The following is a 144,179-nucleotide window of genomic DNA, read 5'->3' as shown; positions in this document are numbered from 1 at the left end:
GAAATTCTCTTTTACTTCATGTTTTTTTTCTACTATTTATATCTGAACATCATGAGTTGCACTCTTTAAGGATACAGGAAGTTTATGTGAACACAGTTTTAAAGTTTTGTCAGAATATGAGTTCCAGTCAAGATGGCAGAGTAATCACTTCTTGGTGTCACTCACTCCCACAGACTGACCAATTTGCAGGTATTGAGGAGCAGTGATGGAGGACCCAGGATCTGTGCTGGAGTGGATGGGAGCCACACACTGTGGAACCCCAGTTCAGGTTGCTCCCCATTGCGTGGAAAGACTTTAGAGCTTCTGGGCCCACATGCCCTGAGCCTGCTGGGCTGGAGAGGGCAGGCAGGGTAGGACTTCTGGCCCAGGCTGTCCCACCACTGGGAGAGACTTAACAGCCTCGGGGCTCCCACACCCCGAGCCCGCCAAGCCAGAGAAAAAAGAAGGTGCAGGTCTTCTGGCCCAGGCTGGTCCCCGCATCCAGGAGTGACTTAAGAGGCTCGGAACCCCCACACCCTGAGCCAGCCGAGCCGGAGAAGGCAGGCAGGGCAGGACTTCTGGCCCAGGCTGGTCCCCACCACCAAGAGAGTCCTAAGACTTTCTCGGGGTGTGGGGTCCCCAAGCCAGCCATGCTGGAGAGGGCAGGCTGGGCAGGACTTCTGGCACAGGCTAGATCCTGCTGCTCAGAAGCTGCAGTCCCTTCAGGATCCAAGCCAGACCTAAGAGTGAAATGAGTGGATTGTGATACCCCCGGCCACAATGACAAAACACCAAAGGAGAGATACCAGAAAAATGAAAAAATCAAGAAAGTACATCACCACCAAAGGAAAATAGCAACTCTCAAGTGCTAGATCCTATAGAAAAGGAAGTTTTTGAAATGACAGACAAGGAATTTAGAGTAACAATTCTAAGGAAACTAAATGAGATATAAGAAAACTCAGTTAGACAACACAATGAAATGAGAAAAAATATACAGGATCTGAAAGAAGAAACGTACAAAGAAATCAATGCCTTGAAAAAGAATGTAGCTGAGCGGGTGGAGCTGAAGGATTCATTCAATGAAATAAAAAAGACAACAGATAGTTTAACCAGCAGACTTGAAGAAGTGGAAGAGAGAATTTCTGACCTTGAAGCCAAACTGTTTGAATGAACACAGGCAGACCAGAAAAAAGAAAAAAGAATTTAAAAAATTGAAGAAAATCTAAGAGAGACAACTGACAACCTTAAGCACTCAAATATCTGAATCATGGGTATTCCAGAAGGCGAGGAAAAAGGAAATGGCATTGAAAACATATTCAAAGGAATAATAGCAGAAAACTTCCCAAGCATAAAGAAAGTCAGAGATCTCCAGATTCAGGAAGCCCAAAGATCAACAAACACATTCAACCCTAAAAGGTCCTCTCCAAGACCTGTGATAATCAAACTGACAAAACTCAAAGACAAAGAAAGAATCTTAAAAGCTGCAAGAGAGAAGCAGCAAGTCACCTATAAGGGAGCCCCAATCAGAATAACATCAGACTTTTCATCAGAAACCCTAAAAGCCAGAAAAGAATGGAATGATATATTCAAAACACTAAAGGACAAAATTGCCAGCCAAGAATACTTTACCCAGCAAGGCTATCCTTCCAAAACAAAGGACAAATAGTATATTTCTCAGATAAACAAAAACTGTGGGAATTCAGTTCCACACGACCAGCCCTACAAGAAATTCTCAAGGAAGTACTGGGTTTGATACCACAAAAAAACCCATCACTGCCATGAATATGCAAGAAAGAATAGTACCTACCAGCAAAACAAAAATGCTAACAGAAGAGAAAAAAATAGTTTATCTATTATCCCAAGAAACCAACAAATACAGAAGACAAACAGAAAATTAGAAAGAAAGGAAGAAAAGATACTTCAAACATCTAAACAAAAATCAGTGAAATGCTAGGAGTAAATCAACATCTTTCAATAATAACTCTAAATGTAAAAGGATTAAATTCCCCATTAAAAAGACACAGACTAAGGCCGACCCTGTGGCTCACTCAGGAGAGTGCAGTGCTGGGAGCACAGCGGCACTGGGATCACCAAGGCCGTGGGTTCGGATCCTATATAGGGATAGCCAGTGCACTCACTGGCTGAGCGTGGTACAGGTGACACCAAGCCAAGGGTTGCGATCCCCTTACTGGTCACAAAAAAAAAAAAAAAAAAAAAGACACAGAATGACTGACTGGCTTAAAAAGAGGGACCCAACAATATGCTGTCTTCAAGAGACTCACTTGACCTGTAAAGACACACATAGACTAAGAGTGAAAGGATGGAAAAGATTTATCATTCAAATAGAAATGAAAAATGAACTGGAGTAGCTATTCTTATATCAGATAAGATAGACTTTAAAGCAAAAACCATAAAAAGAGATGAAGAAGGCCACTATATAATGATAAAAGGATCTATCCATTAAGAAGACATAACAATCATAAATATATGTGCACACAATGTTGGAGCAGCCAGATTTACAAAGCAAACACTATTAAATCTAAAGAAAGAGATAGACGCTAGCACCATAATAGTGGGGGACCTGAACACCCCACTCTCGTCATTGGACAGATCATCTAGGCAAAAAATCAGCAGAGAAACACAAGATCTAAACAATACTTTAGACGCATTGGATTTGGTAGTTATCTGCAGAACATTTCATCCAACAGCTTCAGAATATTCATTCTTCTCATCAGCACATGGAGCATTCTCCAGGATAGACAACATGTTAAGCCACAAAGCAAGTCACAACAAGTTCAAAATAATTGGAATTATTCCATGTATTTTTTCCAATCACAATGGATTAAAATTAGAAATCAATAATCAACAAAATTCTGAAAACTATACATGGAACAAACACATGGAAATTAAACAACATTCTACTTAATGACATGTGGGTCCAAGAAGAAATTAAACAGGAAATCAAAAAATTTCTTGAAATTAATGAAAATAATGACACATCATACCAAAACCTGTGGGATACTGCAAAAGCAGTACTAAGGGGTAAATTTATTGCATTAAATGCTTACTTCAGAAGAATGAAAAGATGGCAAATAAATAACCTAACACTTCACCTTAAAGATCTAGAAAAACAAGAACAATCCAAACCTAAAGTTTAGTAGATAGAAAGAAATAATTAAGATCAGAGAAGAACTAAATGAAATAGAAACCTGAAAAATAATACAAAAGCTCAATGAAACAAAAAGTTGTTTTTTGAAAAAATAAATAAAATTGACAAACCTTTAGCAAGATTAACTAAGAAAAGAAAAGAAAAGAGAAGACCCAAATAACAAAAATTAAAAATTAAAAAGGTGATATTACAACTGACACCTCAGAAATTCAAGGAATCATTAGAGACTACTCTAAACAACTATATGACAACAAATTTGAAAATCTGGAGGAAATGGATAAATTTCTGGATGCATACAAACTACCAAAACTGAGCCAAGAAGATATAGAATATCTGAACAGACCAATAACAATAAAAGAGATTGAAGCTGTTATCAGAAGGCTCCCAACAAAGAAAAGCCCAGGACTGGATGGGTTCACTGAAGAGTTCTACCAAACCTTCAAAGAAGAACTGATACCAATTCTCTACAAACTGTTCCAAAAGATTGAAACAGACGCCATTCTCCCAAACTCATTCTATGAGGCAAAAATTAACCTGATACCAAAACCAGACAAAGATGCACCAAAGATAGAAAACTACAGGCCAATATCCTTGATGAATATAGATGCAAAAATCCTCAGTAAAATACTGGCAAACAGAATACAGCAACACATACAGAAAATTATACACCACGATCAAGTGGGATTCAACCCAGGGATGCAAGTTTCATTCAACATACACAAATCAATAAATGTGATACTGCACGTGAATAAAAGCAAAGACAGAAACCACACGATCATCTCTACTGATGCTGAAAAAGCATTTGACAAAATTGAATATCCTTTCATGATAAAGACTCTACAAATTAGGCATAGGTGGAAAGTATCTAAGCATAATTAAAGCCATATATGATAAGCCCACTGCCAATATCATCCTGAACAGGGAAAAGCTGAAAGCTTTTTCCTTAAGAACAGGAACTAGACAAGAATGCCCACTCTCACAACTCCTATTCAACATAGTGTTGGAAGTACTAGCCAGAGCAGTCAGAGAAGAGAAGGAAATAAAGGGCATCCAGATTGGAAAGGGTGAAGTCAAGCTGTCGCTTTTTGTGGATGATATGATCCTATATATTGAACAGCCTAAAGCCTCTATTAAAAATTCCTAGAGTTGATAAATGATTTCAGCAAAGTTGCAGGACACAAAATCAACACAGAAAAATCAGTAGCATTACTATACTGCAACAGTGAGCAAGCAGAAAAAGAAATCAAGAAAGCTAGCCCATTTACTATAGCCACCATAGAATAAAATATTTAGGAATAAAGCTGGCCAAGGATGTGAAAAATCTCTATGAAGAAAACTACAAAATATTGTTAAAAGAAATGAAAGAGGACACAAGATGATGGAAAGATATCCCTTTCTTGGATTGGAAGAATTAACATTGTGAAAATGTCTATATTACCCAAAGTGATCTACAGATTCAATGTAATCCCCATCAAAATTCCAATGACATTTTCCTCTGAGATGGACAACAAAAGACCATGTATAGCCAAAGCAATCCTGAGCAAAAAAATGAAGCTGGAGGCATAACACAACCTGACTTTAAACTATGTTACAAAGCTATAATAACCAAAACAGCATGGTACTGGCATAAAAACAGATACACTAATCAGTGGAATAGAATAGAGAACCCAGAAATCAATCCATATGCCTACAGCCATCAGATTTTTGACAAACGCAACAAATCTACATACTGGGGAAAGACTGCCTTTTCAACTAGTGGTGCTGGGAAAACTTGATACTCATATGTAGGAGAATGAAACTAGACCTGTACCTTTCACCATATACCAAAATCAACTCAAAATGGATTAAAGAATTAAATATACATCAGGAAACAGTAAAACTCCTTAAAGAAAACATAGGGGAAACACTCCAGGAAGTAGGAGTGGGTACAGAATTCATGAATAGGACCCCAAAAGCACAGGCGACTAAAGGTAAAATAAACAAATGAGATTAAATCAAACTAAAAAGCTTCTGCACAGCAAAAGAAACAATCAAGACAGTAAAAAAACAACCAAGAGAGTGGGAGAAAATATTTGCAAAATATACATCTGACAAAGGATTAATATCCAGAATATACAAGGAACTCAAACAACTTTACAGCAAAAAACCAAACAACCCAGGTAAAAAATGGGCAAAGGAGCTGAATAGGCATTTCTCAAAGGAAGATATATGAATGGCCAACAGACACATGAAAAAACGCTCAACCTCACTCAGCATCAGGGAAATGCAAATCAAAACCACACTGAGATACTATCTCACTCCAGTTAGGATGGCTAATATCCAAAAGACTGAGAATGATAAGTGCTGGAGAGGTTGCGGAGAAAAAGGAACTCTCATACACTGTTGGTGGGGCTGCAAAGTGGTGCAGCCTTTATGGAAAATACTATCGAGGTTCCTCAAACAATTACAGATAGATCTACCATATGACCCAGGAATTCCACTGCTGGGGATATACCCAGAGGAATGGAAATCATCGTGCCGAAGGGGTACCTTTTCTCCCCTGTCTATTGCAGCTCTGTTTACAATAGCCAAGAGCTGGAACCAGCCCAAATGTCCATCATGTGATGAGTGGATAAGGAAACTGTGGTACATCTACACAATGGAATACTTCTCTGCTATAAAAAAGAATGAAATACTACCATTCGCAACAACATGGATGGACTTAGAGAAAATTATATTAAGTGAAACAAGTCAGGCACAGAAAAATACCACATGTTCTCACTTATTTGTGGGAGCTAAAAATAAATAAATATATAAACACACAAACAAATGAAGGGTGGGGGAAGAAGACAGAATAACCACAAAATTTCCTTGAACTTTTTAAGTCAAGTGAACAGATACGATATGGGGGGAGGTGGGTGGAGGGAAAGAGGTGAAGAGGAATGGGTAAAGGGGGATGAAAATCAACTACAATGTATTTTGAGAAGTAAAATAAAATAAATAAATAAATTAAGTTTTGTCAAAATATGCATGAAAATTATTGTTTTCCTGGCATTCACATCAGCAAAAACTCTATCATTTATTCTCTTCAGTTTTCTTTTGTGATTTGCCAAATCAGATAACTTTTCAAGATGCAGATTAAGGTATTTAAAATTTAGATAATAGAAAAAAAGAATTGTTCTTACTAAGAGCCATTATGCTGTGAGTTGTTCTGTTTTAGAATTTTAGCCTACTTCATCTGCTGTATTCAGATGTCTAACACCTGGCTGTCAGGGCTGGTGACATGTCTTTATTTCCACACGCTTATCACAAAATATTGAATAAAGGTAGGTCAGCACTGGCAAGGAGAGTTTTAAAAATTTTACTTAGAGGGCTCTGTGTATTTCAGCAGGAAGGAGCAGTGAATTTGCATTTTGCCAGTTATAAAAGGAGTTGCATGAGGAAATCTGAGTGGAACTGTTGCCGTGGTGATGTTTAGCATTTGTGAGGCAGGTGCCCAGGGCAGCTTTTTGGCTGATCTGGCCCCTAATCCAATTTAAGGAGTGTGGAAAGAAAGGCCGTGTGAATAGACTAGAGGGCTCTAAAATAAATTGGAGATTGAGAAAAGCCAGGTGGTATACCCTTAAACAAACTGGGGAAAAAAATAAAAACAATGTTAGGATGTGTTCTGTCAGAGTTTTTCTCCCTAGGACTTCCTTCACCTATAAAATGAAAATTCTAACTTTTATTATAAAGATGAAATGAGATAATATATGTAAAGCTTAGTCTCTGGCTAGTCTCTAAATAAATGGGGTTGCTATTATTATTGTTGTTATTATGTAGCAATAATAAAACCATATGGATTTAGGAATAGGCAATTGATGGAATGAAAGACACAGAGCATAAACACATTTTTGGATTTACAATAACTTAATATGTGCATAAATTAAGCATTACAAACAGTGGGGGTGGAGCAGGGGCTGTAATATTCAATAAACAGTGTTGAGGTAATTGATGTCTATGTGAAAAAAATCCTCTTGGATACATATAAAATATATCAAAATAAATGCAGTCTGGTTTAACATTCTAGGCACACAAGCAATGGAAGAAAGCCCAAAAGGAAAAAGATTAATAGATTTGACCACATAAGTATTTTTAAAAACTTATTAAAAAGTTACCCAAATTAGAAGGCAAATAACAAACTTAGAGAAATATTTGCAGAAAACATGAAAAGGCTAATATATTTACCCTCCAAAGATCAAACAGAAATACTTATGAAAACAATGAGATCTAGATGTATAAACAAGCCAAATGTAAGACTGGCCCGAAAGCACGAATCTTACTTGTTGGGAAGGCTCATCTCGCAAAGATCAGGAGACAGAGATCACTGCAATCAAGCAAGAGGTTTTTTTATTTCCAGCATGCTGGGGTCACTCTGTCTTTAGGACTGAAATGGCCCCGAGCTCTTAACTCAAGCATCTTTTATACAGTTTGGTAGGCAGACTTTGGTAACAGGATGGGTTGTACGCCGTTTATTGGCCACTTTAAGCAATTTTTAAAACCGTTGGGCTTTTAGCTTTTGGTGGGCAAAGGAAGGACTGAGGTATTGGCCAATGGTCTACTCTTCCCTTCCCCCCTCTTTCCTCCCTTGGTGTCCAAAGATAAGGAGCTGGTCATGCTGTTCCTGGAATCGGTTGAGCATACTCCCTTCCTGGAACTGGGTGTACTTTGGGCAGTTTGGGAAGTCCCACCCACAGAGGCTTGTAAAACCTTCCACAAGCTAATTACAGAAGCAGAAAAGCTAGTCAGTTAATATTCATGGGTGGGGAAAAGGGGTTCAGGTCCACACAAGAACCTAAAGGCAGCTTACTTACAAGAGAGACAGATGCTGTAATATTCATACACAGCTTTCGAATTTTTAAGAATTTATTCACAACTAATTTTTCCTTTTCTTGCCAAAGATTCTTGGGGTTGAAAATTCTGGAAATTTGATAAGGAAATGTATTTTGCTCTAACTTGTCCATTGACAATATTGCCAAAACCATTAAATTTAATATTTTTAAAAAGCTTTTTATTATGAAAAATTTTAAACATACATAAAAGTAGAGAGAGTATAAACACAATGAATGTCCATTTACTCACTACTTGGAATTCAGCAATTGTTAGATATTTGTTTTGTGTAAATATTTTTGGCTAAATCATTTTAAAGTAAATTAGAGATGTAATAATATCTCACCCCAAAACACTTCAGCATCCATCTTGAAAAACTGCATTTTAAGTAATTTAATTTCCCTAGTAATAATACATTATTAGTAAAGCAGAATTTATTTATTTGGGAAAAAAAAAGAGAGACACATGCAAACATAGTTAGCAGGCAAGAGAAAATACTCAGCTTTAGTAGTAAGCAGAGAAAGCAAAGTAAAACTATTATATATTTTTGCCTCTCAAATTAGCAATCATTAAAAATAATTAATACTTGTGATGATATAGTGAAATGGACACAAATCATTCCTTTTTTTCCCCTGTCCTCCCTCTCTCCCCTCCCCCACCACTACAACATATCTGTTCACTTGTCTTAACAAGTTCAAGAAATTGTTGTGATTGTTGTGTCTTATTCCCACCCCCAGCCTTTATTTGTTTGTATATTTATTTATTTATTTATTTATTTATTTTTAGATTCCCCAAATAAGTGAGAACATGTGATATTTCTCTTTCTGTGCCTGGCTTACTTAATATAATTTTCTTTAAGTCCATCCATGTTGTTGTGAATGGCAGTATTTCATTCTTTTTTATAACAGAGTAGTATTCCATTGTGTAGATGTACCACAGTTTCCTTATCCACTCATCTGATGATGGACATTTGGGCTGGTTCCAATTCTTGGCTATTGTAAATAGTGCTGCAATAGACATGGGGGTACAGGTATCCCTTCGACTTGATGATTTCCATTCCTCTGGGTATATTCCCAGCAGGGGAATAGCTGAGTCATATGGTAGATCTATCTGTGATTGTTTGAGGAACCTCCATACCATTTTCCATAAAGGCTGCACCATTTTGCAGCCCCACCAACTGTGTATGTGAGTTCTTTTTCCTCTGCATCCTCGCCAGCATTTATCATTCTCAGTCTTTTGGATATTAGCCATCCTAACTGGACTGAGATGGTATCTCAAAGTGGTTTTGATTTGCATTTCCCAAATGCTGAGTGATGTTGAGCATTTTTTTATGTGTCCATTGGCCATTTGTATATCTTCCTTTGAGAAATGCCTATTCAGCTCCTTTGCCCATTTTTTACCTGGGTTATTTGGTTTTTTGCTGTAAAGTTGTTTGAGTTCCTTGTATATTCTGGATATTAATCAGTAGTCAGATGTATATTTTGCAAACACTTTCTCCCACTCTGTTGGTTGTCTTTTCACTCTGTTATTGTTTCCTTTGCTGTGCAGAAGCTTTTAAATTTGATATAATCCCATGTTTATTTTTCCTTTGATTGCCTGTGCTTTTGGGGTCCTATTCATGAATTCTGTACCCACTCCTACTTCCTGGAGTGTTTCCCCTATGTTTTTTTTTAATTGTTTTCAGGCATATATTTAATTCTTTAATCCATTTTGAGTTGATTTTGGTATAGGGTGAGAAGTATGGGTCTAGTTTCATTCTCCTACATATGAATATCCAGTTTTCCCAGCACCATTTGCTGAAGAGGCAGTCTCTCCCCCAGTGCATAGACTTGGTGCCTTTGTCAAAGATCCGATGGCTGTAGGTGTGTGGGTTGGATTCTGGGTTTTTTATTCTATTCCATTGACCCATGGGACACAAATCATTTTAAAATGGAGGTAAAACCCTTCCTATTGGTAGATGGCTCAGCAATATGTATCAAGAAAACTAAAATATTCTTATCTCATATTAAAATATCCACTTCATAATAGTAAAAAAACCTATTACTTATTTAGAAATAAACTTAATAAAAGGCTGAAACTCTAATTTTTAAAAGCCTACAAAACTCTTCTAGAAATAATACTCGAATAAGTGGAGAGACCATACCATTCTCTATCTGGAAAGATTCAGTATTGCAAAGCTGTCAGTTCTCCCCAAATTATTTTATAAATTTAACAGTTATAATTAAAATCCCAATGGTAGAAAATCCCAGTCATCAAAATGATTCTATGGTTAAACTGGAAGAGGAAACATATGAGATTAATGATGAACATTTGGGAGGAAAGAGAGTGACAAGGAAGCATCTTCAGAGTGAGAGGTGAATATGTGTTAGAAAGCCGCGGTGACTGAAACGTTGCGGTATTAATTCAGAATGGTGCAGCAGAATGTAAATTCAGAAGCAGACACAGGTGTATGACAACCCTTCATATTGGACAAAAGGAGGCGATTCAAGTCATTGGGAACCATCTTGTATTCCTGTATCATATCATGTACTAACATGAATTTTGCATATAAAAATGTAAAACACAAGATGTGAAAAATAAAGTCATAAAGTTTATAAGTAGAACAAAATATAGATGATATTTACATAAACTTGAAATGGGGAAAATAATTTTAAGTGTGACAGCAAAGACAAAAGTCATAAAGTAAACATATATTTAACTACATAAAAATGTCTGTTCATCAAAAATACCATTAGCATTAATGAGAGACAAATTTAATAATAAGACAAATATTTGCAGCCTCTATGACAAAGAGTTAATACTTGTATTAATAGAAGAAAATCTCAGTCTCACTCATAAAGAGATGCACACTAAAACAGCAATTGAAAATAGTGATTCACTTATCGCCTTGCAAAGATTTTTTTTTTTTTTTGAAATAAATTTTTGGAATTTATTTAGCTTGCAAAGATTTTTTAAAATGATAATATCTAGGGTTGGTCAGGGTTAGGAACGTGGCCCTCTTGCATTGAATTGGCAGAAAAGTTAGAAGGCACAATCGGTTTAGTTGATGATTTGTCAGTATTCATAAAAGGGTTGAAAATATACCCAAGCATCTGATCCATTGGAAGAAACAGCTGTGCAAAGTCAAATCAAGGCAATGCTCTTAACAGTGAAGAACTGGACACAACCTTCAACAGGGGGTTGATTAAGGAAATCATGATGCAGTTATAAAATGTTTTTAGCCATTAAAAACAATGAAGTAGATTTTTAGTAATGTGGAATTTAAAAAATAAACAGGCTGTGACAAGAAGAGTGGAAGATCAGTAGGGTTCTGGGGTGTGAGGGAGGTTGGAGGGTGGGAGAATGCAATACCAAAACCTAGACAAAAAGTGCAGAAACGGGAGGCCAGGTTTGCAGGAGGCTCATTCGTGCCCAGGCATTCATTCTCCTTGGGAACACACCTTCCTGCTACTCACAACTTTGCTAATGAGTTTCGCTAATGATGCCACTGAAACCACCCATTGCTAATAAGCCTCTTCCACTCTCTAAGGTCTCAGTTTGTTTCAGACTCAGGATCCAAAAGAAAGAAAACTTTTTCTGGTCATCCCTCCCCTCTGGTCTTATTAGCAAAGGTACAGAAGACAATCAGCAAATCCCCAGTCTTCCCGCAGCCCCTAGGCCACGTTATCCTGAACTCTCATTTGGGAGCTAATTAGAGGTTTCTGTTTGTGGAACTCATAAGGACTTCATTCCCCAACCCTGGCCCTGGCTGTCTCCGTGGGAGCTTCCTTGGAACAGTTGCTGGCTGGTGCCTCCTGAGGCCCTGCTGAGTTGGGGAAGTTGGCAAAGCTTATCAATCAGTTGCCTCTTGTCTAACACACTGAAATATGTTAAAGTGTTTTGGGACCCAAGAGATTAATCATGCTCCCTCCCAGTGTCCAGTGGGGATGGGGGGACACGGCAGCATCTGTAGGTTTGAGTCCTCACCTACCTCATTCAAGGAAAGTGAGGATTAACATGGTACAAAGGGCACAGCACTGACAGGGAGAGCTGGAGTTTTGGAGAGGGGGACAGTAAATCCCTGCTCTGGCCCTTACTAGAGAAAGGACACAAACTCTAGAAACGTGGTAGCTCCTTTAACTCAAAACCCAATGGAATTTTAACACCTTCTGCTATACTTGTGAACTTAATAATTATGTATCAAATTCATTTAATACTCAGAATAAATCACTTGAAGTGCACGTTATAATTCCTCATGTCATAGATGAAACAACTGGGGCCCACGGAGAGGAGCTGACCTGCCAATGTCACACAGCTGGCAAGGAGCAGTGTTAGCCCAAGCCCAGGTCTCCTAACTTCTCAGGCCAATGCTGTCTTCACTTGACCACAGCTGACTTAATGCAACAAGGGGCCTGGGCTCCCCAGCTCACAGCCTGCCACACAGAAGATGCTGGATTTATATTTGCTTTTCCTTGTATTCTGACCTGAACAACTATCTGTAAATACCAAATAAAGGTCTAAACCCTTTTAGGGTCCTGATATCACTATCTCACCAAATCCTACACACTTAAACTGTAAAAATAAGGTTGAATATTTTCTGGTGGGTGTTCCAAGATTCCTTCCAGAGCTTACTCCTTTCTTTTTCAATTATTGCTACCTCTCAGGCCTTCACACGTCTGCCTGGCCCACTGCTACTGCCTCTAATCTGGGCATCTCTCCAGTTGCTAAAGCCCAAGAACCATCAGAGATCTGCTGCGGATGAATTGTTCCTGGATTTCCACACCTGTTCTCAACTTTGTTGCCTGTCTATTCGATTGCTCATAGTTCCTTATTTCCCCCAAACTTTTGGCATCCTGTGTGGGTCTGAGTATCTATCATGTAGTGGGTAAAGGAAAAAATCCCAAGGTACTTGGAAGGGACTTATTTTGCTGATAAAGGAATGAAGACTTAAAAAGATCTCTAGGCTAAGGCAGCAGAGGCTGGATTAGAACCTAGGTCTCCATATGTCCTGTTTCAGGCTCTCTACTCTACTGCCTTTACCATCTCTGAGACTCACTGCACCTAGAGTCAGTAGCACGCTGGTTAGTTTTAAATTCTTTGGGGATTTACTAGAGAGAGTGAGATTAGGAATCAGCACTTGGAGGCAGCTCTACCTTCTAACTCTATGGCCTCTGGCAAGTCCCTTAGCCTGTGTACCTCTGCTTTTTCATCTGTGAAGAGAGGATAATAAAAGCTGGCTTTCTTATTTTCTAGTCCTGGCCCTGGTTGTCACTGTGGGTGATATTCAGCTATGCTGTTGCAAAATTCAAATGAGAACATAGACTTTAGAGTGCTTCGTAAATACTGGTATGTGCTAATAGACTGATAAGAAAAAACGAACTACCGTTAGAATTCTTCTGAGTCTTAATAGTGCCTTTCTCTGTGCTGGACACATGGTAAGGCTCTACATGCATGTGGGGACAGGAGGTACTGTTGAGATGTATGTGAGAACATCTCCATGTAGACATATGTAGGTGCCCATGGTATATAAAATGACATCTTCTGAGCTTGACAGATAGATTGTGAATAGCCTCAAAAGTTCACGGGTGTGTTGAGCACTGATAATGTCTGCCACATGTTTCTTTGGATATGAATTATCTGAATTTGGGATGGCTGGATCAAAATATTGCTAGAAGTTCCTTTTAGAGTCAGGAGTCCATGAACCTATGTCCACATGGGTCATAATCTGTCCCTTCCAAGTTTAGACACTATCTTTGACTGGAATTACTTAAAAAGATTCAAAATTAGGCAACAGGGCAAGGATGCTGGGGGGAGGGGATGTTGGTGGTGGTACAGGATGAAGGCTGGTGTGGAACAGAGGGTGAGATTTCTATTTTTAGGGCTGGGAGATGGGAAGAGGGTAAAAAGATCTACTAAGGGTATTCTCTCAAGGACTGGGACGGTTTGGTTTGACTCTAACTCAGAAGAGGAGGGATGGACAAGATGACCAATGACTACTTCATGTCTCTTCCTGGCCTCTGAATTTTGATCAAGTGAACAGAGAGGCCTTATGGTGGATGTATTGGCCAACTTGCTGGTTTACTCAAAGGTGGGGGTGACAGAGGATGCTTTGAAGGCTGGAGCAAAAACAATACAGTCAACTCACCTTACCCCAACCCCCCATATTTTCACCACTGGAACTTTTAAATTTTTATTTATTTAATTTTTTTACATTACAGAAGCCAGTAAAATAACTTGAGGTGATACCAGAGCACAGGGAGAAAAAACTGAAAGTCCTTTTCCATTACAGAGGGAATGACAGCGTGGGGCCTGTCCTCCAGGACTGTTTCACCCCATATGCGTGTCACACCATCATCACTTTCTAAATTTAGCAATATGTGCCGTACATGTTTTTGTGTCAATACATGTATGCTTCTTTGAAAACAAAAATGTGCTTTTTATTAAAATTACTGTGTTTACACAAAACATGAATTACTTATATTTGCATGGCAGAGTTAAAAACTACTAATTTTAGAATATGAAATAAGAAGGACACTTTGGCATAACTTATGATCATTCAATTATTATTATTGTCCCCCCTCTCTGTAAGGTGCTCCCAGTCTTTGGACGATACAGGATTTTCCCACCCTGGTGCTCTATGCTTAGCTTTAATGAAATGCTCTCTTTTTAATTCTTTGCGAGGAGACACGTCTCTGGTTTTAGCTTCAAGCAACTTTTTTTATTTTTTATAGGAGAAATGATATTGCAGTTCATGTACAAAGCCAGGAAAGTTCTCCCTGTTATGTAAAATTCAATTATTGTCTTTACTTCATCAGAAGAATGTTTCTCTTTCTAAAAACTTTCCTAGTACTGGGCCCTATAGAGTATTTTGAAAACATCTAGCAGTTTCACTGGCCTCCTCTGTAGACGACAAATTTCGTTTCATAGGCCATGCCTTCTGCTATCAATTAATCCACAGATTGCTTGAACATCAATGATCTACTCAGCCCTCTGCTGGGTGTTTGGAGGACACAGTGTAATATAGGATGTGGATCTGTCCTTGAGTTTGTATTTGCCTTGGGGAGAACAAAAGCAGATGCAAGGAATACAGACAAGATTAGGACGGTGTCCTGCTGTGCGGGCCACACTGTTTCCGAGGAGATTAAGAGCAAGCAGTGGGAGGCACGAGTCACCTGAGTGAGAGGCTGTGGCTGAGAGATAAAGATTGGGTGGAGAGGCCAGGAAGGAATGACAGAAAGCCTTGCACACCTAACACAGGTCTAGATTTGAGATAGTGATGGACAGAAAGCCATTGGTGGCCTTTGGAGGATGAAATGACACAGGGTAGACATTGGTCCAGGAGGTCAATGGGGCGCTGTAGATGGCACTCAGCTGGGGAGGAGCACAGGGCTCACAGGCTGTTTCAGGAGTGCTGATGGGATGGCCTGGGGCCTGACTGGGGAGGCAGCTACCTGCAAAAACACAAGAGTGTGGGTGTAAGAGAGTCCAACGGAATGTTCCGTGAGACCCAGGAGACATCTGGATTTGGAGAATGACTGTGGATACCTCTCTTCGACTTGGCAATATTCTCAGACACCTTAAAGGTTACCTGCTGCCCTTTTCAAACAATTAATTAGCGTATTGGGTTAGGTCAGTCTTCTCAGACTTCCAACTTATTGGCTAGGGAAGTGTCTGAAGTGGTTCACAGAATAAATTCTAGAAAAGGCCACTATAGTGCATGAAACAGACTATCATTCTGTTGACAATTCCTTTCTGGACTGCCTTAGTAGTATCACCTTGTTGGTAAAATCTTGGGTTCCAGTACTCACTGCAAACAATGTATCTATCTGGTTTCCCTTCCTTAACAGAATCTCCAACTTCACTAATTATCTGTGCATATAAATTATAATTTTTTTTTAATCTATCTTTATTTTTTATTTATTTATTTATTTTTAAAATTTTATTATGTCGATATACATTGTGGCTGATTATTGTTGCCCATCACCAAAACCTCCCTCCCTCCTCCCTCCCCCCCGACCTTCCAACAATGTCCTTTCTGTTTGCTTGTCGTATCAACTTCAAGTAATTGTGGTTGTTATATCTTCTCCCCCCCCCCCCGGTTTTGTCTTTTGTGTGTGTGTGTGTGAATTATATATTAATTTTTAGCTCCCACCAATAAGTGAGAACATGTGGTATTTCTCTTTCTGTGCCTGACTTGTTTCACTTAATATAATTCTCTCAAGGTCCATCCATGTTGTTGCAAATGGCAGTATTTCATTCATTTTTATAGCTGAGTAGTATTCCATTGTGTAGATGTACCACATTTTCCGTATCCACTCATCTGATGATGGACATTTGGGCTGGTTCCAACTCTTGGCTATTGTAAAGAGTGCTGCGATAAACATTGGGGAACAGGTATACCTTCGACTTGATGATTTCCATTCCTCTGGGTATATTCCCAGCAGTGGGATAGCTGGGTCGTATGGTAGATCTATCTGCAATTGTTTGAGGAACCTCCATACCATTTTCCATAGAGGCTGCACCATTTTGCAGTCCCACCAACAATGTATGAGAGTTTCTTTTTCTCTGCAACCTCACCAGCATTTATCGTTCAGAGTCTTTTGGATTTTAGCCATCCTAACTGGGGTTAGATGGTATCTCAGTGTGGTTTTGATTTGCATTTCCTGGATGCTGAGTGATGTTGAGCATTTTTTCATATGTCTGTTGGCCATTTGTATATCTTCCTTAGAGAAATGCCTACTTAGCTCTTTTGCCCATTTTTTAATTGGGTTGCTTGTTTTTTTCTTGTAAAGTTGTTTGAGTTCCTTATATATTCTGGATATTAATCCTTTGTCAGAGGTATATTTTGCAAATATTTTCTCCCACTCTGTTGGTTGTCTTTTAACTCTGTTAATTATTTCTTTTGCTGTGCAGAAGCTTTTTAGTTTGATATAATCCCATTTGTTTATTTTTTCTTTGGTTGCCCGTGCTTTTGGGGTCATATTCATGAAGTCTGTGTCCAGTCCTATTTCCTGAAGTGTTTCTCCTATGTTTTCTTTAAGAAGTTTTATTCTTTCAGGGTGTATATTTAAATCCTTAATCCATTTTGAGTTGATTTTAGTATACGGTGAGAGGTATGGATCTAGTTTCATTCTCCTGCATATGGATATCCAGTTATCCCAGCACCATTTGCTGAAGAGGCAGTCCCTTCCCCAGTGAATAGGCTTGGTGCCTTTGTCAAAGATCAGATGGCAATAAATGTGTGGGTTGATTTCTGGATTCTCTATTCTATTCCATTGATCAGTATGTCTGTTTTGATGCCAGTACCATACTGTTTTGGTTATTATAGCTTTGTAGTATAGCTTAAAGTCAGGTAGTGTTATGCCTCCAGCTTTATTTTTTTTGCTCAGCATTGCTTTGGCTACACGTGGTCTTTTATTATTCCATATAAATGTCTGGATAGTTTTTTCCATTTCTGAGAAAAATGTCTTTGGAATTTTGATGGGGATTGCATTGAATTTGTATATCACTTTGGGTAGTATGGACATTTTCACTATGTTGATTCTTCCAATCCAAGAGCATGGGATATCTTTCCATCTTCTTGTATCCTCTCTAATTTCTCTCAGCAGTGGTTTGTAGTTCTCATGATAGAGATTTTTCACCTCCTTGGTTAACTCAATTCCCAAGTATTTTATTTTTTTGGTGGCAATTGTAAATGGGCAGGCTTTCTTGATTTCTCCTTCTGCATGTTCACTATTGGAGAAAAGAAATGCTACTGATTTTTGTGTGTTGATTTTGTATCCTGCTACTGTGCTGAAATCATTTATCAATTCCAAGAGTTTTTTTGTAGAGGTTTTAGGCTGTTTGATATATAGGATCATGTCATCTGCAAACAGGGACAGGTTGACTTCAACTTTTCCAATCTGGATGCCCTTTATTTCCTTCTCTTCTCTGATTGCTCTGGCTAGTATTTCCAACACTATGTTGAATAGGAGTGGTGAGAGTGGGCATCCTTGTCTAGTTCATGTTCTTAAAGGAAAAGCTTTCAGCTTTTCCCCATTCAGGATGATATTGGCAGTGGGTTTGGTATATATGGCTTTAATTATGTTGAGATACTTTCCCTCTATACCTAACTTATAGAGGGTCTTTGTCATGAATGAGTGCTGAACTTTATCAAATGCTTTTTCAGCATCTATAGAGATGATCATATGGTCCTTGTGTTTGGCTTTATTAATATAGTGTATCACATTTATTGATTTGCATATGTTGAACCAACCTTGCATCCCTGGGATGAATCCCACTTGATCGTGATGAATAATTTTACGTATGTGTTCCTGTATTCTGTTTGCTAGTACTTTAGTGAGGATTTTTGCATCTATATTCATCAAGGATATCAGCCTGTAGTTTTCTTTTTTGGTTATATCTTTACCTGGTTTTGGTATCAGGATGATGTTTGCTTCATAGAATGAGTTTGGGAGATTTGCGTCCGTTTCAATCTTTTGGAATAGTTTGTAAAGAATCGGTGTCAATTCCTCTTTGAATGTTTGGTAAAATTCTGCTGTGAATCCATCTGGTCCTGGTCTTTTCTTTGTTGGGAGCCTTCTGATAACAGCTTCAATCTCCTTTATTGTTATTGGTCTGTTCAAATTTTCTACGTCTTCATGGTTCAGTTTTGGGAGCTTGTGTGTGTCCAGAAATTTATCCATTTCCTCCAGATTTTCAAATTTATTGGCGTATAGTTGTTTGTAGTAGTCTCAAATGATTCCTTGTATTTCAGATGAATCAGTTGTAATATCACCTTTTTCATTTCTAATTTTTGTTATTTGAGTCTTCTCTCTTCTTTTTTTTGTTAGCCATGCTAATGGCTTGTCAATTTTATTTATCTTTTCAAAAAACCAACTTTTTGATTCGTTGATCTTTTGAATTGTTTTTTGGTTTTCAATTTCATTCAGTTCTGCTCTGATCTTAATGATTTCTTTCTGTCTGCTAACTTTAGGTTTGAATTGTTCTTGTTTTTCTAGTTCTTTAAGGTGAAGTGTTAGGTTGTTCACTTGCCATCTTTCCATTCTTCTGAGGTGAGTATTTAATGCAATAAATTTCCCCCTTAATACTGCTTTTGCAGTATCCCACAGGTTTTGGTATGATGTATCATTATTTTCATTAGTGTCAATAAATTTTTTGATTTCCTGCTTGATTTCTTCTTGGACCCATATGTCATTAAGTAGAATGCTGTTTAATTTCCATGTGTTTGTATAGTTTCCAGAGTTTTGTTTGTTATTAATTTCTAGTTTTAATCCATTGTGGTCTGAGAAAATACATTGGATAATTTCAATTTTTTTGAATTTATTGAGACTTGATTTGTGACCTAATATGTGATCTATCCTGGAGAATGATCCATGTGCTGATGAGAAGAATGAATATTCTGAGGTTGTTGGATGGAATGTTCTGTAGATATCTGCCAATTTCAATTGGTCTAGAGTAATGTTTAGATCTTGTGTTTCTCTGCTGATTCTTTGCCTAGATGATCTGTCCAATTGTGACAGTGGGGTGTTCAGGTCCCCTGCTATTATGGTATTAGTGTCTATTTCCTTCTTTAGGTCTAATAGAGTTTGTTTTATAAATCTGGCTGCTCCAACATTGGGTGCGTACATATTTATGATTGTTATGTCTTCTTGATGGATCAGTCCTTTTATCATTAAGTAGTGTCCCTCATTGTCTCTTTTTATGGTTTTTAGTTTAAAGTCTATTTTGTCAGATATAAGAATAGCTACTCCAGCTCGGTTTTCTTTTCTGTTTGCATGGTAAATCTTTTTCTATTCTTTTACTCTTAGTCTATGTGAATCTTTATGGGTGAGGTGGGTCTCTTGTAGGCAGCATATAGTTGGGTCCTGCTTTTTGATCCAGTCAGCCAGTCTGTGTCTTTTGATTGGGGAATTTAAGCCTTTTACATTAAGAGTTGTTATTGAAAAGTGTTGATTTATTCCTAGCATTTTATTGGTTGTTTGGTTGTCTTAGGTGTCTTGTTCCTTGCTTTCTGATTTACTGTTTGGTTTCTGTGTTTGTTGGTTCCTTAGGTTGTAGATAGTGTCTTTGTTTGATTGTTTTCTCTTCATGAATGACATTTTTATTATACTAGTGGGTTTTGATTTTTCTTGGGTTTTTATGGCAGTGGTAGTTATTTTTCAGGAACCAAACCCAGTACTCCCTTGAGGATTTCTTGTAAGGGTGGTCGTGTGGTAGTGAACTCCCGCAGTTTTTGTTTGTCTGAGAAATATACCATTTGCCCTTCATTTCGGAAAGATAGCCTTGCAGGGTAAAGTATTCTTGGCTGGCAATCTTTGTCTTTTAGTATTTTGGATATATCATGCCATTCCTTTCTAGCTTTTAGGGTTTGTGATGAAAAGTCTGATGTTAGCCTGATTGGGGCTCCCTTATAGGTAATTTGATGCTTCTCTCTTGCAGCTTTTAAGATTCTCACTTTGTCTCTGAGTTTTGCCAATTTGACTATGACATGTCTTGGAGAAGGCCTTTTTGGGCTGAATACGTTTGGAGATAGTTGAGCTTCCTGGATCTGAAGATCTGTGATTTTTCCTATACCTGGGAAGTTTTCTGCCACTATTTTGTTAAACATGTTTTCAATGGAATCTCCATTTTCCTCCCCTTCTGGAATACCCATGACTCGGATATTTGGGCGCTTAAGGTTGTCTGATATCTCTCTCAGATTTTCTTCAATGTCTTTGATTCTTTCTTCTTTCTTTTTGTCTGCTTGTGTTATTTCAAACAGCCCATCTTCAAGTTCAGAGGTTCTCTCTTCAACTTCGACAAGCCTGCTGGTTAAACTCTCCATTGTGTTTTTTATTTCGCTGAATAACTTCTTCAGTTTGGCAAGTTCTGCTACATTTTTTTTCAGGACATCGATTTCCTTGTACATATCCTCTTTCAGGTGCTGTATACTTTTCCTCATTTCATCATGATGTCTAGCTGAGTTTTCTTGTATCTCATTCAGTTTCCTTAGGATTATCACTCGAAATTCCTTGTCAGTCATTTCAAGGGTTTCTTGTTCTATAGGATCTAGAGTTTGAGATTTATTAACTTTTGGTGGTGTACTTTTTTGATTTTTTGTATTTCTGGTATCTTTTTTTTGATGTTTATTCATTGTGGCAGGGGGTTTCACAGTCCACTAGTTTGAGATTATTGACTAACTAAGATGTTGCTGTGGTTGCCAATTTGGTATGCTACCTCTGTGACTGCTCAGTTGGCCTTTAGTGCCTTGTGTGTATGGTTGCCTCAGGTCTTTGGCCTCTCCAGGGAGCCACCTTTCTGGTCAGCTTGGACCCTGCTGGGCTGCTGGATCACGTACCACAGGGTTTGTGATCTCTGTTGAGCTTTCACTTCCCGTGCAGGACTTCTCCCTGTTCCATGTGCTCTCGCCCAGGCTGTTGGATTGTGCAGTGGCGACCCCACAGGGTGTGTGGTTTCTGTCGAGTCTCCGCCTCCCTGACCGCACCTCTCTGTGCTCTGTGCGCACTGGGCTGGGCTGGGGCGTGTCTTCTGCAACCCTCGTCTATCAGCTGGGCCTTCAAGACCCTGCTCGGCACCGCCTCGCCCAGGAAGTCTACCAGGTTTCTGCTAGGCACAGATGACCGGTCGCTCTGGGTGCCTTTGTAGCACTGCGTAGATCTTTCTCGGGACTTATCACCTTCCTCCTGGTATCGCGGTTATTTGTGTACTTGTCTTATCTCCCACACCAGAGCATGAGCTCCTCGGGGGAGGAGCCCGCAGCACGCTGTTTACCTTTGTATCCCCCTGGTCCGGACGAGTCCAGTGCCCGCCTGCAGACAGCTCTCCGGCAGGTTTAAACGGACCTGGGAACTCTCCTACCACACTATTCCCAACCAGAAATTGGTTAGGCGTTTTTCCAAACTGGTGGCCGCAGAGATGGTATCTGCCTCCCAGTAACAGGAAGTTTACCGGGGGCCCGAGTCCAGGGTGTGGTGGAGTGACAGTCGGCTCCACCCGTACTGCCTTGCCCTCCTGACACTGGCTGGGGATGTCCCACGCCACCAGCCCCGCCAGAGAACCGCCTGTGCATATAAATTAAACAAAATGCCCAATATAAATCATTGTACTTTGCCATTAAACATAAAAACGGAGAGATGGGAAGAGGGTGGTCACTGGATACAAAATTGTGGGGGGATAGAAATAACAAGATCTACTGTTCTACAGCAATATAGGGAGACCACAGTCAACAACAAAGTCCTGTGTATCTTTCCTAGTCGAGATGATGTTGAATGTTCCCAATACAAAGAGGTGACAGATATTTGAGGTGGTGGATATACTAAGCACCCTGATATGATCATTGCACACAGTTTGAATGTACCCAAATATCATATTGTACTCCATAAATATGTATAATTATCATGGGTCAATAAAGAAAATTAAAATTTTTTTAAAAACGGAAAGTAATAGAAAGTAAAACAGTGATTACCAGAGGAAAGAGGGTGGGAGGTGGAAGGGAGACTGGAGAAAGTTTGGTAGACTGGTACAAAGTTACAAAGTCACAGTTAGATAGCAAGAATAAGTTCTGGTGCTCTAGGTGATAACAGCTAATAATATTGTATCGTATATTTCAAGATAGCCAGAAAAGAGGATCTTGAATGTTATAACCACAAAGAAGTGATAAATGTTTAGGTGATAGATAGGCTAACTATTCTAAGTAAATCATTATACACCATGTGCATGTCTTGAAACAACAAATCGTACCCCATAAACATGTACAATGAAAGAAAATTTTTTAATTAAAAAAATAAGAACAAAACATACTACTTCTTAATGCTTCTTCTCATAAAACATGTGATGAAACGTTCTCATGTTTCTGTGGGTGGGGTTGTGAGGATCGGCTCGTGCACTGACACGTACACGTGCTGTTCCTACCGAGGAGTGAGTCAGGAAGGGAGCACTGGTTTTGGGAACAGGTGTTTGATGACACCTTTGTTTATGTTGTTCCGAAGAACATGCTGGCAGGGTGCTCTGACTGCTACCAACACCCCGCTTCTAGGGTGTAATGAACCCCAATTTAACTTTACAATCCCAGACTTATTTTTTAAAATAGAATCTTTAAAAAACTAGACCCATACTCCAATACAAATATAGTTTATCTAAAAAGGGGGGCAAACATTTTGTTTTAATTAACATTTTAAATATATTTCAATTGAAGTCAGTAAATTTTTAAAAATGCAAAGTAGTCTGTCTCCCATTTCCAGATCCACATGATAATTTTCTCCCATCTGTCTTTAATCCATTTTCTATAAGCAACTTAGATACTCTTTTACCTAAGCTTTAGCCTTTCTCCCCGATCCAAGGCCAATCATATTCCACGCTGACCACTGCTATCCACCTTCCTCCCAGCCCTTGACCCATCCCTAAAGATCTCCCTGGCCCCACAGCCAGGCCTTCAGCATAAGAAGGTCGGGGGGGTGCTAAAGGACAGAGGGGCATTCTGATGTCCCCATCTTCTCATGCTGGTGTCCTCTTCCCCGTTAGCACCCTCTTCAGGGCACCCTGCACAGCAGGGTTCCGGAGGCTGTAGATGACTGGGTTAAGCATAGGAGTGAGGATAGTATTGAGGATCCCAATCCCCTTGTCCTTGTCCGAGGCTGAGACTGAGCCTAGACGCATGTAACTGAAGAAGGCAGTTCCATAAAAGATACAGACCACAGTGAGGTGGGAGCCACATGTGGAAAAGGCCTTCTTTCTGCCCTCAGCCGAGCGGATTCGTAGGACTGCCGCTGCCACGTGGGCATAGGACACTGAGATAAGGATCATGGGGATCACCCCCATGAAGGTGGCCCCCACAAAAAGCAGCTGCCCATTGAGGTGGATGCTGGAGCAGGAGAGCTGGAAGAGAGCTGGGAGATCACAGTAAAAGTGGTTGACCACATTAGGGCCACAGAAGTCCAGCACAGACACAGCCACCGTGTGGGTCAGAGCATTGATGAAGGAGATGGTGCAGCAAATGCCCACCAGGGCACCCTGGACTTCACGGCTCATGTGGGTGCTGTAGGTGAGGGGCTGGCAGATGGCCAGGTAGCGGTCGTACGCCATGGCTGTCAAGAGGTGACAGTCCACACCACCCAGGAGGTGGAAAACGAAAAGCTGTGAAATGCAAGCGGCATAGGGAATTCTGCACTGGTGGGCCAGGAGACATGCCAGCATTGGGGGAACAGTGACACTGATGCACCCAATGTCCAGCAGAGACAGGTTCCCAAGGAAGTAGTACATGGGGGTGTGCAGTTTAGGCTCCACAAAGACAGCGATCAGGATACTGAAGTTGCCCCCAACTGTGATGATATAGGCAAAGAGAAAGATGGCAAAAAAGATGGGTTGCAGTCCTTTGTTACCTGTCAGGCCAAGAAGGATGAACTCGGTGACAGCTGTCCTGTTCCGCCAGGCACCTGGCTCCATAGGCCACTGCCGAGAGCTGTGGTGGGAAGAGAAGACTTGGACCTGCCAAAAGGGGGATAGTGACACATAGTAGGCATTTAATCTATGTCTACCGGGTGCTGGGGAAACACCTAATAACTGGAACAAATGCCACTCTAGAGCTTGACTAGGCTCTTGGCATCCCTTACTGTGCCAGGCATTGACCCTTTAGTTGCTGGTTCAGGGAGAGATCTGGGGAAGAGGCAGGGGCAGAAGGAACTGCTCTGGGTACTCAGGACAGTCGCCATTTACCAACATGCTGTAAGAGTGCTTCAGTATTTTAACTATTATTAATACCATATTAGCATCTCTGACTAGTTCAATGAATAAATGAATATAAGTGGTTCTAGAAAGCACAGTATAGGAAGAGGAGCAACACAAAGGAGAAGAGTGGAGGCCAAGACCCCACGAAATCAAAGAGAGATGACAGAGAGTAAGGAAAGAGAGAATCAAGGTCCTTGGCCTGAGCTACTGGAAAAATGGAGTCGCTATTAAGTGATGTGGGGAAGTCTGTTGATTTGTGTATGTGTGTGGTTGTGGTGGAAGATCAGGAACTTTTCCCAGGGAAAAGAGGGGAATTAAAGTCTCAGGAAATATTTAGCTAACTTCCACTCTATCACACACATGGTGGAAGTTATGATATTTCCACAGATGCCTGGACAGTTGAGGGTTAAACCCATGAAGGCAAAAGTCCTTCAGGTGTGACTGGAACAGATGGCTCTGGAAAGGTACCTTCTTCTGGACTTTTGCATATTCTGGGCCACCCTCTCTCGATGGCTGTGCCAGTGCTCTTTTCTGTCTAGAACACTCTTTCACTTCCTCACACCAAAACTCCATCCTTAAAGGCTCAGTCTCGGGTCATTGTCCCATCTCCTTAAGAAAGTCCTCCTTATGGAACAGAACTGTGGTAATTAGAGACGGGAAAGGGGGACGGAAAAGGGGGTTAGTGAGAAACTGGTTAAGAATCACAAAGAATGATTACATTTTGTAAAGATGAGAATACTAATTATCTTGATTTGATCATCATGAATTGTACACAGATATTAATATTCAACTCTGTACCCCACAAATATGTATAATCAATTATGCGTCAATAAAAGAAATAAAAAAGAAAAAGAAAGTGCTCCTTAGGCACCCCAGTCTTTAATTCATCTTTTCTTTCTCTGATGTTGTAGAAAATTAACAACCTGAATCATTCTAGTACTTGCATATAAGGAAAGGGACAGGGAACTGAACCATTAAGAGGAGTAGCTTGCCCAAAGTCACACGTAAGGCCACTCAAAATTGATAGTACAAGACAGAGTGTAGGTTATGCTAATAGGCTACCACGGGAGATTCCACAGTACTCCCGACACTTCTGTCTTGTCCTATTCTAGAAAAGCTGTTGGCTATCTGCTGGTCTCACACTCTGTTAGGTCAGTGCTGAACCTCCTGGGGAAAAAGACAAGTGCCTTCCTTTGCAGAATTGACCTCCCAGCTGGGACCACTACTGATCTGCTCCGTGGGAATCCAGCCACTGGCCCCTCAGACATTGTAAGCTCAGGTTATGTTTTCTATTACAACCCCAGGCTTCGGCAAATTTCGGCTATATAAGGAGCTGCACTCAGATCCAGAGCAGAGTAGCAATGCCTGTCTTGACCTAAACATGTGCCTTGGAGACCCCCCTCCAGAATGTGGGAGGTAGGCCAGGCATCATGGTTTCTCCATCTAATACAGCTGTCCTGGCCAGGGTGCTACGGAAGCAACAAAGTAAGGAGAAAAGGCACCCTTGCCTTCAAGGAGATCACAATGTAGTTTGGCAGGAAGATTCCCCAATGTAGAGTTCTCAGAGAGGTTGAATCTGCCTGGGTTCAGAACAACACAGGCATAACAGAGCTGTCAGAGGGAGTTGGGGGATGAGACAGTGAAACTAGGAAGACAGAGCCCTCTGGGCTCAGGAAATAGAGGACAGGAAATGTCCGAGTGTCACAAAGGAGACAGGACATGCAGGTAACATGACTTCAGATTTCATCAATATCAGCAAATTAAAAAGGGAAAATTAACACATTTCCCTAAAAAAGAAAGAAGTCTTGCTTAAAACATGGGAATTCCTACATTCACTAAAATATAAGATAGAGAAAAAATAACAGATTCCTAGCCACTCTGCATTGATAAAGTCTTAGAAAAAGACCTTCTCTGAGCATAGCTGAGGAAGAAAAAAGTCACTGCACACATACTCTGCTAGTTCTTTTCCCTCTGAAGTTAAGTGGATGTTCTTGGACGGGTGGTTGGGAGCGTCTTGTCTAGGGGCCAGGAAGGCTGGCTGTAATGAAGGAACTAGAAATCTGAAGCACACTTATTACTGTGGGTGAAAGAGCCTGAGGATTAATCTTAGCCCTTTCCTTCCTTCTGTAAAAAGCAAACAGGCAATAATCCCTTTCTCATCCATTCTTGCTCCATCATTGGAGAAGATACATTTCTTCTGTTGTGAGCTTTTCCCATAAAATCTCCCCCTGACTGCTGGGGAGACCCAGCAAAATGTAGCATTTGACGTTAGTGTAGGAGCATTTGATGTTCCCCGGAGATGGTGAAATCAGAGGACAGCCAGTGACGTGCAACATTTATCAAGCAATTCTGCTTGATATTTATCAAGTTATTTTGCCCAAGTGGCTTTTATGTATTACCTCATTCAATCCTTACAAAAATCCTATAAGATAGGTTATAATAATAATAACTAATATTTTTATTCAATCATTTTATATTGAATATTGTTATACTTTCTGTGTTTTAAGAACTTTTGTAACAAGCTGAGATGTTATCTTGAAACAACCTGAAATGCTATATATTTCAGGTTGTTATATAATTTCTTAAAACACCTCAGGTTGTTATAATAATAACTAATACTTGGTGAGGCTTTACTATGTTCTAAGCATTTTACATGTATTACCTCATTTAATTCTCAAAAAACTCTATGAAGTAGGTCCGAGTATAATCTCCATCTTACAGATAGGAAACTGAGGCACAAAGAGGTAAGTTCATTTGCCTGAAGTTATGCAGCTAGTGAGCGGTGGAACTGGGATTCAAACCCAGGCAGCCTGGTGTCAAAGTCAATGCTCTCCAATGCTTCACTCTACTCCTCTGAAAGAGAGTGACTGAGTGATTTTGATCTGCATAGCTATTAAGTGGGAGCTAAGACCTAAGCCAGGGAATCTGATCAGTGGTGGCAAGGGGACTCATCAGGAATATCCCAACACCTGCCATTCCTGGGCGGGGGCACTTTGATGATACAGGTTATTTATTCTGGCGAGAGGACAGAGGGTATTTGTGAGAAGCCCTGTCACCTTAGGAAGTGTCTTCCCAGATGGATTTCCCAGTTTAACATGAAGACAATCCCAATCTGTGTTTGAAATCATAGCAGCACAGCATAGTGATAGAGTTCAGCCTTGCTCTGAGCAGCAGCTACATCTTTCTATCCTGGTCAAATTTGTTCACTCCCCACTTCTCTGATCATGTCTCACCCTGCCTGTCCATGCAAGGTTCGGTCTACTCCAGGCCTTCAGGTCCAATTTGCTCTACACAGTAACTTCCATCCACAAAGCCATGCCAAGTCTCTCTCCCTCATTCTTTTAGTATATAAGGACAACTCAGCACAGTGGAAAGAGCTCTGGAGTTGGAGTGCAGATGCTTGTGTTATTTGTGTTATAAGCAAGTTTCTACTACTAACTAGCATTGAGACCTTGGGGAAAGGAAAAAAGAAGGAAGAAAAGACGGAAGGCAAGAAGGAAGAGAAAATAGCAGGCAAGCATTTATTTGAATATAAACTTTTTGTCAGGTATGTTACTCCACTTTACTCCATTATACGTTAGCCCATTAAATTTTACACAAATTTTCAAATATAAGTAATCATTTTGCAAATGAGAAAAGTGAACCTCAAAAATTAACTAGTTTAAGGTCACATATGTCATAGTTCGTTCTGAATGGAGAGCTTGTTCTTTTTCTGCCAACCCCTGCTGTCTCCCAAAACCCTTACCATATATATGACTATGTGTGTATGTGTATTTGTATGTATATGTATATATATATATATTTTTTCATTTCCCTTCTGTAATATGAAAGGCTGTACTACATTATCCCTAGATTAACTTAGGTGTATAAGAGTCAATCTATAAATATTGATTTCGTTGTTCTCTCTGCCAGGATCAACCTCAATAGCCGCCTTGGCTCTCCCCGGACTCTCTCTGTGTCTCTGCTCTTTCTCCCAATCAGTCCCTTCTGACTTTCTTCTACATATGTGCCAGCTCGGTTCTTCATTCTTCCAACCACGTACAGTGAAAAACCTCATCGTTGTATTTCACTACCACTCCCTGAATCCAAGCATCACCCAGTCTTTCATTCTCCTATCAACCAGAAAAAAGCCATGTGAAGATTATGAGTAATTTTCATCCACCTCTGCTCAAGAAGGAAGGGAATAGGAGGCTCGGAGCAGTGGGAAAGCTCATGGGGGGCTCACCTTCCTGTGTGCACTCTGGACCCTCTGGGTGGGGTTTCTTGTGGAGAGGGGAGCGACAGCTAAGCTGGCCCAAGGTGGCCTGTCTCCAAAAGGCTTATAAAGGGAGGGAGGCAGGGGCCAAGAGAATCTGTCCTGGTGCTTTGTCTATATAGGAGCTAATTAGCACCTAGAGGCCCTAAAAATTAACCCCCCAGGGATTGCACAGGAATCCAAAGGCAGACAAACAACCTCAGTCCTTAAGGTTTTCTCTCATTTGTCTAATATTTTGGACTTTATTAAGAAATATTAGGTACCTGACATCATTCCAGTCTCCTAATGTCTCAAAAAAGAAGGAAAGATACAGTTACCATGTTTTAGATGGGAAAAATAAGATCCAGGGTCTTAGGTGACTTGCCACGGCCAGAGAGTGTGCCCATGCTGGAGCTCAGGCTGGGCCCCGGATAAGAACTTGATTCTGGCACCTTTTCCTCTCATTGACTTTTCACATTGCTTTTTTTTAAGGTATAACTTTTTTTAAAGTTGGCTTAATTAATGCATAATTTTTATTGTAAAGTTGTTTGAGAAGCCTCCATACTGTTCTCCATAATGGCTGTGTTAATTTACAGTCCCATCAACAGCGTGGAAGAGTTCCCCTTTCCTCGCATCCTCGCCAGCATTTGTTATTCTTGGTCTTTTCAATCATGGCCAGGCTAACCGGGGTGAGGTGATATCTCAGTGTGGTTTTGATTTGCGTTTCTCTGATGACTAGTGATGCTGAGCCTTTTTTCTTGTACCTGTTGGCCATTTGTATGTCTTCCTTTGAAAAATGTCTATTCATCTCCTTTCCCCTTTTTTTAATTGGATTTTTTTTTTTTACTGTATAGTTTTTTGAGTTCTTCATATTCTGCATATTAATCCCTTGTTGGATGTATAGTTTGCAAATATTTTCTTCCATTACGTAGGTTGTCTTTCCACTCTGTTGATTGTTTCTTTGCTGTGCAGAAGCATTTTAGTTTGATGTAATCTCATTTATTTATTTTGTTGTTGTTGCTTGTGTTCTGGGGTTTTATTCATAAAGTCTTTGCCAATTCCTACCTCCTGGAGTGTTTCCCCTGTTTTCCTTTAGTAATTTTATGGTTTCAGGTCTTATACTTAAGTCTTTGATGTATTTTGAGTTGATTATGGTATATGTGAGAGGTACAGGTCCAGTTTCATTTTTCTGCAAATGGATGTCCAATTTTCCCAGCACCATTTATTGAAGAGGCAGTCTTTTCCCCAATGTATGTTCTTGCTGCATTTGTCTGTTTGTTGTCTGCTAGCTCTCTCAAATTTTCTTCACTTTTTAAAATTCTTTTTTCCTTTTTCTTGTCTTCAAGTTCTGAAATTCTTTCTTCTGCTTTCTCTAGCCTGCTGCTCAAGCTTTCAGTTCTGTTTTTTATTTTTATTTTTTTTATTGAGAGAACCCTTCATTTCTAGGTGTTCTGTTACATTATTTTCTAAGTTATTAATCTCTTTGTAAATTTCCTCCTTCATATCCCAGATATTTTTTCTTGTTTCATTGTGTTCTCTAATTGATTCTTCTCTTATTTCTTGGACTTTTCTTAAGATCGGTGTTTGGAATTCCTTTTCAGACATCTCAAGGGTTTCTTGCTCTATGGGGTTTGCTACCTGAGAATTACCATATTCCTTTGGTGGTGTCATATCTTCTTGTTTATTTGTAGTTCTATTATTTTTATGCTGATGTTTGGTCATCTGGTAGAACACTTGTTTCTTCTATCACTCTGGAGTGGGCTCTAAGGGGGAAGACTTCCTCCTCTATCTCTAGGTTCTGCTGGTGACTTTTCTTGTATCAGTGCAGTTGAGTGTGTGGGGGGGCTGCCTTGGCTGCTGTTTGGTCAGTGGGCGGGACTCTTCAGTGCTTGGTCTGGGCAGGCCTGCAGCTGTGTTGTACCTGGGTATGGTGCTATCCAGCACACTCACCTGGGTGGCTGCTCAGTTGGCAGGCAGGCAGGCCTCTCTGGTGCTGCAGTGTGGGTGGGACTGTCCCTGGGTTGAGCCCGGATGCAGTGCAGGCCTGGTGTACTCACTTGGGCCTCTTGGTCAGCAGACCAATATTCTACTTTTAAAGAAAACTTAAGTGTTCTCATCACCTCATCAAACATAATTCATGATGAGTACTTTAAAATAATTCTACAGTTGTTGAAATTTTAGTTTTTATTTCCACTTTTTAGTTTTATGAAAAGCCAACTAAAGCATATCTCTGAGGCAGTACAGTACAATGGTTAAGAATGTGAGCTTTGGAATCAGATTGTCTTGCTTTGAATTCTGGCTTCTCAACTTGCTAGCTAGCTGTATACTTGGGGCAGATTTCTTAACATCTGAGAGCCTCACTTTACTTACACTTAAAATGGGAATAAGACCTTATAGGGTTATTGTAGAAGTAAAATTAAATAATCTATTCAACGTAGTTGGTACAGTGCCTGGCATATGGTAAGCCTGCTAAGAGATAGGTATTAATATAATTAGTAGTAATAGCAGTTATTACAGTAGTAGGTAAAAGGAGTTTAAAACTGTTGATACGTTTCCATTGATCTGTTTGTTAATTCTTTACCAGTAATATTCTGTGTTAATTTTTGAAAGTTTATGTTATATTTTAAGATACCTTCTGTCATCAATCTTCTCTTTCATGATAATTTTACCTATCTTCTTCATTTTGTTCAAGTAAACTATGTTTTTCAAATTTATAAAGTGGTTCATTTCAGCATAGACTAAAAAAAATCAGATCTATAATTAGGGAAGAATCAATGTTTCACAATATTCAGTCTTTCCACATCCATATCCATTTGTTCAGTTGAAAAAATGAACTGTTTGAGTAAAATCCTTTAGTTTCATTAATCTACCAAGTTCAAGATATACATTGCCCAGGCAGGCCCCTCTCCCATTCCCCTCTGTGCTCACCTTACTCCTCTCCCGAAGCCCCGACTGCTCCCCCAAACCCTCACTATCCATCCTCTTACTACACCACCTTGTTTCTTATTTCACAGAGATCAAGAAAGCTGATGTGAATGGTCTCACCTTCCTGCCCTCCCCCAATACAAGCATATTTTCATCTGCTTTAGAGAGATGTGCTTTAAACAATAATCTTTGTATCTCTTATACTTTCATTCTTTCTTCTTCTTAGTCATTTCATGTCTTTCTTTATTAAAAAAAAAATCTTCCTTTGATCCCTAATATCCTTCCAAGCTCTCCTCCTTTTCATTAAAAATTGAAACTATAGTCTTGATTGGCTGCCTCCCCCAATCACCTCCTAATTGTTTTTTAACCCATTGCAATCTTGCTTCCACCCTCTATTCTCCAATGACACTACTCTTACTGGGGACCAATGAATAGCAAGACCAGAGGGGAAGCAGTCGTACTGGCGATATTCTGGAATCTTTGGATAGGTTTAATTTTCTAAGGGTTTCCTACCTCAGCTCAGTGAATATAATATCCATATTCCTAGGCTAAACACCAAATGAAAAAGCATTTAAATTTCTGTCTCAGAAAGGCACTTAGTGTCAGCCTAGAGATGCCAGACCAGGACCTTGTGAGATGCGGGGCCTAGAAAACATGTGATCGTGCAGTCCCATAGGAAGTCAGCCAGCCTTCTCATATTGTCATTGCATAGGAATTGTTCAGTCTTGGGACAGCCAGAGCTTCCCAGTTTCTTATTTATTTATGAAAAGCATGAGGGTTTCCTCAAGAGAAGTGGAAGGACTGATGAATTTTTGTCCCAAGTTAAGGGGCTTGGAAAGCTTCTGGCTTCCGGATTGGAGGAGTAGCTCCTACTAAGACAACTCTCCCATAGATAACAACTATAAATTATAGATAAAAAACAAAACAAGAACAACAACAAAATTAGCTCTCTTCAAAGGAACATAACAGAATCCAAAGTCTCTGCAATGTATAACTCATCAGGTCAAAGATACAATTCCAAATCACACAACATACAAAGACACAGGAAAATGCAACTCATTCTCAAGAAAAAAAGGTAATCAATGAAGACCAAATCAAAGATGACCATAATAAGTGGATTTGTGGTCAGGCTTGTAAAGGCAGCATATCAAAGTATGTGTCACAGGCCATCAACGATGTACTCTTGTAGTATAAGCAACTCTTCTACCTCCTATTTAGACACAAGTTAGAGGCAATTTACCTGGTTATAATTTTGAAGCAGGATTAAAATATATTAAAGAGGCAGGTAAAATGAGAGCTTCAGGAATTTATTAATAGAAATGATGGATGCACCAATAAGTATAGGGTTTGGCTGCACTAAGTGATTGTATGCTAATAAGTTTCCAGATGGGGAATATCAGGGACCACTGGGTCGCACATTGGCCATCTGATAAAGTTCCCTATATACTAATCTTCAGGGGAAGATTGTGGCTACGTGTATTTCTTACCCATATGGGGTCTTGTGCCAGATCCATTACAGGGCAAGCTAAGTGTAGGCCAGATTTATATCCTCATTTTCTTGGGGGAATTTTCAGTACTGGTTCCATAGCTCTGGGCTATTCCTGTCAGTTTCTGGTCAGCAAATAGAGATTCCCGACCCACGTTGAACCAGTGACTCCCTGCAGTTTTCACATCCTAGAGTAAGGGCTGGAGAACATACCTACAGAACAGCCAACAATTCTGTGAGGTTCTCTTGCAAAAGAGGCCTGGATAGCAGGATGAGACAAGAGGCCAACACTGAGCAACTCAAGGTCTCAAGGCTGGGCCCCTTGAGGAGGGGCCTGGGTGTGGAAAGGCGTAGGAGAAAACAGAAGTTCTAATACTAGAGACCAAGGCTAAACACCAATTTTGGGGGCCAGAGGCAGGAGAAAGTAAGATTTCAGAGTAAGAAAGTTTAGAGTTGGGTGGAAATGTGATCAGAGACAAAACAAAGAGGGAACACGAAAGAGTAGGTGTCAGAACTCCAATATTTGTGGATACTTTCCAGTTCATTTTTATTGGTTCGTACGTGCATGCTGCATGAGACAGTCAAGGATGCTAAGAGGGTCAAGGACAGGTAACCTTCAAATTTAAATATAGGTGACCAGATGATGGTGTACAAATGAACAGATATCAGAAGAAGAGCAAGGCTGGGGAGGAGATGAGTTGAATCATGATGTCTGGTTTGCAATGCATGTGGAAATGTCCTTTAGACTGACGAATATATGCATCTGAAGTTTGGTAATGAGGAACCATCAGGGCAGATAAAAACATTAATGTGAATGAGGTAATTCAATATGCAAAATTATGCAAATTAGCAAAATCTCCCAAACTACCGAAATAACGGTGACTGTAATGGGCACTTGTACTTTGGCCTCAAGTTTATAGGAGACTCTTCTAGAGTTTTGCCATTAAGTGTATTGTTTGGTTCTAGGTTTCCTATAGATGCTGCTTATTTTATTAAAGAAGAACATGATAATATTTTTCTAGTAGACTCTATTACAAACAATTGTAATGATGATGTACAACTTTATTCAAAATTGTTTAAAATATTCTACCCATCCTTGGAGCCATCTTCCAGATTTCAACATGTTAAGTTCTATGATTTATTTCAAAACTCTGTAACCTTGAGCAAGCATGTGTGTCCTGCACTTCAAGTTTTTCATCTGTAAAATAAAGAGTAATAATGGTGCCTACACTGTAGGTCAGACATGGCTGTCTTGAAAATCAAATAAGATGCTAATGTGTTTCTGAATAAGGAAGTAGTACTTGCATGTAAGAAATGATTATTGCTCTACTTAATTATAATTATTACTATATTACTAAATTATTACTATATTTACTACAACTATATACTAATTATTATTACTACATTTAAATACTGTATATATATTTCTATGTACACTGTATTTGTATATGCTTAACTTCACATTGTTTTTAGAGTTGTCATGCAAGCCTCTAAGGGAGAAATTTATGCCTCTGACAGTAATTCTAAGAGACATCTCAGATGAAAATACACAATGATAATGATTATGTATTAACAACCAACATTGGTACAGCACTTTGCCACAACAGACTGAATTCTTTGAAGGTAGCGACTGAGTTTTTTTTCTCTGTACCCACGTGTCAAGCATCGTGCTGAACGTTTAATAGGATTTCAATAAGGATTTACTGGGTGAATGAATAAGTAAAAGGAACCTACACATCTATAGTTTAAAATTTAAACTTTACATGAATATTGCAAGGCAATCCTGGTTTTCAATGCTTGTAAGTTCTGTGGATGAGAGATTATTAGGTCTCTGGGCTTTATAACAAGCTATGCAAACTCTATCACTGTAATTAATATATTTTGTTATAATCTTCTGTGTATTATGAGTTCCTCGAGGGCAGTTGTAATGAATAGATGTTGTTAACAATTGAATTAATCAATTATTAACAAAATCATTTGTTAGCAAAGTAAATTAGAGATAACAATTACCTAGAGTCCAGTTATTATATTCTACCGTATTTCCTTCAATAAATACTTTAGTGAGTTCTTTCTCTCAACCAATAAATATGTTAATATACAGAAAATCAAGCATTTCTGTTATGACTGTTTCATTTTCTCACATCTCTTTTTCTATCTCACTCCATCAATGAGCTCCTCTTTCCTGGGCATCTTAACTGTGGTCCTTTTTGTCGGTGTTTCCCTACCATCTTATAAACATGCATTTCCTCTCATCTTCAAACAAAACTAAACAAAATCCAACTCTCCTTTAATATGCTGCTCCTCTATTGACTACCTCGGTACGACCCTTCTTCCAATCACAGCTGAACTTCTCGAAAGAGCTGTCTTCATCTGCGTTCTTTATCCCTGACTTCCCATTTTTCCTGCTGCAACAATCTCCTACTCCCACCACTACTCTCAAAGGGCCCTGGAAGAGGTCACACTCTCCCTGGAATGACCTCCTCCCTAGTCCGCTTGGCAAATACCCACTGCCTTTTAATACATGGCTCAATCTCCATCTCTTCCAGAATGCCTTCTCTTAATACCTTCATACCCCTGCCAGAAAAGGCTTCTCGCTTTGCTTTCAAAGAGCATGTAAGCCGACACACAGCATCTATAACCCTTTGTGTTTCTGTAAGCCATCTGACACACAGCATCTATAACCCTTTGTGTTTCTGTAAATTGGCCTGTTTGGCTCCCTCTAATACCAAGGCATCATCTTGCCGGTAGAGCTTGTGACTCTTTTCTGAATTCAATACTTAGTACTATTTCTTCTACATTTTAGGTGCTCAGTAAATGGTTTTGGAATCAATTAATAATTTAATAGAATTATGCTTTTATAGAAATATGTCAGGCCACTTTAGTATCAGGTCCAATTTAATGACAAGTCTCTGCCTCTTTTCTCTCCCTAGATAATTCCTAAATATGGAGACGATCTTCCATAAAACTAGACAATGATTCATCCCATTAGTATTATTTGAGTACCTTTTATGTGCTAGTAAAAGTTACCTGTACTATAAATTTAGGACTCACATGGAACCAGAAAATTCTAGGAAAAAAATATATATTACAGATCCAACCTTTATTGGTAGTGCTGAACATCCCAAAATCAAGTGTCTAAATCAGGGATGACAAACTCAAATGTCTTCAAGGACAGGGCAGATAATGTGGTCAGTGGGAAGGTTTTAGCAAAGATTACTTGCCCTCTCCAAAGAAGGCCATGGAAACTTAGCCCTAGATGACTGCTGACAAATAAGATTGTGGGACATCGTTGACAGATTTCATTTACAAGAAGAGTTGGAAACCGTGGGAAATCTGATAAGTTTTACTTAGAAGTATTGTAAACGACACCTCTGTGCTCTGGATATAGCCAGGAGTCTGTTGGCTTGTAGACTCTGTAAAACACACAAAAATGGCTTATTTCCATTACTTTTCTAACTTCAAATGTTTCTAATGATCAGAATAGTAAATCACATGGAATCTTTCTCCAGAGTTTCAGGTGGCGTGTGGTAGCTTCCGAGATTCTCAGCAGCCAGCTCCTGCAGAACAAGCAGATACTCACTACGCTTGCCTCAGGGCCTGGCCTTCCAGCCCCTTGAATCACTCTGGATAACTTCTATGTGCCTCCTGTCAAGGAAATTCAATTTTCTGTTTCACAAGTTCTTAATTTTAAAAAAATCTCTTATACTGTAAAAGAAGACTTGAGGGAGTGTCTCGCAATGGGAAGATCAATAATTCAAAGGTGTGAGTTTTTCCTAAATTTATACATTGACACTATTCCATATTTGCAGAATTTTTAAAATGGATAAGGAAAGAAAGAAGGAGGGAGGGAAGGAAGGAGGGATGAAGGAAGAAATGAAGGAAAGAAAGGAGGAAAAGACCTTAACGACCACATATTAGTTTGTATTGTAATACCATAGGGATTAAAAAGTGTAGTTCTGGAAAAGGGAGCCCAAGAACAGACCCAAGACTATCAGGATATTTAGCATGTGGCAAAAATGTCATTTTATATCAGTGGGAAAGAAACAATGAATCTGTCCATTCAAAAGTTAAAAAAGGTTCTTTCTAGGCATAATACCAAACCAGATACCAAAATCTTATAGGAGAAAAGATTGACTAATTTGACCATGTATAAATTTAGGACTTTTCTTTGGCAAAGACATATCATATCTGAAATACCCATGAAACAAGGGACTAATTCCATTAATAAGTTAAGAGCAATTCAAAATTTCTAAGAAGAGAAACATCTTAGAAATATATGTGTTACACATATTTATATAAAAATATTTTTCCTGTTAAATATATATATTATATTTAACTGTATATATATATATATATACACACAACTGTTATATATATTATAACATATATTTATGTAATATATAATTATTTATAAATTATTTTAGTATATATATAACTGTTATATATATATATGTTTAACTGTTCTAGTGAGTAAATTCAAATTAAAGAACACTGAGTTATAAATTTGGCCTATTAGCAAAGATAAAAGTAATTCGCAATATGGAAGCATTGATTTGTTCTACCTTTTCTGAGTGGCAATTTGGCAATATGTTTTCTAGAGCCTTGGAAAAGTTCATATCTTTGCCCGAGGCGCTCTACTCAAGGGGACTTACCTCCAGAATTAGGAGAGTGTGCACAGATGAGTGCAAAAGAAAGTGTGTGGCAGCATCCCATACAACCTGGATTATCTGAGCCAACACGGGTTCACTAATGGGTTATTAAATTCATTTCACTGCATTTATTCAAAGAAATACTATGCAACCATAGAAAAAGATGAGGAAGATCGGTATTTAGTGTCATAGAAAGATATCCACCCATAATATTAAGTGAAAAAAGCAGATTACAGAGGTTTAGGTATAGAATACTTCTATTTTTGTAAGCATACATTATGAATAAAAAAATTAAAAATTATATGCTAAATGTCCATGATTATCTCTGAATGATGAAGTTATGGGTGATTTTCATTTTTTGTTACTTTTGTACTTTCTAACTTTTTAAATAAGCATGCATTTTTATTGCATTATGGCAAATGCTGTTGAAAGCTGTAAACTGGGTAGGTGAAGTGTCTTGCTCCTTACAGCAATACAGAGGGAGAAGGCTGGTTTCAGGTTGAAGTCAGAGGTGGCAAAGGTGTCCGTTCAGTCAGGAAGTCTTTTCCACATAAGCCAAACCTCTTTCTCTAAGTAACTTCATCACATATATTTTTTGTTGTTCTTGGTTCAGTATGAAAATACTTTACCTCACCTCTATGATTTTTCTAAACAGTGTCTATTCCCTCAGAATTGGGTTTTAAAATCTGTTTTCTTTGGTTGGTTTATTTGTTGAAATTGGCATTCAGCAATATCCTCAACCTGCACCAGATGCTCTGGAACAAACTGTAAATTTATTAAAGGAACAGAAATTTCTTAATTCATATTTTCAATTTATTTAAATAGTTTTTTTCCCATCACACTGATATTCTTTTCTTTTTTAATTCTCTGTTGCCCATCCCTCCTCTCCACTGTATAGATACCCTTCCTCCTTGAAATGGTTTATGACTTTTGAGAGGCAATAGTTACAGATGTAGTTTGCCTAGGTTCAAATCCCAGCTGTGACATTTATTAGCTCTGTGACTTTGGGAAAGTTACTCAACTTCTCTGACATTCAGTTTCTTAATCTATAATTTGTAAGTCTTGTCTACTTCATCCAGTTATGAGGATTCAATGAGCTAAGAGATGCTAGTCACTTAGAACAGGGCCTGGCGTGTGGTGATCATGATAGAAGTGATAGCTATTATCATTTCTATTGCACTTCCCTTCCTAAGCCAGTCTCTGACCCCCTCTTATCATACCCACACTCCAATTGCATTAATCATAATACCTCTTAGAAGCAGCAAGTGGAGCTATCACATTCATGAAGGGCAGAGGAAGGGAGTCTTGCTAGGGGGGTCTCCTTCCCATGATCACCCTCTGCAGGGCGCCCTGCACATCAGGGTTTTTCAGGCTGTAGATGAGTGGATTCAGCATGGGACTGATGACAGTGTTGAGGACACCAATCCCCTTGTCCTTGTCTGAAGCCTCCCCTGAACCCAGCCTCATGTAGCTGAAGACGCCTGTCCCATAGAAGATGCCCACCACAGTGAGGTGGGAGCCACATGTGGAGAAGGCTTTCTTCCTGCCCTCAGCAGAGCGGATTCGTAGCACAGCAGCTACCACATGGACATAGGACACAGTGATGAGGACCAAGGGGGCCACACCCATGAAGGCTGCTGCTACAAAGAGCAGCAGCTCGTTGAGTTGGATGCTGGAGCAGGAGAGCTGGAAGAGCTGTGGGAGGTCACAGTAGAAGTGATTGATCACATTAGGGCCACAGAATTTAAGAGCAGACAAGGCAACTGTTTGGGTCAATGCATTGGAGAAAGAAAAGACACAAGACATGCCCACCAGAGCTTGCTGGATTCCCCAGCCCATGCGGGTACTGTAGGTGAGGGGCTGGCAGATGGCCAGATAGCGGTCGTAGGCCATGACAGTCAGCAGGAAGCAGTCCGTCCCAGCCAGGAGGTGGAAGAAGAAGAGCTGTGAGAGGCAGGCTCTGTAGGGAATGCTTCTGTCATTGGATATGAAATGCCTCAACATGGCTGGGACAGTGACAGTGATGCAGCCAACATCCAGCAGGGACAAGTTCCCCAGGAAGAAGTACATGGGGGTGTGGAGTTTGGGCTCCATTAAAATGGCGGCCAGGATGCTGAAGTTGCCACCAACAGTAGCCACATAAGCAAGAAGGAAGATGACAAAGAGGATGGGCTGCAGAGCTGGAGACTCTGTTAGGCCCAGCAGGACAAACTTAGTCACAACCGAATCATTTTCTGAGGCTTCCAGATCCATGACTCTCTTCCACCAGCAGCAGACTGAGCAAAGTGAGAAGGTGCCAGTGGGGGTAAAAGGACAATGAGATCTTGATAACAACCACCAATGGGATCTTGATAGCAATGTCCAGGAGCAGCCCAGGATGTAAGGACACATAAAATATAAGGAGAAGAAAGTTAAAGATTTAGACAGACTCAAATAGAGATAGATGAATTGATATAGAAAGGGGAACAAGTGTAACATTTGAAAGTTAAAGGGAAAGATTGTTTTCCTGAGGCTAAGGTTCTAGGAAGGAAACCACAAGTTTGCAGATGGTGGCATGGCCATAGTTTGGGCACACAAGATCCCAGAGGATGAAAGGGAAGTTTCAGGGGAAGCGGGGAGGTGTGCTCCTCCCAATCTGTGTCCCTGCAACCTTCACATAGACATGTCATCATAAGTGACGGCAGTAGTGAGATGCCTGCCGTGACCCGGACTATGAAAAATTGGCTTGTGAAGCCATGAGATCTTGCCTGGACTTTTCATAAATAAAGTGAAACGAAATAAAAAATAGTGAAATAAATGAAGAGCCATCACTGAAGACATCTCCGGCTCCATATCTGGCGATTGCCAGCCTTTTAAATTTTCTAAACAGTAAATAGTATTGTATTTCTCCATAGCGAGTCTGGGAAATTGGGGGTCCAAAGTACTGATCTTTTACTGAATAAGAAGAATGTAAAAAGACCTTTTGAACAGAATGAGAGTTTCAAGGCTTGAGCCAGCAGGTGGGTTCAGGGGATTCCCAGTAGAGCTACCTCGCTGGATATGCAGTTGACCTTTCTCATGGCTAGAGTCTTGGGTAAGCAAATACCCAAGCCCTGAATTCCCCTCTGCCTCCAATTCCACCTTCACGTAGCTTTTCGCTTTTCTGCCTCCCGGCTCTAATTACACATCATCTCATATGTATACTCTCATGGGCCTGATGACCAGATATAGCCAAATTCTGTCACAGTACTGTGGACTGCCCACGTACATGATCCCTTATATAATGCTTTCCTTTCCCTGGCCCTGAAGTGGTCACGCTCACAATTGACAGTGATCCACCTCAATCTCTCTGGCTGAGGGACAAATGTTTAAGTCACTCACATGGAGTCTTCCCCATATAGGAAAAAGCTGGATTTGGAGAGCCTTTAGGGGAAAAGGGCAGAGCAAAGGAAGACATTTCTTGATAATTGAAACTTGAGAATAATACCTCAGGTCCGCAGTGGGATAACTGCCATCGAATGATATGGCCTTTTCTGCATAAACATGTTCTTACGGTTTTCTTAAATTCAGTCTCTGCAAATCTGAACTTCCCTTCTTCAATCTCAGTCCACTCTTGATTAAACTATTTTGGGAACAGCCTGGCCATCCCCCCAGTAACGTGGCTTGGAACTGTAGTCATCACTGAGTCTTTCCTCTCTCTAACCTCTCGGCTTCAAGCACCCAAGTCCCACTGCATCTTTTGAGGGGGAGGGAGAAGCCGTTTCAGGGTCCAGGGAGTGAACTGCACTTGTATGGAAACCGGGTTGTGAGTGTGGTGAGCGGGTCTTGGAATGGCACTCACCTAAGAGGATGGGCACTTCTTGAGCAAAGTTGAGGGACAGTCATACTGCCCAGTGGCCCCCACAGAGGGGATGGCTTATAAAGGACAGACAGACAAAGAGACAAACAACTCAACTGATGTCACTTTCACATTGGGATTTTTTTCCTCCCTGTTGTTACCCCTGGAGGCCTCAGAAATTAGTACCTTCCAGAGGGAGCCAGGCAAACACCTGCCTTTGCCAAAGACATAATGATCTCTAGTACCTTCAAAATGTTTTGCACTTTCTCAAAATGTTTCCAGTCATGACCTTTATGGGTATGGCAAAATTCACTCATTCATTTAACAAAAAATGTTTTTGAGCACTTACTATGAACCAGTGCTCTTATCAGCATTTAATAAAGTTAAAATGAATCTCAGAAAGTCTTAAAGTCCAGAAAGTAACACAGTGTTGGAGATGGAGTTGAGATGTGGGGGTTTGGGTTTATTACAGCACATTGTCTTAGGAGAGGAAGGGACAGTGAAGAGTAGTGAATGTGACTTTCTAGCCTTGCGGGCATTGTGGGGCTGAGGAGGGTGGAGCCTGGGGCAGGGTTTGCTCTTATTCCATCCTTGGAGCCATGTGCTCTCCATCATTTCACAAAGTCACCTCACATCACAGCTCACTTTAACCATCCTCAAACCCGACTTCTCCTCTAGTCTCAAACAAATGCCTCGCGCTTTTCTCTGCTGCTGTAGTGTAATCCAGAGCCTGTAGTGCCCTGACTCTAAATATTTTCCAGCCTCATGTCTCCAACACCATAAAGGAAGACAAAAGTCTAGAGTTATCTTCTAGACCAGGACCACTGTACATTTATTAATGTTGAAGGTGGCGTTAGGCATCAGATACAATTTTAGCAATTCCCTGTTCATGAATAAAACTTTCCTGCTGGCTCTCACTAGTGGGCTTGGGAGAAGCTCCCTGCAGGATAAATTGAAGAGACTCATAGAAGCTTAAGGCTGTCCTGGGACAAGGACAAGTCGGCAATGAATTAGGATGAGACTGGATTTCTGTGGACAGCTGTCCTTGGAAGGGCACCTCTGGGTTACAGAGCCCAAATAGCATCCATTATGTGCACCTTCCTAACATGACCAAGACTGTGTTCTCTCCCTGGAGAGTCTCCTTTTCTCACACACTGTTAACCCAGGAAACTGTCCTTGAAGATCCATTGCAGGTCTTCTGTCTTCCAGGAAACTGACCGTGAGCTCTGTGGCTGGGCTAGGTGCCCTTCCTCTGTAGCCTAATATCAATCTGAAGGCAATGCATGCTGATGTTCCTTAATTTTTACCTCCATCCCAGATGCTAAACTGTTGATCCTAATACCTAACTGTGTGTTGAAAATTTCTACCTGAACATCCCACAGGAACCTCAAGATACACACGACAGAATGCATCCTGTTTCCCCCTTTTGAACAGAATGTGTGTGTGTGTGTGTGTGTGTGTGTGCGCGTGCACATGCAGAGAACCAGTAGAACCACGTGGCTCAGTGGAGAAACAAGCTGAAAAGGAGCAGAGCACAATGATCCCCTGTGCTCTCCTTGTCCCACATTAGAAGGGGGGCTCAGATTGAGCATCATTAGACTGGACACACTGTGGCAAGCTTTACAGTAGAGAGGAACTCTTCCCCCCAACAAACACTCAACATATTTGTAGGAACTGGAAGTGAGAGTGGCAGCATGTAAGATGAGGAAGTAAACTTGTCAAACGGGGGAGCCTCCAGTGGGGCTCAGCCACTGTTACCAGCCTGCACCTCCACTGAGCTGCTGAACCAACTTCCTGCCAAGCTACCAAAATGGGGGAGGGATGAGTATCCAGAGCTCCTCCTCCTCCAAACCAGGTGCTCCTCCTCCTCACACAGCTTCATGGAGATGGAAATACGCCATTCATTTATTTAGCACCTATTAACCGAACAAACTACTATTTACCAGGCAATGTGCTCATCAAGAGGTGACCAAGACAGACATAGTCCCTGCCCACTTGGACCTACTGCCTCATGAAGAAGCCAGTGATTAACCAAGTAGTCGTCACCTAATCACCATGCCTGTGCACGTTTGTGAACACACACGTGTTTGATAATTTTTTGTTTATAAAAAGATATGATATTGGATAAAATTATTTCCATATTTTTTACTCTTTATATTTGAGCTTCATTCTTCAAAATTTTATGACTTTCTAATATGCTATCATTTGTGTGTGCTAAAATGTACTTAACCATTGGATATTTTATTTCCAATTTTTCATTATTATAAATAAAAAAGCAACCAAGTTTTTGCATCTCTGATTTTGTCCTAGTTTCTAAGTTGTTTCTACTCCCTTAATTTGTGCAAGGATTTTGTTTCACCCATTGATACTCTACATTCTCAAAACTAGATTTCTCTCTCTCAAAAAATAAATTTCTTTTTACCTGATGACAAAAGTAGAAATTATTTAATTAATTATAGTTTATATAAGGGACAGGGGAAATATGTAGTCTTCATATTCTCTGCCAATATTCTTTATATTCTTTACTTATATCCTTTTTAAAAAATTTTATTGAATCATAATTGATTATACATATTTTGGGAGTTCAACATTGACATATGTTGATCAAATCAATATTACTAGCATATATATTGCTGCAAATCATACTTATTCTTTATACTCCTTGTCCAATCTCTCCCCACTCACCTCTCTCTCCCCCCTCTAATTACCCTTGATTTCTTCTCTCCCTCTGAAAGAGTAATGGTTACTCTGTTGACTTGTTGCCTAGATGATCTGTCCAATGCTGAGAGGTGTATTCAGGTCCCCCAATATTATCATAGAGCGGATACATCTTCTGTAACTCTGGAATGGGCTTTGTGGAGAGAGACGTCCTCTTCTTTTCTTTGGTCTCTGCTGGTGACCCTCCTTGTGTCAATGCACTCCAGTGGCTGACAGACCATCTGCACAGTGATTGTGGTGTCTAGCTTCTTTTGCGGGAGCTGTAGTTATTGTGGTGGCTGTGGTGGGCCACCCACATGGAGGTGATGTTTTTGGCATGCTCCTTGGAGCTGGCAGCATGCCTGGTTGTGGGAGGGGGTCCAGTCCCTGGCTCCATGCCTCAGGTCCCTAGTCTGGCACCGAGGTGCTGGCAGTGTGCCTGGGCCAGAACTAATATTTTGTCCTTTGCTTACTTCTAAAATGGGGGAACTTCCTGTGGGGATCAGTACTTGAGCTCTGTGGTTTATCTAAATTGCTGCTTTGCTGCTGATTTCCTTGGGAAGGCTTTTTGTGAAGCTCAGGTTTTAACGGTTGTCTTTATAAGTACTTCCGGCTCTCCAGGGACCTGGTGCACCTGGGTTGTGTAGAATCTCTGATCTGGGCCTGAGTCTTTTCATCAAACTACACCCCATGCAATTCTATATTCCTGACAAGTCTCCTCTGAGTGGTCCTTCGCTGATTGGGGTGCCAGTCAGCTGTCCTTGCTGTGCCCCAATATTGCCCTGGTGGGCCTGTCTCCCCCACTACTGGTGCTGCAAACACTTCCCATGGGATGGGCTGTGTGCTGGTCCCTTGTGATGACTCACTGGCCTCTGAGTGGCTCCTTTTTTTCAGTTGTTGTGGCTCCTTGCTCCTATGTGGGTCCACGGAAACACTATTAGTGGTCTTGCTGTCCTGGGGGCCACCAAGGCCTTCTTCTCCCCTGCCGCCTCCAAGCAACTCCATCCAAAGAGCACATCTGTGGCTTTTACCAGTTCCTGCTCCATGTGCCCAGAAGCTCCAGTCTTGAAGCAGCTGTGGCATGAAATGGTCAGAGCGGTTTTTTCTTTCTCTCTTCGTGGCTTCTCTTGCCTTCATGCACTCTGTCGCTCTCTCCTCCTCTTCCCCTGAGCTCTAGTGGCCCCAGCTTGGATGCTGTTGCTTTTTTATAGTTGTAAATTGGTTAATTTATGGGAGAGAGTGACACTGAGGACTGTCTATTCCACCATCTTGACCAGAAGCCCCTATATCCTTTTTTTAAGGGGAGTTTTGACTGGCTCCAAGGCTTGGTGGCTTGTTTGTCAACAGAGGTATTTTAACTCAGGCAACTATGAAGGACAGGAAAAAAGACTTTTTAAAATGTAAGCATGTGACAAATTCAAAGTCCTCATGTAATAAAGATCAGCTAGTGGGAGGGAAGCAAATTTGCTTAAGTTTTTAGACCATTTAAATTATATCAGAGTTTATGAGAATGACGATGATGATGTTGATGGTGATGATGGCGATGTTGATGATAATTGCATCTTATTTACTAGCAGATGATGACGATAAAGATTTTGTTCAATAGGGTGACCTTGCCACAATGCCCAGACTTCAGGTACCAACAGAGTTGGATGATTCTATGATATCTCTCCTTCTGATTGTTTTTATTCGATTAATAATACTTTGCATCCTTAGTTTTATTTTTAATGCATTTCATAATAAAACACTATATTGCACATGCAGTGGTGTTCTCAGCTTGAGAATAAAAGTTACTTTACCTTAGAATCTGGTAGTGCTGGGAGGGTCCCACCAAGGTCAGTTTGCATGAGGGATGGCAGGGCCTCCTGGAAGAGGGCAGACAGAGTTGATATGCCCAAGTCCAAGGACAATGGGGAGAAGATCAGAGAAAGCTCATCTTCTGGTAACATTCCCTTCTAGCTACACCTCCAGACTCACATTGGGTCCAGGAAAAAGAGAGCTTCAATAAAGAGGTGGTAAATAAAACATTTACTTGATTATTCCCTAATTGATAGATATATAAATTACTTTAAAATTTCCTTTATGCATATGCTCTTCCACATTTAGAACAGATTTTTAGAAGTGGTTTCAAAGGTAATGAAGACTGGTGTATTTGATAGCAAGACATTTGGCCCTATTCTCCATCTAATGATAGACTTTTCCCCTTAATTTATTGTACAAATTTTCCAAAGCACAGTAAAGTTTAAAGGACTTTAGAGTGAACACCAGCGAGTCTATCACCTGATTTTACCATTGCAATTTTATTATCCTTATTTTATCACATACTTATCCATCTATCCATCCTCCCAGCCATCCATCACTGTGTCTTACTCTGTGATGCATTTCAAATAAATCTTAGACATCAGTACACCTTCCCCTAAACACGTAAGCATGCATATTATAAACATGACTTAAATATTTATTTACAGCTCTTGTTTATGCAAACTTAACATGCAATGAAACACATAGATTTTAAGCATACATTTACTGAGTTTTGACAAATGCATACAGTTATCAAAATATAGAACATTACCGACACCCCAGAATGTTTCCTTGTACCTTTTCCCATTTAAAAACCACTACTGTTCTGTAACAAGTATTGTTCTTATTTTTTCACCAGAGATTAATTTTGCATGTTCTAGAACTTTATATAAATGGAATTATACAATATGTACTCTTTTATGTAGGGCTTCCTTTATTCAACATAATGGTTTTTAGGTTCATCCATGTTGTTGCATGTATCAGTTGCTTATTCCTTTTATTGCTGAGAGTATTCAACTGTATGAATATACCTAGTCTGTTTTTAAGTGACTGGTAGAATTCCCGCATGAAATCATATGAATCTGTATTTTTTTGTGGGGTTGAGGAAAGGGTATGTCTCTGGCAATACTCAGTTTTTAAGTCACAACTGCACCATTTTTCTATATCTTCATAAATAATTTTGGGAAATTGTATTTTCTTAAAAAACTATTTATGGGCCGACCCCGTGGCTCACTTGGGAGAGTGTGGTGCTGGGAGCACAGTGGTGCTCCAGCACCAAGGCCACAGGTTCGGATCCTATATAGGGATGGCCAGTACGCCCACTGGCTGAGTGCAGTGTGGGCGACACCAGGCCAAGGGTTACGATTCCCTCACCAGTCACAAAAAAAAAAAAGAAAAAGAAAACTATTTACTCTGGCCATGATGGAGTAATAGGGAACAGATTTACCTTTCCACTTTAAACAACTAGAAAACCAAACAAAATATATAAAACAATGGTTTTCAGACATTGGACAATGTGCAGCAAGCAATCATTGCAAGACAATGATTCCTCATCTCTATAATAATAGCCTGAACCATACAAATGCCTCAGCTTACTGCCAGAGAGAGTGGCCAGGCCACATCACGGGAAAGAGAACTCAAACAGAATCTAGTGGTCTCCTGAGTTGAGGAGACAGAGTTCAGAGTTAGAGGGGACCATGGCAGCAAGAATTTGTGGGGAAAACTACTGCAAAAGAAGGAGCTTCAGAGACAGAAAGCTGTCCTCTCCAGTCTTCTGGCTATGTTGAAATCTGTACGTGCATGTGAGGAAACTAATAAGATTGGGAGAATAAACATTTTAAGGGGGTAGGAGGAAAACAAATATCTGAAGCTCACATAAAGCCAAGAATAGTTCATGTGCTTACCAGCCGTCACTCAGAGTTGTGTAGTGTCCTACAAAGAATATTGCTTCAATAATGGGGGTCAAGTTAACCATAAACTAATGTTCATTCTGGACCCACCCTAACAAAACTTAAAAGCAAGGTTTGAAAGGACCAAACTTATTTCAAGGAACTTATCTGTGTCCTAGAACTGTATTTGGAAAAAGTTGAACAGTATTTAAAGGAATATAACAAAATCCAGTATTCACAATATAACAAAATCACAATATTGACATCCAATCAAAATGATCTAGCCAAGAAGCAGGGAGAAAAAGAAACCAATAAATCCAGACCCAGAAATGAAACAGATGACAGAGTCAGTAAAAACGAAATGTTAAAACAGCTATTATAAACATACACATGCTGAGGAAAACATGAATATAATGAGAAATAAAGGATCTAAAAAATACCCAAATTGAAGTTCTAGAGAGGAAAATACAGCACATAAAATAAAACATATATGGGATGGGATTAACAGGAGATTACACACACTGCATAAGAGAAGTTTAGTGAATTTGAAGACAGCATAGAACCTATCCCAAAATGAAACACACAGAGAAGAAAAGACTAAAAAATTTCATTTCACCTAAGTTTTCACTAAGAAAAGGAAAATGTAATCAAGGAACAATAGATTACCAAGAAATGATCAAGGACATTTAAAAATACCCAAATATAACTTTTAGGAATGATAATGATGATTTAACTTAAAATTAATGGGTGAGTTAAACATCAGATTACAAACAATTGACAAAACAATTAGTGAAGTAAAAGATGGATCTGTTATAATTGCACAGAATAACAAACAGAGAGAAAAGGGAATATAAACTATAAAAGAGATGTTCAGAGATATTAATAATAGCATAAGAAGATTTCGCATATACCTAAGAGCTACAGAAGGAGATAATAAAGAAAATGGAATAAAGGTGATGTTTTGAAAGTTAGTATGGGAGCTTTGAAGAATTAAATAAAGACAAGAACCTTCAGTATCAGTAAGCACAACAAATCTCAAACAGATAAAATAAAAATAAATCCACACCTTGACAATCATTACCCTAAAGAGAGAGTGACTATCTTAAAAACAGCCAGAGAGAAAAGGCAGATTATTCACAAGAGTGACAATATGTTTACAGTTGAATTCCCAAGAGCAATTATAAAAATGATAAAACAAATGATGGAATAATAATTTCAAATCTCTCAAGATTTTTCATGGAACTTATTAAGATGATTATAATATTCATATCAATGATAAATTGTGGGAGAATAGCCTAAAAATTTTGATAAATAAGTACAAGGAAGGAGGAATTGAACATTGGATATAAAAACTTATTATAAAGCTATAGTAATTAAAACTGTGTGGTATTTTCACAAGTGATGATGTGGAGCACTTGAAATTTTCATATATTTCCAGTGGGTATAAAAAATAGTGCAGTCACTTTGGAAAATAGTTTGACAGTTTCTTATAAATGTAAATTTACCATATGACCCAGTAACCTACTCCTTGTTATTTAGTCAAGAGAAATAAAAACATATGTCTATACAAAGACTTGCTTGTGAATAATTATGGCAACTTTATTCATATTCACCACAGACTGGAAATAATCCCAATGTCCATCAACTGAGTAAAAAACAAAATAAAGTATATCCATATAGTGGAATACTTCTCGGTGAAGAAAAGGAACTAACTACTGTACACAAAACTACATGGATAAATCTCAAAAGCATTTTGCTAAGTGAAATAAGGTAGACACAAAGTGCTGCCTGATTGTCTTTATATGATATTCTCAAAAAAGCAAAACTACTGTGGTGGAGAACAGATCAGTGGTTACAGGGAATGGGAGTTGGGGAATGGAACTGACTACAAAAAAGCACAAGGGAACTTTTTAGAGTGATGGAAACATTCTATATCTTGATGGTAACAGTGGTTGCACAACTGTGCACATTTGTCAAAACTCGTAGAAATATACACCTACAAAGGGTGAATTCTACTGTTTGTAAATTATATCTCAGTAAGCCTGACTTTTAAAAAAGAATAATAAAGCAATAACATGAATATCCTGTCTACCACCCAGTTTATGCAATAGAACATTCCATTGCCTTTGATGACCCCTATATGCCATCCTTAACCTTATTCCTCTATCTCCCCACTCAGGTAATACTATTCTTTAAAAAAAATCTTATAAAAACTTTTATTGCATCTATATTCTTTTCCAAACAGCATAGTAAGTTTTGTATATGTTTGGTCTATATAAATGGAATAATTCAGTAGTTATTCCTCTTTGTGCTGCAAATCCCTTTTAATTTGCATCTTGTCTTTTCACTTAGAAAATAGCTGTCTTCTGGGGAGAGGAAGTTTGAAATTTTAATGTAGGCAAATTTCTCAACTTTTTTTTTTATGATTAATGCTCTCTGGACTTATTTAAGAAATATTTATCTCCTAAAAGAGCATAAAGATGTTTCATAGAATATGGTTAATGTTTTAAAAACATAGTATAAGTCTCTCAGTCACCCAAAACTGATTTCTGTGCATGGAGTGAGAAAGATATTTGGTGTCATTTTTTTCTCTGTGGATCCTTGATGGCCCCAGCATTGTTTATTGAAAGTCCTTTCCTTTCCCTACTGCTCTGTTGGCTAACCATGCTGTTTATCACATTGTCTCATATTATTTCCAGACCCTCTCATATGTTATTTGGGTTCATTTCTCTAAATTTGCTGAGATATGACACTGTCTTAATTGCCATAACTTTAAGATATGCTATGATGGGCAGGGGCAGCCTAGTGAGACAGAAAGTTGTACTGTGGGTGGCAGCAGCATTCAGCTGGAGTTAGAGTCCAGAGCAGCGCTGGGCTCACCAGAATGAGTATGACCTGGCTCATCTGCTGCATGGCACATTCCAGGCACTTTGACAGGACCAATGGCAAACCTCTGAAGGTGAAACTATGGCCACTAACCCTTTCTCAATTGGCTAACCTCCTCTGGGAGGAGGCATCTAGGATTGCATTATGAAGAAGTTGAAAAAACCTGGCATGGGCATCAGTCTTGAGGGCAGAGGCAGAGTCACAGTGGTCAGATGACGTGGCAGCAATTGCTTTGTGAAGCAACTGGAAGAAGAGAGAAGGGAAAGTCTTATAGAAAAGTTGTTAAAACCATGTTTTGGGATTCGAGTTCCAGCTTGGCTACATCCTAGATGTATTACATCGGGCAGGTTACTAAACTTCTCTGAGCCTCAATTTCCTCCTCTGTAAAGTGGAGCAAATAATAAAGCTATGTCAAAGAGATGTGGGGAAGATTAAGATAATGCATCCAAGTAAAGTAAATATTAGTGATTGCCATTTTATTATTGCTAATATTTGTTGATTCCCTGCCAAGGACTTTAAATATGTTACTTTAATTCTCAGACCAACCCTGTGTGGCTTAAAATATTCTCTTTTTCCAGATGAGGAAACTGAAGCCCAAAGGAGTTCAGCAGCTGGTCCTAAGTCACACTGTAATAAATAACTGGAAAAGCAAGTTTGACCACATCAGTGTTTTTTGTACTGAGCCAGGCTGCCCTGGGAGAGCGTAAAGAGGGGGGTCCTACAACTAAGGAAATGCAAGGTCTCCATCATGGTTGGGAATTACTGTTTGAGCAGGGAGCAGGATACTGAGGGAGGCTAGACAGCATCTCCACATTCTCTGTTCATTAGTTACATCCCTGGGACTCTCTAATTCTAGGGTCTTGATGTAGAAAGTCATAGTGGGGGTGACATCCCTGAGGACCCCTTAGTCCCTCCCAACTTAGCTCTTCTACCACCATTTCCAGAATCATTATGGGACCCCCCCCAATGCAATCCCAGTGGCCCCCTCTAACAAGGTCCTGAGGAAGAAAGCATTGCCTTTCTGAGGACCCACTTGGAAACTTAGTTTGGAGAAAGCGTCTCCTTTTTGCCTCCTTTCTTGTGTCTCCTTCTCATCTCCAGGTCAAGGCAAGCCTGGGAATCAGCTTCTCTCTGCTCAGGAATCTGGCAGAACAAAGCGCTCAGTCTGCCCCACCAGTAGCTCCATGGGGGACTTTGATGAATAAACTCTTTGGACTTCAGTCCTTGTGTGATAAATAGAATTAATAATAACCTCCAATTACCCCCTTGGAACTAACATGAGGGGTGGAGTAAGGAGTTAGATGTGAGGGCTTTTTGAGAAAATCAAAAGCATCACAAAGCTGTGAAGCATCATTACTGGGTTCATTGAAGGCTTGGGTTGTTTATCAGTCCGTGACTCCCCAAACCCCCAACCCTTCCTGGGAGGGCTAATTTCTGAGGTCCCCAGAGGATGACACTGCAGTGGGTGGAGCCCCGTGACAGGGTAATCGCATCTCTCTGCACTCATTTTCTTATATATGGCCCTTCCTTGCTCTCTGGGGCCAGGGCCTGCCCAGTGCCTCACTCTCTTCATCTCCCTTCAACAGAAACCTTGCTGGCCTCTGTACCTGTAACAAGGTTAGTACTCTTCAGGGCCCCCCTCTACTCCCTAATAATAGAGAAGTCACTTGAGTTGTTACCAAGTGGGTCAAACTTCCTATGTCACAGTGGAGTCAGTAGGGAATGAGATACTTGCTTGGGATAACACATCAAGTAAGAGAAAGATCTGGGTCCTTCCTATGCCAGGGCATGTTGCCGAAATGCCTGTCCTTTGTGGATGAAGCCTGATTTCTGTTTCTATTGGAGTAAGAAGGCATTCGTGGAATCCAGCCTTCCTGCCTGGACCCATTCCTCAAGGAACAACCTTGAACCAGATCCTTACATCAGGGGGGCCTGATTGAGTCTTCATCATCAGATGCACAAAGAGTTTAGTGGGAATGTCAGAGCAGGGAGTCATCCATGAACGTTCAATAAGGGCAGTCTGAGGCTCATGCTGGACACCTGAGAGTGGTCGTCTAGGGAGGCCTCTTTAGTGAAGGTCATCGCCATGACCTTGTATAAGACAGACTTCCTGATGCCTAGGCCAGTGCTCATCCTAGAATCTTGGTGGTGACAAGTAAGCATCGCCTCTGCAGAGTAAGGGCTACATGGCATCTACGTGGGGTGTACTCTCCTTGCCAGCCTTATTTATTCATAGAGTTGATCCTTTCTAATTCCCAAGTTCTTTTGGGCTGTTTTCATGAGAAGGCATATGTCAGTGAGCGGATTGGCTTAATTACTGTCTTAACTGTTCCCAAATGAGTCCTCAGAACTTCCCCGTTTAGACAAAGGGAGCAGAGATTCCTGAAGCAGCACTTCTGTGCCTTTCACTTAAACTTAGTCCTTCCTCAAATCGTATCAGTCTTCATCTTGCACAAACTCCAGCTCATCCAGAAAACCTTTCCCATCTCCTACAGCCCAAACTGATGTCCCCATGACTGAAATCTTGTTGATCTTATGGTCTCACTTTTTCAAAGTTCATTCACTTATTTATTTCAGAAATATTGAACTGTATGTAAAGTATGATGATAGGCATTGAGAATGCAAAGCTAAATCAGGCATAAATTGGTTCACAAGCCACTGTGGAGCAGAGGAGGTGTGCTCTATGGAGAAATGACCAAGCAAGAGGTTAACAGAGATAAGAGACTTGAAGTCTACAATCCAAGTGCTTCAGGAGTTTAGTGCAAATGAGTTTGAGATGGGAAAGGACCAGGAAAACCTTTACAGAGGAGGAACAATTGGTTTGAGTTAAGTAATTTGAGAATTCAAAATTAACAAGAGGACATTCCAGATAAAAAACAGTTTGAGCAAAGATGGAGAGGTACAAAATCAAAGAAAGTGAAGCCTTACAAATTGAGTTAAAGTAGATTAGAGAGGGCAAGTAGGAGGTACTTTAATTATTTTTTAATTACCTAATATGTATGGGAGCTGTTTTACTTCCACTGATATGTCAATTTACACAGTATTTATTGAATGAATTCTAGGATTATGATCAGGTTCAGAGGGTGACACACAGGAATCACTGATTTAAGAATTTTTAAGAGAACTTAGAGACACCACATCAAATGTCTCACTCATATGAAATCCCCTATGCAGCTTCTCCCAAACATGACCTAGGGTTTTCACCTACGGGGGGGAATTACGGGGACCTAATTCCAGATTCTGGCATTGAGGCTTCCACCAACTATCTCTGCATATCTGCGGCTGCTGTGCTTAACTGCATATATAAAATGAACTTTAATTGCATATATAAAATGAACCTGTGTAGACAAAGGGATGTCTGTTCTAAAGGGGTCAACCTCTGGCCAAAAGAGCAGGGGATGGAAGAAGAGAGCCAGAGGTCACTGGGGTGGTTTCCAGGGGCTGTTCAAACAGGGCAGCAGGACATTGATGACAAGGACTTTGCAAGATAGTCTAAACTCCTGTAATTTTCCTATATTTGTCATTCTTTTATGCATGATCTTTTATTATAAATAAAACCTCTCAACATGAGAAGGGCCCAGGTTCTTATTTTAAGAGAATAGCAAGAAAGGATGATGATTATATGGCAGTGGGAAGGTGGGGAGATGTGGAGAACTGTAACCTGTCATCAACAAGAGGAAGGCTGTGGGACACAGCACTGCAGAGGCATGGAAGGCAGGCTGGTTTCCTCTGGAAAAAATGGAAAGCAGAGGACCAGGAGACAGATAGTTGGTTATCTGAGAAGTGCCCTCAAGGACCTACATGCATGGGGGACCTGTGGTTCTGTGACATTGGGTGGTAGTTTTAGAAAACCTCAATCAGGCAGACATCTCAGAGGAAAGGCTCTCACAGGATGAGCGAGGGATGTGTGGTTGGTGGGAAGCAGAACCAAAGGATAAAGGTGCAAATTGTAACCATGACCTATCCAAGAAACCTGCTAGTTCATGAACTGAGCTACTTGCAACAGGCCGGCAAACAATAGAGAAGGAGGCTTACAAGGCACAGCCACAGGAAGGTCTTTCTCAGTCAGAAGAGTGCATCCAGTTCCAGAGAGAACTGCAAAAAAACATGGATTTTCTTTCTTTTTTTTTTTAAATTTTATTTTGTCGATATACATTGTGGCTGATTATTGCTCCCCATCACCAAAACCTCCCTCCCTTCTCCCTCCCCCCTCCCCCCCAACAATGTCCTTTCTGTTTGCTTGTTGTATCAACTTCAAGTAATTGTGGTTGTTATATCTTCTTCCCCCCCCCCCCCGGTTTGTGTGTGTGTGTGTGTGTGTGTGTGTGTGTGTGTATGTGTGTGTGTGTGTGTGTGTATGTGTGTGTGTGAATTTATATATTAATTTTTAGCTCCCTCCAATAAGTGAGAACATGTGGTATTTCTCTTTCTGTGCCTGACTTGTTTCACTTAATATAATTCTCTCAAGGTCCATCCATGTTGTTGCAAATGGCAGTATTTCATTCGAAAAAACATGGATTTTCTGATCCCGCCGTAGGTCTCGGGAAGTGTCTACTTACAGACTTGGTTAGAGGCAGTCATCTTGGGCTGGCCAGACAGTGGACACATTTTTGTTGTTCTCATGCAAATCCTTTCTATGATGGCCTCATAGTTATTTGGGGGTTAGCAAGCATACAATGAGCTGGCCCAGCAACTTTTTAAAAATATAGAAAACCAGACATTTTATAAGTATACTCAGTATTCACTTTAACCCCAACAGCTCTAATCCAACAATGCTCTATCATAGTTTCTTCATTAGTAAAATGAGGGAATGGATACTCTCCAAGATCCCAACCAACTTGGTCTTTCTATGACTCAATGACATTGTATCTAGAGTATGCTGAATACAGTTATAGGCACTGATAAGGCCATTGGTGTGGGTAGGGATGATTGTCAAGATATTTATTTAACAAGCACCAAACTGGTACTCTGTATCAATGGATTCTAGCTGGATATTGCCCTTGGTGTGCCCCCCCCCCATGACTCAGGATCTATTTTATTGATAGAAAACTGACATTGTGTCTCAGATTTAAAGTATTTCACAGTATTTAGGAATATATTTTTATTATTCCTAGATCATGATAAATGCAGTTTCATATATCACAGACTTTGATTATTACTATATGTGATGCTTTAAATTGCACTTTTATAAAAACAGAAATATTTCTAGGGACCAATAATGTTAGCTGTTCACTGTATTTAAAAAGATCCATCAAAAAGATAGAAAAAAAAAATCAAAGAAAGGAATTAGTTTGATAAGCAGAAGGTAAACATATTCTGAAAACATCCATCTTCTCCTCAAGCATGCACACAAAGAATAAGACAGTCCATAAGCTTCCATTGATGGATACCACCCAAATTAATTTGGACAGAACCTGGTATGCAAGTTGGCTATTTTGTTATTAGAAGCTTTTTTAAAAAGTAGACATAATCCTTTTGTTATTATGGATTTATAATTATTATGATAATTTAATTTAATAGGATAATTTACACTTAAAAATAAATGTTACTGTATCGCTTCATAGAGCAGTGGGGCAAATTGGGATATGTGTAACACTCCGAACCTTTACCTCATCTGCTAGGTGGCAGTGCTTTAAATCTGGTGGAAACAACAGAAAAGAGGAGCCACTGAGTCACTCTGCCGGTCTTTAAAGATCTTTGTGATTTTTAAGAACCAGAACATTAATATATAAAAAAATTATATTTAATTCTAAAATAATTATAATTATTCAATTATGATATAATTATAGAAATAATCTGATTTATTGGAGATCATTTGAAAGCAAAAGAAAAGTGGGAAAACAGGAATTCAGAATCTCTCCTATTCCTACCAGTCAGTGGAACTGAGATCTCCTTCTAGTCATTTTTCTAGGTACCCACCTGTATACATGCTTTAGATATAAATTTATTTCCTCCTTACTCTTAATTTTATATCATAAGAATTCACCTGTTGTGATTTGGGGTTTTATAGCTGATTATTGTTGGTTTGTAAGAAATCTACTGACTTGTATATAATTACTTTTTACCTAACTCTTTAATTTTCTAGCAGTTCTGAGTTTCCCAGTTTTTTTCCTCCCTTGAGTTTTCTATTTAGACAACTTTGTTGCATCCAAATTACTCTTTTCCTTTCTGATATTTAAGCACCTTGTTTCTCTTTGTCTAAAACTTTTAGAATAATGAGAAATACTTGAAGGAACAAAGACCATTGCATTCTTGCTCTGATTTTAACAGAAGCATCACTACCACTTTACCATTATGAATGATACAGGTTTGCAATGGATATGCCTGTTGCACAGCGTGGTGTACTTCCGGTCTAAGTAACCACAAGGGTTCTTTTCTTTTTCCTTCTTACTCTACATCACAAATGGATATAGACATTTATGAATTGCCTTTTATAGAATTTTTCTCTTTTTAAACCAATTAATATGCTATCGTACATTAATAGATTTACTAATGTTAAGTCATCCTCTCCTTCCTATAATGTCTATTCAATAATGGTGGGTTTTATTTATTGTGCTTAAGATTTTTGCATGCATATTGTCAAATGAGGGTAGTGCATAATGATTCCTTTTTTTCTCTGTCACTGTTAGATTTTAGTATCAGGATTTGCTAACTTTGAAAAATTAATGGGAAGGCTTTCATTTTTTTCTAAGCTAGGGAAAGTTTTTATGATGTGGAAATTATCTGGCAGTTTAAAATAATTTGTGTAGAAGAATAAGCCTAGAGCCTACACATGGAAGGACATGTTTGGCAGTGTTTCCTCCTCTCCCTCTTTTTTTTTTTTTTTCAGTTGTAGATGGTTTATTTGGTTTGGGGCTGGTTTGTGGATCAATCGTTCAAACTTAGGAGCAGACAGTATTCCATGATTATTTGAATTTATTTTTGGTCTATGAGTATCATGACTTTTTGATTCCTAACTTTATCTTTATGTTTTTTTTTCTTCCTTAGATTTTCCAGAGATTTATTTTATTTCTTTTGAGTTTTTTAAATTTTTTATTTTTAAATGTAAATTGGCAAATTATAGTTGCATATATTTATGGCATACAAAGTGATGTGATGATTTATGAGCACAATATGAAATAATTAGATCAAGCTAATTAACGTATCCATCACATCAAATACTTATTTTTTGTGGTGAGAACATTTAAAAAATTTACTCTCAGTAATTTTGAAATGTGCAATACATTATTATTTACTTTATGAACCACACTGTGCAATGTATCTCAGAGAAAAAATAACTTATTCCTCCTGTCTACTCCTGTCTAATTGAGGTTTTGTATCCTTTAACCACATTTAACCATCATCTTCCCATACCCCACCCTCACCCCCACCTCTGCTAACCACCATTCTATTCTCTGCTCCCTTGAATTGGGTTGTTTTAGACTCTACATATAAGTGAGAACATGCAGTATTTGTCTTTCTGTGCCTGGCTTGTTTCGCTTAGCATAATGTTCTTCAATTCTATCCATGTTGTTGCAAATGACAAAATTTCTTTCTTTTTTTAAAGCCGAGTAGTATTCCACTCCATTGTGTCTATAAACCACCTTTTCTCTATCCAGTCATCCGTGATGGGCACTTAGGTTGATTCTGTTACTTGGCTGTTGCAAATAGGGCTGCAATGAAGGTGAAAGTGCAGACGTCTCTTTGCAAATTGATGTAAAATCTTTTGGGTAAATACCCAGAAGTGAGATTGCTGGGTCATATGATAGTTCCATTTTTAGTTTTTTGAGAAACTTCCATACAGTTTTCCATAATGGCTGTACTAATTCACACTCCCACCGACAGGGTGCAAGGTTTCCCTTTTCTCCATATCCTCACCAACACTTGTTAACTGTTTGTCTTTTTGATAATAGCCATTGAGACAGGAGTGAGGTGATATCTCACTGTGGTTTCAATTTGCATTTCTTCAATGATTAGTGATGTTGAACACTCCTTCACATACCCGTTTCTTTGTAGTAGATTTGTAAGGACTTACAATCAATTGTTGTATTCCTTTACAATGAACTTTCTATTCATTTTTACTTTTAGTGTTTACTTTTTCCCCAAATCTCCTCATGTAGTTCTTTGCTAGGACGACCTCATTTGTTCATTCTAGGAAACAGGAAGAATGGATTTATGTACCTTTCACAAGGAAAAGGGGGAAGTCCAAGGTAGTCATGGCACCAGACATCTCATGTGGGAGTTGGGTAAGGACACTGAGGTGAAGGCAGAGACAGAGTTAATAGGTGAGGTGTGGCCTGAGGAGCGAGAAAATACCCATAGGACCCTTGGGAATTTACCCCGGGCTTGGCATATGAATGTAGGTAGATATATTTTGATTGAATAACTAAAATGGGAAGCCTGATCCCTTCCCCTCTTTGATGCCTTGTTACAGGGACTCATGGAGCTAGAATCTGGGTCCAATGGGACAGACGTTACTGAGTTCATCCTGGTGGGCTTGGTGGAGATACCAGGACTTCAGCTGGTTGTCTTTGTGCTCTTCCTCTTAGCCTACCTGGTCACAGTTGGGGGCAACCTCAGCATCCTGGCAGCCATCCTGGTGGAGCCCAAACTCCACACCCCCATGTACTTCTTCCTGGGGAACCTATCAGTGCTGGATGTTGGGTGCATCAGTGTCACTGTTCCCTCCATGTTGGGTCATCTCCTGTCCCACAAGAGTACAGTCCCCTATGGAGCCTGCCTCACTCAACTCTTCTTCTTCCATCTGCTGGCTGGGATGGACTGCTTCCTGTTGACAGCCATGGCCTATGACCGATTCCTGGCCATCTGCCGGCCCCTCACCTACAGCACTCGCATGAGCCAGACAGTCCAGAGGACATTGGTGGCTGTGTCTTGGGCTTGTGCCTTCACCAATGCACTCACCCACACTGTGGCCATATCCACACTCAACTTTTGTGGTCCCAATGTGATCAACCACTTCTACTGTGACCTCCCACAGCTCTTCCAGCTCTCCTGCTCCAGCACCCAAATCAATGAGCTGCTGCTCTTTGCTCTGGGTATCCTCATGGCAGGTGCACCTGTGATTCTCATCGTCACCTCCTATATCCATGTGGCAGCTGCAGTCCTGCGAATCCACTCTGCCAAGGGCAGGAAGAAAGCCTTCTCCACATGTGGCTCCCACCTCACTGTGGTGGGCATCTTCTATGGGACAGGCGTCTTCAGCTACATGCGTCTGCGTCCAGCGGGGGCTTCAGACAAGGATAAGGGGATTGGTGTCCTCAACACTGTCATCAGCCCCATGCTGAATCCACTCATCTACAGCCTTAGGAACCCTGATGTGCAGGGTGCCCTGCGGAGGGTGCTCACAGGGAAGTGAGTGTTGGCATAAGGGGTGTCTTGGGAAGGTAGAAACCATGGCAAGTGGTCCCTTTGAGCAAGATGACTTTTATTAGTAAGTAAGACCCTTTTTCCCCCCAAGGAGACTCTACCAGATAATAGGTGTGCAGATTTTCTAGAACAGAACCCTTCGCTAGTCATCATTTGGTCCTAGGAACTCTTCCCAATCCAGATGGAGGTAGAACCCTGGTGGCTCTGTATCCTGGGAGGCTCATGGTCCTACAGGAAGGATCTTTGGTTTATTTTCCTGTCAGGATTCCCTCAAATACCAGCAAAGATTCTCTCCAAACTGGAGTAAGGAAAGTCACAGCCTGGTGCCCAGTATTAGCACATCCTGCAAACAGGCTTCTCCTGAAAGCAGCTTCCCCACCTGTTTCTACACAGGATCTCACCTAAGGATACAGACCTTGTACCGTATAATTTGAGACACTGATTTCCAGTACCCTGTCTATATTGCAAGATTCTAGGATATTTAACAGTAGATATTTATATTTCCTTTTGGGTTTCTTCTTTTTTTTCCAAAATGGAAATATTCACTGATATTAAATGTCCATCGATGGACAATTGAATAAGGAAAATGTGGTATATATTCACCATGGACTACTACTCTGCCATAAAAAAGAATGAAATTCTCCCATTTGCAACAACATGGATGAGCCTGAAGAAACTTATGTTGAGTGAAATAAGCAAAGCACAGAGGGATAAATACCACATGTGCTCACTCATAAGTGGGAGCTAAGAGAGAAAGAAGGAAGAAAAGAAAGACCACAGTGGTGCATTGGACTTGCAGAGGGAGAGAGCACTAGGGATACAAAGTGGAGTGTGGGGAAGGCGGATGGTGAGGGAGTTCGGGGATAATTGGATAATGGGGTATAATTGCAATTTGTGGTAATGGGAATGCTGCCAGTATGGACTGGGCATCACATCTTTGGCACAAGTGTTGACAGTCAGCTTTGTATCTCATGAATATTCATAACCAATAAAAAATATAATTAACAATAAAATTTTTCATTAGAAATTATGCTTATAAAAATGAAAACAAAATGAAATTTTACCAGTAGAAAGTTAAAGACAAAATATTTACCCTCTCTGTCCCCACTCTTGAAGATTCAGTTCTCCAAAAGTCATTTTTAAGATTTTGGTACTTACCCTTGTAGTTTTTCAATACGTATATAAACATGTTTATGTATGTTTCATATCAGTAGGGATTTGTTATGTCATGTTTGTTTACATAGTAAGTGGTAGATTCTTTTACCTGTCAGATACTTAAAACTTACCTTACCCATTTTAATGGCTGACTAGCATTAATTTATAAGTAAACCATAATTTATTTAATCATATTTCTTTTGATGGAGTTTAGATTATTTCTAGATTTACTGCAATTATAATCAATAACATAAAGAATGTTCTTTAGAGATGTGTTTCTATTATTCTGAAAACATTTCCATAAGAGAAGTTCTGATAAGAAGATTCCTGAGTTGAATTAAATAAAAATTTAGATTTTCAATATATGTTTTCCTCTTATCCTATGAAAATTTTGCACTATTTTATTATTCCAATGGTGAATGAAACTGCTTGCTCCCCAAACCTTTGACAGCCATGGTTGTTATAAGTAAATTCTTCTAATTTTGACAATATAATAGTTGAAAATCACTATTTATTATTTTAATATGCTTTTCTTTCGTGTTTGCATAAGGCTGACTATATTTTCAAATGCTTATTATCCAAGATATGAACTGAATTGTGTTTCTCCCAAAATTCATATGTAGAAGCCCACACTCCCAATGTGACTGTATTTGAAATATGGTCTTTAGGGAGTAGTTAAAGTTAAATGAAGTCATATGGCAGGGCCCTAAGTCAATAGGACTATGACCTTATAATAATAAGAAGAAAAAGATTCTTCCTCTCACTCTCTCTCTCTCTCTCTCTGTCTCTCTCTCTCTCCCCCCCCACCTCCCTTGTTAGAAGAAGACACAGTGAAAAGACGGCCATCTGTAAGCCAGGAAGAGAGCCCTTATCAAAACCTGACCATGCTGGCACCCTGATCTCAGACTCCCAGCCTCCAGAATTGTGAGACAATAAATTTCTGTTGTTTACATTAATCAATCCATGGCATATTGTTATGGCAGCCTGAGCTGTCTAATACAATTCATTTGTATTTCTTTCCTGAGAATTGTCTTTTCATGTCCTTTGCCCCTTTTTCCACTTAACTGTTAATATTTTTCTTATTGATTTGTAGAAACTCTTTATAGATTGCTGATATTAACCTTTTGCCATATGTTTTGCAAATAATTCCACAGTTCACCCAATTTGCCATTTTTCTTTCATCTTTATTTTTGGTGTCTTCCATCAATTGGAAGTTTTATATTTTTATGTCTTCAAATATATTCTTTTTATAAGGTCATGGACTTTGTGTCAAACTTATAAGAAAAAGTCTTCCCATGCTAATATTAGGAATATTTATTTTTATTTTCCTCTGAATTTATGTTTCTTATTACTGTCCAACTAAATACAATTGGAATTTACTAGTTACTATCTTCTTTTACTGTTAGTTCAATGGCATGAGGAACCCAAAATAGCTGGGTGGCAGTTTCAAATTCCAGTCTAACATGCATATTATTGTATCCCTGAATGCAAGCATTTCTCCCTTGGGAACCAAGCAGTAGAAACTAGCAGTGCTCACAATTGCAGGGTGAGGAAGTAAAAATTTTGGGGGTGTATTGTTATGTATAATAGTGAGAAAAGCCACTCCCACTTCTACTGTTTGATTCTCAGACCCATGCATTTTGGCAATGGGAGGAAAAGGACCATGTACTGGCAGTTGATTCAAAGCATACACTGGATCCTCTAAGATAGAACCCCATACTTTCAGAGTTTTGTGTCCTACCTGGCACATAAGGCATTCTATAATTTCACAGATAGTGGTTGTGGAAGAAGATTGCAGGAAGGCAATACACATCCCAAATACCTGTCTATTCCAGTGAGGATGAATCATTGCCCCCTACTGATGGAAAGGATCCAATATAAACAATATTCCATCAAGCGACTGGTTTGGCCCATAGGGAATAGTGACATTTTAGGAGCTAAGTGTTGGTCTCTGCGGTTGATTGATAGACACTCAGCAGAAGAATTTGAGAAGTCCATATTGTTGAGCCAGTGCATAGTCTCCATCCTCACCTTGGCCACTTTGGGCAAGGGCACATTGAGCTTGCACTGGGACAGAGAGGAAAGAGGCTGAGGGACATACATAGAACATGTCATCTCATCTACTGATTATTGAAAGCTTCTTCTGCAGCAGGAGTCTTTTAGTAAACATTCATATGGGACAAAAATAATCTTTACACTTTGGCCCCATTCTGAGAGTTTCATTCCGACACCTATTCCCCAGAAATTACTTGACACCAGTCTTCTACTGTTGTTCTTCCCAACTTCAACCAAATGATTATCAACTACCTATGAGTCAGTGAGGAGTTATAATTTTTTCCTATACCTTGATCCAGGCAAAGAGCTTAATTGTAGTGTCTGAAGTTCTTCTCACATGGAGAATTGATTTTCCTTCACCACTGAACTTCAGGGCGATCCCTTAGAGGGCTGTGATATTGCAGTCTTCCATTTCCATTTTATGTTAGCATATTGAGTGAAAACCAGGCCCAAGTTTTATTTTCCTCCTCAGTCATCTAATTATAAGGAGCTCTCCATGAGGCAGTAGGTGTGGATTGAGAAAGAGGAGTTAATTCAGCAGGACTAGGGATTCAAGTAAGTTGCTTGACCTACCTGCCCATGAAGCTTTCTTATGCTTTTCAAACCTACCCAAGATTAGCACTTATATACCAGTTTCGTTTGATGCTACATTGTAGCTGAACACACCAGTGTTGTGGCTTGGTGGGTCATATAGCACCCAGTTCATTATGGGCAGTTCGGGTTGCAGATACTTGCTACTCCATAGTTAGGTATTTTATATACCAACGCCCAGTGGAAAGACAGGAGCTGTTTCTCAAAAGAAGCATGGTTACCTGCAGAAGAATGCATAGATTTGCTCCAAAACACTAAGATACACATTTTGATTCTTTGATTGGTTCAAGAGGCTTACTTAGCATACCTAATTGCCATAGGCACTTTGAGTATTAATAGATGTACTGGGTCATAAGGTCCGTGTGCAGCCTGGAATTGCTGCCAAGTCTGCTCTTCCTCCCTGACCACCCCTCAAAACTGGCAACCTTCCAGGTTACTCACTAAATGATTCAGAATAATATGTTGCCTTCAAAATCCAGAAAGGTCCTACAACTGTTACTCCCTTTTTTAGTGGTGGGTGGCACAAGATGTAGCGTCTTGTTTCTTTCATTAGAATGGGTATCTCAGTGGACTTCTAGTAACTTCACTGAGGCCTCTAAATTTTCACAAAGTTTATCTCACATTCTCTGGTTTACCTACTTGTTACTAAGGCACCTGAAATTTTTGCTGATATCTACTCATCAAATACAATCAGCATGATGTCATTAACAGTGGATTAGTATCCTGTTGCGTAGCATGTCCAGAAAAGAAAATCTTGAATGCTGTTATCGTTGGGCACAGTATTTAATATAGGTCACTTAGGTCAATTTGGTTAGCTGTCTTAAGATATTCTATATCGTTACTCTTTTTTTGAGAAAAGTGAGTTAAATTCTCCCACTCTAATAATAGCATCCATTAAGCTGTCCCAGAATGCTGATTTGTCTATTCCTTTTTTTAGAATTGTCAATTTTGATAGGTATATTTTGAAACAATGTTATTGTGATATTTTCCTGTTGGATTGACTTTTATCAAAATGAAATGCCTGTCTTTATCTCTAGTAATTGACTTGCCTTAAAGTGTGCTTTGTCTGATATTTAGTATACTCCTTTGGCCTGTTTTTCCATTAGTATTTGCACGTTACATTTTTTCCATCCTTTCACTTTCAGTTTTTCTATATTTACATCTTCAAGTGTCTCTTGTAAGCAGCATTATTAGGTAGGCTTCTTTTTTTCTTCTTAAAAACTGTTTGACTTTCAAGAAAAGTTTACTTCGATTCTTTAGTTCATGTATCTAATATAATTACTTACACAATTAGGCTTCTATCTATCATATTACTGTTAATTTCCTCTGTGGTCATTCTGGTTTTTGTCGTTCTGTTTTGTATGTTTCCCTCCTCCTTTCCTGCCTTCTTTTGGACTAATTAATAATTATTACCATTTCATTTTTCCTTCTTTTTAATTGTTATATATGAGGGTACTTCAAAAAGTTCACGGGAAGATTTATATTATCTCTTAATTCTATTTTTCCAAGAAATTTCTGAAGTACCCTCATATTATTTCATGATTCTTCTAGTGGTCAGTCTAGAGAGGAAGCAGGTATCCTTGACTTATTATGGCTTAATAAAATTCTTATGTTTACCACTTCCTTGATACTCCTAGAATTGCACTTAAATTCCTGTCTTTTGAATTATAGTTTTCATACATTTTGTCCTACATTTATTTTAAACTATGCAAGATGTGACAATTGTTTCTTATACAGTCGATATTTATTGATATGTACCCACATGTTTACACTTTTCTAGCTCATTTTTTCTTCCTGCATTTTTATTTGATGCTGTTCTTTCCTTCTTTCCATTCTCATTTCCTTTCAGGCATTCCCACTTCCACCCCAAGAAACTTCCTTTAGATGTTCTTTTAGTACAAGCAGGTAACACATTCTTTCATTTACTGTGAAAGGTACCTTCATTGGGTATGGGATTTTAGATTGGCAATTATTTGCTTTCAGCATTTTAAGGATGTTATTTAGTTGTCTTCTAGTCAACATTATTTATTGCTTCTTTGGAGATAACATATCTTTTTTTCTTCTGGCTGATTTTAAGATATTCTCTTTGCCTTTGGTTCTTACCATTTGACTAAGATGTGCCAAGGTGTAGTTCTATCTGCTAATATTGCTTGGAGTTTGCAGTGCTTCTTGAGTCTATCAATGAATGGATTTTATCAATTTGGGGAAATTATTAGGTTTGTCCCTTCCAATGGCTCCTACCTCATTCTTTGTCTTCTCTTGTTTGGGGACTTTCATTATATGCGTATCAGGCCTTTTTAGCATGTCATGTCCTTACACTCTTTTTTCTTACACATTTCTTTTTCCCCAAACTTCACTGTGAATATTTCCTATTGACCTATTTTCCAGTTCATGAACCGATCTCTTGCTTGTTAAGCCCATTCATTAAACTGTTAAATCCATATATTAGGTTTTTCAGTCCCCAAATGCCCATGTGTTTCTTTTTTAAATATTCCAATCCACCGGTAAAATCATTTATCCTTCTATTTATTTGTTTATCTTTTCTTCTATTTTCTTAACATGTTAATCATAGTTGTTTAAAAATCTTTGTCATCTTAAACCAGTAGCTGGATCAACTATAACTTTGTTTCTGTTGCCTGCTTTTTCCTCTTGAATATTGGTGATAATTTCTTGCTTGTTTGTATGTCTAATAATTTTATATTGCATATTATACTTTGTTTATCTAATAATTGTAGGAACTGCAGATGATGTTATATTCCACCTGACAAGGTTCCTCCTTTCTTCTGTTAGATTGACAAAATGAAGGGTAAATCACTGTGATTCAGCAGGGATTGAGCTGGGATTGACCTGGAGGATTAAAGTCTTAGTAAAGCTCTGTCTCCTCTGTTCCTTGAGCATGCCTCTCCTGGGCTTTTAATTGAGATGCTCAGTCCCCAAAGATAAAAGGAAGTATAGCTGTCTTTCTAAGGTCCCCAGCCCAGCTTTCCAGACCCCCACACCATACAGTTTCAAAATCTGGCAAATGTCTTGAGACAATGACTGTGGCGTTTCAGTCATTATCTCTTCAAGCATTATCTTTTCCCCATGGCCTCTGAACAACTTTTACAGCTCCAGTTAAATGTTGCCTTTATCAGTCTCTATCACTCTATTCTTAATGTTTCTTACAGCCTTCCTTTCCCATCTTTTTGTTTTTACATATCTCTGTGCTACATTCTGGATGAGTTATTCTAGTCTATACTCTGATCTTCTTCTCTGTCTACTCTCCTGCTAAAACTGTTCATTGAGTTTTTAAGTTATTGTATTTTTTCCACTTATAAAAGTTCTATTGATTTTAGAATTTTATTTTAAGCCACTTTTTATAGTTTTAGTTTACAGATATTTGTGAGTTTGTTTTTATTACTTTTAAAAGAGTCAGCATAGCCACTTATTATTTGAACAATTAAATATCTAAAGTATTTGTGTGTCTGTTCCATTGACTCTCTTTTCTATGATTCTTGACCAAGATACCTTGTTTCTTTGTGTGCCTATTATGGGTTGAACTGTATTCCTCGCCACCCCCCCCCCCCCCCCCGCAAAGAAGATATATTGAATTCCTAACCCTCAGTATTTCAGAATGTGACTTTATTTAGAAATAGGTTCAATGCACATGTAATTAGTTATGTTAAAATGAGATAGAACTGGAGTAGGGTGGGCTCCTGAACCAATATGACCAGTGTCTTTGTAGGAAAATGATCATGTGAAGATGTGCTGAAGACGGCAGAGACTGGGGTGATGCATCTGCAAGTCAAGGAGCACCAAAGATTGCCAGCAAACCACCAGGAGCCAGGAGGAAGCAAGGAAAGATTTCCATATAGGTTTCAGAGAGAGCATGGCCCTACTGACACATTAATTTCAGACTTCCAGCTTCCAGAACTGTGAGACAATGAATATCTGTTGTTTTAATCCCAGTTTGTGGTACTTTGTTATGGCAGCCCTTGGTTACGAGTACACCTGGTTTCTTTGACTGTATGCTAATAGATTATGTGCTAGTGAAAAGTTATTTATATGAATAATTTTACATCTAGGATGAAGTTATCTTCTTCCAAAGATCATTTACTTCTACCAGAGAGGATTTGCTTTTGCCAGGTATCTAGTGGCATTCCCTGTCTAATACAACTTTAAACTGGTTCAAGGCTTAAAGATGTGACCACAAAGTTAATGAGCACCTAGGTTGAAAATCCATATAAAGGCTGGTATGCCTTGATCTCCCTGTTATTGCATTAGTCTAATACTGCAGTAGTTTTCCTCTTTTTCCTAAGAATTACTTAAGAAAGTATATTTAATTTCCCTGTGAATTGTACTGATATTTTAGTTTCTGCTATCATTTATAATTTTTTACTTATAGTACTTGAATAGTTTCATATTTAGAAAAATGTCACTAAACAATGAAAAGCCTCAACATTCATATATCACATCCTTAAGTGGGATCCCTGGAGCCAGCAGTGTGAGCCTAATAAGGGGGTGTTCAGCTCCCCACAGGGTCGGGGTTATAATTCTTTACAGTGAGAGTAAGTAGCAGATATAATGGGAGATCAGGAGAGTTGCACTGGAGGCAGCAGCTGGAAGTCCATTTTATCCCTATGGGCTGGACTATTAGGGAAAGAGCAGAGGTTGCTACTACTGAGATATGGATGTCCTAAGATCAATCCTAGGACATAGTCCATGTTATATTGGAAACAATAGTTATCACAAACATCAGAAGCTAAAAGTACATTGTTTGGGGAAAAGGGGCTAATTGGAAGAGAATGGGACAGTAAGTCACATAGCATAGTTAAGATTAGGTACCTTAGAATCAGACAAATGCAATTGTGAACCCTTACTCCTCAAATTTCTGTGTGGCTTTAGGCAAGTTACTGAATCACTCTGAACCTCAATTTATTTACCTATAAATTGGGAATAAGAAAAGTACCTGCCTCAGAGAATTGCTATAATTGTTGATTGGCATTTAATGTAGATAAAGCTCATGGTATAGTGTCGTGTACATATTAAACACATGATAAATGTTACCAGTTGATATTATGGTAATAACATCACTGGCAGTCCTCTGCTAGGAACTTTATGTGTGTTACTTTATTTAATTCTCCCAGCAAACCTAAGAGGGATATAACTCTCATTTCACAGATGTGGAAACTGAGGCCCAAAGGGGGTTAACAGTCGCTGATAAATGGAAGAGCAGTTCTCTCCATCTACAAAGGCTTCCTACAGGGCGTATGCTATCACATGGGGTTGGGTGAATAGCTAATTGTTTGAGGAGGGTGTCTGAAGGTTGCTCTACACAACCACTCCAATTTCCTCTTTCATCATCTCTATCAGTAGACCTCAGCTTCTAAGTGCCTGGCCTGGAAAATGATAGTGGGGGGCAACTTCCCAGCCCCCTGCCCCAGCTCCTCCTGGCACAGCACAGCACTTCTGCCACCTCTCCCCAGATCATTATGGGACGGACTCCCAGGACACAGTCCCTGCGGCCCTCACTAACAAGGTCCTGCGTGAGAATGTACTTTGTTCCGGAGGTCTCATTAGGAATTTGAAGTTTGAAAGGGCTTCACCAGTTTTTGCCTCCCTTCTTCGGTTTCCCCTCATCCTTGGATCTAAGGCAGTTTTCCTCCTCAACCTCAGGTTTAGGAGTCAGCCTATCTCTGCCCCCAGGTCTTGTTTGGAGTAGGCATCTGGGAGAGCAAATCCCTCAATTTGGGGACCCAGATTTGGTCCTGGATCCACCTCTGGTTCCCTGAGTGACTTTGGGAAGGCAGACAGTTCTCTGTGTCCTCGTATGTTACATGGAGTTGTTAGAATATCTCCCTGAACTATGCCCGCAGGTTAATGTAGGGGATGGAAATGAAGACCTTGGAGAAATTCTAAATCGCCACAGAGCTGAGGTCCTACTGCTTCACCACTGCAGTGTTTATTGGGGCTTGTATTATTCACCTGTCTTTGGCTCTCCCCACACCCTCCTCCACTTTCTTGGGACTACTTTTGAGGTCCCAAGAGGATAACACAGTGGTGGAAAAGCCCCATGACAGAAATGGTGTCAGCCTCTCTTTATCTCATTTCCATATAAATGGCCCCTTTGTTTGCTTTTGGAGTGGCTGATTGAGCCTGTGTGGCTTCTTACCTTCTTCATCCTTTCGCAGGAAACCCCACTGGCTTCTGTGTCCTAGCAAGGTGAGTTCTTTCATGGCCCTCCCTCTGCTCCTGTGTAACAGGAAGGGACTTTAGCTGCTGCTGAGTGAGGCAAACCTCCTGGATTTTTACTGCTGTGCAATCAAAGTCTCAAAAGCCAAAATAAAAAATTTGCTCAGGATGACATATCAAGTGAGCAGAAGAGCTGACACCATACCAGGGGTCGAGGCTCCTTTTCCAGGCACCTTTACAATCCCCTCTCTTTTAGGTGAAGTTTGTTTTCAGATTCTGTTAGGGGTGAGGGGAAGGAGACGTAGTGTTCAGCTTCCCTGCACAGAGCTCAATCCTTCCAGGACAGCTTGACCAGATCCCCAAGACCAGCCCTGATGCATAAAGGACCTGTGGGAGCTTCAGAGCAAGGAGTGGCCACAGCATCATGAGGGAAGCCTGGGGCTCATGTGGCCTCCCAAGAGTGGTAATCTAGAAGGGTCTCCTCATTAATGATCACTCATGTGATCTCATCAGCCACAGACATCCTGGATGGATAGTGCCATGGGCAATCCAACCTTGTGCAGATCTTACATAAGCTTTGTCTCCTGTTGATTGAGGGCCAGACAGCAGCTACTACGGGAGCATACCATTCTGGCATGGTTTGCTTGTTTTTAGAAAATATTTCTTCTGAGTGTAAAAAATATTTATGATGTTTATATAAAAAGCTGCATGTGAGTGGGTGGAATGCTACAATTGCATGCCCCGTCTAGACAAAGGGAGGAGTCATCACCATAGTAGAAAACTATACCTTTCACTAGGCCCTTTTCCTCCTCCAAATCATCATTCCTTCAAAGTCTAGCACAAATTCCAACTTGTTCAGAAACCCTTCCCTCATTTCTATTGGCCACAGTGATGTCCTGTTTGTCAGAAATCCTATTTGTCAACCACTGTAGTCATTCATTATTTATGGAATCGAGCATAAGTAAAATGGGTTTATGGATATTAGTTCCTAAAGATGAATCAGACATGCATCTTGTCCTTATATTGAACTAAAGGGATTAGGCTAAATAGCTAAATGATTGTGCTAGGAGGTACAGTGGTAAGGGCCACGTAGAATATAATGAAAGTGCATTGGAAATGTCGAAGACATAACTATCTCTTTAAAATAGGTATAGATCAGGGATATATTTCTGGAAGAAGTAGTATTTAAGTATTGAGTCTTGAAGACCTTGACCATGTGACATGGGAAGGACACTCTATATAGAGAAAATAGTATAATCAAAGATGGGGATATAGGAAATCACAGCATTTGCAACCTGATGACATGGGTTAAATTAAAGACGGAACTCAGGGGGCAGCTGCTGATGGCCATTGCCCACCCAAGGTGCTCCTTGAGCTACTGTAGCCTGCAAAGCAAGACTTTGGCACAGCCATAGAGACTGTGGGAGTGGTCTTTGAATAATAAGAGTGTGTCACAGATAGAATCAGAGAGTTGAAGGAGAAGGGTGTGGCTTTATGATCCTTCAGATGCCTTGGGTCACCTGAAGTGGTAGTATGTGTAGTGGTCCCAAGCAGGGCCCCTGCAGTCAGACCGCCTGAGCTGAAATCCTGCCTGTGCCACCTGCTGTATGTAACCTATGATCTTCTTTCTGTAAAATAGGGATTAAAAATGATATTCATCTCATGGGGACATTGGGAGGAATAAGTAAGCTAATACATGTAAAGCATTTAGAACAATGTGCATGGTCCCTAGCTCAGAGGAAATCTCCCAGTAACGGTTAGCTGTGAGTGTTATCAGGGAATTCCCTAAGGAAACTGCGTCAGTATCAAAGACATTGGGGCAGCCTAAATGGTGAATTTCGTAGGGAAAGGGATTTCTGGTTTCTCTTCTGTCCAGTTAGTTTATTGTGATGTATTTAGTAGGTGTGTCATGGTCAGCCCCCGGGAGGTGGTAATAAATATTATAAAAAATAATCAGCATTAATTGTATACAATTTGGAAAGAAGAGAAGCGTTGAAGGGAGACAATAATAACCACCTTTATTGCTACTAAAACTACTGATAAATTTTGGTGTTTCATTCTAGTATTATTTCTGTGTGTACGTGTGTTTGGTAATAAAAATCATGTTTTATAATTTTGCACCCTGCTTTAATCATGTAACATTATATCATAAGAATTTCACTTTTTAAAAAATGTATTTTTTTGATTGTATTTTTTATTATGTTTCCCATCAACATATACTGATGGTATATAAGGAGATTAGGAGTTTTGTATATGAGTATTTGCTTTTATCTTGCTTCTTTGGTTTTAATAGCTCTTTTCTTATAGACAATCCAGTAGCCCTTTTCTCTTCTTTCCAACATATAAGCTTTATTTTTATATTTTTGGCATTAATTTTGCTAATGACTCTAAAATAGCTATTTGTTTGTTTTTGTTTTTAATCAATCTATTTGCACTTGGCTGTCAAAACTCACAAAGGCACTTTGATTTCTTTTCATTATTTTCCAGAGAACCAAATGCAGATGAATAAAAGAGAGCATAAGAAGAAGGGCAAATTAAGGGTTAATACACCTTTCTAAATTCAGACAAATATATATATATATAAAGAGAGAACTGTGTTTTTATTTGTGCCCTGTAAAAAAATCTGTGCTATGCTTCCTTCTCATTGACAATTACCAGAATCATCAGGTATCAATTATAACTACAGGCTTTTGTCCTTTAACTATCAGATTGTTCTTTTATGGTTCTTTGTTCTGTTTCACAGCCCGCAGCTCTTGTCATCGGAGCAGTCCAATCTCTTGAATGAATTACGAGGTCTTATTGGCTGTGTAGGAACACTACTAAGGACTTCAGGGATGTTATCATTTTGGTATTGTTGGTCAAAGCTCTTCTACTGACAGTTCAGAGACCAAACACTCATCAAGGGACAAGACAGATTGAGTCAGATGACTCCTAGTGAATTTGGGGTACTGGGTGCAAAGGTCTCCACAGGGTAGCAGAGCCTCCATTGGTTACACAAACTGATCACTAGAACTTCCTGAATGTGGTTTCCAGATTTAGTGAATAAAAATACAGGATGCCCAGCTAAATTTGAATTTCAGATAAACAACAAATAATTTCTCAGTATAATAACCCTTTCCTGGGTGCACATCAAGAGGGCATATATCTCTTTGACTGGATCTATGGAATGTGAAAGGAGTAGGATGAGGAGGGATGCATGTATTTAATACATACGAAGAATATGTGATAAATTTGGAATTCCCTTTCATGTATTTATTCCTGGCATAGTATAAAATGTGTCTCTAAGACTATTTTTATCCAGGACTCTTTGAAAATGATGTGTTCTGGAGAGTAAAACAGCTACTTTTAAAAAATAAATATAGTTGAGGGTGTCCATCTGTGCCCCTGATTTTCATGGGATAATTTGCTCTTCTCTTTAGGAAGAATGCTGTAGTATCCTTCTATTCTTAGATAACAACTGTTTTTTTCTTCTGAATAAAGAATGGATCTTGAACTCTAAAAATATGTTTTAGGCAATTTATCTAAAGAATTATATAAATATGCTGACATATTAAATCATCCCCAATTTCTTATAAGAGCTGTAACTAAATAATGGTAAAAATATTCTGTTAAATATTCTGATTTTTAAATTTTCCTGTAGTTATACTTCATATTTTGTTTCTACAGTCATAACTAATGTTCTTCAGTGATATTTTTTCTACCTAAAATTTTTAGATTTTAGTGTCATATGTATGCTAACTTTATAAAAAGTATTGGGCTTCTTATATCTTTTCCTGTGCTACAGGACAGTTTATATAGCATGAGAATATTCTATTTGTTAAAGTTTAAACAAAACCTTTCTCAACAGCTTTATGAGCACAGAGATTGCTACTAGGATAATTACTTACTTATTTTATATTTAATCAACAAATAACAATTTTATGTATTTATGAGGTACAAGGTGATATTTTGATATAAATTTACATTGTGGAATGATTAAATCAAGTTTATCACCTCACATACTTATCATTTTTATAGTGAAAACATTTAAAATCTACTCTTTTAGCAATTTTGAAATATACAGAGCATTATTGTTTATTATTGTCACCATTCTGTGCCATAGATCACTAAAGCTTATTTCTCCAGTCTAGTTGAAATTTTGTACCTTTTGGTCAGCATCTACCCCCGCCCCCAGCCTCTGGTAACCACCAATCCACTCTCTACTTCTATGAGTGTGACTTTTTTAGATTCCACATGTAAGTGAGATCATACAGTATTTGTCTCTCTGTGCCTGGCTTATTTAACCTTGCATAATGTCCTCCAGGTTCGTCAATGTAGTCACAAATGACAAGGATTTCTTGCTTTATAAAGGCAGAATAGTATTCCATTTTATTTATATACCACATTTTTTTAATGTTTATTATAATTTTAGTTGTATTAGTTAAGATACTATCCATTTCAGTTGACAAGGTTATCTTTCTTTTTAAAAAATAATTATTAGCATATTCATTATTACAAATGATGATTTTTCTTTATGCCGTTTACCCAACCTGTCCCTCCCCAAATTCCCTCCCTCCCTCCTCCACATCGCTAGTAAATTTAGGTTTGTTCTCTCCTTCTGAAAGCTCAATGAATTGTTGTCTTTTCTTTCTTTCTTTCTCTCTCTCACTCTTTCTTTCCTTCTTTCTTAGCACCCAGTTATAAATGAGAACATGTGGTATTTCTCTTACTTAGTTTGACTTATTTCACTTAACATAATTTTCTCCAGACTCATCCATGTTGCTGCAAATGGCAGAATTTCATTCTTTTCTATGGCTCATACTCCATTGTGTATATATACCACATTTTCTTTATCCAGTTGTCCATCAGTGGACACTTAGGTTGGTTCCATATTTTGGCCATTGTAAATAGAGTTGCAATGAACACGAGAGTGCAGTTATGACTCTGACATGATGATTTCCATTCCTTTGGATATATACCCAGTAGTGGGATTGCTGGATCATATAGTAGTCCTATCTGTAGTTGTTCGAGAAACCTCCATACTGTTTTCCATAATGGCTGTGCTAATTTACAGTCCCACCAACAGTGTAGAAGAGTTCCCCTTTCCCCACATCCTTGCTAGTATTTGTTATTCTCGGTCTTTTTAATAACGGCTAGTCTAACTGGGGTGAGGTTATATCTCAATGTGGTTTTGATTTGCATTTCTCTGATGACTAGTGACGCTGAGCATTTTTCATGTACCTGTTGACCATTTGCATATCTTCCTTTGAAAAGTGTCGATTCATCTCCTTTGCCCATTTTTAAATTGGATTATTTGCTTTTTTACTGTATAGTTGTCTGAGTTCTTTGCATATTACGTATATTAATCCCTTGTCAGATGTATAGTTTGCAAGTATTTTCTCCCATTCTGTAGGTCATCTTTCCACTCTGTTGATTGTTTCCTCTGCTGTGCAGAAGCTTTTTAGTTTGATATAATCCCATTTATTTTCTTTTGTCACTTGTGCTTTCGGGGTCTTATTTGTAAAGCTTTGCCCAGTCCTATTACCTGTAGTGTTTCCCCCATACTTTCTTTTAGTAATTTTATCAGTTCATGTCTTATATTTAAGTCTTTAATCCATTTTGAGTTGATTTTGGTATATGGTGAGAGGTACAAGTCCAGTTTCATTTTTCTGCATATAGATGTCCAGTTTTCAGAGCACCATTTATTGAAGAGGCAGTCTTTTCTCCAATGTATGTTCTTGCTGCCTTTGTCAAAGATCAGTTGGCTGTATATATGTGGGTTGATTCCTCAGTTTTCTATTATGTTCCATTGATCTGAGTGTCTGTTACTATACCAGTACCACACTGTTTGGTTACAATAGCTTTGTAATATAATTTGAAGTCAGGTAGTGTTATGCCTCCAGCTTTATTTATTTATTTTTTTTGCTCAGGTTTGCTTTGGCTATTTGGGGTCTTTCATTGTTCCATATGAATGTTTGGATTGCTTTTTCTGTTTCTGTGAAGAATGTCACTGGTATTTTGAGGGGTATTGCATTGAATCTGTAGATTGCTTAGGGTAGAATTGACATTTTCACTATGTTAATTCCTCCCATCTGAGAGCATGCGTATGTCTTTCCACCTTTTTGTGTCCTCTTTAATTTCTTTCAGTAATGTTTTGTAGTTCTCACTGTAGAGACTTTCACCCCCTTGGTTAAATCGAAACCTAGGTGTTTTATTTTTTTGACAACTATTGTAAATGGGCTTGTTTTCTTGATTTCATTTTCTGCTAGTTTGTAATTGGAGCATAAAAACACTATTGATTTCGGGGTGTTAATTTTATATCCTGCAACCTTACTGCAATTGTTAATCAGCTGTAAGAGTTTTTTGGTAGAGTCTATAGGTTTTTCTACATATAAGATTATGTCATCAGCAAACACAGACAGTTTGACTTTGTCCTCTCTGATCTGGATGCCCTTTATTTCTTTCTCTTGCCTGATTGCTCTGGCTAGTACTTCCAATACTATGTTAAATAGGAGAGGTGAGAGTGAGCATTTGTAGTAGTCTTTTTTACCGATTCATCTGATGATGAACACCTAAGTTTCTAAGTTTCTTCCATATCTTAGCTATTGAGAATGATGCTGCAATGAATATGGGAGTGCAAATATCTCTTCAGCATAATGGTTTTAATTCCTTGGATATATACTCAGAAGTGGTATTGCTGGATCATATGGTAATTCTATTTTTAAATTTTTGAGACACCTCTGTATTGTTTTCCATAATAGCTGCATTAATTTACATTCCCACCAACAGCGCATGGGATTCTTTTTTCTCCACACTCTCATCAACATTTGTTATCTTCATCTTTTTGATAACAGCTATTCTAACAGGTGTGAGATGACATCTCATTGTGGTTCTAATGTGCATTTCCCTGGTGATGAGAATTTTTTTAGATGCCTATTAGCCATTTGTATGTCTTCTTTCAAGAAATGACCATATAGGTCTTTTGCCATTTTTTTAATTTTAAATTTTATTTCATTTTATCAATATACAATGTGGTTGATTATTGTGGCCCATTTTTTAAACTGGGTTATTTTGTTGCTGTTGAGTTGTTTGAGTTCCTTATGCATGGAAATATTAGCCCCTTATTAGATGTATGGCCTGCAGATATTTTCTACCTATCCATAGGTTGTCTCTTCACTCTATTAATTGCTTACTTTGCTGTGCAAAAGCTTTTTATTTTGATGCAATCCCATTTGTCTAATTTGGCTTTTATTGCCAGTGCTTTCGGGGTCATATCCAAGACTGTTCATATCCAGACCAATGTCATGGAGCTTTTCCCCTGTGTTTTCTTCTAGTGGTTTTACAGTTTCAGGTCTTACATTTAAGTCTTTTATCCATTTTTAGTTAATTATTGTATGTGATGAGAGATAAGGATCTAATGAAGATATCCACTTGTCCCAACACCTTTTATTGAGACTGTCCTTTCCCCATTGTGTGCTTTTTGGCAACTTTGTCTAAAATCAATTAGCCATAAATACATGGATTTATTTCTGGGCTCTCTCTTCTTTTCCATTGGTCTGTGTGCCTGTTTTTATTCCAGTACCATGTTGTTTTCATATAGTTTTGTCGTATAATTTGAAGTCAGGTAGTGTGATTACTCCAGCTTTGTTCTTTTTGCTCAAGTTTGCTTTATTGAATATTTGAGGTTTTTTTGTGGTTCCATATGAATTTTTAAATTGTTTTTTCTATTTTTGTGAAAAATGACATTGGAATTTTGATAAACATTGCATTGAATCTGCAGATTTATTGGTAGTGTAAACATTTTAACGATATTAACTCTTCCAATCCATAAACACAGAATATCTTTCCATTTCTTTGTGTCAATTTTTTCATCAAAGTTTTGTAGTTTTTAGTGTACAGATCTTTCACCCCCTTAGTTAAATTTATTTCTAAGTTGGGTTTTTTTCGTAGCTATTGAAAATGGGATTGTTTAGGATAATTATTTCTTTGACAACTTTTTTCCCCACTTTCTCCCCATTTCTGGATTATTTGTGTTTTTGTATTGTTCTTGAAATATTTTAATTTGTATTTTCCTATAATTGTACCTATTTTATTAAAAATTTCCATTTAAATAGTATACTGTTATAGGGAGTATTCTCTTAAAATTTAATTTTCTTCCTTTGCATCTTTGGCTCTCATTCCTCCTAATTCCTAATTGTTTGTATTCATGCATTTTCTTGTTTATATGTGTACTTGCCTAGGTTTCAGTCTATTTGCTCATTTAAATTAATTTATTTAATATTTCTTCCATTTTTCTGATTTATTATTTGTTCATTTATTCTATCACTCTGTTCCTCACCCATGCAATCTTTCCCAGAGGAAATGAATATTTCTAGTTTCTTGAGTGTCCTTCTGGATATATATTTACAGGCAAATAGATGTGTGTGTGTGTGTGTCTGTGTGTATATATGTCTATGTGTGCCTTTCCCTCCTTTTTAATGCAAACCAAAGCATACTATATTCATTATATAAGTTGTATCTTACATTTAATAATAAAGCTTTGAGATATTTTAAATTCATGTAGACAGAGCTGCCTTGTTTCTCCCCATTGCTGCATGGTATTTCTGTTTAAGAATATACCATGATTAATTTAACCAGCCCTCTAATGATGAATATTAGGTTATTTTAAATTATTAGTTATGACAGACCATGCTGCAACAAATAACCTCATAGTATGTCATTTCTTGTATGTAACCCTCTATCTATTGAATAAATCCCCAGAAGTAGAATTGCCAGGTAAAACGAGAAACACATCCATAATTTTAAAAGATATTGCCAAATTGCCCTTTTTCCTTTGAAGTTATATCAATGTGTATTCCACTGATGACCTCTGAGAGGGCCTGTTTACCCACATCCTGTCAAACAAATAAAGGAGAATGGCTCAATGGCATGTACACCAGACCTGCTAGAACAGCATTTATTGGGAGAAAACTCACAGAGAAAGGAGTGGTACCAAGAATGCAGGTCCCCCATGCCCATTACATTCTGGAACATCACCCCACTCTTCTTCGACTGCATGATTGGGAAAATACCAGCCTCTCCCTGGTGTAGTCAGAGGGCTTGGGTCCAAGCCTTGGAGCTGCAGCTCTGCAATATGGCAGAACCTATGACATAAACTCCACTTCAGCATGGAAACAGTATCATGGACCTCAAGACTCAGGTACAGGCAATTTCCATAGAACTTTGCAGAAGGCCAGTCTGCACGGCATCAGTCATGGACAAGTTAAACCTTACTTATCAGAGGGTTTTTGGTCTTTTCCAGTATGATAGGAGAAAAATGGTATTGTGTTGTAGTTTAATTTGCATTTCTCTAATTTAGAGCAAACATGATCATATTTTCTTGATTTAAAAGATATTTGAATATTGTATTAAATAGTCAAAATGTTGTTAATGTCATTTGCCCAGTTTTTTCTATTGAGTTGTCGGTCTATATACATGAGAGGTAGCTCTTTATTTATTAGAGAAATTGGCTCATTGTCTTTGGTATCAGTTGCAAATATTTTTTCCAAATTTGCTGTCTTTTGGTTATGCTTATATCAATTACGTACATTAATTAGAGTTCAATCGAGGAAGCAGAAACACTATGAGTATTTAGAACAATTTATTATAGGAATTCGACTTTAAACTACATTTGAAGCGAAAGGAGCTGGGGAAATAATCCGAAAAAGAGGAAAGAAGATCACTACCCAGCTCTGGTGTGGGTGCAGGAGTTGCAAGTTGCAGGAAAGTAGGCAAATCCGGCTGGTGGACTGGAACTGTGAAGGGGGCTGTGTGGAAATCTGGAGGGTATTGACTCTTCATGGCTACCACCTCTGAGAGTTTACAGCAAAGAAAAAAATCTGGCCACTCTTGATCAGCAGGGAGGCAGTTAGGAAGGGGAGCTCTAAACGGAGCAAGAAAAAATGAGAACAAACTGGACCTGCAACACTCCTGTGTCCTTGCTGTTCCTCTCCACCTCCAAACTTCAGGGCATAATGGCTGCTGCTTCACTTACTCCTGAAAACTATCATGCAAACTCCCTTTGCAGCCAACCCTAAATTGGAACATTACAGGGAATGAGATTTTGTTCTTCTGAACACTGATTTAATCCCTATGTTCTAATATGTGTTGATTTCACTATCTCCTTTTTCCTCTCCTCCAGATATTCTTTAGTTTTTTGTTTTCATTCTGTTTGGTCCAACTGTTTCTTAAGGGTTTTATTTTTTTTAATTTATTTTTAATTGGGTTGTGATCAGATATTGTCTATCTTATTTATCATTTTGAAAATTGCTGAATTTCTGGTTTTATATATTCTCTTTTTAAGGGATGAATGTTTTGTTGGCACTTGGGAAAGGTGTATATATCAATTAGTTTTACCTCTTGAATAATTATACTGAGGATTTTTTAATGGCCTTACTTTATTCTGTCAACTTAACTGTTTATGTACTGAAAGCCACTGTTATACTGTTTCTGGCTATTTCTCCTTGAACATCCTGTACTTTTTGCTTTATGTACCTATGCTATATATTTGGGGCATTCATTGTCATAACTATTGTATCTTCTTGCACCCTTTATGATTACAGAGTGCTCTTCTTTTTTTCTCATTTACTGACTTTTTTGAATTGAAATTGATCTTATATTAAGATCATGATCCCTGCTTTACTTTTGTTTACATTTGACTGATGTTCCATGACCTTTCAACCTTTCTAAATAATTTTGTTTTGGCATCAGCCTAGAGTTGGATTTTTTAGATTCAATCCGAAATTCTTTTATTTTATTAGATGAGTTTAAGCCATTCGACTTTATTGTTATACATATATTTGATGCTAATTTTACTGTATTATTTCATGTTACACTTTTTACTTTTATTATTTAAAAATTCTATTACTGTAAGTTCTGTTTCTTTTACATTGTTTTGCATGTGTGTTTCCTCTCATAATTTGGAAGATTTGTTCTAGGGATAACTTAACTACATAAATTGGAGTTCTAAAACTCTATGTTTGGGGACAATATCTACTAATTCCCTACTTTAATCAATGATGAAATTAGTATATTTTCTTTTCTTCCATCTTTTCCACTCTCTCCTATACCATGTGACTTATTGACTACATTATCTTAATCTTTTCCTTTATACTCATTATGTACTTACACCTCTATTACACAATTTATCAGATTTAAATGATATCCTTTAACACTCAGCTACAGAAGATGGGGAAATCAGCACATTTATACTTCCTTCAATGTCCTCTCTTCCTTTCTGTTAATTATAACCATTTAACCTTTTCAGATTTTGTAAACATTTATGCTTTATTTTATACCTATAATTTCTCTAAATGTTTTAGTTTTAGCTCTATGGTAAAATAAATTTAAAACTAATCATCAGCTCATATACTGTATATTTTCCATTTTTGTCTCTGTTGACTGAAGTCTGTTTTGTTTTTTTTTTAAAGCCTCTGTTTTTACCAATGGCTGATGTTAAAAATATTTCTTGAATTTTTGCATTGCCAAGTTAACTTTATACTTGAACAATAGTCTGGATAGTTATAATATTTTTGGGTCTCATTTTCTTTCTTTTGAGGCATTGTAGGCATTTTTCCATTATATTTCAGCTTTGAATACTACTTTGGAGAAATGACAGGCTATTTTTTCACTGACATCCAATAACATGACATTGATATATAATAGTGATGAAACTCTGTACAAATTTTTCCTGGGACAAGGTACACCCTTTCAATTTGTAGATTCAAATACTCTCTTGTTTCTGGAAATTTTTTATTAACATTTACCTTTAAATAATTGTTCTTTCCCATTATTTTTATATCCTTCTTTGGTGACTCCAATTGTACGTATGTTATATCTTCTTTGTCCCATATCTATTATTTTTCCTCTTTTTCCATTTCATTTTCTATCCTTTTTCAAATACTGTGTCTGTATCTGTCTGAGTTTTTCCCATCGTGCCATCTTTTCTTTCTGTAGTAACTTTGGATTTCTTTAACATTTTTTCCTGTCATCTTCCAGCTCATATTTCATGTTCTTCTTGCTGTCTTTTTCCTTACCTCTTATATTTTTACTCTTACTTCCTATTTTGTAGAGAGAAATGTTTTCTTATTTTTTTTTTTAGATTGGTTGTAATCCTTGCCACAATTTTTATCTGTTCCATGGCAGTCTTCCCCTTTGCAGTGAATTTTATCTTCCATCTGTTTTTCTTGTTTCTTTCCTTCCTTTTTCTTATGCAATCTTTGTATAGATTCTGTGTTTGTTTGTTCATGAATCCTTGAATAAAGCAAATGTTTGCTGAACAAGACATTTGCAAGATACTTGTATCAAAAGAGACTGAGATTATGTTTCAGGCTAGCAGGAACTTATCTTGTGATTCAAAATTGCTGGAAAATTATTTTACCCTTTACTTGTCTGTAGTCAATGTCGATAGGTAACTGTAGAGCTGCTGTGGTGTCTTTTCCTTATCTCTCATCCCTAATCTCATGCCTTATCTATAGCCTGCAAATACAACTTGCCAGTGTATTTGATTCCTCTTTTAGCCCTTCCTCTACTTCTTGAATCCAACTCTGGATCACAGAAGATCGTGGTGCCATACTTTGCATCCTACTCCCTTTATTGGAAGCAAGTGCTCTTGGTTTTGTTCCTTACAGCTGCCCTTTTTTGTTAGAGAATTGTACTTGTCTAGCTCCTCTATAGCCATGGATTTTTTTCTCTTTGCTTCTTGCCACTCTCCTATTTTATCTCCACTGTCCAATCTAGTTTATAAATTGGGATTTTAGACATTTACTAGTTTTCTTAAATATAGAATCCATATGTTTATTATTTTGCTTGTTTTGGGAGGGAATGAGTTCTGAGAAGAGAAAGTTCCAGATTTACTTTGCTGGGTTCAAGCCAGAAGTACACTTCTTGCTTATTTTCCCCAAGGGTGCTGTCCTCCATAATCTTTACAAATAGGTTCTTTCATCTAGGGGAGGAAGGGAGGTCCAGAATGGTAATGTCACCTGTCCTTGTACCTAAGAGTAAAGTAAAGGTACTGAGGTAAATGTAGTGAGAGAGTTAACAAGTGCTGTGTGGCCTAGGGAATGGAAAAATTCTTGGAGAAAGAGAACTTAGCAGAAGGCTGGGCATGTAAAAGGAGGTCTATTTCTTTTCTTTTTTCTTTTTGAATAAATAAATGCATTGAAAGAACTGATTCTTTTCCTCCCTGGATGTTACCTTGCAGGAACTCATGAAGCCAAAATCTAGAGCCAATGGAACAGCCATTACTGAGTTCATCCTGCTGGGCTTGGTGGAGTCACCAGAGCTATGGCCAGTTGCCTTTGTGCTCTTCCTCTTAGCCTACCTGGTCACAGTAGGGGGCAACCTCAGCATCCTGGCAGCCATCAGGGTAGAGCCCAAACTCCACACCCCCATGTACTTCTTCCTGGGGAACCTATCAGTGCTGGATGTTGGGTGCATCAGTGTCACTGTTCCCTCCATTTTGGGTCGTCTCTTATCCCACAAGTGTACGGTTCCCTATGAAGCCTGCCTCTCCCAGCTCTTCTTCTTCCATCTGCTGGTTGGGGTGGACTGCTTCCTGTTGACAGCCATGGCCTATGACCGATTCCTGGCCATCTGCCGGCCCCTCACCTACAGCATTCGCATGAGCCAGACAGTCCAGAGGATATTGGTGGCTGTGTCTTGGGCTTGTGCCTTCACTAATGCACTCACCCACACTGTGGGCATATCCACACTCCATTTTTGTGGTCCCAATGTGATCAACCACTTCTACTGTGACCTGCCACAGCTCTTCCAGCTCTCCTGCTCCAGCACCCAAATCAATGAGCTGCTGCTCTTTGCTGTGGGTTTCATCATGGCAGGTACCCCTATGGCTCTTGTTGTCATCTCTTATGCCCACGTGGCAGCTGCAGTTGTACGAATCCACTCTGTGGAGGGAAGGAAGAAAGCCTTCTCCACTTGTGGCTCCCACCTCACTGTGGTCACCATATTCTATGGTTCAGGTATCTTTAACTACATGCGACTAGGTTCAGTGAAGCTTTCAGAAAAGGACAAAGCTGTTGGAATTTTTAACACTGTCATCAACCCCATGCTGAATCCTATCATCTACAGCCTCAGGAACCCTGATGTGCAGGGTGCCCTCTGGAGATTACTCACAGGGAGGCGGTCAGTGTCTTGAGTTCTTAAGTGTCCCTTCCTCTCTGTGTCTTTTTGGACTAAAGAAAAAAATCCTCTAAAGTTAGGGACTAGGACAAATGGTTCAGAACTGCTCTCTATCTCTCTCCCTGAGCATAAGGACTTTCTGTGGGGGAGAAGAGTTATTGTTTCCCAAAGAAGCTCTCCCTATGTATGCAATGGGTATGTAGATTCAGCTCGGACAGCCCCTTTGACAAATTACAACTTTAGTCACTGTGTCCTCCCTTTTCTGGGTAGAGGTGAAATCTAGGAAGCTGTGAATGCTTACAGGTTCATGTCCCAGAGGGAATGACTCTTTAGTTGCATGTAGCCTGCTGTATTAACCCATTTCTGATGCTTATAACAGAATGTCTGAAACTTGGTAATTTATAAAATAATAGAATTTATTTCTTACAGTTTTAGCGGCTGAGAAGTCCAAAGTCCAGGGAACACATCTGGTAAGGGCCTTGTTCTTGGTGGTGGCTCTACAGCGATGCAGGTGTCACATGGCAAAAATGGCTGAGCAAGAGATAGCTAACCTGGTCACTCACTCTCTGTATCAGAGCCATGACTATAACCATCCATTAAACCATCAACTTATTACTCCATGAATGGATCAATCCATTCACTAGGGCATGGTCCTCACAATCTAATTACCTTTTAACAGTCTTACCTTTCAATTACCATAATAAGATTCCCCATCCTCTTTACACTGTCACAGTGGGGATTAAGTTTCTAATACATGAATTTTGGTGGACACACTTAATCCATATCATCTGGGTTCCTAGAAGTACCCCCAAACTCACCCCACCCAGGCTCATATTTTTTCCTCAAGTTTAGGTATGATTAATTTCTTTATAAAACATAGGCGTACAGAGCAGAATTATTTTATTTTTCCCATGATGCCTGTTGATGTAGTCTAGATATGTTGTCCCCTCTTCAAAGCCCATGTTGAACTCTTATCCCCTATGTGGCAGTGTTGGGAGGTGTTGGGGTCATGGGCATGAACCCTTCATGCATAGATTAATGCTCTTTCTGGGGTGGGGGGAGGTAGTGAGTTCTCACACTGTTAGTTCCCATGAGTGTTTAAAGGACCCTGCCACCGCCCTTCCCTCCTTCTTTCTTGCTTTTTCTCACTATGTGATCTTGCACCTGCCAGCTGCCTGACAATGAGGCCCACACCAGATGTAGCTGTCCCATAGTCATGAACCAAATAAACTTCTTTTCTTTATAAGTTATCCGGTTTCAGGTATTCTGTTATAGAAACACAAAAACAGACTAATGCAGAAAATTAGTACTGAGGAATTAGGAGTACCGGCAGCTAAGCTTGGCTTGCCCCCTTGCACTAAACAAATGATCTGAAATTCCAAAAGCTGGTGCAAGGATTGGAAGATTTATTCACATAACTAGCATCTGGAGGATGACCAACCAGGTTAAAATCATCCCACCTTCTGATGCCTGTTCTGGAGTTTATAAAGGGGGAGAGATGAGAAAGTGAGCTAAGGGTTTTGTCCTGCAGAAAAAAAGGCTGGTCATGGGATCAGTAGAAGGTCTGAGTGAGATGTCAGGGTACCATGATGGATTGGGTGCTTTGGCGTCATGGAGTCTGCAGTTGGTGGACCTGTCAGCTTCAAACCCTTGATGTTATTTCAGGGTTGGAGTCCTTATCTCCTAGGGAGAGCTCAAAGACAATAACCTCAGTCAAGCATCACCAGAACATAAAAATACCTGACTCATACCTGTAACTAATGCGGATGCAATTTTCCTTTAAACAACAAGGTGAGTGAATAATCAGCTAGGGTAGTTTGCCTCTCTCTTGTATTTCCTCTGTTGGCAATTGATTGAGGGAGGTAAGAAAAAAAAGAGGACTTACTTTCAATCCTTAATTGTAGGTGTGCAAATCTAAAGTAAATCAACATAAGAGAGTGTAATGTGAATTAAACAGAAATAAACCATTGAGAAGGATCTTTTTGGACCATGATTTCATCTCAGGGCAATTTCAGCCACATGGTCAATTTCTTATTTCCTCTACCTTATTTCCTAAAACCTTAGGAATTAAAAATTGTTGGTTCTCAAGTTAATGGCTAACTGAAATTTTCTTCTTTGTCTTAGTCACCCCAAAGATGGCCATTCTCTGGCTAAGATTCCTTTTATATGGAAATATTGGAGAGGACCAAATAGGGTACAGAGATAGTGTGGGAGATGACAAAGACTGGAGGAGTTGGGTAAGATGCCTTGAGACTGTTAGAAGATCAGAGGAGGAAAGTGGGCAATAAGATTAGAGTGTCAGGGACAGGGGATGGGCTGCCCATTCAATGTTGCTTGGCAATCATTAGTTCTGGCTACTCTGACACCTTTATTGTAGTTCGTCCTCTGTACTAAGAAGAAAATAATATTTTAAGTTTTGCTAAAGTGCTAAAAAGTGCACAAGGGACATGTTTTCCATTTCTCTAAACAGGTTCTTTTGGAATGACAGGAGAAAGGTTTACCAGATGGGAAAATACAGGAGAAAAAGAGTGCTGGTTATTCTATCTAGCTATGTTTCTAAGATGTTATCAAAGTTTGTGACTAACTCTGTGTCCAGCTTACATTCCTGTCTTTTGGGTCATGCCTGCTAATAGTGTCAATAGACATTGGGAAAAGAGGGCTGCTTTCTGATTCTTTTTGAGCCACCACACAAACTTCAGGCATATGAGGAATGAGCTTCCTCCAAGGCTCAAAAAAACTGTTAGGTGGGCTGGCCAGTTAGCACAGGTGGCTAGAGCATGGTGCTGAGAACACCAGCGTCCAGGGTTCTATTCCTGTGGCCAGCCACCAAAAATATAAAAGAACTATTGGGAACAACCTGTGCTGTGGTTTTCACCTCATCACCTCTCTCATCCTTAATGTTCGTGCCTTGAGTCAGTTCTTTACCTTCTCTGAGCCTGTAGCAGGCAGAAGACACAAGGCAACCACCAAGGTTCTTGCACTGCTAATGTTCCCTCATTCTACCAGTCTAAAAGAACAGAAGGCTGTCTCACTGTTTACCCTGGGAGAGTTTCCACATCTCCCATCATCACTTCTTTTACCCACCAACATTTAACACTGCAGCAAAACAGAGCTTACCATTTGCCTCCAAAGATCCCTGTGACTCGGACATTTCTTCCATCTGACCATTCATCTCAGGCTTCAAGGAATGCTGCTGTCTCGGCATTGTCACTGGGACTGAGCAGAGCAACTGGGCTCAGCATCATAGAGAAGGACCAAGGACACTGATTCCCAGCTCCCTGTTTACCCTCCAGGACCACATGTTTTCTTTAACAATTTGGGAGGTTCCTTTTCCTTTGAAATATATCTCCTATTTTTTATTCCAAACTGTAAATCTCTTCACTACTTAAAAATTTTGTTATACATGTAATGCATAATGTTGTAAAAGTCCAAGCAGTACAGTATGTCATCACCACCTTCTACACCAGCCCTACAATATACCATTATTTAAAAGTAACTGTTTTTAATAGTTTGGTTTTTAGCTTTCCAGGGAAGTGAACACACACACACACACATACTCAAAACATCAAACTGTTTGTAATTTGCTTTTTCTCTGTCCACATTACACATTATAATCCTTTACATGTCAACCTACAAATCTATTTTGTTAATTTTAAAGTCTGTATAATATTCCAATTTATGTATAAACTATAATCTACTTAACCAAGCCCCTATTGATGTAATTTGTTACTTCTTATTTTTCCAATTGTTAATAACACTGAAATTAACATTTGCATATCTTTCCATGTATCTGAAATTACTTCCACTGGTTAAATTCATGAAAGTAATTTGTGTGTTTATGTGTGTACAGGGAAATACAAATACAAAGTTAAAATTTGTTAAGTATTCTGCCTTTCTATTTGCAAAAACATGTGCAGATCCTGACCGGCAGTGTATAAGAATACTTACCTCACGTTTTTGACTTCACTGGGTGTTATCTCTCTTTATCTCTGAAAATCAAATGAAATATTGCATTGTTTTTTTCAATTTTACTTTCTTTTTTTATGGGTGTGTTTGAAAATGTTTTTATGTATTTATTTGTTATTTGTATTTCTTGTCTGCAAATAACCTGTTCATGGTTTGTTTTTCTCTTCCTTTGGGGGAAGTTTATCTTTTTTTATTGATTGGTAGAAACTCTTCATGTTTTAGGACAGTAACTCTATGTCATATATGTTGCAAATATATTCCCTAATTTCTCATTTGTCTTTAACTTTGCTTAGAGTGTGTGCTGCCCAAATGAAGTTTCACATACTTTATGAACTTTATCTTCTTTGTTTTATGTCACTCTTAGAAAAAGGAATTTTCCATCTAAGTGCTGTATAAATATGTGTTGGTGATATTTTCTAGTATTTTTACATTTCTTTTTTTTTGAGAATTTCTTTTTTAAAAAATTTTATTTATTAAGAATATTCATGAGATACAAAGCTAATTGTCACCCCTCATGCCCATGATGTGAAAGCCAGATTCATACTACGGGCATACAAATTACCAGAAATTACATTTCTTTTGAAGCCAATTATTTAATACATGTAGAGATAATTTTTGTGCATATTCTTACTTTTCCCCAGTTGGTAATTATCCCAACACAATAAAATGTAAGCTTGATCACATATACAGTGTATGTGATATTGTATCCAATAGCACAACATACACTTAGCAAAAGACAAAGTATTCGAACTGAGAGCAGAAATGCCATCCAAGAAGTGAGTGTGCAGTTCAAGCCTAACTGAGAGAATTACCCTGTTAAACCATACGAAACAACACTCAATAAGGAGCCAAATCTGGAATCTTCAGAACTTAGTGTTCATAATGTCTACCCAATATATGAAGAATCAAGAAAATGCAACACATTCTTTAGTGAAAAGAAAAAACGTCAAGTCCAATCCTGAAATGAACTCAATGTTGAAACTAACAAAGATTTAACTATCCAAAATGAAGTAAACAAAGGAAAAAGAAGACATGTTTCAGTGAATGCAAATTTCAGCAGAGAAATAGAGACAGTAAAATAGAAATTCTAAAATTTCAAAATACAATTTCCAAAGTAAAAAATTCACTGGGTGTGTTTAACCACCAAATGGACACGCCAGAGGAAAGAGTAAGTAAACTTGAAGATCAAGAAAAATAATCTAAGGTGAAGAACAGAGAAAAATAAGATCATAAAAAGAACAGGGTCTCAGAAACTGTTAGATGATCATTTAAAAGCCCAGCATATGGGGAATTGGACTACCAAAGAGGAGAGAGAAAAATGGGACAGAAAAAATATTTGAAGAAATAATGACCAAAATTTTACCAAATTTGATCAAAGGTATTTGCAGTATGAAAAGTTAAACAAAAACCAAACAGAATAAATACAAAGAAACCCACACCAAGTCACAACACAGGCAAATTGTTGAAATCCAAAGATAAAGAGAAAATGTTGAAAGCAGCAAAAAACAAAAATATATCACAGAGCAGAGAACAATCTCCTGTTAACACTAAGTTCTCATGAAAAATCATGGGAGCCAAAGGAGAGCAGCATAACATCCTCGGTATGCTTATACACACACACACATATACACACATATGAATATATATCTTCAAAAAGATCATTGAAAAATAGACTTAAAAGATAATACAAACCTTCAAATCTTTCCATGAACTTTTTGAAGTACCCTTATATATATGTGGGAGTGGGTGTATATATATACATATTCAAATATAATTCTAAACCCAGTGAAAATAGCCTTTAATACTGAAGACAAAATAAAAGCTTAAAGATAAAAGAAAACTGAGAGAATTTGTCACTAACAGATCTGCACTAGAAGAAATTCTTCAGCTGAATAATACCAGAAGAAAACATTTCTTCTTACAGTTCTAAGAGAAAAACAAAACAAAACAAAATCCAACAATAATGAGCAAAAGACTTTAATTGACACTTTACAAAAGGAAATATAGCAATGACCCATAAATACATGAAACATGCTCAACACCACTAGTCATCAGAGAAATGCAAATGAAACCCACAGCCAACCCCGAGTTTCTCAAAGATTCTCTTTTCCCCTCACCAGTGCGTCTCTTATTTCCTTAGTAAAGGAAGTGTCCTCTGAACCCTCCCAGGGGATTTAATCAAGCAGTGGCTCCTCTGATCCCATATAAGGTCCCTACTTCCCTGAGTCTTCTGACCCCCTCCTCAGTGTTCCCCAAAGGCAATGTGGGCACCTCCACCAGCATCTGGCCCAAGCTCCAAGGAGACATCTCAGCAGTTGGTCAGGCTCGTCTCCAGGCGTCCTTGCCAGGATGTCGACTCCCGAGTCATGAGAAAGTGCTTCCGTGTCAGTTCACTCTCCCTGTCCATCCTCACATTCCACCCCAGTCCCTCACTCCTCAGGATCCACTTCCACATTTGCTCCTTTGTGAACTGGAGGCAGCTTTAGCTTCTGCTGGGGTATATTGGTAAGCTGCTGTAACAAGTTACCACAAGTGTAATGCTGCAAAATGACATGCATTTATTCTTTCATGGTTCTGGAGGGCAGAAGCCTGAACTGAGTGCTGAGGAGCTGACTTCAGTGTGTCGGCAGGGCTGCTTCTCTCTGGAGGCCCCAGGGGAGACTCCAGCCCTTGTCTCCTCCAGCTCCCCGTGGCTGCTGGCGTTTCCTGGCTTGTGGCCACATCACTGCAATCTCCGCTTCCAGCATCACATTCCTCCTCTTCTGTAGTCAAACATCCCTCTGCCTCTCTCTTATAAGGTCACTTGTGATGACATTTAGGCCTCACCCAGCTAGTCCAGAATAATATCCCCAACCTCAAGATCTCTAACTGCAAAGGCCTCTTTACCATACAAAGTGGAACCAGGAACTAGGACTCGGGTGTCTTTGAGGCTGTTATTCTGCCTTCCACAGCCAGACACAAGGATGCTTTCCAGCAAGTAAATAATTTCCTCTGGATTCACACATGGGATTTCCTTTCTCAGACTGTGCTGAGATCTGATCCTAGTTATTTTGGAGGCACTGAGGAAAGAGAATGACGTTCTTGAGCATAAGAATCATCTTGCGAAACGACTGCTTCCTGTGAGGTGTGCACATGGTCTTCATGCAAAAGGAGGTTGCTGTCCACTAGCAAGGGGAAGGGGCGCTTCTGCTCTGTCAGATGGGTCCAGTGGAGGGTAGGGGTTCAAAATTCTCATGCTCGTCCACTCAAACATCCCCATCGCAGGAGGCAGGGTCTCACTCCTTCCCTACCAGGGCCAGGATCTAGCACAGGAGACCTGCCTATGCCCCCTTCAGCCGCCGCTGTAGCTGTCCCACCCTTACGATTAGGTCCTCGGCCTGATCTTCAACACTGTGAGCCAATCACTGTGGAAGTTTAATGCCTCGTTAACATGGAAGTTTTCTGGCTTTCACAACATACCTGAGTTGATTGTTGGCTGACTTGGGCCTATCATTTTGTTTATTTCAGACGTCCAAGGGAGTTAACCAAAGCCACCTCTATTCTAACCCCACAGTTCTTACAATCACCTGAGTTCTCATAACACTATTGTGCTGGAGCTAACACCCCCTGTGTTTTGCCTTCCACCTGTACCTCATCCCAATGAGCCACGAGCCAGTCTTAGTCATTATGAGGCATCACATGGCAGGGGTTATCACCAACCCCACTGACCCCAAGCAGTGCCGAATGGTCCAGTTCCAGAATTCCACCTGGAGGATATACTTCCTGGGGCTACTCTCAGTACCAACTGTCTTAGTTGGGTTCCCGCCAAAGCAGAGCCTGAGACAAGATGTGTGTGTGTGTGGGGGGGGTTAACTGGGAAGTCATCTCAGGGCTAGAGTGAGGATATTTACTTGGGAGGTGGTCCCAGGGACCAAGACTGGGTTATGAAGAGGGCAAGACAGAGAGGGAGGAAGGGTCCCTTGCTGAGGGTGCATCACCAAGACCCTGCTACGCATGGCAGAGGCTCGATGTGCAAGAGCATGTAGAATGCTCTTGTGTGAAGAAGGGTGTGGGCATTTATCCACGGTCTCCATCCCCCACTGTCAAGTTGCCCTCTGCACCTCTGAGCTCCCCCACTGTCCACGGGACCAGAGGCTGCCGGGGAAGAGGCTACACTCTGCAGCCTGCAGTGAGCAGAAGCCTGCAGGGAACTGTGCCCCCAGCCATGGCTGAGATCAGAAGACAGGCTGAGCAGATGTGAGTCAGAACATCGGATGTGTCTGCTACAATCCACTTCAGAGAACTGTTGTGAGGATTGACAGGGGCTTCAGGCTTGTAAAGTTCTTAGCACGTCACCATGTATGTAAGAAGCACTCATAAATGTTATCAAATCATTTGTTGATGAATTGTCGAACCTCTACCAGCAGCTTAATGAATCTCACTTCATTTAATGTTCGCAACAATGCTCCATGGTAGAGGACATGCTCATTGCACAGATGAGGAAACTGAGGCCCAAAAGGGTCCAGCAGCTTGCCCAAAGTCAGACGTCTAGTAATCAGAAGCGCCGGTCCGCCTATCGTGCTTTCCTACTGCACCAGACTTCCCTGGTGGGAGAAGAGAGCAGTGTCCCTTGAGAAAGGCGATGTTGGATGAATAATTATTGGTGGAAATGGGAATCAGAGAAACACACTCCACAACCTTCCCACATTTTCTGTTCATTAATCTTGACCTTCGCCAGGGCTCTCGATTTCTAAGGGGTGACTTAGAAAATCATGTTGGTTGACAGCTTCCCAGGAGTCCTTCTTGCACACAACAGCTCTTCTTCCACCACTTCCAGAGTCATTATGGGATTCCCAAGACACAGTCCCAGTGGCCCGAACCAACAAGACTCAGAGAAAGAACACGACATTCACGAGGACTCATTAGGAAGCTGGGTTTGGAGGAAGCTTCTCCCTCGTGCCTCCCTTCTGGGGCCTCCTCCTCATCCCCAGGTCCAAGGCGAGGCAAAGAGATCGGCCTGTGTCTGCTCCAATGCCCTGGGCTGACATCTGGGAAAGAAAATCCTGCCTGCAGGAAATCCACACCTAGTCCCCAACTGCACCTCTTGCTTCCTGGGGGACTCTGAGGCGATGGCAAGTCCCCCAGGCCTCGGTGAACCACCCTTAAGAGGGGCTGGCATCATCCGCCCTGATTACCTGCCCATAGAGCCAGGGCTTGAGATAAAAAGACTTTGCTGAGAAAGTCTAAATACCAGGAAATGTGAGATATTATGGCTGTACGAGGAGTCGTCAACAAGTACATGGAAGGATTCGTACTATCTTTTAGTTCTATTTTTCCATGAACTTTTTGAAGCGCCCTCATACTTATGAAGGGCTTTAAATGTTCCCTCTCCCACATCTGTCTCCCGATGCTTCCCCCCTCTCTCAGGTGGGCTAATTTCTGAGGCCCCCGGAGGATGACCCTGCACACAGACAGCCCTGTGACAGACGTCAGCTTGTCTTTCCCTCGCTTCTTGCACACAGCCCCTCACCTGCTTTCCGAGTGGATACCGGCTCTGCACAGCTCCTTGCCTCCTTCCCTGCAGAAACCTCACTGGCTTCTATGCCCCCTCCAGGGTGAGTAATCCACGCGTCCTTCCTCTCCTCTTACACAACAGAAACGGCTTCCGTTGCCATCGTTTCAATCCTGCTTTGTACCTCATGCAACAGATGCCCCTGAAAGGGAAAACTGTGTAGGTGAAGAGCTGGGACTGTAACCCAGAGCTCCTGGCTCCTTTCTGGTCCTCTCTGCCCAGGGCCCCCCTCTTGGATGAAGCCCACTCTCTGTTGCTTTTAGAGGTGAGCATGAGAGGACTTACAGGGTCCGGTTCCCCACCCGGGACCCACTGCATCAGGCAGCCTGGAACCTTCGCCTTGGAGCCTTGTGGAGCATGACGAGATGGGTGGAGTTCCAGAGCAGGGGTCGGTCAGCTCAGTGAGGACAGCCTTGAGAGTGGAGATGCGGGGGTCTCCTCAGTGGCCTCATGGCGACCCTGCCAGATGCTGATGTCTCAAGGTGATCAGAGGTCAGCCCTGAACCCCACTGGTTTTAAGCAAGCGGCATCTCTAGCCATCTGAGGGTCAGCAGCAGCCGGTCTCTGCTCTTCTATCCCTGGCATGACTTGTCTGTAAAGTGTTCCTTTCCTAAGGGCCTTATTATTTGCGGGGTTTAAAGTGAAAAAAAAAATGTCAGCATGTGGTTTGCTCCATGACCTGCTTGTGCTATCAACACAAAGGAAAGCAGTCATCCCTGCAGCCACCCTGCCCCTGCCCTTGCTCCTACACCTCCCCTGAACCACTCTAATCCATAAAAGTCTAGCCCAAACTCCACTGTGTCAGAAAGTCTTCCAAGACAACTCCAGCTCACACAGATGCTCTCTTTGTCTGAAATCCTGTGGACATTTCAACCATCCATTTGTTTGTTTAAGAAACACTGGTAATTACTATGTGTAAAGTGGTATGATGAGTATTGCTACTGAAACAATGAATCAAACATGTATTTTGTCCTCTTGTCACTCACAGAGAAGTAAGAGAGATGTGCTCTAGAGGGAAATGAATGACTCAGCTGGAAGGTAAACAGAAATGAGTAAACAGAAATGAGTTCCAAGAAACAGTGTGTAGTGGGAGTTTGGGGTGGGAAGTGGACGGGAGAGAAATACTTTTAGATGGGGACATTTCAAGGAATAATCAATTCAGCAGTTGGCATTTGACTGAAGTCTTGAAATACTTGTGTGTGTGGAGTTGGGAGGAAGCCATTGCAGGTAGCAAGAACAGCACGAGCAAGGAGGTGGAAAAATCACAGGGTCACAATCTAACACTTGGGTAAAAGTGAACCTAAGAGGGAAAACAGAGAGTAGTTAACTGTTCTTTAACATATGTAAAGAGATTTTATCACCCATTGATCTATCAATTTGCAAAGCTTTTATCAATTATCAATTTCATCAATGCTGATAAGGCCTGAAGATGATTCCCTACCACCCCTAGTCATGTGATCTTAGAATTTTAAGGACATAATGGAGCCAACTTCTCATCCGTGAACTATGCCCTCTGCAGCTTCCCAATGACCTGAACACACACAGTAGAGACCTCATTTGGGAGCTGGTCATTGAGACAGCCTCACACTGGAGATGTCCTCTGGCTGTAGTAAAGGGTCCAATGAAATGCATGTTATCCACTTAACAGGAAGTCAGTCTGCAGACTCTGCCTTGACTGCAAGCTTAGGCTCTCTGCTGTTTGTGGAAGGAGTCTACATACCCTGGAAGGGCTGGTGGACTTTTAGGTCCTATAAGAAGAAAAGCAATGAAGAGGGGAGCAAGAAGCCTTTATCACACCTCCCCAGGTTGCAAATTTGTCAGAGTTCTCTATCCTGGCTGGACAATGGAACCCTCTGCCAGCTTTAATGAAGCTCTTGTACTCAGGTGCCACCAACCAAACCAACAAAATCAGAATTCTTGGTGAAAGGCCTGGGAACCAGGATTTTCTTCTTAAAGCTTCCCAGGTGATTCCAGGAAGTGTGGGGACTGAGAATACAGTCGAACAGAGGGTCAGGAAGTGCAGTTAGAAATACTGAGAACCAAACCTTTGCAAGATATCTTAAGTTTCTATAACTTTTCTGTGTTATCTTTTAAACTATTATCTCTTCTTCCTTCCGAATTATCAGTTAAAGTAAAATGAGAAAAGACTATGTCTTAAATTTGAGGGAGTAGCAAGAAAGAGCTACTGTTGAAAGCTCCCGTGCATGGGATTCTGAGACAGGAGTGATCAGGTGGGTCCTTTGAACAATCCTGGTGCTGGGTCTCACCTTCAGAGGTTCTGATTTAATCAGCTGGGGTTGGAGTCTGGACATCAGGATTTTTTTTATTTAAAGCTCCCACATAACTCTAATGTGCAGCCAAGTTTGAGACTCATCTCAATATACTTGATTCATGGTTATAAGTATTTTTTGTCTTTATTTCTCTAAATTGCAGACAATGTAGGCTTCTTGCTTTTACAGTCTCACCTAAGACTACACAATCAGCTTTCCTGGGCAGCATCTCTCATCAGGTCCTGCCTCCACTGCTTCTAAGGTCCAAACTGAGACCAGAGAACCTGTGCACCCACTTCCCACTTTTACGAACAAAGGACTTAAAAAACATTTTTTGGTGACCATATCCCTGGGCAGTCATGTAAGTCAACCCTCCTTATCTGCAAGATCTGCATCTGCCAATACAACCAACCTCCCGTTGAAAATATTCAAAAAGAAACAAGAACAATACAAATAAAAAATACAGTGTAACAACTATTTACATGACATTTACATTCTATTAAGTGTTGTAAGTAATCTAGAGATGATTTAAAGTACCTGGGAAGATGTCCATAGGTTATATGCTAATACCACATACACCATTTTATCAGCACCGCACTCTCCCGAGTGAGCCACGGGCCGGCCCTCACATACACCATTTTATATCAGGGACTTGAGCATCTATAGATTTTAGTATCCTCTGGGGGTCCTGGAACTAATCCCCCGTGGATACCTAGGGACAACTGTACTAAGCATCTCTGACTTCTGGGATCTCCTAACCACACCTGCCCCTGACTCTCACTGCCCCAGCTCAGGCACTGATCACCAGTTCCCTTCTGTTACAGTTAACCAGTCTCTGATTGCTTCCCATCCTCTGATCTAGACTTATCTATAAAAAGGAAGACATTAACTCTTCACAAGGCTGTAGCCCTGCTTATTCCATTGGAAATGGAGACAATGATTCTTTTTTATTTTAGTCTGGAGCTTGACATAAAATCTGAAGGACTTAATTCCGTGTGGCTTTCCAAGTACATGCCTGCTTCATTTGAGGACATCTCCTTAGGGCCATCAGTCAACCTGCTACACTGAGTCAAGGGCAGGTCTGTGCAATGTCTGTGCAGTGCAGAATCCTAACAGCTCCCAACAGCAACCAACCCACAGGCCAAGCTTACAACTTTGATTTTAGAGAGGAGTAGCAGACAATGTAAACAGAATAAATAATTTTAAATCAAGCTGTTATTCAAAGTCCAGTGTAGGGGCTTAAGGAACATAAGAACCATGGCAATTTATTGAAGAAGAGATTTTGAATTTATACCTCAGAATATGGTACCTCACCTTGGAGAAATGTAGTTTGCTGGTCTTTCTGAAATCCACAATCATGGGTGTCTTCTCTTTGATTCTTGCCATACCTTCCCTTGATCTTCATTGTTTCTAGAAGACTTGAAACCTGAGTAATGTTTTCAAATACTGGTTTCTCTGAAAATATCATTACTTTTTTCAGTTTGATATCTGCTATTGGTTTGGGCTGATCTCTCAAAGAAATATGTGGAAATTCCATATAAATCTTACTATATTCAAAGAGAAATTGTATTTTTATTTTAATTTATTTTTCCAGGTATTCTGATCCTTTCAGCTACAAGACAATGGGAGGAAGTGGGTGGTGGTGGTGTCAGGCATCTCAGCCGAGAGCAGGTAAAGGTGCTGAGGTGATGAGGAGGTCAGTGTGTGAGGTGTGGCCTGGGGAGCGGGAAGATATTCACCTGGAAAACTAGGGGCTCACTATGGGCATATGAACATAAATTATTTAAAACACTTATGTTGAATAAGACAATGAGCATACTGACACCTCCCCTGCTGGGACATTTCCTCCCAGGAACTCATGGAGCCAGAAGCTGGGACCAACATGACAGCTGTTACTGAGTTCATTCTACTGGGCCTAGTGGAAACAGAAGAGATGCAGTCTGTGGTCTTTGTGCTCTTCCTCTTAGCCTACTTGGTCACAGTCGGGGGCAACCTCAGCATCCTGGCAGCCATCCTGGTGGAGGCCAAACTCCACACCCCCATGTACTTCTTCCTGGGGAACCTATCAATACTAGATGTTGGATGTGTCACAGTCACTGTTCCTCCAATGTTGGGTCGTCTCCTGTCCCACAAGCGTACGGTTCCTTATGGAGCCTGCCTCACACAACTCTTCTTTTTCCATCTTCTGGCTGGGATGGACTGCTTCCTGTTGACAGCCATGGCCTATGACCGATTCCTGGCCATCTGCCAGCCCCTCACCTACAGCATTCGCATGAGCCAGACAGTTCAGAGGATATTGGTGGCTGTGTCCTGGGCTTGTGCCTTCACCAATGCACTCACCCACACTGTGGCCATATCCACACTCAACTTCTGTGGTCCCAAAGAGGTCAATCACTTCTACTGTGACCTTCCACAGCTCTTCCATCTCTCCTGCTCCAGCACCCAACTCAATGAGCTGCTGCTCTTTGCTCTGGGTTTCATCATGGCAGGTTCACCTGTGGTTCTCATCGTCACCTCCTATGTCCACGTGGCAGCTGCGGTTTTAGGAATCCGCTCTGTGGAGGGCAGGAAGAAAGCCTTCTCTACATGTGGCTCCCACCTCACGGTGGTTTGCCTCTTCTATGGGACAGGTATCTTCAACTACATGCGTCTCGGTTCAGAGGAGGCTTCAGACAAGGATAAAGGAGTTGGGGTTTTCAACACTGTTATCAACCCCATGCTGAACCCACTCATCTATAGCCTCAGAAACCCTGATGTGCAGGGCGCTCTGTGGCGGGTATTTGTGGGGAGGCAGTCACTGACCTGAGAAGTGATAGGGTCCCTCCTTTTCTGAACTGAAGAAAAGTTCTCATAAAGGTAGCAACCAGTAAAAAATAGTCCATGAGCATTTTTCCTGTCTCCTGATCCCTGTATATAGATGTTGTGTGTTTGTCCTACAAGGAAACCCTACATCATTCATTCATTCATTCAACAACAAAAATTTTTTTTAAAGACGACTGGTAAGGGGATCTTACCCCTTGGCTTGCTGTTGTCAGCACCACGCTCTCCCAAGTAAGCCATAGGCCGGCCCCTCAACAAATGTTTTTTGAATTACTTCTATGATTTAGACAGTCTTCTAAGGATTTGGTGAACAAAATAGGCAAAAGTCTCTGCACTCAAGCAAATCATATGCTATAAAAGTAGACAAAATAAATAAGCTTTACATACAGTATATCACACGGTGATAGGCACTATAGAGAAAAACAAAGGTGGGTTATATGACGTTAGGTACTGCCCAGCAAGCCCCCTGAGTGAGTGGCTGCCTTTTTTGTGGCTATACCCACTTTCCAGGTGTAGTTAAAGCCTCGGCAGCCCTGTATGTTTCTGATGTGTTCAGACTTGAAAGAAAGTTCAGTCAGACTGTTAAATTCAGATGTCATGAAATGAACAGAACTGTGGAGAGAAGATCTTGTCTTGTCCCCAGCCCCTATGGTAAAGGTGGAAATAAGCCCAACCGTGATAAGGACCTCTCTAAGATCACAAGCAATGGATACGTGGGAATGCCATGATTACAACCATATCTTTGGTTTTTGTTCACAAGAATTTTTTCCTTTGAGGGAAGCTCAAGTTCTTTAGCCCTGAAGTATGTGGAGACCCGAAAGTATCATAAGAGACACACTCCATCTCTACTCTTTACACAAAATTATCAAGCATGGGTCCGGTCCGGAGGCAGGGAGGCTGAGAACCTTGCTGTCCCTGCATGTGAAGGGTGTACCCCCAGCACACAAGCCCTTCCCCTCTCTCTCCCATCTGTCAGTCCAGCTCTCTGTGTTTCCATAATCATCTCCTAGCCAGAGGAAGCAGAAGAGGAATATCCAGACTACTTACATCATTACACCTTCTGGAAAACTTAAACTCTATTTTTGTTCCTGGTAGGAAGTGTGGGGCCCAGCAATCACATCGAAGGTGCAGAAGCTGGTTATTACATGGCTGCACACTGACGGGCAAGGTGATCCCGTGGTATGAATTTTATTCTCAGCTCCCATCCCTGCTCAGTCTTCATTTACTCCCCACTCATGTTACCCCATCAACATTCCTGAGGCATCTGATTTGTTATCCCCGATTCTCCCATCCTTTCTCATCTCTCGTTCTCTCGTTGTGCCATTGCCTTCATTTCTGTCCTTCCTTCTTACCTGTTGTTCAGTTTGCTCAGCTTTTTTGTTGTTGGGAGGATGGGAGTGACAACTTCCAGGCTCTTTACATGTCAGGGCATGTCCACAGGTTTTATTTTATTTGATAATTGTTTGCAGTAAACATTTATAGTCTGTCTGACTTTTATTTCCTCCTTTTCTAACAGCTGACAATTTCTGTTTGGCATCCAGGTGGTTCCAGAGAGTACGGTTCTAGCCATGGCTCCAGAGTGGAGGTATCAGAATACCCACTGCCATGGCCACAGTGATGGTTCTAGGTGGCCATGTGGTCTATGCTACTTAATAAGATTCTTTATACTACCATTTCTCAAATGGGTTTCTATGAGAGAATTAAGCCCTACCCAAAAATGATTTGAGTCTTTATTTTCTCCATTCTCCCAAGGATACATAGCTAGCCGCATTCTAGCTGTGTAGGACACAGAAGTTCATTCACTACCTAGAATGGATGTTTTAGGGCATTGGGCATGTCTCAGGGAATTTATTCCCTTAGGGAATTCTGGTTGAAAAGGACCACTCTAGACTCTGGCTACTAGTCAAGCAAAGAAAGACCTTGCTCTGAGAAATCTGAGAGGCATCAAAGCGCTACCAAGTATGACCCAATGGGCCAAAACCCAGGAGAGAAAGGAATCCCACAGAGATGATGATGACTCTTGAATTGCTTCCCCTCAAAAGGGATTTGCTGGTTCCAACACAGAAATCAAGACAGCAGAAGCTACAGCTCATAGGCTAAGAAGTGAGCAGCATTTCTAGCAGCCTTATGGGGCTGGAGAGACCAAACTTGGAGTTAGGGTCCTGCCAAAGGGAAAAGTACAGTAAACACTCTAAGCTTTCAATTGGGACTTCCAACATACTACATCCTAGGAGTAAGGTGTAATTTTATAGGCCAACTGTCCCAAAGAAGGAAACTCATCTACATCTATTCCTACTGCCTCGCAGAAGCAAAAAATGTTATTTCTGGAGGAAGAAGCTATCATCCAGAGCAGTGTCATCCAATATAAATTTAACCTGAACCACATATTTAATCTAAAAATTTATAGGGCCACTTTAATAGAAGTAAAAAGAAGCAAGTGAAATTAATTCTAAGAATGTATTTTTATTGAATTCAATAATCTAAAATAATACCATTTTAACGTGTAGTCAATATTAAGAAATTATAAGTGAGATAGTTTACATTCTTCTTTTTCATACTGTCTTTGAAATCTCATGTGTATTTTAAACTTGCAGCACATCTCCATTGGGATGCTAAATTTTTACCAAAAATATTGGGTCTAGGTCCTCACATGGGGCTGCATTCAAGGTGTCAGCCAGTGGTGTAGGTATCTCAAGGCTTGACTGGGGGAGGATAAGCGTGCATGCTCATTCATGTGGTCACTGGTAGGATTTAATTCTTGCTGGTTGTTGGACTAAGGACCTCAGTGATTCACTGTCTGTTGGCTGGAGGCTGCCTTAGTTCCTTGCAGGTAGGGCCTCTCACAATGTGGCCATTTCCTTTCTCAGAGCAAGCAAGAGAGAAGAGCCAGAGAGAGACAGGAGACGGAAATCATAGTCTTTTATAACCTAGTCGCAGAAGTGATGTCCCATCACATTTAGTGTAATCTACTTGTTAGAAGCAAGTCTCTCAATTCGGCCCACACACAGGTGATTGCACACATGAAGACCAGGAGGCAGGCATCATCAGGAGTCATTTTAGGGGCTGCCTAGCCTGCCATCCAAATGCCCCTCAGCAGGTAAATGCACGCAAACAATACCAGTCAGCAGTAGGAAGGAACACACTATTGACATTCACAACAACATCCATGCATTTTAAAACCTTATGCTGATTGAAAGACATCAGACACAAACGATGCCATTTGTCTTAAATTCTGGAAAATACAAACTAATCTAGAGTGAAAGAAGCAGATCTATGGCTGTCAGGGATCTGTGGTGGAGAAACAAAAGGGAACACTAGTGTCACCGGACCACAATTGGGTTCCCTCACCTAGTGCCCAGTTACTTCAATCCACTGAAACCAGTATTGCAGAGATACAAAGTAGACACTTATTACCAGTCCAAGTAAGGAGACCCAGAGCAGCTAATGCTGGAAAAAATCCCAGAGCTCCTGGAAAATTTCCAAGCAGAGTTTTGTTTGTTTGTTTTTATTGATAATAAATATTTATGGGATACAAAGCTGACCATTACCACTGTGCCCAAGATGTGATGTCCCAATCAATACTGGCAGCATGCCCATTACCACAAATTGTGATATACCCCGTGAACCCCACCCAATTAATCCCCGACCTCCCACCCCCTCCCCCTCCCCCTTTCCCCCACCCCACTTCAAGCAAAGAGTTTAAAAGGCACACTGGGTGGGACAGGAAGTTGAGGCAGCGTGGGCAGCTGGTGGATGTTTCCGATTGATCGAATCTCTTGAAACAAGGAAAATTCTCTGGGGACTTTGCTTATCATCTTTTGGCACCATTTAGTCTGGGGTCCTTGCAGTCCACACCCGGTCAGCACGTTCCATTAGATTGATACTTGTCCCTTTGAACACATCTCAAGGATACAGGTTGAAATAGTGCCTTTTATCCTAAAATGGATAAGGTCCATCCTTAATGGACCTAGTTTATGGCTCCCTCTATGACCTAGGTTACAGCCCATTTGTCCAGCTGCCTGTCGGGTCCTCCCTTAATTGCTGTCTGTAAATTCCAGCTCCTCAACTGGAGAGTCTACCTCGCAGAGTCTAAAACATCTCATATCAGGGGGAAAACCAAGCCTATTCCCCCTTGTACCTAAGCTTTTGAGGTGCTTTAAGGAAGTGAGGTACGTGCTTGATCTCACTAGGAAACACTTGAGGTTGTGAAAGTTGCTTATACAAATTGGATCGTTCTTGTCATACCCAAACTAAAATTGGAGTCAAGGGGCCAGGAGCATGTAGCACCTACTCCAAAAATAATTTTCTACAGACCCAGCTGTTGAAACAACCCTCTGCAACCCTAAGACTAAGTTTGTACCAAGTAGCTGCTGAAACAACCTGCCATGACTCTAAGATTCATTTTATCCACAACCATCACTCATCCAATCAAAACCTGCAAACTCCCCAAAACTTTGCTAGTGCCAATGAGCTGTCTTTCAAAACAATACAAAACATTCCTCTCTGTGATAAAACTCCCAGACTTTTCTTTGTTCTTCAGACATACCAGATACCATCCTGGTCCGAATGTGTGCCCCAGATTGCAATAAAACGTTCCCTTAGAGATTTGTCTCACTCTATTCTTTTGACTTTAACAGAGGAGAGGAAAATATTCTGCATTTTGATTGTGGTGGAGATTACAGTAGTAAGTACATTTGCCACAGCTCATCAAGTTGTAGCTTTAAGTTGTACGTAAATTCTAATGTATGTAATTTATACCTAGATAAACCTGATACAAAAGAATATGTATAACATGATGCCTTTTACATTAAATTTCAAAAATTTGCCAGCATAAATAATGTACATATTTCAGGATACTTATATATGTAATAAAACCAGGACGGGAAGGAAGAAAATGATTACCACAAAATTCAGAATCATGCTTATTTCTGAAGGAGAGACATAAGTAGGGGTTCCTGGTACTGGAAACTGAACAATACAAATTAACAAAAAAATGTACAAGAATAAGTAACAAAGGAAATGGGTTACTAACAAATACTAGGAAAAAGTCCAACCTTACTGCCTCAGAGTGATTCCAGTGAAAACAATGGGATACAATTTGTACCCACAGGATAACAAAAATGTATTAAAATGATAACATACAGTGTTAGTGAGGCCATGGGGAGATGGTTACTACTCCAGACAGACTTCAGTGAGTTAAAGCAGTAAGAGTGGGGCCCATGAAACTGAGAACCTGGGACTCAAAACCAGAGGCAGATATTAAATACCTTCTTAAAGAAAAACTGTAGTCTAACATAGGAAATCCAAAAGCCCTGCCTTCCCATGTCAGTTTCAGACACGGACCACGGGTTTATACTGCAAGCTGGGTGGGAGGTGCCTTGACAGGGTCCACTGTGGTCATTTGTTTTCAATAGAGCTCAAATTATTTTGTTCTTCTTCTCCCTAAGACATATAACCAAAGCTTAGGTCTCAGAACTTTTAACTAACCTATGGGAAGCAATGACTAAATGCCCTGATGTAGCAACAGCCTGTCACAATCTGCCATAGCTCAGAAGACAAAATTAAGCACTATTCACTCTCAGAATTTTTAAAGAAAATGTGTATTTGTTGGAGTAAAAAAGACAAAGAAGAAAGCAGAGGCACCAGCTGCCATGTCCTCTTTAAACCTCCTTTGTCCAAGGCAGGCACATCCATGGTCTGGACATCCTCCCACTGGATGGTCATGGAGGAGGTGACTCCTTGTAGACCAGGCCTCCACCCCTGTGGGACCCCACCCTCCTACCAGGAAGGGAGGGGTAGCCCCACTGCAGCAGCCCCAGCCTGTGGCCAGTCCCCACCCCCCAGTGTCTTCCTCTGGATGTGGTGATGGAGAGGGAGCTTACAACCCCTACTCTCACCCCCGAGTTGACCCCAATCTGGGGCTTACTTTTTATTGGTCCTCTGCTTATTTTTTTTTAAGATCCTAGAAACCTAGCCCCGCTCACTTTTTAGTACAATGTTAACCAGCATAGCGTTGTTAAAGCAGCACAATGTTACTTTCCCTTTTGCCTATTGTACTTAAAAGTTCCTAGAGCGTCCTCTCCTTTACATTATCACAAAGCCAATAAACACGAATGGAACAAAACAAGTGCTTATGTCCCCTGTTGGTGAAAGTGTAAATTGGTACAAATTTTGTTGAGGCCGATCGGGTAAAATATATATGCAAAGGCCCTGAAAATAAAACCTTTGGCCCAGCAACTTCACTTCATCAGTTTCCCCAAAAGGAATAATGGGTAAGTGAACAAAGATGTCCATACAGAGATATTTATTGACCTTGGAAAAACTGAAAACAACTAGATATTGGATAATAGGAAGTGTGTTAGATGAATTATGAGATATGCATTAAATGGAACACTGAAATACTCTGCAGGCATTAAGTAATAATGTAACTGGATATTTATTAATATAGAAAGATGTTATTATTGTGAAGTGAAAAAGCAAGTTTCCAAACAATCTGAATTCATTCTGGAAAAAAAAAGTATTTAGCAGAGATCGAAGTCTAGAATTTACACTAAGTGAAAGTAATAGTTGTCCTTGGATGGTAGAAATACAATTATTTGGGGCTTATTTGTACTTTTAATATTTCTACAGTAAGTTCATATTATTAGTTTAATAAAAATAATAAAAGGCTGTTTCCTGACTCGCTGCTTTTGCCCAGCTGTCCCTGCTTGATAACAACAGTGTTTACGATAGGCCTGGCACTCTGCCTTGGAACTCTGCACATTATCTCATTTAATCCTCACAGCTACTCTCTGAGGTACGGGATTCTCGATTTGCAGATGTTGGTCTGACCTTATTTATTGCCAAGGCTAGTGAGCTCTGGGGGGCATCAGGTTACACAGAAGTGTCTTTTCTTTAGCACAAATTGATAAACTCATTCTCACTTCTATACATCTCCCACCCCATACCTTACACATGGCGGAGGAAATTTCCAGTCTCAACTTCAATGATCCAAGTTACTCTCATGTCAACTTCTGAAAGGCTTTCCCTTGGAGGAGTCTCCCCAGAGCCCCATGCATGTCCTTGTTCCTCAGACTGTAGATGAAAGGGTTCATCATGGGGGTCACCACAGCATACATCACTGTAGCTACTGAGTCCTTCATGGAGTAGGTATGGAGAGGCTGCAGATAGACCTTACCGAGTGTCCCATAGAAGAGGGACACCACAGCCAAATGGGAGGCACAGTTGGAGAAGGCTGTGTACTTCCCAGTGGCTGAGGGTATTTGGAAGACGGCTCTGACAATGCGGACATAGGACATGATCCTGAATCCTAAGGGAGTGAGGAAGATGAAGCAGCCCGTGGCAACCAGCACTGTGTGATTGACCTTGGTGTTGGAACACTCAAGCCTCAGCAGGACGTACATCTCACAGAAGGTCACCCTGGTCATGAGGAGAGTGTGGATGAGGCCATAGAGGACAGAGAGCACCCAACACAAGATGAGGAGCAAGATACAGAGCCCAGAGCTCATGGCTGTGACATAGTTCAGGGGTCGACAGATGGCCACATAGCGATCCTATGCCATCACAGCCAGGATGAGGTTGTCCAGGGCCACCAAGGAGACCAGGAAGTAGAGCTGTGTCAGACACCCTGCATAGGAGATGGCTTTGTTCTGGGACTGCAGGTTCACCAGCATGTTGGGGATTGCGTTGGTGATGAAGAAGAGATCAGTGAAAGAGAGGCTGGCCAGGAAGACGCACATGGGAGTGTGCAGGCGGGAGCCAGAGCCGATGGCCAGGAGGATGAGCACATTCCCACCACTGCCACCAGGTACATAGACAGGAAGGTCCAAACAGGACCTGCTGTTGCTCTGGACTCTCTGAGATCCCCAGGAGCAGGAACTCTGAGTCTCCACTCTGGTTGCCTCCATCCATTTCCCCAACTTTCTGCAAAATTAGCACCAACAAACATTTACAAAGTGCCCTCAATTGAATAAGGAAATGAAGGTAAGCAAATCCATCTATTTTCTGAGCATAAAAAATATCTTAGACTAAATTTTATAATATTTTTAAATAGGCAACAAAGTAATAACAGGCACAAAAACATGACATGGAAAATCTTTATGGAACTTAATCATCCCAGCAACTTCTGGCACATTCAATATTAATGAAAAAATGTCTATGATTTAACTTAAATCCTATAATTTTTCTATATTCTTAAAGTGTTTAAGGACTATTATGTTGTGATATTGCATATGTTTTAAAATGATATTTAAAATAGGTGTGTGCATTATAGAAGTGGATATTGCACAACTACACAAAGGGGGAAAAAGAAAAAAATAATGGGAAGAGAAAGGAAAAATTATTGTTATTTGCTGATAAGATGATCTACCTGGGAAATCTAAGACAATCAACTGAAATGTCATTAGAAATAAAAAGGGATGTCAGGGAAGTGGCCAATCACAAAATGAATGGACCCCAAACTAATGGCCCCGGTAAGCCACAGAGTATAGTGATTAAGACTGTGCTGTCACAACGCTTGAAGTCTTCTCTGAGCACTGCCACTTACTAGCTGTGAAACCTCAGGCAGATTCCTTGAGCTCTTTAAGACTTGGTTCCTTTGTGTGCAAAATGGGTTGTGGCAAGGATAAAATTAAGTAATAAAGTTTTTAACACATGGAGTTGGCATGCAGTGATCACCCAAGTATTGTCTATTATTATTAATATAATATATATGTAAACAATAGCCAGGTTAAAAATACAACGCAAAGCAATCCCATCACATTACCATCAAACTAATCTAAGTATTACGATGTTAACAAGAATTGGGCAGTCCCTTCCAATACTCCAGAGAGACCTAAGATAAAAATTTAATAAATGGATAGATTTACCAAGATTCTAGATAGAAAGATGAAATATTGCAAAGGTGCAAATACACTTGAATTAATCTAATACATAACCTATTTGAAGTAAAAATCAGAACAGGATTTTTGGGAAACAACAACTACTCTAAGTTTCACGTAAAAATAAACATAAAAATAAGCTAGGAAAATGTTGAAAAAGAAAGTAACAAGCAGACACTTGCCCTGCCAAATATCCAGGCCTCTAAAACAATGAGATGCTAGTGTTGGAATGAGCAGAACTGAATGCAACCTCAGAAACAGAGCCAAGTGCATGTGGAATTTAGCAGATTGTTATGACAGTACTTTAAATCACAGGCAAAGGTTGCATTATTCAGGAAATTGGGATGAATTGTCTAATTATTTATGGTCAAACATTAGATCAATATTTTATATCTTACCAAAACAATTAGAATGTATTAAACTTTAAAATAGTTTATTATGAATGTTTTCCTTTTGGAAACCTAATGTAGGTGAGATAAAAATCTCAATAAAGCTGTTAAAATCTTCTTTAAAGCTTTAATAAAGAATGAGAGAATATATAGGCTAGATTTAACTCTACCATGTAGAGACATATAAGCACATTTTAAATTTTGATGTCTTTTTTGTTGAGAGATGAAGGACCAAAAAAGAGAAAAAAGGCAGTCTTCTAAAGTCCTGAGCAAAGAGTGTTGCCTACAGAGAGCTATGTGTGCAAAGGCCCTGAGGTGAGAAAAGGCTTATTGTGTTTAAGGAACTAAATACAGCCCAGTATGACAGGAGTGGAGAGGTTGGGCATTTGAGCAGTGCCCAGATCACTCAGAGTCCTGTCAAATTGTCCCTGTTTGCAGATGATATGATCCTATATATTGAACAGACTAAAGCCTCTACAAAAAAAAAAAAAAAACCTCCTAGAGTTGATAAATAATTTCAGCAAAGTTGCAGGATACAAAATCAACACACAAAAATCAGTAGCATTTCTATACCCCAACAGTGAATGTGCAGAAAAAGAAATCAAGAAAGCTAGCCTTTTACAATAGCCAAACAAAAAATAAAATACTTAGGAATAAAGTGAACCAAGGATGTGAAAAATCTCTACAAAGAGAACTACAAACCACTGTTCAGAGAAATTAAAGAGGACACTAGAAGATGGAAAGATATCCCATGCTCTTGGACTGGAAGAATCAACATTGTGAAAATATCCATATTAGCCAAAGTGATCTACAGATTCAATTTAATCCCCATCAAAATTCCAATGACATTTTTCTCAGAAATGGAAAAAACTATCCAGATATTTATATGGAATAACAAAAGACCACGTATAGCCAAAGTGATCCTGAGCAAAAAATAAATAAAGCTGAAGGCATAACACTACCTGAATTTAACTGTATTACAAAGCTATAATAACCAAAACAGCATGGTACTGGTATAAAAACAGACACACAGACCAATGGAATAAAATAGAGAACCCATAAACCTATAGCCATCTGGTCTTTAACAAAGGCACCAAGTCTACACACTGGGGGAGAGACTGCCTCTTCAACAAATGGTGCTGGGAAAACTGGATATTCATATGTTGGAGAATGAAACTAGACTGATATCTCTCAGCAAATACCAAAATCAACTCAAAATGGGTTAAAGAATTAAATATACATCCGGACACAATAGAACTCCTTAAAGAAAACATAGGGGAAACACTCCAGGAAGTAGGAGTGGGTACTGACTTCATGAATATGACCCCAAAAGCACAGGCAATCAAAGGAAAAATAAACATAGGATTACATCAAATTTAAAAGCTTCTGCACAGCAAAAGAAACATTCCACAGAGTGAATACACAACCAACAGAGTGGGAGAAAATATTTGCAAGCTATACCTCTGACAAACAATTAATAGCCAGAATATACAAGGAACTGAAACAACTTTACAGAAAGAAACAAAAACAAAAACAAATAACCCAATTAAAAAATGGGCAAAGGAGCTGAATAGGCATTTCTCAAAGGAAGATATACGAGTGGCCAACAGACACATGAAAAAATGCTCAACTTCACTCAGCATCCAGGAAATACAAATCAAGACCACTTTGAGATAAACATCTCACTCCAATCAGGACAGCTAATATCCAAAAACTGAGAATGATAAGTGCTGGAGAGGTTACAGAGAAAAAGGAACTCTCATACACTGTTGGTGGGAACGCAAAATGGTACAGCCTTTATGGAAAATAGTATGGAGGTTCCTCAAACAATTACAGATAGATCTACCATATGACCCAGCAATTCCACTGCTGGGAATATACCCAGAGGAATGGAAATCATCATGCCAAAGGGATACCTGTACTCCCATGTTTATTGCAGCCCTATTTACAATAGTCGAGTGTTGGAAACAGCCCAAATGTCCATCATCAGATGAATGGATAAGAAACTGTGGTATATCTATACAGAGGAATTCCACCCTGCTATAGAAAAGAATGAAATACTACCATTCACAACAACATGGATGGACTTAGAGAAAATTATATTAAGTGAAACAAGTCAGGCACAGAAAGAGAAATACCACAAGTTCTCACTTATTTGTGGGAGCTAAAAATAAATAAATAAATAGAGAAACACAAAAACAAATAAAGGGTGGGGGTGTAGGGGAAGAGGACACAACAATCAGAACAATTCCTTGAACTTGTTGAGACAAGTGAACAGATATGATTTGGGGGGGGAGAGGGGGGAAAATGGATAAAGGGTTATGAAAATCAACGGCAGTGTATATTGAGAAGTTAAAATTAAAAATAAATAAATAAATAAATAAAGCATCTTAAAGGATTTTAATAGGAAGAGGGTGTGTATATTTGGCAACTATCCCTCTATTTGCATCTTACAGGTAGTATTTTAATAATCAAATACAGCTGTTGCATTTTTAAGCAGATGATTTTTAGTGCCTCTCACAGTTAATAGCTTTCCTAATATTGAGCCATACTTGTGTTCTCAGTATAAACTAATAAAATTGATTTGTTAATGTTTTATTTAGGCTATTGTAATTATATTTATAAGTAAAATTGATCCACGCCCTCTCTATATGTGTGTGTGCCAATCTTTCTCACTGTTTGTTATGTTGTCTGCATTAGCTTCCATATTAAATTTATATTCACTATTGCCAATTGCTAATATTTGAAATATGTTAAAATTTCTTCAATATCCTAAAATGTAAAATTTTAAAGATATTCCTTGGATTTTTTCCAAATAAAATAACTTTTTACCATATTGCAATCTATTGATTATAAACAAAAACTATTTTCATTTTGGAAAATTTAAGCAACACAGAAAAATGTAAAAAAAAGTAAAAATCACCCCAGACTCTGTTCACATTTTGGTGAATATTTTGCCAACTTTGTTTTTCATTAAATAATTTTTATACACTTAACAACATGCCGAAGGGCATTCTCTAAGTCAGTATTGTCATAATTTTGATGGCTGCATACTATTGCATTTTTTAATTGTATCATATATATCTTTAATCAATATCTTGATCATGTATATTTAGATTGTTTCCAGTTTCCCCTATTAATGATGATACATCAATGAATATATTTTTACATATATTTATGGATATATGTCTATATATAACCAAAGGGATGCACGATTATCATTTTTATACATACTGTCAGAGCATCCTCTGAGAAAATAGTTCTAACTTGCACTCCTCAAATTAATTAATAATTTAAATAAATTAATGGGAAATGCTAGGCTTATTTATCCTTGCCAATCTGATCTGTGAAATATGTTTTACTTTTCTCAGCCTTTAGTACTGGTAAATTGAGATAAAGACAAAGAAGTTTTCAGAATGAAATTCTGACATTTACAGCAGCACGGATGAGCTTGGAGAAAATTATGTTAAGTGAAACAACTAGCACAGAAAGAGAAATACCACATGTCCTCACTCATAAGTGGCAGCTAAAAAATAAATAAAAGGAAGGAAGGAAAGAAGGAAGATCACAATAGTACATTGAGCTTTCAGAGGGAGAGAACAGAACTGTGGTTACTAGAGGTGGGAAAGGGGGAGGGGGAGGAGGATTAGGGAGAAATTGGTTAATGGACACAAGGAATTATTACATTTTGTGATGGTGGACATGCTAATTATATTGATTTGATCATCATACATCATACACAGATATTGATATTCAACTCTGCACCCCACAAATATGTATAATCAATTATGCTTCAATTAAAAAAAGAAGTTTTAAAATGAACTCAATCAAAATGATAGATACATTAATTTGGTTTACTATAGTAACTATTTTACTATCTAGATGTACTCCACAACATCATATGGTAAAACTCAAATATACACAAAATTTATTTTAAAAAACAAATAAATACAATAACTGTTGCAAGAAATACTGCAACGAAATAGCCAAATAGACTTTTTGGAATAAAATCACAATCATTGGGAAAGTGACCTCTAAAAAAACCAAGAATAGTAGACGCAAGTTTTACTGAAGGTTATTAAAGATACTGATCCATGAATTTTCTTTTATGCTAGAAATCATTGTGATAATGCTGGACGCTGAAGCAAATACCAGACTGCTTATACTTGGTCTTCTAGATTTTTTATAAATTTAATTTAATATTTCTTGATGGTCATAGCAATATGCTAAAAAATCCATTCTTTCCTCTCTCTCTCCACCCCCCACTCCCCAATCACCAGCCCCCACCCCCACACACATACACACGCAGAGTGACACTTGAAAAATATTTCCTCCAGCATCAATTACTGAGTATTTTTTGATACACACAAAAAAGAGAAAAATGTGCACTCGACAATGTCATTTTGTGACTTTGGAAACAAACAAAAGAACATGCTTTTGATTAAACACATTCTAGTTCTAGAAATTTATCTTAAGACTACAATCAGACAAAATGTAAAAAATATGCATATTAAATGATTTATCAGAGCGTTGTTAATAATAGTAAAGACGTAGAAAGAACATAAACATTCAGCATTAGAGATTTGTTTTAAAAGATTACAGAATAAGCAAATCCACAGAGACAGAAAGTAGACTAGTGTCTTCCAGGATCTGCAGGAAGGGAGACATGGAGAGTGACTGCTAATGGGTACAGGGTTTCTTTTGGGAGTGATGAAAATATTCTAAAATCAGATCGTGGTCATAGTTGCAAAATTGTATGAATATATTTAAACCATTGAATTGTACACTTTAAATGGGTGGATTTTATGGTATTACTTATTTCTCAATAAGGTTTTAAAATTACACAATCCATTAAGTCAATGGAACACTCTGAAACTATCATAAATGATGATGGTAAAATTGTTTTTATTCATATATGGAAAGATATTCATAATAATGGTTAAATTAAAAATCCAGTTTACTCTCACACAATAAAAGAGAAAACCTGCAGTTTGCCTCTGATTGAGGCTAGTGATAATTACCCCTTGGTGTCACTGTGAGAAGGCAAGCAAGAAAAATGAAGTGCTCAGCATCTGTGCTGCAGGGGGCTTTCTAAATTACACATTTATCATGTATCTTCCCTGCAGTAGCATGTGCCCCATCTCCTCCAGAACAGCCCAGGTTTGTGGCCAGGTGGTCAAGGCCCCCAGATGCCTCCTCTCCAGTTGACTCCCAGCTCCCCTGACCTTCATGCTCTACTCCAGCAGTGCCTTGTGGCTTGTATTTTTGAGAATACACAAAATGCTTTGCCTCTATCCTTCACCTCAGCTGTTCCTTTTCACCGAATGTGCTTTCTGCCCTCTGCTTTTCCACCGTCAGCCTGGCAACACCCAGTAGACCTCCTGCTCAAGCATCTCCCACTTCGGAGCTCACCACTCCAGCTTCTGCACTGTATCTTGGTCTTTACCTTCTTTTAGTATCGACCCATCCCACATTTTGTTTAAATGTCTATTTTCCCATGACACTGTAATAGCCTAGAGAGCAGGGATGTCATTTTCATTACTGTGTCATCAGGACCTCACACAGTGCCAGGCACAGTATAGGGATCAATAACTAAGGGTTGGACTGAACTGGATAGAATATTAGGCACTCCACACCATCGAAAGCAACAAAACGGAAAGAGTCATCACCTCACAAGCCTAAATGAATAAGAGACAGCACGATAAAAATGCATTTGTTTGGAAAACCAGCCAGTGTGCCAGGGAAGTATGGAGCCTGTTCTGCAAATTCAATGTGCGACATCATTACCTTGAAGTAGTAGCAGAATAAACAAATATAGACATGGGAACTGTGAGTAACCTGTAATATTAAAGTAATTTGGAGCTCCAGGTTGAGAGCAGAGGACGGGGCCAGGCCCAGCATTTAGGAAATGAGTGGATTCATTACCCCAATTTATCAAGTTGAATTCCCTGATATCCAGGGTCAGAGGTAGAGTGGAAGGAGATTTTGACTCAGAATTTTGGGCCCAAACCCCAGTCTGACAAATATAACCGTTTTGTTTTATTTTTTGAGCAAACCACTACCTTTTACTGAGCATTTGGTCAGACAATGTGTTAAGTGCTTTATATATATATATATATATCTTATATTTAGTCTGCACAACAGCACTGTTTGGTTCTATTATCCAATTTCATAGATGAGGGACTGAGGCTTAGAAGGTTAATGAGTTTCCCAAAGTCACTCAACTAGAAAATGACGGAGCCAGGATGTGATCTCCCTCTTCTGCCTGCCATGTCCACTCTCTGACCAGCCTGGCCTGGGGTTCAGGACCCTCTCGGGCTCCTCCCTGACAGGAGGGAGGGCAGGGGCAGGAGGTTGGGGAAAGACAGAAGACACCGAGGAACTGGTTTTCTGCCTTCTAGTCTGCAAGGGGAGCGTCCCACACACTTTTGTTGCAACAGAATCACATGTGATGTTCATTTCTAAAAGGATTTTCAGGTCCCCTTCCTTGAGATATGTCCAATCTTTCTCTTCTCAAAATCAAGTCCTTTTTAGCAAGCGCCTGGTGATTCTGACCCCACACTTTGGGAAACACTACTCTGAGTCTGTAAGAGTCGGTGGGTTCTGAACACTCGTGTGGTCAGATGGCCTTAGAGACACCAACCCCTCTTGTGTGGCTCAGTGGAAAGGGGTGAGAACGTGGGCGTGGTATGGAAAAGGGTTTCAAACCTGGCGTTGCAAAACTGAGCTTTGTACCTCCTCTGCTGCTTCCTGGCTGTGTGACCTTGAGGAGGGCACACAACCTCTCTGGCATTCTCACTCATCCATAAATGCTTTACTTGCAGGTTTGGGAATGCCCTGTTGCATGTGACAGCACTTTGAAAAGTACAGAGTGTTAAAATGAATGGAGGAATTGTTACATTACCTTTGAATACAAAGGATTAGATTATATGAAGATGTTTTGAGGTGTGTGAGTATGTCTGTGAGGAAAAAATGGAGAAGAGAGAAGATCAGGAAGGGAGAGGAGAGAGAGCGTGATCCTGAGACGTCCAGACCTTACCCACTGCTCTGTGCTGGTCTCAGAGTGCCCTGGTTCTGCTGCCTCTACTTTTCTCCTCCACCCAATGAAAGTTCACAGTTGGGACATAAAGGACCCTACGCAAGGCTGTGGGCCTCAGGGCTAGATCAGGATAAAGGTGAAAAGCAGGGGAGCTGGTACCTGGACCTTTGGTCCCGTTAGAGAGGAGACAGAGTAAGACCGGGAGGCTGGGGGACCTGAGAGCCAGTGCCTGAGCCTCAGCTCCAGAAGGAAGGGGCTGAGGCAGGGCTGCATCAGGCTTATTTATGAGTTTGGGGGAGGCCTCAGGGAAGCAATCCCAGGACAGCTTCTTCAGATGAAGAACATGAATAATTGCTCCAATGTTAATATCTGCAAGCGAGGGCCTTAGGAGACAAGTCTTGTTTACAAGGAGAAGGGCAGATTTTCCCTCCCTCTCCTCCGTCACCGCCTTCCTCTTCCCTCCCTCTTTCTGATGGAAAGGATGAGCTTGGATCACCCAAACCATAGATCCCTCAGCCCACCCTCTCTCTGCCCACACTCCTCGCACCACTGTCTCAGAGCAGAAAGGATTTGAGATTCTGAGTAGCCTATCCACCCACCCCACACCATACCCTCTCCTTAGGGGAAATAGATGTTTAGCACCTTTATTCACATAACAGCTCACCTAGATAACAGCTTGTCTTGTCTTTGTACCTCCTCTTTGATGGAGAGCACACTACCTTAAAAGGGACCTTAAGTAAAGGGCCTCCAGTCTCACACTAGGTATAGCTATAAAATAACATCTCAGTTTGGACTCCTCATTTAGGCCAGAGTAACGCCACAGATACAGTGCTGGAAGAGAGTGTGAATGATTTATGTCCTATTCCCAGTTCTACTGCTAGATGGGCCATGGTTATTGTTCTAGGCCTCAGTTTCCCCCACTTCTCAAATCTAACAAAAACAACCTCTCTACTGGCCAAATTATGAGGTGGTCAGAGCTGTCTTGGTGTCTCCACCCCGCCATCCCATGAGTCATTTGTATAGTTGGTGATGGAGTTTGGATGTGCTGTCCCCACCAAAACTCACATGGAAATCTGATCCCCGATGTGGCAGTGTTGGAAACTGATTGAGTCATGGGGGTGGATCCCTCATAAATGCATTAATGCTTTCCCTGCGGGAGGGGAGATTAATGAGTGAGTTCTCACTCTGTTAGTTCCCGCGAAAGCTTGTTGTTTTAAAAGACCCTGGCACCTCCCCTCACTCTCTTGCTTCCTCTTGCCATGTGATCTACTTCTACCCGCCAGCTGCCTGCCACTTTCCGCCATGAGTAGAAGCAGCCTGAGGTCCGTGCCAGATGCAGCTGTCCCAAAATCATAAGCCAAATAAACCTCTTTTCCTTATAAATCACCCAGTCTCAGGTATTTCTGTTACAGCAACGCAAAACGGACTAATACAGTTGGCCTCCTTCCTGCTGCTGAAGTCCTTGTTTTCAGTCTTGACAATGTGCACCCCCCTCTAAGAACAGCCCAGACTCCCAACACCTCTCACCCAAACCAACCTCAATTCTACTTATTCCTGCCTTCCTTCCTCCTCTTGTTTTATTCATGCATTATTTGTTGATGGCAGGCACCAGGCTAGGTGCTGGAGTCACCACCATGAATAAGATGGGCACGATGGTGTCCCCTCATAGAGCATGCAGACCAGCCTAGGGGAGGTCTTCTAAAAGTACACAGACAAGGTAATAAAGTAATCACAAACCGATGAGTTCCCCAAGGAAAGAAGTAATCCGAGATAGAGAATAACAGGGGAAAAGAAGCAGGCAACTCCTTAGATTGGTTGGTCAGAAAAGGTCTCTGAGAAAGAGACATTTAACCAGAGACCAGAAGGCTGAGAGGGTGTCACCTACTCAGAGAGTTGGGAAAGGTCTTTCCAAAGAGACAGAACAGCATCTGCAAAGACACAAACATGGGAAATGAGCTTTGTGTGTTCCAGCACTGAAAGAAGTCAGTGCTGGTGTTTTGTAAGCAAGGCTGTGAGTGACACAAATTGAGGTGGGGAGTTAAGTAGGGACAGATGAAGCTGGTGAGTCATTCCAGTTTTATTCTAATTACAATGAGAAGTCATTGAAGTATTTTAAGCAAGGGAGTAGAATAGTTCAATTTAGGTTGAATGAGGATCATTCTGCTTGTTGTGTGGAGAAGGGTCAAAGACAGACTGGAGCAGGGTGGGGAGACTAGTGGTCCAGGCAAGGGGGAAGACAGGATTTAACTAGGATGTGAGCAGGAAAGATAGAAAAAGGTACATTTGCTGGTGAAATCATGAAGACTTGATGGTGGACCAAATCCTGCATATATAAGAAAGGGCAAGATCAAGGATAACTCTCCAGTTACGACTTGGGGAACTTGGGGAGGGTACATGATGAATGAATATGAGGAAGAGTCTGAGGTCCTGAGAGGCAAGCAGATACATACGAATGAGGTTTTATATGGGGGAATAAATTTGGAAGCATGTACAGGAGCTCTAGAACCATAGAGTCAAATGAGATCATCTACAGAACAAGAACAGAGAAAGGAAAGATGGTTGAAAAACAAGGTCTAAGGAAGACCAGAAATACTGACATGGTGGTACAGTGGAAAAGGAACCGCCAGCAAAGGAAGTGAGTGGGAGTGGCCAGAGAAGAGAGAAGAAAGACAGGACCATTAGTTGTCATGGAAGGAAGGATAGTATCGCAGATTTAAGATGGGATGTGAAGGCCCCATTATCCTCTACTCCTCTCTGAAAACAACAAGATATTGAGAAAATGATATGGAATGTTGTCGGGAGATCACAGACTCTTCTGTGAGGTCCTGTGCAGGTCGTGAGTCAGGTAGTTGAGAAAAGATTCTGGCAGCCGATAACAGGATAGACATGCTTTATTCCGATGTGAGTTCTGCCAGCCAGTGGTTCTGAGCTGCTGTCCTCCATGCTGAAAGTACACAACAGTGGCAATGTGTGCAGTTACACAACTCTTATATAACTTGTTTACAACAGATGTGCTGAATCATACCCCGCCAGATATGAGGCGAGGGGGACTGACTACACAGACTCCATTTTCCTCACAAATGTCCAGTTTCAATAAGACTGTGTAACACCTACATTTCCAAACCACCAGTGGGAATCGAACCTTTCAAGGAAGTATGCCAGCAGAATTGAGAGACCGAATGTACAAAGGGACCATGGCCAGACCACATATGACAATAAAACTCTGATCCACAACCTCTGCAGCAAACAGCCCGGAAGAGTCAACTTTGCCAACAATATCTACCAACTTTTTTTTTTTTTTTTTTTTTGCCCCTGCTCCTAACTTGGGACCAACCAGAAAAAGTCAAATGTGCTCCCCAAACCAATCACATAAGATGGCCCGCTTCTAGTCAGCCCACCCCAGCTTCCCCATGCCAACAACTTCCAATCCAGGGCACACCTGAAGATGTCCCTTGTTTTCATTATAAAGCATTCCCACTCCCCTGCCTGCCTTTGAATCTCTGCCAAACACATGTGATAGTGGATGACTCCCTTGGTGTTGCAAGCTCTGAGAAACAGCCTTCGCTTGTTTGCATCTGGATGGTCTTTATTTATTTCCACAGGATACATATCTCTGCAGACCCTGACCAAGCTAGCACAGCACTCAGCCATCCCCACTGTGAAAGGCACAAGCTTTATTTGGAGCAAGGCCTGGGTGTGGAGGTCATGGCTTACGTTTGACGCCGGGGGTGGTGAAGCTGAAGGATGCTTTGCACATGTTGCACAAAGTCCTATTGCTGTGACCAAGAGGAGAAGGTATTACAAATGATAAGAACCAGCTCCAGGTATAGGAAGTATAACATGGTGATTAAAAATTTGGACTCTGCTATCAGAACTTACCCGGGTTCACATCCCTGGACTGCCAATTTACTGACTGGGTGTCACTGGGCACATTACTTAATCTCTCTGAGTCTTCGTTTTCTCACGGGTATAATGGAAGTGATATGGCAACCATTTCATGGTTCTTATTGTGAGGATTAAGTTGTTACAAGTGAAGTCTTTAGCATAGTGCTGCTGCAGAGTAATAACTCAACGAAGTTAATCACTACCATTATTATTATTGCCATGGTCAGTTTTTGCCAGCCAAGACAAAGCAAAGGCTAAATCTTTTCATTCTCACTCCACGTAATTCAGGTCAAATGCAGCTCTACGGTGAGCCCTGGAGACTTTCTGCAAAGGCAGAGCACTAGTCTGGCCCCTCCCATACTCTCTGCACAACTGTGAACATCAGGGACAAAACTCTGGCTAACTTAAGGGTGAAATAATTTTTTGGAAGAATATTATAGTCAGAATTAATGAGGAAGCAGGAGAAAAATCTCAGAAAATAGGTCGAAGGCGAGTGAGACAAAACTTAGATCACACCAAAGGAACCATCTGCCTAAGCCCAGTTGCCTGGGGGCACTGCCACCTCTCCTGCTGACTGTGCCAGCTCCAGACACCTCCTAAGAAGCTGCTGGATCTCAGATTGGTGCATCTGTCCTAGTCACTGCTGAGAATGAATGTTTGACTGTTTCCGAATATGTCTATCTCTTCAAGATTCAAAGTCCTGGTGGAAGCACTTAATTGACTGAGGCCAGGTCATGGGCTTGCACCTTGGGAAAGGTGATAGGTTTCATGGTGGATACCTAGGCCCTGCCTCCTTCTTATCTTTGGATCCAAAAAAAGTAGGAAAGATATTTGGATGTTGATCACCCAGAAATGTCAAATGTTCACCACATTGTCCATCTGGAAATCACTGTGCTAGAAAGAACTTTCCTTACACAAGAAAAATAATAATGAAAACAAGAATGATAATAGATCATATCTAAAACACTGAAAGATATAAGAAGGCAAGGAACACAAAATGCAAAGAATAGCTGAAGGCTATTACACCAGAAAAGTTTTGCTACAGAGCAGATGAAAATCATTACCAACTACCCAACTACTCCTAATAGTTTGCTGCCGAAATTTTTAGGCTTTGCTTTGTCTCCTAATACAGAATACTTTTGCAAGTCAGGTCTGATAATTATATTAACTTTAGTCCTCTTATTCCTGTTTATATTTTCTGTTTTTATCTCTTGATTCTTGCTTATGAGACCTTATTTCCCTCTTTGTTAGTGCTAGTGGACAAAAGTCAGAGCCCGGGACTTACCAAAGGTGACAATCAGGTAAATTAACCCCACATTGGGTAGTGACCCCAAAGAGTACCTTAGAAGTATAAATAAACCTGCAATAAACTATACACACAACCCACAGCATGGCTTTGAGTCATCTGGCTGGTCCAGAAACTCTCAGGCAGTAAACTTAAATTAAGATAACCTCAGATGGTTGGTGACCTCAAGTACTAACTAAAATTTTTGAACATCATCTTTAGAGGGAGATACATCATTATAAATCTCAAATTATTTACCCAAATACTTTTCAAGCCTAATGTTCAGACATGCTCTGACAATGTGAATATTGTACATTGTATAGTACAATCATAAAAAAAAGCAGCCGGCCAGTTAGCTCAGTTGGTTAGAGTGTGGTGTTAATAACACTAAGTCAAGAGTTCAGATCCCCACACTGGCCAGCTGTCAAAAAAGGGAAAAGTCAGGGGTGAGAGGGGAAAGTGAATAGCAGACGCAAAAAGAAAAAAAAAAGTCTTAACTTTTATTTCATCATAATTGATGGTAGTAGTATTAATATTACAATTCTGACAGTGTAACACTTTATACTGTGGGATAAAGCAAATTATAAGATATTTTAATTATTTCATCTCCTATGCCCTTGAGAACCAGGATATTCAGTGTGGAAGTCGGGAGATGAACAGGTAATATGAAAAATCCTATGGTTCCATGATGAAAGAAAACACACCATCACCTACAGTCGTGTCAAAGGGACTGAACTTGAGTTTGATCAAGCCCCTGGATCTACCTGCCAATTTTCAAAAGATAGTGAGGGCAGAAGAACTCGCTGATCCATACCATGAGTGTTCCATCAGCAATATTTAGACTGGAAATGGATAAACTGTAAGGTTGAAAAGGGAGTCTGTAGATTAAAAAAATACTTAAAAGACAAATAAATTATTTTTTCCTATTTATTTATTATTGTATATGTTTCTGGGGTACAGTTTGTTGTTTCTATGCATGCATATACTGTATAATGATCCAATCAGAAAAGTTAGCACATCTATCACCTAAACGTTTATCATTTCTTCATGGTTACAGTATTCAAATTCCTCTTTTCAGGGTATCTTGAAACATGCACCACAATATCATTAGCTCTTGTCACCTAGAGCACCAGAACTTATTCTTCCTATCTAACTGTAACTTTGTAAATTTGTGCCAGTCTACGAACCTTTCCCAATCCACCTTCGCCACTCCCTTTCCCTGCTTCTGGTAACCTCTATTCCAGTCTCTATTTCTCTTTTTTCTTTTTAATTTATTTTTCTTAATTGATCCATGATAAATAAATATATTTTTCATATATGTATATTTTTGGAGTAAAATATGATATTTGGATACGTTCATACTGTGTGCGATGATCATATCAGGGTGCTTAGTATATCCATCACCTGAAACACTTGTCACCCCTTTGTGTTGAGAATGTTCAACATCATCTCATCTAGCTACTCAAAGATGCACAGTACTCTGTTGTTGACTGTGGACTCCCTATATTACTGTAGAACTCTAAATCTTATTCTTCCTCTCTGTTTACAATTTTGTTTCCATTGACCACCCTCTCCCTGTTCTTCCCTCTACTCTTCCCTTACTAGTCTCTAGTAACCACTATTCTACTCTCTACTTCTATGAGATCAATTTTTTTTACCTTCCACGTGTGAGTGAGAACATGTGGTATTTCTCTTTCTTTTCCTGGCTTATTTCACTTAACCATGTTCTCAAAGGTCAGCCATGTTGCTGCAAATGGCAGATTTCCTTCCTTTTTATGGCTGAGTATTTCATTGTGTACACATACAACATTTTCTTTATTCAGTCATCCACTAAAGGACATTTAAGTTGGTTCCAACTCTTGGCTATTGTGAATAGAGCCGTGTTAAATATGGGTGTGCAGATATCCCTTCAACTTGTTAATTTCCCTTCCTTTGGATATATATCCAGTAGTGGGATTGCTGGATCAAATGGTAGTTTGAGAAATCTCCATACTGTTTCCCATAATGGCTGTACTAACTTGCATCCCCACCAATGATTTATAAGAGTTTCCCTTTCTCTGCATCCTCACCAGCATTTGTTATTTTCCATCTTTTTGATAATAACTACTCTAAATGCGGTGAGATTGTATCTCATCATGGTTTTGATTTGCATTCCTCTGATGATTAGTGATGTTGAGCATTTTTTCATATACCTGTTGGCCATTTGTAGGTCTCCTTTTGCAAAATGTCTATTCAGTTCCTTTGCCTGTTTTTAATCAGATTATTTGGGTTTTTTTACTACTGAGTTGTTTGAGTTCTTCATATACCCTGGATATTAATCCTTTGTCAGATGCATAGTTTGCAAATATCTTCTCCCATTCTGCAGGTTGTCTTTTCACTCTGTTGATTGTTTCCTTTGCCGTGCAGAAGATTTTTAGTCTGATATAATCCCATTAATTTAATTTTTCTTTTGTTCCCTGTGCTTCTGAGGTATTATTCATAAAATCTTTGTCCAGACCTATGTCCTGAATTGTTTCCCCTAAGTTTTCTTTTAGAAGTTTTATCATTTGGGGTCTTATGTTTAACTCTTTAATCCATTTTGAGTTGATTTTGGTGTGTGGTGAGAGATAGGAGTCTAGTTTCATTCTCCGGCATAAGGATCTACAATTTTCCCAGTACCATTTACCGAAGAGAATGTCCTTTCCTCAGTGCATGTTCTTGGCTCTTTGGTCAAAAACCTGTTGGCTGTAGGTACTTGGATTTATTTATGAATTCTCTACTCTGTTCCATTGGTGTATGTGTTTGTCTTTGTACCAGTCCATGCTGTTTTGATTACTAATGCTTTGTAGCATATTTTGAAGTTAGGGAGTGTGATATCTCCCACTTTGGTCTTTTTGCTTAGGATTGCTTTGGCTATTTGGGGTCTCTTATTGTTCCATATACATTTTTGAATTGTCTTTTCTATTTCTGTGAAGTATGTCATTGGTAGTTTAATGGGTATTGCATTGAATCTGTAGATCGCTTTGGGTAGTATGGACATTTTGACAATATTGATTCTTCCATTCCATCAGCATGGGATGTCTTTCCATTTTTCTGTGTCTTTAACTTCCTTCATCAGTGTTTTATAGTTTTCATTGTAGAGATCTTTCAAATCCTTGATTAAATTTATTCCTAGGTATTTTTTGTTGTTTTTGCTATTGTAAATGTGATTGCTTTCTTTTTCTAAAAGTTTGTTGTTGATGTATAGAAATGCTGCTTTTTTTATGTTGATCTTGCATCCTACAACCTTATTGAATTTGTTTATCAGGTCTAGGAGTTTTTTGGTAGAGTCTCCAGGTTTCTCTTTACATAAAATCATGTCATCTGCAAACAAGGACAAGTTGATTTCCTTCTTTCCAGTTTAGATGCCCTTTACTTCTTTCTCTTGCCTAATCACTCTGGCTAGGACTTCCAGTACTATGTTGACTAGAAGTAGTGAAAGTGGGCATCCTTGTTTTGTTCCAGTTATTAGGGGAAAAGCTTTCAGCTTTTCCCAATTTGGTATGATTTCAGCTGTGGGTTTGTTATACATAGACTTTATTGTATTAAGATATTTTCCTTCTATACCTAATTTATTGAGAGTCTTTATCATAAAGAATGTTGAATTTTATCAAATGCTTTTTCTGCATCTATCAAGATGATTATATTTTTTTCTTTTACTCTGTTGATGTGGTATATTATATTCATTGATTTGCATATGTTGAACCATCCTTGCATCCCTCAGATAAATCCCACTTGATCATGGTGTATGATCTTTTGATGTGCTGTTTGATTTGGTTTCCAAGTACTTTCTTGAGGACTTTTGCATCTATGTTCATTAGGGACATTAGCCTGTAGTTTTCTTTTTTGGTTGTGTCCTTGCCTAGTTTTGATAGCAGGATAATGTTGGTCTCATAGTGTGAGTTTGGAAGAATTCCATCCACTTTAATTTTTCAGGATAGTTTAAGTAGTATTGTTATTAGATCTTCTTTAAATGTTTGGTATAATGCAGTAGTAAAGCCATCTGGTCCTGGGCTTTTCTTTTTTGGAAGATTTTTTATTATTCATTCTACCTCGTTACTCAATATTGGTCTATGTACATTTTCTGTTTCTTCTTGGTGCAATCTTGATAGGTCATACATGTCCGGGAATTTATTCATTTCCTCTAGGCATTCATATTTATTGGCATATAGTTGCCCATAATAGTCTCTGATGATCCTTTGTATTTTGATAGTATCTGTAATAATGTCTCCATTTGCATTTCTGATTTTATTTATGTGGGTATTTTCTTTTTTTCTTTTTTCTTGGTTAGTCTGCCTAATGGTTTGTCAATTTTGTTTATATTTTCAAAAAGCCAATATTTAATTTGATTGATCTTTTGTATTGCAATTTTAGTATCAATTTCATTTATTTCTGCTCTGGTTTATTATTATTTTTTCTTTTTACTTATTTTGGGTTTAGTTTGTTCTTGCTTTTCTAGTTTCTTGAGGGGCATTGTTAGGCTGTTTATTTTAAATCTTTTAATTTTTTTGATATAGGCATTTATTTCCATAAACTTGCCTCTTAACACTGCCTTGGCTGTATCCCATAGGTTTTGGTTTGTTGGGTTTCTGTCTTCATTAGTTTCAAGAAACTTTTTGATTTCCTTCTTAATCTCTTCTTATGAATTATATTTAATGAGCAAGACAAAGTTAGTGTATAATGATGCACTGATGGGTAACAAAACTAAAAATGAATGAAAGGAATAAAACTTGGATAATGATTACTTTTGGAGGGTAGGAGAGAACTGTGACTAGGATACAAATCATGGCTGGGCTTCTAGCGTGGCTGGCAAAGTTTTATTTTTTTCACAGGGTGGCTGTTACAAGGGTGGTTGCCTTGTAATATTTCACTAAGCTACACATTTGTGTTATGTGGATTTCTGTTTATTACATTTTTTACAACAAAAAGATAACACACACACATACACAATAAGATACAAATATACACCCAGAATACTTGAACTAGCAAAAATTTTTAAATCTATCAATGCCAAGTTGGTAAGAATGTAGAACCATAGAAACTTTTATTCGCTGCCTTGGAAAAAAGTTTGGCAATATCTAATAAATTTGGAAATAACCATCACATAAACATTTAATGTAGGTGGTGAAATCATAAAGCAAATTAATGAAGTGCTTGCCATATAAGACAGAATAGTCATTAACTTTAGTGGAGCCTTGTGACCGGGCAAGAGAAAAATGTAGGGATTCTATGGTGTTGGCAATAATGTACTTCTTGACCTGGGTGGTGGTTTTATTAATGTTTACTTTACAATAACTTAAGTTGTACATGTATGTCTTATGCACTTTTATTCATGTAAATTAAATTTCACAATAAAATTTATAAAAATGTATGGGACACTACCAAAACTATGCTCATGAGAAAGTTAAAAACCTTAAACATGTCACTATTAATAAGAAATAATAGAGATCAATGCAGCAATGAAAGTTAAAAGAAAAATCAATTAGAATCTAGGAATCAGATTAAGTTAAATAGTAAATATAAGAACTGATTCTCTTGGAAAATTCTTACAGGAAGCATTATATAAGATAATATTGTTAAAAAGAATACACAAAATTAAGAATGAAAGGGGAAATTACCACAATAAAAGAGAAATTTAAAAGAAATGTAAGTGAATAATATACATAGCTATAGAAATAAATTTGAAACCCTAGATGAAATGGATGGCTCTGTAGAAATATGAATAGAGTCAAGAGGATATAAAATCCCAAAGCAGATCCATAACTACAGAAGATATTGGAAAAACATCAAAGAGAAACTCCTTAAGAAAGTGCCGGTCTCAGAGTGCTTTTAAACTTATTTCTAAACATCAAGAAATAAATAATTCTGATGCAATGAAACTGTCTCAGGGTTTAGAATAGAATAAAAGGACAATTAAACTACTTTTTAAAAATTGGGCATAACACTAGCAAATCCTGAACAAGATAACAAGAAAAATAAATTCCTATTACATTTATATTTACATTACATTTATATGAATATTTAATCCAGCACTATATTAGAAGAATGCCAAATTCTAACCAAAAATGCAATAAGGTGTTAGTATCAGGAAATTAACATAATTCACATATTAAAATTTGCTAGGAGAAGAAAACCATACGACTACCTTAACAGATGCCAAAAACATATTTAATAAAATTCAACATTTAAAAAAAAAACTGTTAGTAAAATGAGATAGATGAATGCAACATTATAATTACATGGTAATGTATTAGATAACTCAAACTAATATGTAGCATTATTTATTTTGGTAAAACACTTAGAAAGCATTCTCTTTTCAAATCAGAAACAAAACATGAAAGGCCATCTCCATCTCAATGATTTAACATCATTCCAGTCAATGCAATTAGAAGACAGAATGAAAAAAATAATAAAATATCTGGAAATTGAGAAAAATTATTATTATTAAATATTATGAGGTAGCCTAAAAAAAGAGAGAGAGAATCCATTAAAATATTTAAATCTCCCTATTTTGTTCCAGTGGTCAATTTATCAGTTCTTGCACCAATATCACAATGATTTATCTACTATGGGTTATTAGAAATTATTACTATCTAGTAGGAAAAATTCCCATGTTACCCCTCTTTTTCAAGGTTGACATAGTTATTTGTAGACATTTCTTGGTCCAAACAAACTTTACAGTAGTTCTTGAGGAATCGAAAATAAAAAATAAAAATTTATTTGAAATTTTGTTGAAATTATATGAATTTATACTTTAGGAGAAATGACACTTTTGTAATATTGTCATCCCATTCAAGAGTCTGGAATAGTCTTCATTTCTCTGGATTATCTTCTAACCCTCTATTAGAGAATTAAATAATTCTTTACAGAAGTCTCGTATGCTTTTAGTTAAGTTTATTACTACTTTGTACCTTTGTGGATGATACCATATTTTTTATTACATTTCTAAGTGGTTATTACTGGAGTCAAAAATCCTATTGATTTTACCAGATGATCTTGTACCAAAAATCTTAATGAACTCTCTTAATTCTAATAGTTTGCTTTTTTCTATGTAGATGATCATATAATATTTAAATAATAAAAACTTTATCTTTTCCATTTAAATATTTATTCTCCTTATTTCTTCTTTTTTTCTTATAGTGCTATCCAGAATCATTAGGATTAGCATGAACATCTTTGGGTTTTTTCCAATCTTAAAGAGATTTCAATTAACGTTCTCCGTTAAATGTTTCCTCTAGGTTCCAAGTTAAAGAACTTCAACTCTTTGTAGTTTGATAAAAGTGTTTCTCATAAGCAAGCATTCAATATAATTAAGTGATTTTCTGCATTGACTAATATAATCGTGATTTTTCTCTTTAAGAATATTAATATGGCAGATTAAATTGACAGATTTCTCTGATGTTGAAATCCTTGACTTCCAAAGACATACTTCACATGAGCATGATGCATTATTTTTATACACTATTAGAATACACTATTAGAATCAGTTAAATGTTTGTTAAGAGTTTTATATTTTGTTTATAATTTAAGTAATTTATAATTGTCTTTATTTATATTGTTTTTATCTAGTTTTGGAGTACAACTTCCACTAGCCTCATAATAAACTACGTAGTTTTGCTTGAAAATTTTTTAAAAGTTGGGTTGGGTTCTAGAGGATTTTTGGAGGAGAGGTTGGGAAGCCCGTAACTACCATGTTACTTTCTTCAATACTTACTGGTCTATTCAGCTATTTCTTTTCTTTCTTTCTTTCTTTTTTCTTTTTCTTTTATTTAACTTACACACTGTAATTGTACATACTTAGGGTACAATCTGTGTTTTGATACATATATATGTTGTAAAACACCAGGTCAGGGTAGTTAATATATCAATCACCTCATGCATTTATCATTTCTTTCTGGTGGAAACATTCAAAAGCCTCTCCTCTGTGTAACATACAAAAACTTAACTGTTAACCATAGTCACCCTACTGTGCAATTGAGCATCAGAACTTATTCCTCCTATCTAATTGTAATTTTTGTACCAAATTTCGTACTGTTGGCCACCCTCTCCCTGTTTTCCCTTTCCTCCTTCCCTCCCCAGTCTCTGGTTGCCTCTGTTCTATTCTCTGCCTCTATAATATCAACGTTTCCCCCCTTGGATCCCACATATGAGTGAGGTCATATGGTATTTGTCTTTCTGGGCCTGGCTTACTTCACTTAACATAATGCCCTCCAAGTCCAACTATGCTGCTGCAATAACAGGATTTCATTCTTTTTTTATGGTTGTACTAGTTTATACTCTACCAGCAGTGTGCATGTGTTCCCTTTCTCCACATCTTTGCCAACACTTTTTTTCTTTTGTCTTTTTGATAATAACCATTCTAATGGGGTGAGGTGATATCTCATTGTAGTTTTGATTTGCATTTCCCTGATGATTAGTGATGTTGAGCATTTTTTCACACACCTATTGGCCACTTGTATGTCTTCTTCTGAGAAATGTTTATTAAGATCCCTTGCGCATTTCTCAATTGGCTTATTTTTTTTTAATTTTTAATTTTTTTGCTGTTGGGTTGTTTAAGTTCCTTATATGTTCTTGATATTAACCCCTTGTCGGGTGTATAGTTTGTAAATATTTTCTTCCACTCTGTAAGTTGTCTCTTCACTCTGGTAACAGTTTTCTTTGATGAACAAAAGCTTTTTAGTTTGATGTAAACTATTTTTGCTTTTATTGCTTGAGTTTTTGAAGTCTTATTTAAAAAATCCTAGCCTAACTCCATGTTGTGAATCAAAAATTTTCACTATGTTTTTTTCTAGTAGTTTCATAGTTTTAGGTATTACATTTAAATCTTTAATCCATTTTGTAAATCTAATTGTTCTTGGTCCAATTTTGGCATGCTATAGTTTTCCAGAGAGTTGTCAATTACATATGTTGGGCATATAGTGGTTCATAATACTTATTACTTTTCAGCAAACATATTTATCATAGCGTAACACAGACAGAAATGCAGAAAGTATAAATGTGGCAGCAGCAGCATAGTTTTTTAATCTTCCCTACAAAAAACCAACAATGCAACTAGGGTAGAAAAGCCACAAAGCCCTCAATACATCTACAATACAATTATGTGACTAGTGTGAGTAGCTGGGAATAAAAACTGATAGCTACCAGACATTCATGGTATCAGCATCTGTATAAGAGAAATTAGCGGGAAGTCACAGGGAATCTGGTAGACTTGAGATAACAAAAATAGCCAACAGATACTAAGTGGAGAGCTTGGAGGGCCAATTTTAGAAGGAAAGCTGAAACTTGGAGGGCTTTTGCACATCTAATAATCAGTGACCGCAAGGAGTCTCTCATAAGGCCTGAGAGGTCTGGAGCAGTAAACTCTCAGTTCTGGCATTGCTCCCTTCTAGGACAAAGTGCCTATACAATAAAGCAAATTACTGAGAATAGATACTAAATTGAGTAGCAAGAAAGAAAGGAGACAAAGGAAATGTACTGTCCAGGTAAAATTGTGGAAGAGAAATAGAACCAAGAGATCTCAGAAAATGTTACCACATTTTTGAACACACCATCAAAACAACAAAATAGGGAGCTCTTAAGCTCTGAAGTTAGGGAAAATATCCCCAACTATGACTTCCTTCTAAAAGTTCAGGAAAAATAACTTCGCTTGAAGATGAGGAATAGAAAAAGAAGATTAAGTACTAGAAAGAATATGAAAAAATGAGCATTCATAAATTTTAGGAAAAATTTTTATTGGTACAAGCTTATTGGCAATTTAGAACATCTATAAATATCAAAATGTTCATTTTTTTGAGACAATTCCACTTTCTGAAGTTATTTTATAGGAACTCAAATAACAGTGTGAAGAGTGAAAAAATATAAATACTAGTAATTTTATGACAACGTTGCTTGTAATTATAAAAATGTGTAATTACTCAAGTATTCATCAATAGGTGATGGAGTAAAATAAATTATTGTACATGCATAAAATGAAATGTATGCCTGTAGTTGTAGAAAAAAAAAAAGAGTGAGGGATATCTTAAGACTGTTACATGAAAAAAATTTCTGTGATGAAGTTTTAAATAAAAAACACATTTGCATTATGTTATTTTTTTGAATACATGTATGTTTGTATATTATCAGAAAAACCTGCAAGTGTAAGTATCAAACCATTAATGTCAGATATTAATCTTACTATCTAAAAACTAAGATATTTAAAAACTATTCACATAATTTGGCCCTGTAATTACACTCTTAGGGTAGGGATACATGACCTATGACTTAAATTATCCAAAATAGAATCAGCGTTATAAGCAAAAATATCCATCACAGCATTATTTGTATTTTCTTTTTAATGGAAAGAGCCTAAATGCCCATGAATTAGGAAATGCTTGAGCACCTGATGGTGCCTATTAACAGGTAAAATATTATGCAGCAAGCACATGAAATCTCATATGAGATAATGACAACAGGAGTAAAACTATTTCTACATGCACATAAAAATATTAGAAGTAAATATACTAATATGTTGCATGTGGTTGTCTCCTGGTGGTGGCATTAGATGTGATTTTTGCTTATGTCTATTTCCCATGGAACTGAGATCTAGGGCTTCTCCTGGGCAAGAATCACCCATTGCTCTCAATGTTCCCAGGGTCCAACCCATGACTTGGGACCCAGAGGACATTAGCAAGTGTTCTCCTCTTGGGAGATTAGTTGGTTAGGGTTCCAGCAAGGTTTCGCTCCTCAGCTCAGATATTAATCCCAAGTAAACTACTCACAGCCCAAGGAAGCATGTTCAGTGATTAAATTTAGATTTCTGGTGTTTCTTGAATGGTGTCTGAGAAAGTGGCTCTGGAGTCCCTCAGAGCATCATGTCATTGCATACAGCTGACATACACTCCTCCTGAAACATACTTTCTGGCCAGTAGGACTTCAAGTCTCTCAAGGCTAGGCAGAGAAACAAAGGAGCCACCATAAACTCTTTGAATGCTAATTGACAAATACATTTGCAGAGTATGCCTTCAGTTTCTATAGACATTTAAAGGAAAAGCAAGGAAAATCTCATGGTCCTTGCCCTTCATCAAGCATTCAAGCAACAGCATTTCATTAACAGACTTTTACTGATACCTAATGGGGGTCTATCCCTGCGCTGGGCACTGGGGACACAGAGCTATGTCAGACATGGTAGGAGCTCGGTTTCTGGGTCTAGTGGGACTGGGACATAAACTTCTGCAAAGGGGAAATAACAAGACATCTTGGTCTGGATTCTCTTGGAGCTCAGAGAAGGGAACTGGCTCTATGGAGCCACTCAGGGAAACGAGGAATTAGGCTGAGACATTGCATTGGGAGCATCCCACCAGAATCAGTCATCAGACTGCCTCAATGCTCCCATCTGCTTCCTCACTAATGAGGCTCCAGGGAGGTTCTGCTACCTCTAATCTCCAGGTTCCTTGACTCAGGTGCTGAATTAATCACTAGGGAAAATCTCTGAAACCAAGTTGAGCCCACTCAGTGAATGAAAATTTGGAGATCCTGGTCCTGGAGTCTCTCAGTAGCGGTTGCCATTACTCTCTACGCTTTCTCCATCCCAGACATGGGTCCGCGAGGAAAGTGAACATATGGGTAGGGAGGCAGGGGGTTGCTGTTGTTTTGATTTTTGTTTTCTTGGGTGCAGAGTGCATGACAATTTCCTTTTCTTTGGATATAAACCCAGCAGTAGGATTGCTGGATTGTATGGTAGTTCTATCTGCAATTGTCTGAGGAACCCGCTCTATTTTCCATAATGGCTGCACCAATTTAAAGGCCCACCAGCGGTATACAAGAGTTCCCCTTTCTCCACATCCTCACCAGCATTTGTTATTCTCTGTCTTTTTGATTGTAGCCAGTCTAACTGGGGTAAGATGATATCTCAGTGTGGTTTTGATTTGCATTTCCCTGATGATTAGTGATGCCAAGCATTTTTTCATGTACCTGTCAGCCATCTGTATGTCTTCTTTTGAGAAATATCTATTCAGCTCCTTTGCCCATTTTTTAATTGGATTATTTGTTTTTTTTCTACTGTTAAGTTATTTGAGTTCCTTGTACATTTTGGATATCAATCCCTTCTCAGATGCATAGTTTGCAAGTGTTTTCTCCCATTCTATAGGTTGTCTTTTCATTCTGTTGATTGTTTCCTTTGTTATGGACAGAAATTTTAGTTTGATAAAATCCCATTTGTTTATTTTTTCTGTGTTGCCTGTTTTTGTGAGGTCTTATTAATGAACTCGTTGCTTGTCATCTATTCTGCAGTGTTTCCCTGTGTTTTCTTCTAGGAGTTTTATAGTTTCAGGTCTTATATTTATGTCTTTAATCCATTTTTAGTTGATTTTGGTATATGATGAGAGGGACGGATCGAGTTTCACTCTTCTACACATGGATACCCAGTTTTCCCAGCCCCGTTTATCGAAGAGGCTCTCCTATCCCCAACGTATGTTCTTGGTGCCTTTGTCAAAAATCAGCTGTCTCTAAATATGTAGGCTGATTTCTGGGTTCTCTGTTCTGTTCACTAGTGTGTGTGTCTGTTTTTCGGCCAGTACCATACTGTTTTGATTGTTTTTCTATTTCTGTGAAGGATGTGTTGGTATTCCGATGGGGATTGCATTGAATCTGTAGATTGCTTTGGGTAGTATGAATATTTTCACAATATTAGTTCTTCTAATCCATGAACATGGAGTGTCTTTCCATTTTTTTGTGTCCTGTTTAATTTCTTTTACAGTGTTTTATAGTTCTCATTGTAGAGATCTTGCTCCTCCTAAGTTAAATTTATTCCTAGGTATTTTATTTTTTGGTAGTTATTGTAAATGGGCTTGCTTTGTTGATATCTTTTTCTGCTAGTTCATTGTTGGTGTATAAAAACATTACTGATTTTTGTAAATTGATTTTGTATCCTAAAACTTTACTGAATTTGTTTATCAGCTCTAAGAGTTTTTTGATAGAGTCTTTAGGATTTTCCATATATAGGATCATGTCATCTGAAAACAGGGATGATTTGACTTCATTGTTTCCAATTTGGATGCCCTTTATTTCTTTCTCTTGCCTGATTACTCTGGCTAGGACTTCCAATAGTATGTTAAATAGGAGCTGTGAGAATGGGCATCCTTGTCTTGTTCCTGTTCTTAAAGGAAAAGCTTTCAACTTTTCCCCATTTGGATGATATTCATGGTGGGTTTGTCATATATGAGTTTTTTTTTTATCTTGAGATATTTTTCTTCTATACCTATTTGTTGAGAGTCTTTAGCATGAAGGGATGTTGAATTTTGTCAAATGCTTTTTCTGCATCTATTGAGATAATCATATGACTTTTATCCTTGATGTTGTTAATGTGGTGTATCACATTTATTAATTTGCATGTACTGAACCATCCTTGAATCCCTGGGATGAGTCCCATTTGATCACAATGTTTAATCTTTTTGATGCATTGTTGTATTCTGTTTGCTAATATTTTGTTGAAGATATTTGCATACATGTTCATCCTTGGCATGAAGTTTTCTTTTTTCGTTGTGTCTTTGTTTGATTTTGGTATCAGGGTGATGCTGGCCTCATAAAATGAGTTTGGGAGAATGGACTGTTTCAAGTTTTTGGAATAGTTTGAAAAGGATTGGTATTAATTCTTCTTCAAAGGTTTGGTAGAATTCTGCAGTGAAGCCCTCCGGTCCTGGGCTTTTTTGTTGGGAGACTACTAATTACTGCTTCAATCTCATTGCTCATTATTGGTCTGTTCAGCTTTTCTATTTCTTCTTGGTTCAGTCTTGGTATTTTGCATGTGTTCAGAAATTTATCCATTTTCTCTGGATTTTCAAATTTGTTGGCATATACTTGTTCATCATAGTCCCTAGCAATTCTCTGTATATCTGTGGTATCAGTTGTAATGTCTCCTTTTTCATTTCTAATCTGAGTTATTTAGATCTTCTCTCTTCTTTTTTTAGTTAGTCTAGCTAATGGTTTGTCTGTTTTGTTTATTTTCTCAAAAGACAACTTTTGGCTTATTGATCTTTGTATATTTTTGGTCTATTTTATTCAGTTCTCCTCTAATTTTAATTATTTCTTTCTATATACTAATTTTGGAATTGTATTGTTCTTGTTTTTCTAGTTCTTTGAAGTATAATGTTAGATTGTTTAAAGTCTTTCTATTCTTTTGATGTAAGCATTTATTGCAATAAAATTCCCTCTTAGTACTTCTTTCACAGTATCCCATAGGTTTTGGTATTGACATGCTTTCATTTTCATTGGTTTGAAGAAAATTTTTGATATCCTGTTAAATTTCTTCTTGGATCCATAGGTCTTTCAGGAACATGTTGTTTAATTTCCATATGTTTGTATAGTTTCTGGAATTTCACTTGTTATTGATTTCTAGTTTTCATCCATTGTGGTCTGAAAAGATATTTGAAATTATTTACATTTAAAAAAAATTTCCATTTAACCCTACCCAACCTTTTTTGCCTCATTATTGTTGTGAGAGAATGGGAGTTTTGGCTCCCCACAAGTTCTCCACTGACACAATAGTTGTGGTGGTCTTATTACTGCTGGGTGACTGTGAAATTTCTTGCTCTCCACTAGGTCTCCTCTGACACTATCAATCCCTGTGCATGTTGGGGATGTGGCCTAAGATAATTTTTGTTACAGCCTCATGAGGGTATGGTGTAGGCCTTGCTACTCAAACTTTGCTTATGTGGTGTGGTCAGTTTTTTCTGTGATGTTTGGCTGAAGTAGAGAGTTTACTGCATCTAGATGCTGCCACTTTCCTTGTCCTTTGACTAAAGAGAGCAGGCTTTTGTTTGGGCTTTCTTTTTTTCCTGTGCTTATTGGCACTTCTGTATTGCCAGATTCTTTGACTTCAGGTTTGGGACATATCAGGCCAAAAGAAAAGCCAGGGAACTTACAATGGTGCTTTCCTTAGGTCCTGAGTTTCCTACCAACTCTACCCTCTTCTCTCTACATTTCAGAGTCTTCTTATGTTTTCTTTATATCTAAGTCCAGGTTTTTTGTGTTTGTTTTAGCTGTAATTCAGTGGAGGAATAGGGAGGAATAGTGCACCTCCATGTTCCCAGAAGCAAAAATCCCATTTGGTTCTTTTTTATGTCTTTGGTTTTTTCATAAGATTTAAACATTTTTCTCATTTGTTTCAAAAGTGTTTGTAATTGCTTGTTGAAGCATTTTTATGGGTGCTGTTTTAAAATTATTCTCAGATAATTCTAACATCTGAGTCATCTCAATGTTGACATCTGTTGATCATCTTTTTTTTTTCAAGTTGCGCTTGAATTTGCTCCTAGTATAATAAATGGTTTTCAACTTGGCCTAGACATTTTGTGTTTTAGTTAGTGAGACTAAGGACTTTATTCCATTTCCTTTTTTAGTAAGCAGTCACTGTTTAGTGTAGTGTGTAGATCTGGGTGGCTGTGGATATTTAGATCATTCCTGAATTCCTTTACTATAACAGACATACAACAATGTAAAGAAAAATTGGGAAAATATTTAGAGGACCGTGATAAATGCAGGTTCCAGACACCATGATCTAACCAACTGGACTAATTGGTCAGCCTTGATTTGTCCATTTTAGACACTGTCTATTGACTTCTGTCTTAGTCTTTTTCTTCTGCTTATAGCAGAATACCTGAAACTGGGTAATTTATAAAGAAAATAAATTTATTTATTACAGTTTGGGAGGCTGAAAAGTGCAGGGTTGAGGGGTTGCGTCTGGTTAGGCCCTTCTTCCTGGCTGAGACTTTCTGCAGAGTCCCGAGACAGTATAGAGCATTACATGGCGAGAGGGATGAGCATGTTAGCTCAGATCTTTGTTCCTCTTCTTATAAAGCCACCAGATCCACTCCCTTGATAATCCACAGGTATGCAGTATCCCACAGGTTCGGGTATGATGTATCATTATTTTCGTTAGTTTCAAGAAATTTTTTGATTTCCTGCTTAATTTCTTCTTGGACCCATATGTCACTAAGTAGAATATTGTTTAATTTGCATGTGTTTGTATAGTTTCCAGAGTTTTGTTTGTTATTGATTTCTGATTTTAATCCATTGGGATCTGAAAAAATACATGGAATAATTCCAATTTTTTTGAATTTGTTGAGACTTGCTTTGTGACCTAACATGTGGTCTATCCTGGAGAATGTTCCATGTGCTGATGAGAAGAATGAATATTCTGAGGCTGTTGGATAGAATGTTCTGTATGTCTCTGCCAAGTCCAATTGGTCTAAAGTGTTGTTTAGATCTTGTGTTTCTCTGTTGATTTTTTGTCTAGATGATCTGTCCAATGTTGAGAGTGGGGTGTTCAGGTCCGCTGCTGTTATGGTATTAGTGTCTATCTCATTCTATAGGTCTAATAGTGTTTGCTTTATAAATCTGGCTGTTCTGATGTTGGGTGTGTATATATTTATGATTGTTATGTCTTCTTGATGGATAGATCATTTTATCATTATATAGTGGCCTTCTTTATCTCTTCTTCTGGTTTTAGGTTTAAAGTCTATTTTATCTGATATAAAAATAGCTACCCCAGCTTGTTTTTATTTCTATTTGCATGGTATATCTTTTTCCATCCTTTCATTCTTAGTCTATGTGTGTCTTTACAGGTGAGGTGAGTCTCTTGAAGGCAGCATATTGTTGGGTCCATCTTTTTAATCCAATCAGTCAGTCTGTGTCTGATTTAATCCTTTTGCATTTAAATTTATTATTGAATGGTGTTGATTAATTCCTAGCCTTTTATTGATTTTTGTTTAGATGTCTTAAGTATCTTTTGTTCCTTTCTTTCTGATTTTCTGTTTGTCTTCTGTGTTTGTTGGTTTTTTGGGGTGGTATATAAACTATTTTTTCTCTTTATTGTTAACATTTTTGTTTTACTGGTGGGTTTTGTTCTTTCTTGAGTATTCATGGCAGTGATGGTTGTTTTTCAGGTACCAAACCCAGTACTTCCTTGAGAATTTCGTGTAAGGCTGGTCACATGGTAGTGAACTCCCACAGTTTTTGTTTTTCTGAGAAATATACTATTTGTGCTTCATTTTGGAAGGATAACCTTGCTGGGTAAAGTATTCTTGGCTGGCAACTTTTGTCCTTTAGTATCTTGAATATATCATCCCATTCTTTTTCGGCTTTTAGGGTTTCTGATGAAAAGTCTGATGTTATTCTGATCGGGGCTCTCTTATGGGTGACTTGCTGCTTCTCTCTTACAGCTATTAAGGTTCTCTCTTTGTCTTTGTGTTTTGCCACTTTGACTTTAACATGTCTTAGAGAGGACCTTTTGGGTTGAATATGTATGGGGATCTTTGGGCCTCCTGAATCTGAAGATCTCTGGCTTTTCCTATACCTGAGAAGTTTTCTGCTATAATTTCACTGAATAGGTTTTCAATGCCATTTCCTTTTTCTTCCCCTTCTGGAATACCCATGATTTGGATATTTGAGCACTTAAAGTTGTCTGTTATCTCTCTTAGATTTTCTTCAATTTTTAAAATTCTTTTTTCTTTTCTTTTGGTCCCCCTGTGTTAATTCAAACAGCTCATCTTCAAGGTCAGAAGTTCTCTCTTTTGCTTATTCTAGCCTGCTGGTTAAACTTTCTGTTGTGTTTTTTATTTCATTGAATGAATCCTTCAGTTCCACAGATCTGCTACATTCTTTTTCAGGACATTGATTTCTTTGTACATTTCTTTCAGGTCCTATATATTTTTTCTCATTTCATTGTGTTGTCTAACTGAGTTTTCTTGTATCTCATTTAGTTCCCTTAGAATTGTTGCTTGTAAGTCCTTGTCAGTCATTTCAAGGACTTCCTGTTCTATAGGATCTAGAGCTTGAGAGTTATTATTTTCCTTTGGTGGTGTTGTACTTTCTTGATTTTTTTCATATTTCTTGTTTCTTTCCTTTGGTGGCTAGCCATTGTGGCAGGGGGTATCATGCTTCACTTGTTCCACCCTGATGTCTGGGCTGGATCCTGAAGGGACTGCCAATCCTGTGCAGCGGGGACTAGCCTAGGCTGGGGTCCCTGGTGCCTGCCTGTTCCAGCATGGCTGACTCAGGGTGTGTGGGCCCTGGAATCTATATTTTTAACAAGCCCAGAGGATTCTTAACAGCCAGCTCAGCACCTCGCAGTCTGGCAGGCTTTGCCAAGAGTTTGATGTGAGGTAGTGGTAAATGTCTTGTGAGTTTTAAATACAGGGCCCTTTCTGTCCATATAGCCCCAAAAGTTGACATTAAAAGGAAGAAAAAAAAAAGAAAACTCTAAAACTAAAAGTCTCCAATTTACTAAAGAACTTTAAGGTGTGTGGATGGAAAAGCCCTTTTGAGTCTGTGTGTGAGTAGATAAGAAGTAGCCAGAGAGTTGATAAAGTAATCCATTTGTGTTAGGAGCCAGCAATCAGAGAAGAAACAAGCCCAAGGTGACCTTTGGCTTGAGAGCAAACTCAACAGCAGGAAGCTGAGTGACACTTGGTCAGTGGTACAGAGAAGTCCATTTCAGATCTGCTATTTCAAAACACGTGGCTGGTTGGGGTTTGGATCAGGCAGGCGACCTTCTTGCTGCCCTCTGATAGTTATCATGGTATTTGAAGGTGTCAGGTTCTGGGTTTGAATGCTCACCTACATTCATTCCCCTTGCTGCCCTCTGGGGAAGGAGGGCACTGGGGTAGGATCATATCTTTCTACACAGGTGACAGGATACAGCACCACAGTCCCAACACAGTTGGCTGAGCTACCTCTGAATTCCACTGCTTTCTGCCTCTACTTTTTCCCTCTCTCAAGGAGATCAGAGGTCTTCACTAATTTAGATGTAGGTGGCATGAAAAATGTGCGTGTGTGTTTTCCTTGGGAGCAGAGATTTTTTTGGTGTTAAGACCACAGCTTTGCTGTGATTTCTAAATTTGCTGAATTTGTAAATAGTTGGGAATACCTGCTAAACTTTGATAAGACGAACTTTTCCAGTAATTTTTTAAATCACTGTGTAGAGTGTAGAGTGCTTATAACCTCCAAAGTGATAAATAAAAAGGTCAACAGAATACCCTTACTGCATCCTCAATGTTTATGGAATATCCAAATCAAATATAGAAGGTTAAAAGAGAAGGATATGGGCAATAAAACATCACCCACTTCAAAGCAGGACCAGAGAGTAAAACATTGAGCTACCACAAATCCCTCTGTATTTAGGAGAAATGGATGCAGGCACCATAAAAGCGAACTTTATTGACATCTGGATTGTGTCAGTGTTCCATGGGAAAGAACTCAAAACTCTGCTTCAACAGCTTTCAATCTAACTGTGGGGCTAAGGCGAGTAAACAGGTATTCCCTGCATAAATGTATATACAGGAGAGACCCATGCTAAGGGCTTGCCCTCTTTAACTGGCTTGCAGGACACAAGATAGTTTTCTCTAAGGTGTTGTCAACCACTGCTGTTCAAATACCGAACAGCAACGATCACATCTTTGCTGGCCGACCAGTAGGTACATAAGTGGTAGCACCTGCTCCACAATCTTGAGGGTGTATCTTTTGGCATTTTTCCTTATTTCTTCAGCTCCAGTGCCTGCATGCCTACCAGCAAAAAGTCCATCAGCTCCCTCTTGAAGCTCTCCCTCTCAGAGTCAAGAAGAAGACAGTGTTCATTGCTTCTATACCCTCAAGTTGGCAGAGAACTCAAGTCTCATTAGCAGCAAGGAATTCTCACTGCCACAGGTGTGGCTCTCAGACTGGTCCTTCACAGGCCAACAGATGACCCTGGTACACAACGGAGGTGTGGGAGTCACATGATGGAGACCCAGCATAGGCTACCTTTGTTCTTGGAGAGAGGAAAATGTCAATTCCTTAGTGCTAAGCTTGAATGAGGGCACCTCACATCTGGGTGCCCTGAGTTGCTGCTCCTGAACCCAGTTTCGTCAGGTCACAGACAGAGCTGCCTCCTATGTGTCAGCCTGCCCAGAAAGGCCTGGCATTCACCACCATTTCTTTTCCATCCCCGGGACCCATCCGGGGATCTGGCAACTTCTCTTTTAAACCCTCAGAACTCAGTGTGTCTGCTCATACCCTCTGTCCCAAACAGGAACAGAGAGGCCACCTCTGGCATCAATGGCTCCAAAGTGACTGATTTTCTAAGAGAGTCTGCCAGAGAATTATAATAAAAAATACAATAAAGTTATAAGGTCTGCGATTTGAGGAGCATTTGGTTTTTTATTTTATTTTATTTTGCACTTCTTCTGCTAGAGAAGGGGCAAAGGGTACAAATCTAGTCCCTAACAGGGTATCTCAATTTTTGCTATTCCAGACAATGTTGCAATGAAAACCCATGTATGGTACATAACCCATGTATTGTACATGACCCATGTGTTCACATGTGAATATTTCTCTAGTGAATATCTAGACATGGAAAAGCAAAGTTAAAAATTTGTGCATTTGAAATATTAGTAGATACTGTCAAATTGTCTTGTGAAAAGGTTGACCCACTTTATATTCTCACCATACTTTTTGAGATAACCTGCTCACACTCTTACCAACATGTTATTATTTTTCATTTTTGCCAATCTAATGGACAGAAAATGGCATCTCAATGTACATATGACCCTGATTACTAGTAAGGTAGAGTATCTTAATGCTTTTTGGCTATTTGTTTTCTTATTTTTTTTCATTTCTTTTATTTTTATTTATTTTTTGCTATTTCTATTTCCTCTTTGTAATATTCTTCACACTATTTAGGTTTAGTATGAATGTGTTTAATGCTTCTCCACCGAATAGTATGCTAATTATAGGTTTATTTAAATTAAGGAAGCTTCTTATTCTTTTTATTTCTAGATCCCAGGAGTATATTTTTCTGTTCTTTTTAAGCAGAAATGGGTGTTAACCTTTAACGAATGGATTTCTCAAATATACTAAGATGATATGCTTTTTTCTTCCTTAATCTATTAATGTAGTAAATGACACAGATTTTACAATGTTGAATTAGACTTATATTACAGGGATAAACTTTATTTGATCTGATATACAGTGACACGGGGTGTTCAGTTGTGCACTAAACAACCCATTCACATGACAGCAAGTTGTGCAATACATCTGTACAACCATGTACATGTCTGAGACGTACTATTTAGGAAAAAAAACATTGCTAGATACAATTTGTTCATTGCAATTAAGATCATTTGCATCTATTGTATTGGAAAGACTGACCTATGGCTTTCTCCCTTTTTTTGGCTTTCTTTATCCAGAATTATGTAGTGTTATAAAATTAGTTGGGTAGCTTCCTATCTGTTTCTATGCCTTGAAATAGTTTATATGACATGGGCATTTTCTGTTTGCAAAGGTTTGGAAGCCCTTGTTTGCATCTTTACTTACTTGTCCGTTTTTTTTAAAGGTTAGTAATCTGTTCAGGTTTTCCTCTCAAACCAATTTTGGACTTTATATTTTCTTGGAAAATTGATCATTTCAAACATTTGATCAAGTTCATGTTGCGAATTCATGTTTTAAGCTTCTCCCTTTCCTCTAAACAAAGCCTACAGATAAAAACACTTTAAAAATTAAAAAAGGTGTAGCTGTGCTCAAAAACACAATACACATTTCCATCAACTGGAAATGGAACAGAAGCCACCGTGTGAAAAGGGGAACTGAAGCCAGAGCCTGTTGTATTCTGGGTCTGGGGACTGCAAGATGGGACAGGAGGGGCATCTGGATGCTTGGGTGCTCCTCCTGCCTCAGCTGGTCTCACAGATAGCTGCCCCTGGATGCTTTCCTGCCAGGATATGCTCCCTGCTACCCCTTGCCTATGTGTTGGCAGCAGCCCTCTCATGGGTATTGTGGTCTGTGGCTTTCTCCTTCAGTCTGACCCCTATACCTCCATCTTTCATGGATTCCTTAGAATTCCTGGTCCTTGAGAGCACCCTGTGTTATCTTCCTGGGCCGTTATGGGTTTGTTTTAACATATAATTTAAAATGTCATGTTTAGGGGTTTGGGTTAAGAGGGTGAGGCATATGACAGGTTTTATTATGATGATGTAAAACACACAAACTCCATGCACTCAGTCTTCCACTTTGAACCAAAAGCTGAGTAAAAATTAAGTTAGAGCGAAGATCTCAGTTTTAAAAATTAACATCTCTGTCTCTACCAGGAAGCAGGCCCTATACTAAGCACCTGTAATATGTAAATTCATTTTCAAATAAAAGATTCAGACATACTGAAGTCTTTGGAATAAAACATGTCAGTTCCTGTCACCCCCAATACTTCCACTCTCTTCAGAAGGAACTTGCATTTAAGTTTGTTGTAGATTGTATATCCTTCCAGTCCCTTTATGGCACACTTAGAATTATTTGTATCTAATGTGTGCATTGTTTCATTTATTCTCACAACAACCATAAGAGGTTAGTATTATTAAACTCATTTTATGGATGAGAAAACTGAGGTCTAAGAAGGTTAGGTAATCATGCCAAAGGGCCCACAGGGTTAGCATGAACCCATGTTTCTCATTTTGAAAAGAGCCACCGCCTCTTTTTCAAGAGATGGAAGCATAACACTTGAAGACATAATAATTGAAGGAGGCGTGCTCAGTGGTGTATTTCTTACAAATCCAGAATGGTCTGAGGGAGTCCTGAGACTCTTGGGGATGAGGCCTCTCAGCTCAGTTACACTTCTTTTTTATTTTATTTTATTTTATTTTGGGGGAGGAGTTTTTTCTTTTTATTAACTTTAAAGGGTTCTTTACATATTCTTTTTTTTTTTTTTTTTTAATTTTTTTTTTTTTTTGGCCAGCTAGCTGGTACAGGGATCAAACCCTGGACCCTGGTGTTATCAGCACCACGCTTTAACCAACTGAGCAAACCAGCCAGCCTTGGTGTTTTTACATATTCTTGATATAAGCCCTTTTTGTCTGATATGTAACTTGCAAATATTTTCTCCCAATCTATGGCTTGTCTTTTCCAACAACATCTTTTGAAGATCAGAAGTCCTTAACTTTGAGCAAGTCAGATTTATGAATTTTTTTCTCTTTTGGATCATGCTTTTGGTACCATATCTAAGATATCTTTATGCAACTCCAAGTCACGAAGATTTTCTCTGATGTTTTCTCCTTGACATATTAAAGTTTATGTTTTATATTTAGATCCACGATCTGTTTAAGTTACTATTTGTATGAGGTATGGATGGAAGTTCTTTTTTAAAAAATATATATTTATGCCATTGTCCAGCACAATCGTCGAAAAGACTTTCCTTTCTCCATTGAACTATCTTTGCACCTTTGTCAAAAATCAATTGGTTATATATGTGTGGGTCTATTTCTGGACTCTATTCATTCTCAATGAATTTCTATTATCTAACTTTATGTCAATACCGTACCATTTTGAGCTTTATAATAAACCTTAAAATCATGTAGTGTAAGTACTGTGCTGAAACTGGCCTGCACCCATTCAGCTCCACTCCTTTAGCAGCTGTCCTTTCATTGACCTGAGTGGGGCACACCCTTTCCTTATAATTTGAATTTCAGGTGACCCTTATCTGGGTTTCAGATCGTCCCTTTTGCTAAG

General features: G+C 39.2%; 5 protein-coding genes and 1 pseudogene across 5 annotated transcripts; 3 read left to right on the top strand and 3 right to left on the bottom strand.

Moving 5' to 3' along the window:
• Positions 1–23,470: 23,470 nt before the first annotated feature.
• On the bottom strand, positions 23,471–24,418 carry LOC134388803 (olfactory receptor 3A10). Its single transcript, XM_063112114.1, has one exon. It carries the CDS (start codon positions 24,416–24,418, stop codon positions 23,471–23,473), a length of 948 nt encoding a protein of 315 aa, XP_062968184.1.
• A 14,884-nt stretch (positions 24,419–39,302) lies between these two features.
• Positions 39,303–40,247, bottom strand: LOC134387318 (putative olfactory receptor 3A4). The gene has a single exon (XM_063109821.1). The coding sequence runs from the start codon at positions 40,245–40,247 to the stop codon at positions 39,303–39,305; it is 945 nt and encodes a 314-aa protein (XP_062965891.1).
• Positions 40,248–59,496: 19,249 nt separating this feature from the next.
• LOC134388772 (olfactory receptor 3A1-like) lies at positions 59,497–60,438 on the top strand. Its single transcript, XM_063112073.1, has one exon. The coding sequence runs from the start codon at positions 59,503–59,505 to the stop codon at positions 60,436–60,438; it is 936 nt and encodes a 311-aa protein (XP_062968143.1). The 5' UTR covers positions 59,497–59,502.
• Positions 60,439–83,634: 23,196 nt separating this feature from the next.
• On the top strand, positions 83,635–84,594 carry LOC134388844 (olfactory receptor 3A1). The gene has a single exon (XM_063112166.1). It carries the CDS (start codon positions 83,647–83,649, stop codon positions 84,592–84,594), a length of 948 nt encoding a protein of 315 aa, XP_062968236.1. The 5' UTR covers positions 83,635–83,646.
• Positions 84,595–98,211: 13,617 nt separating this feature from the next.
• On the top strand, positions 98,212–99,171 carry LOC134389167 (olfactory receptor 3A2). Its single transcript, XM_063112657.1, has one exon. The coding sequence runs from the start codon at positions 98,224–98,226 to the stop codon at positions 99,169–99,171; it is 948 nt and encodes a 315-aa protein (XP_062968727.1). The 5' UTR covers positions 98,212–98,223.
• Positions 99,172–106,186: 7,015 nt separating this feature from the next.
• On the bottom strand, positions 106,187–107,096 carry LOC134389323 (olfactory receptor 1D2-like; annotated as a pseudogene).
• Positions 107,097–144,179: the final 37,083 nt, after the last annotated feature.

Source organism: Cynocephalus volans, chromosome 10 (assembly GCF_027409185.1).
Source record: "Cynocephalus volans isolate mCynVol1 chromosome 10, mCynVol1.pri, whole genome shotgun sequence".
Lineage (NCBI taxonomy): Eukaryota > Metazoa > Chordata > Mammalia > Dermoptera > Cynocephalidae > Cynocephalus > Cynocephalus volans.
The sequence above is the reverse complement of the archived record's forward strand: the minus strand, read 5'-3'. Positions and strand labels throughout refer to the sequence as shown.

Excerpts from the sequence above, each read along its gene's own strand:
- LOC134388803 (XM_063112114.1), bottom strand. The coding sequence starts at position 24,418 with ATGGAGCCAGGTGCCTGGCGGAACAGGACAGCTGTCACCGAGTTCATC.
- LOC134387318 (XM_063109821.1), bottom strand. The coding sequence starts at position 40,247 with ATGGATCTGGAAGCCTCAGAAAATGATTCGGTTGTGACTAAGTTTGTC.
- LOC134388772 (XM_063112073.1), top strand. The coding sequence starts at position 59,503 with ATGGAGCTAGAATCTGGGTCCAATGGGACAGACGTTACTGAGTTCATC.
- LOC134388844 (XM_063112166.1), top strand. The coding sequence starts at position 83,647 with ATGAAGCCAAAATCTAGAGCCAATGGAACAGCCATTACTGAGTTCATC.
- LOC134389167 (XM_063112657.1), top strand. The coding sequence starts at position 98,224 with ATGGAGCCAGAAGCTGGGACCAACATGACAGCTGTTACTGAGTTCATT.